A 144179-nucleotide genomic window follows, 5' to 3' on the forward strand; every position below is an offset into this window, starting at 1 on the left:
TCAATTGATAAACAGAACACAATTATCAGAAATGATCGTGTTCATATTTCACAGCTGGCTATACGTCATCTTATGTATTTCGGGGATGAGATATTTTTATTTTTCACAAACTCACATTTTTACTATCCACAGCTGTTTCAGCCAAGAATGAAGAATTATCCTTTTAATGTCGTTCAGCGAGTTTTTCCAGGGGTGAGACCCAGTCTGGAAGGTCTGGAAGGAAAGAGCTCGGCTGAAACTCACACTGTCAGCATTCTATAATTCGATTAATACTGTGGCTTCCCATTCATTCAATAATGCTCACAATTTAGAAGGTTATCTTACCATAGAAATGTTATTTATTTATTTAATCATTCAAAATACACAACTTACAGAAAAGTAGCACAGGCTTATAAGCCTAAAACGGTTCCAAATCTAATTTTTACAACAGTCCAAATGTAGCTAGGTTATGTGTCACTTAACATTCATCAATTTGAATATTTGATTAACAATTTGTTATTGAGTTGCTGCAGGTATTCTTCGGCCAAAACAAATACATTATGGTGGATTTCTTTTGAAAATGTAAGCATTGCTTGTAAATAGCAAATGCCTAATGTTTACCATTCAACTGATCTGTGTATTCATAGTAGAACCATAGAGAAACAATAGCGTAAGTAGATATCCCATGGTATAGTGAATTTATGTCGCAACTTTTACTGTTATCTCAAGCCGATTACTGTCGTTTATTGTCAATTTTTACTGTTTTGTTGGGGTGAGAGTGTAGGAAAGGCACAATTTGAGCGACTACCAGCGTCACACAGCTGCATGGGAAAGAACTACGTGAACTATCGGCTTGGGTTAACAGTAAAAGTTGCGACATAAACGCCCTATACCATGGGATATCTACTTACGCGATCGTTTCTCTATGGTAGAACCCACTCATATTTGTGACCTAAATTGACAGGTATGTAAACAAGTAGTGTACTATTGGATTGTTAGGTCTCCTCCATTTCGTCACTTGTTTATACAGGGGTGAGACCCAGTGCAATCGAATCTTTATATAATAAACCTACTATGTTCCAAATTTCGTGAAAATCGTTAGAGCCGTTTTCGAGATCCGTTAAACATATATAACCAGATATAAAAATAGCCAGATATAGGATAACCAGTTATAAAAATAAACAGATATATAAATACAGAAATTGCTCGCTTAATATAATAGGATATGTTCCAGATTTCGTGAAAATCGTTGGAGCCGTTTTCGAGATCCGTTGAACATAAATAACCAGATAAAAAATAGCCTGATATAAAAATAACCAGATATAGGATAACCAGATATAAAAATAACTAGATATATAAATACAGAGATTGCTCGCTTAATATTATAGGATTCAACTCATATTTCTGTACAGAAAAGAGACTTAATAAACAATATTGTCAATATGCAATAACAGTTCCAACTGAAATTTCCAGCTTGAATAATAGTTATTATAATTATGATGACCACGTGTTTCGTATTCAACCAGAGAGTATAGAATGTAATTATTCTATCATTCTACCATTCTATCAATGTAATTCTTAATTACATTCTATCCTCACTGGTTTCAGCCGAAGAGTGAGAGAATGCTACATTCTAGAAGGAGTGCTGTAGTTTGAAGTACCTAAATCACAATAACGATACGAATGATCCTCTATTCTGGTAGACAAAACAACGAATTGAGAAAAAATGAGAAGAAGCAGGAGAATCTAGATGGATACTAGGATGAAAAAGAAGAAGAAGAAGAAGAAGAAGAAGATGAAGAAGAAGGAGAAGAAGAAGAAAGCAGAAGGAGAAAACAGAAGAAGAAGAAGAAAAAAAGAGGGAGAAGAAGAAAAAGAAGATCTGGATGAATACTAGATGAAGAATAATCATTTTTCGCCACACTGCACAGAAAGCAGCTGTTTTCCAGTCCCTACATAGAACTGAAAGACATTGTTTCCAGACGACTCTCGTCTGACGTCAGAACAGGTTTCTTTCCGGCCTAGGCCGTACCCTTTCCAGCCGCTAACATGGAACTAAGAAAGGGGATCAAAAAAGAGCTGATCAAAAAGCTTTTCTTTATTCAATAATCAAAACATTTATAATAATATCATCTTATTGTCATTTGAAAGAATAAAAAAGTATAAACTCAACCTCCCACATAATTGAACATCATCTTTCAGGTTATTTAGACAAATCAGATGAAAAAAATACTTGGACAATTTCCTGATATTCAGATTACCTCAAATTTGCTAGAGCTATCACCTTCCACTTCTGCTTTCAGATGTGCTTAGTAAACAACTATATATATATTGTTTATTTTTGTGTGTGGCGAAAAATAGCATTCGCACCACGGCCAATAGTTATTTGTGCAACTAGTGCGCAAAGTGACAGTTTGCTGCACCGAAAAACGTTTCGAACGAGCCATAGGCGAGTGCGGAAACGATGGTTTCTTGAGTGCAGCAAACGAACTTTGCACACGTATTTCACATTAAATTTTTCCTACATTACCATTGATATGAAAAGTAGGTATTTACGGGTGAAATTCCCTGAAATCCATCAAATGTTTTTCTGTGTGATTTTATTATTATAAAATCCTCAATTTATTTAAAATTGAATAATAATAATTAAATTATAATGATTAGTAATTCATTGGAAATTATCTGACTGCTTGAAGGGGGTTTATCTTATGTAAGAATTGAAATGACTATATTCAAGACACATAATGGCAAGGCAACGCTGTTCTCCACTGCCATTATAACGTGGGCCTCACTATGAGTATTACCAACTTAATTTTGATTTTCCTGCACTGGTGCTCCATACAACCTACTAACTATTTTGCGTTGTCATGTTGCAAATCTGGAGTATGCAATGCAAAGTACTCACTTTGCGCACTAGTGCGGTAAAGTGATTCTTTGTTGCCTGCAATCAGTGCAGAAATGGTAACTTTTCAAGGTATCTGTAGGAAAAAATGTTTTTCCGGCTCTCAATCTTTTCTAGTCCTCGGCCTACGGCCTCGGACTTGAAAACCGATTTTGAGCCGGAAAAATCTCATTTTCTGCTCTAGGTGCGAAATATGCTATTTATTGTGGCCAAGTGGAAGAACAATGCAGTGTAGTGATAATCAATTTCCATGGGTAATAGGAGATTTCAAAGGAAATAGCTCGGATGAGACTCACACTGTCAGCATTCTATATTTGAATAACACTGTGGCTTCCCATTTATTGCTAACAATTTCTAGTTTATCTTACCATAGAAATGTTATTGAGTTGCTGTATTCTTCGATCAAAACCAATACATTATGGTGGATTTCTTTTGAATATGTCAGCATTGATTGTAAATAGCCTGATGCTTACTATTCAACTGATCAGTGTATTCATAGTAGAACTCACTCATAGAATGAAGCATATTTGTGACCTAAACTGACTGGTATGTAAACAAGTGGTGTATTATTGGATTGTTAGGTCTCCTCCATTTCTTCACTTGTTTATACATGGAGATGAATATCCTTCTATAGAATCACTTCACTCATATATGGGCTACTTTATTCAAATTAATAAAAACAATATAAAACTTGTAGTATCCTTTTATTAAAACATGTTAAAAACTTTAAAACATTTCAACGATTAGTTTCAACCTACTTTGACTTGAAAATGGCCAAAGTAGGTCGGAACTAGTCGTTCAAATGTTTTTAAGTTTTCAAAATGATTTAATAAAAGGGTACTATGAGTTTTATATTGTTTCTATTTATCATTTTATAGATACGTACAATAGTCTGATTGGGGAGACTCAAAAAATGTATTATCATGAGAGAAGCATCTTATGATCATTTTTACTTTCCTTGCCCTATTACAATGGTAAGGAAAGTAATGCTTTCCGAAAAAAATTAAGGTACCACAATTTCTGAATTTCTATACGTTTCAAGGTCCCCTGAGTTCAACCAAGTAGTGGTAAGTGCGTCTGTGTGTGTACACGATATCTCATCTCCCAATTGACGGAATGACTTGCAATTTGGAACTTAAGGTCCTTACACTATAAGGATCCGACATGAACAATTTTGATCAAATGCAATTAATTGAAGATAGCAACTAAAATGGCGAAAATGTTATCAAAAACAGGTTTATTCGCGATTTTCTGGAAAACGATATTGATCAAATATATACATAATATAGTGAAGTATGTATGTGTTTGTGTGTGTGTGTGTATGAGTGTAAGTGCGTCTGTGTACACGATATCTCATCTCCCAATTGACGGAATGACTTGCAATTTGGAACTTAAGGTCCTTACACTATAAGGATCCGACATGAACAATTTTGATCAAATGCAATTCAAGATACCGGCTAAAATGGCGAAAATGTTGTCAAAAACAGGTTTATTCGCGATTTTCTGGAAAACGGCTCCACGATATTGATCAAATCAATAGACCTAAGATAGTGAAGTATGTATTGTTTGTGTGTGTGGTGTTTGTGTGTGTGTGTGTGTTGTGGTTATGAGTGGATGTGTGTCTGTGTAAACGATATCTCATCTCCCAATTAACGGAATGACTTGGAATTCGGAACTTAAGGTACTTACACTATAAGGATCTGACACGAACAGTTTCGATCAAATGCAATTCAAGATGGAGATGGCAGTTAGAATGGATTTTGATCGAATAAATACCTAAGATAGTCATTGATAAGCTCTATCAACTGCCACAAGTCCTATATCTGTAAAAATCCCAGGAGCTCCGCACCATCTATGCAAAGTTTGATTTTAGATTCCCAATTATCAGGCTTCAGATACAATTTGAAACAAAAAATTTCTATGGAAAAGATTGAGCATGAATGTTCAGTAACATTTCCAACTAAAATTAAAATAAGCTCGAAATTTGAGAAGATGTGATTATTCAATTGCAAACTTTTGGCAACTGTTGATTCTATTAAATCATTCACTTTGAAGAGGTAGCAGACATCGTGTGTTTCCAGCAAATTTGTCCTGTCACTAGCTGGCTCAGATCTTTGAATAGTAGACTTGTGATGCGCGTGAACACTAGCGTCAGGTGAATAGTTTTCATAACGGCAAGGAAAGATGTGTGAGACACAACTCTCATGGGAAGACTCATAAAAGTAAATTATCATAAGAGGAGCATTTATGATTATTTTCTAGAATTTCTTCCAAGAATGAAGATTCAGGTCTTGGCTCACCTATGAAGGAGAATCAAATACTCAAATCTATACTATAATGAAGGAAATAACTGGCTTATACACGTACGGGATAGGAAAATTGTGTTTGACGCATCGTCACGTCTCAACTACTTAACTGATAAACTTGAAATTTTGCATATCGATTCTTAATGAATTAAGGATGGTTATAGGACTTTTTTCAATTATTCAAGATTTCATTACGTCAAGTTTTCAGTTTGTCAAGCTTAAAAATGAACCATTGGTTACCTGCCAGTTATTGAATAAAGCTCACTTTACTCTTGAAAAATGGTTTGTGATGCATGAATAAATTATTAATCATAATATATCAACAAGATCTATTAAAAAATATAAAACTTCTCCATAAGCTTTCCGTTACCTCCATGAGTTGATATTGCTAATTTAAGATGTCTTCAGGGTAGTTGATAGCCTATTATTTATTTATTCATTGAATCATTCATTATTGAAAAAATGAGAAAAAGTTTTCAATTTGTATCTATAAATTAACATGAATTTATTATTCAATTTTCATTTTGTAAAAGACTTTGTACTACGAATTTGAAGAGTATGGTACTATTTGAAGCTCATTCAGAATTAAACAATTGAAAATATACTTTTAATTTGTATCTACTAGTAGTTCTGTTAACAGTAGACCTCACGCAGTATTCTCATCCACAAGTACCTAACTGATTGAAACTATAGACCTTATGGGAAATACAGCAATAGACTGGCTTCTCCACACATCTGTGTAATCACTTGTCAGCTGATTTATGATAAATAATATTATTCTATTGTCTGATTTTTACTCTAATATTGGCGTATGAATGAGGCTTTTTTTCCTTTTATATTATCCTTGAAATGCAAAATTTCCAAAAACCTTGTATATACGTCGACGCGCAATTAAAAAAGGAACATACCTGTTAAATTTCATGAAAATCTATTACCGCGTTTCGCCGTAAATGCGCAACATATAAACATTAAGAGAAATGCCAAACCGTCGACTTGAATCTTAGACCTCACTTCGCTTGGTCAATAAATTATCATGAATAATCCATTATCACTTTGTAAAAAACTTTGTGCTACGAATTTGAAGAATACGGTACTTTGAAGTTGAAGAGACTTCGTTTGAAAGCCTCAAGCCAGCTATCCATTATTAGAGCGAATGCTGAAGATTTGTGGCTTGATTAGGCCTTTTGTTGGGGCTTGTAAACAAAGCAACAAGGCCTACTTCCAATGATGTCTTTGATCTCAAACTTACCATCTTTTTTGAGAAAAAAAACTGAAAACATTGCTGGGGATATTAAGTCAGCCTATGCCTTGAGCAGTATTATCATAGAGAAACAATAGCGTAAGTAGATATCCCATGGTATAGGGAATTTATGTCGCAACTTTTAGGGAAAGAAATAAGATAAGAAAAGAGAACATAATAACTAGAACTTTAATGAGTCTTTAACATATTTACATTTAAACAAAGCAAGATTAATTCTATTATAAAAACATTATTGATATGAATTCAATGGGGAAAACACTCGCTTGCTGCTAATGATGATTCAATCTTTGTGGTTATGAAAATTAAGAACAATATTTATGGCGTTTATGTCGCAACTTTTACTGTTATCTCAAGCCGATTACTGTCGATTATTGTAGATTTTTACTGTTTTGTTGGGGTAATAGTGTATGAACAGCACTATTTGAGAGACTACCAGCGTAACACAGCTGCACAGGAAAGAACTGCGTGAACTATTGGCTTGGGATAACAGTAAAAGTTGCGACATAAACGCCCCATACCATGGGATATCTACTCATGCTATCGTTTCTCTATGGTATTATTCAGACTATGAGTAGCATTACTATGTAGTAGCATGAGAAGTAGAATGAGTAGCATAACCATGACTAGTCTCAGAAGGGAAGAAATTCAAATTCAAATTGAAATTCGTTTATTCATAGAATATGACATATTAACAAAATACGAAAGTGTAAAATGAATAATGCTCCCTTCCTGAATGATTTGTCCGTGTGCAGGGAGGCAGGGAGAAGTCGCGAGTTTAAAGGAAATTATAAGAGAAGAATAATATGGGAGATAACAGTTGGGACAAATGATTTGCTTCCCAGGAATAACAAATAAAAATCTAATTACCTTTTTTCGAAATTGTTCACTTACGACATGTTTCGGCCATGTTGCCATTATCAAGTAGTCGACTAAAACTAACAATTTTAAAAAAGGCACTTCCATTCTTGACCATTTTTTCAAAATTTCATGATGAAATTCATGGATTTCATAAAAATGCAATTCTCCCAGTTTTGATTGATATTCGGGCTATGGATAGAGGTTACCCTAACAAGTGTCGTGCTATAATATAAGATGTTACGCTACAATACAGGGTGAGTTATTCACTGAAACAAAAAATCTAACCATCACTCTCAGATCAGAAAAATCACTCATTTTCAAATGCTCATAACTCAAGAATAGGAGTGAATCCAGCTGATGTGATGACATATTTATTATTGTTCCTCTTGTTAAGTACAGATTTTCATTTTTTAGTTTCCTTGCCCTATTACCATAGGTAAGGAAAGTATTGCTTTCCGAAAAAAATTAAGGTACCCCAATTTCTAAATTTCTATACGTTTCAAGGTCCCCTGAGTCCAAAAAAGTGGTTTTTGGGTATTGGTCTGTATGTGTGTGTGTGTGTGTGTGTGTGTGTGTGTGTGTGTGTGTGTGTGTGTGTGTGTGTGTGTGTGTGTGGTGTGTGTGTGTATGAGTGTATGTGCGTCTGTGTACACGATATCTCATCTCCCAATTAACGGAAGGACTTGAAATTTGGAACGTAAGGTCTTTACAATATAAGGATCCGACACGAACAATTTCGATCAAATGTGATTCGAGATGGCGGCTAAAATGGCGAAAATGTTGTCAAGAACAGGGTTTTTCGCGAGTTTCTCGAAAACGGCTCCAACGATTTTGATTGAAGTTATACCTGAAATAGTCATCGATAAGCTCTATCAACTGCCATAAGTCCCATATCTGTGAAAATTCCAGGAGCTCCGTCCCATCAATGCAGATAGATTCCCAATTTTCAGGCTTCAGATACAATTGAAACAAAAAAAATCAAGTGGAGTAGATTGAGCATGAAAATGTCTACAATTAATGTTCAGTAACATTTTCAACTAAAATTGAAAATAAGCTTTAAATTCGAGAAAATGTAATTATTCAATTGGAAATTATTGTTGATTCCATTAAATCATTCACTATGAAGAGATAGCAGACCTCATGTGTGTCTCCAGCGTTATTGCCCTGTCACCAGCTGGCTCAAATCTTTGAATAGTTGTCTTGAGATGCGCGGGAACACCAGCGTCAGGTGATCAATTTTCATAACGGCAAGGAAAGTTGTGTGAGTGCACCACACCAAATTTTTTTTCAAGTGTTATCTACTCTGTTTACTGTCAAAACATATTAATAAATTAATTGTATAATTACTTTTTCCATCTTCATGGATTATTTTACGCCTATGAACATTTCGATGATTATCATTTCATAGCCTTCAGTTATTTTGTGTTATTGGTTCGTTTACAGTCCGCGTATACAGACTTTCCCTATCTTATGCACTGTCGCGACTAAATGGCACCTAAAGACTGAACCATTGCTCGGTTGATACTGCAACTCAGTGAAGTGATAGGGGGGAAGTTTTGGAATTCATAGGTGACTCATTCACTGACACGACTCCATTCAATAGTTTTGTGCAGCAAAAAAACTGACACTGTTGTATTGAATGAAGAAGACTAAGAAATTTTTTAAACAATTGACTAAACAATTTCTTAGTCTTCTTCATTCAATATGAATAATTACCACATTGGACAAATTTACAAATTTAATAAGTCAATTAAACAAATTGACTAAACAATTTCTTAGTCTTCTTCATTCAATATGAATAATTACCACAATATCAACTTCTCAACTACACAAAAAGTGACACTGTTGTACTTTTTACAACAGCGTGACTGCCGGAAGGTTAACAAAATATAAAAGTGTTACATGAATAATTCACCCTTCCTGGATGATTTGTCCGTGTGCCGGGAAGAGACGCAAATTAGAAGGAGATTCCAAAGGAAATTATAAGAGGAGAATAATATATGGAAGATAACAGTTGAGACAAATAATACAAATGATTTGCTTCCCAGGAATAACAAATAGAAATCTAATTACCCTTTTTCGAAATTGTTCACTTACGACATGTTTCGGCCATGATGCCATTATCAAGTAATTGAATAGAGTAAACAATTTTAAAGAAGGGTATCTACATTTTTATTTTTATCTCTATTCAAGAGTAGCCCTAGCGGAAAAATAGGATTTGTTGTCCTTATTAATTCCATTATATTTAATGGATCTTGACAAACATTATCTGTTTATTGAATAAAAATACTAGGAAATTGTAAACTTTCACTTTTTGTGAAGTTGAGAAGTTGATATTGTGGTAATTAGTCATATTTAATAAGAAGACCAAGAAATTGTCAAAAACCACAGATTTATTGATACTTAGAAAGACTGGTTTCGGTTGTTACACCATTGTCAATCTCTGATAAACTAAAACTAAATACAAGAGCAGCAGAATTTATACTAGTAGGCGATTGCTATTGGTCAAGGGCATGAACGCCTGCCATTGGCCCAGCTAGACAGTCTCCTCTCACTATCTTAACGGTGTCACAGAATGGCAGCTTAAGCTAAGATAAATTATCTGTTTAATCTAGTAGAACTTTTAAGGTCGACAAACAAGCATACGTCCGAGAATCGATGTGTGAATTGGTCTAACGGTTTTTCACGGTTCTCTATAATATTAGGTTTCAAATTCTCAGTGTATTTTCAGATAGGTCTCAAAGTTTTGGAATAGTCTAATGTTAAAAAGTCTTGTTGAATAATGTAGTGATTTCAGATATGATGATTGATCTTTTTTTTATTAATTTACTTATTGATGAGATAAATTATTGAGTTTATTAATTATAGAATTGATGAAATATTTACATAAAAATGGTAATCTTATCTTTAAACTGTCAACATTGTTTGAGTTGTTAAGGTGCGTACAGACTTTCGTTCCGCTCCGCAACCGAACGTCACTCCAGCAGAGCGATTGATGATCGACCGGCGAGCAACAATGGTTCGACCGGGGAACGCGAGAAGATCTACCATCTTCCGTAACGTTCATGATCGGTGCGAGTAGAGAGCGGAGGCGGAGCGATTGCTGTGCGATGGTGGTACGTGGGCGGTACGAGGGAGGAGCGTGCTCGGTGCGGGTTGGAAGCACGAGTATGTGTACGCAGCTTTAGAATTGATGCTATTCATGAGGAGAACAGTCAGTATGTAGTGAGTTTCACTGATGTATTGAAAATTATAGACTCAAATGAAACACAATAAAAAATATCAAGTACTCTTTTATTCCCTTCACAACACAACTATAGTGAGGTCCACGTTATAATGGCAGTGGAGAAAGATAGTAGAACAACGTTGCCGATCCTCTGTCTTGTCAATGCCTTCAATAGACGGTAGCTGATACAGGTTTATTGATGTAATATTAACTAACTATTCTCATTTAAAATAATCAATATTATATTCTATTAAGCAAGAAATTATATTTTCCGATAATTTAATAATGGATTTTCATAATTTAGATGAAATATTTTTTAATTCTACATTGTTGAAAGACAATCTGGCACAGAGCAAAGCGAGAAAGAGATCCCCTTGAATGATAGACAAGGATAGCAATATCATTGCTGATCAAACACTGTCATTATAACGTGAACCTCACTATGGTTTGAACTCTTCCAGGGCCAAGTGTAATGAGTTACAATATTGAAATTAATTATCAATTCTACATTTTGGAAAGACAATCCGGCAACAGAGCAAAGAGATAGCGCTATACGCTTTGTTGAATGATAGACAAGGATAGCAATATCATTGCTAATCGAACACTGCCATTATAACGTGAACCTCAATATAGATTGAACTCTTCCAAAGTAATGATTTACAATATTGAAAATGGCTCTTGTAGAGTTCAAGAGTGAAATATAAAGACCAGAAAATTTTCAAAATCACAGATTTTATCAAAAATAGAAATTCATGCTTTTACGTTTTCCACTTTCACTTCCACGTTTTTACTTTTAAAAAAATCTGTGGCTTTGACAATTCATCCGTTTTTTATTCAATATGAATAATAACCACAATATAAACTCTTCAACTAGACAGAAATTTGAAGAGTTCTTGACCAGTTGTGTTGTAATGGAAATTAATGGATATTCTATTGTGTTTTAATAGCTCTTAATAGATAATCAAGCATATAAATAGGAAAGGTTCATACAATGAAACACCAACAAACAAAAACTAAAGAATCTTTAATGATTTGTTGAGTAAGGTAAATCAAAAAAAAAAATTAATAATTGATACTTCTTTCAATAATTAAGTCCGACTTTACATTACCTTCTCCTGTCTATCATATTCGCAGATTTGAGTTTAATCATTAATACTCCAATTAATTATGATAATTACATGACAAAGACATTCCAAAATAGGCTAGCATCCTTATACGAGAGATAATTCCCATATTATCTTAGCAAAATCATTTGATATCCTACTGGAACAATTGAATTAATAATCGATCGCTAACAAAAACAATATTGTGATTGTACTACTCGATATTAGGATTTTTTGAATCAATAAAATCGACGAATAAATTACTGCGATAGGAGTAATTTATAGATTACAATTATTATAATTACACTAGGAGTCCAATTTGTAAAAAATTGTCCGTTCATTTTTAGATTTAATCTGTGTCATACACGTCCTCTCTGTTTGAGTATGTCTGTATCAGTGTTGAATATTCGTCAATGAAGTTGATAACTCTTTTATAATGGATGAAAAATAATCAATATCAGATAGATTCATTGATTATGAGATATGGATTTCTTATTATTGCTTTGGTGTGCCAATCAAATAAATTGGATGATCAAAATCATCAGAGTGATTGTTAGCGAATCTGTATTAATTATTCTAATCAGAATTACCATAGATGATTATACAATAATCATTTTATGAGTTAGTCATACATTATATAGAATGAGGCGTTTGTGATTGGTTGAATAGCTGTTATTCTTAGGAACATTCTTAGATATTATCTGTCACCTTGAGGTCGATGTTATTCTCATCTCTGTCAAATCATTAAAAAATGGAAGTTCTTCAAGCCACTCAGAGTATCGCTGTCAAGCATTTTGATTGAATCAAATATTGGAATGAGTTCTAAGAAGTGAATTATTATTGATTCTCTAAGTTTCTTAGATTTCTAGATTTTCGGAGACGGAGGAAAAATCCTAGAAACTAGGTTTCTCTTGAATCAGTCAAGTTTCTATGATGAATTGGAAAATCAATAACAATACCCACAAGATACGGGGGATTAAAATGTGATGGAACATAAACCTCCCTCTTAAACTCAGAATCATAATAAGCCAAGATTGATCCTTAGAATAACAGCTCAATCTCAGATTAAACACACGCCTCAATAATTGTCAATCACAATAAAATAGACAGCAGACAATTTACATGCCTGGGATTGTGATATTTCTTCCATAATCCTAGTTCATATTCGATATTCATTCACATGTTTTGTCCGATAAGAATTTATTTTCATAAGTTCACTGTTGTTCTGATTCCACACTCGTAAGGCACTTTTTGCTGACACAAAGTTTGAACGTCGATTTGCTGGATGAACGTTGGTTAGCTGAACGTCGATTAAGCTGAACGCCGATTAGCTGAACTTCGATTATCCCCGAATCTTCAAACATTGAACTGGTAACTCAATTCACCGTTTTAGGCGTTTGCGTATCAACAAACGAGAGTAAAATGTTATATTAAAAAAAAAGTTGATTTTCAAAGCTCTAACAAAACGATCATGAGAGTTCTAAGAGACAGCCAGTGTATAGAAATAGACTACATGAAATATTGTGTTGGAAACACAGTGCCTTATGTTAATGTGAAAATTGAAGATAGATTTGATATGGTTTCGAAAACAGATACAATATTTGATAGGTAAAGCAATTAAATATCATTTTTGATAGCTACTTTTTTCAATTTCAAATCTCCACAAACTACAAAAATAAACTTCTTCAAGTACTCATGATCATAGCATCATTATCAGAGTGCTTTCAAGTGCACTCTCTTGAATTTTCATCATAGCTTAGACATTAAATCTTCTTCCAACTACAAACTCACTTGTAGGTGATCAAGGCAGTTTCAAGTGGGTTTCAAAGCACTGGATTGAATTTTTTTGAAGGTAGACATTTAAAGTGGTAGCAGCCAAAGAACTTAATTCATATTCCATGTTAATTTTCATTTTCAATTTGAATTCTTCTTTTATTTGGATTCAAATGGAAGTGAAAGCTTTGTATATTATGGAATGATTGGAAATTACAAATTCCTGAGTTACCTAGTGACCCAGTTCAACATAAATTATGAGTGAACGATTCCTTAAAACCAAAGAAAATCAAATGAATCCAATAGACATTTTTTAAAATGATGAAAAAAACTTGAAGAGTCTTACTGTAGTCTCATTTGTTCATGACCTATTCTAGTTTTTTTAGTGGGGCAAAAATTGATTTTCCCATTCAATTCAAACATTTTATTCTAAAAGTATGACTTTTGATATGCCTTCTTGTTATGGTATCTTAGAATCACATAAATATCTATTATACAACTAGTTTCGATTCAATAAAATATTAATTACAACTCTAGAAAATCAAACTTATGAATCTTTCTCCAGTAGCTTACACATTTCCTCTTTTCTAAGCAAGCGCCAATTTACATCAAGCCTATAGATTATTTTACAATTTATTTAGCAAATTGATATTTTATGCTTGTAATTTACAGACAGATCCTCCTAATATTCTGTTCAGCCTTTCCTGGAATTATTCAAAGAATTTAAAAAAACATATTGTTTGGAATTCGTTGATTAATCAAATCAAATCAAATTTTTTTTTATTTTGACCTAAAAACACAACTCAGTGAAATAAAGATATAAACTTACTTACAGATATAAACGTCTGTCTATAAAGTTAGTTCCCGTCAAAATAAAAATACCTCTTGCTAAATCATTCTCAATTTTATTAACAAGAGGATTTTTTTAGAATTGGAATTTGTCGAACAATTGAATATCAATCAATACTGGAACGAGAAATTAATAAATTCAAAAAACGCATGAAATTGAATGTGCAGGAATTAAAGTTAGTGTTCTTGTAAGGTGATGTAAATACAATCACAATTACAAAGATTTGTAGCCTAATAAATATATACCCACTTTAAGGAAAAGAATTCACATTGATAGGAAACAATTGAAAACTTGATAGCACTGAGAGACTTTATCTTTATCTGTCGATTTATTGGAAATTATCGATCCCCACGAATTATGAGCTCAACCAATGATATTATTATCTCATTCCAGGACTTCATCCAATTTACACCCCAAATAATCAAATCCGTATGGCAGTGTGTGATTTTCATTTCGATTAATGAAACAATAATTCGATTTACCCCTAATGAAAATCTATTTACCAATTATCGATTCTCGTTTAGTACGATTATCGATTTGTACGAATATAGACTCTCAATAAATACAAGCATTGATAATCCATATTATCGACTCTCGATTGATACAAGCATCGATAATCCATATTATCGATTCATGCAAGCATCGATGATCCATATTATTGATTATTGACTCTCGATTGATACAAGTATCGATAATCCATATTATCGATTATTGAATCTCGATTGACACAATTATCGATAATCTATATTATCGATTATCGACTCTTGATTGATAAAAGCATCAATAATCCATGATAACGATTATCAACCCTATTGATAGAAGTATCAATAATCTATATTATCGATTATCGACTCTCGATTGATACAAGCATCGATAATCGATCTTTAGGATTTATCTTCTATGAAAATTAACACTAGCGGATCTGTGAGATGACGATAATAACGAAATTATAATTAATTTATTGCTTGACTAGATTTCGACTAATTTTTATAACTTTTATCACTAATTATATTAATTAATTTATAATAGAAGATGAAGGTAGACTTAAATTTAGTGTGTATGTATGTGTGTGTTTGTTATAATGGCCGGCAGTTTGAGGAGAACAGTCACGATCGTGTTTCAGTCGCTTGGTGGTTGCAAACCAGTTGCGTTTCAGTCGCTCGGTGGTTGCAAACCAGTTGCGTTCCAGTTGCGTTCGGTTTGAAATCGATCGCGATCAAGTCGCGTCTCTGCCATAATCACGTTTCCTGGTTGCGATACAGTTGCTTATCGATCGCCATCGTTTGCAACTCTAGTTGCGGTTGCAATCTTGTCACAACGTTGCCAAATTGCTGCTTCTGGATGCAAACAAATCGCTCCTCAGTACTGAACAATCTCCACAACTCCTACCTCGACAACAAATCTAATTGCATGCGTTGTAATACAATCGCGAGTCAGTCACCACGTTAGCAACCTGGATTGTACCATGACGGACTTTCTAGGTTGCAACTCAGTTGTCTCCAATTAACTCTCTCCCTCTTAAATCACCCATCCTCTTATTATTGACCAGCATTTTTTCATGGTTTCCAAATTATCATAATTCAGTCACCAATAACACCTAACTCATATCACTATCTCATGTCAACATAGTCTATTCTCAGTTACCATTCTTGTTGCAACTTCAACAACCAAAATTCTAATCGCTCCCTTGTTGCAATTTATTTTCCCCTCAATTGCAACCCAATCTGCAAAGTTTTCAACTCAGTTTTCAGATTTTACTATCCAGTTTGTAACATTTTCAATTTATTCTTCCAGTCTTCCCACAGTTGAAATTGAGCCTGTTCTTGTAATCCCCTTGTAATCCAGCCTATACTTTAGACTACTAGACTTTTTCACTCGAATTCAATTTATTCTGTATTATTTCTCACTCTTCTAATCTAAATCTAGTCTATATCTCAGTCAAAAATCGTCTCTCAATCAAGTTGTTATCTAGTCCCCAACTCAGAAAAAACAGTGTCTACCCAAAGTTGCAATTGAGTCATAATATCTCAATCTAGATTGTAGCCCTTTAAGAATATTATTAAGATTGCAACCACTATCTTAAGGCAATATTGTGTCTCAATAGCATACCATCCTTGGTTGCAACAGAGTTTACAATCCATGTTGAAACCATTATCTGATTGCAATTGATTCACAACCTTACTATGGACATTTTCGATTGAAATCCAATCTTGAACATTCCCAACTTTTAATATTGCAATTAAAATTGCAATATCTTTCATTCAATTTGAAACTCACATTACATTCTCTTTTTAGTTGTCATCCATCTCCAGCTCGAATTGAAAGCTTTACAACCAGATTCCAGTCTCTACTGAGTTGTAATCTAGCCTACAACTCAATTTTCAACATCTGCAACTCAGATTGTAGCCTCCACCCGTTTGCAATCCAGCCTGCAACTCAAATCGCAGTCTGTACGCGGCTGCTGCAGCGATAACGCGAACGAGGCCGTTGATTGGCTGAGACGGTGAGCGAGTCGACGGTGGGCGGGGCCTAGTGGGCCCCGATTGGTCGCTGTCATACGATGAAGATGCGATGGCGGCGGCTGTCCTCGACCAATGGGAAGCTCTCCTCGCTCCGGCTGTAGTCCTTTGTCAGCGCGGCCTTCCAATCCGCGAGCGGCGACGACCCGCGCGGTTCCAGGGTGCGGCATCGTCTGAAACACCGCACAAAAAAGCACACGTTTCATTTTCGTCAATCACAATTTTAAAATGTATTCACTACAAATTCAAATTCATTTATTTGCCAAAAAATCTCACAAACATTCAAATTTCATCGACTATTCAAAGGTCCATACAATGCGAATCACACAAAAAGTCAAAGTCCATCAACTACTTAAAAGAGTATACTATCAACTGCAAATTAAACAAAGATTAAAATCCCATACATAAATACTATACAAGAGTTCATAAACTGTGATTCTCACACAAATCAAATTTATCTAACAATCATCAGATACAAGTACTTCTAAGTACCGTACTCCAGTACTAAGATCAGTGAAAATGATCAAGAATTTAATATCAAGAAACACTTAAAATGGGACCCATCACATTCACAGCGACTTCAACCCACATAACAAAGAATGTGGAAGTACTGTTGTGAATTTGAAAAATTCATCATGCCAAACAGTTAATTAATTTGTATCATTCTAAACAATCATATATATATCCATCATTTTCTGTAATATGTGTTTTGTGACATTTCAAATCATGCATGAATTAATTTGAATATGAACTAATACATGGATAATATTCAGCTTGAATTATATTATGATATTCTCTCTATATTACACCAGCATAATTTATATTAAACCTCTATATTACATCTTACACCTTCTCTAGAACATGGGTTTCCCATAGTTGAGTAGGTTAATTTCCGAAAAAATGCATTTTATTTATATTTGTAGTGAATTTCATATATTTTTTTTTGAATATTATGTGAGTTTTATTGATTAGATTGTTCATTTGTATATTAATGGAAATAAAATGTATTTGTATATTATAATTATTATATTCTTCAATATATTATTATCATCTATCTATCCTCCTAGTCGAGAACTCCCCTACTTTTCTCAAGCCTGACACATTTTCTTCAGTAGGCTTACTGTTTCAAACAGTTTTTGTTCAATTGTGCTACAATATCCTCAGATTGAAATGCCTCCCGGAATTTTCCAGAACATACATCATCAAGGTGAATTTCACTTATCTATCTAACAAAATTTAAGTTCAAATTCGGGAGAGGAATAGCACGAGGTTACCTTATTTCACCTCTCCCTATCACTTTAATAATAATAATGCCTAAAAAGCAGTCGTTAGGTCATGTCAGAGGCCCTGAAATTGATCAGTTGCCACCTGAAAACTCTGACACCAGACCTGAGCCAGCCAGGTTACACGATATTATTATTATTTTATCATTTTGATGATGTACTTATTGTATGAAACAATAAATCAATAACACTAGGCTGTCCTCATTCAACTGTGCTACCGTATTTTAGACTGGAATGCTTCCCACAATTTCCTAAAACATAAAACATCATCAATATTAGATTTCCAATTCATCCAACAGTAGGCTTACTATTTTAAACAGTTTCCGTCCAATTTTGCTACAGTACGTCTTTAGATTGAAATGCCTCCCACAATTTCCCAGAACATACATCATCAAACTAGACTTCCAGCTATCTAGTTTACAGATCACTTGATTGGCCTGCAGCATTCATTTCTGTAACCTATTCGACCTTTTCAAGAAAAGGAAATGTTCCACTGCAGTTTCAAAGCAGATAAGTGAGGCATGCCTCTTCTCTATCCTCGTTTATGCCTCTTTTATCATGGCTCCAGATAGGAGCGGCACGGTTGAGGCAGATGGTGAGGCATGCCTTTTCCCTTCCGCGTTCTGAATGACCAACTAGTAGCATGCTGCAATGCAGACTACGGCGGCTATCAGTTGCCCTAAGGCTAAGCTACCTTTAGCGAAAATTCACTTCATTCTGTCAGAATTGATGCAATGGGTTGCATTTATGTAATCTCTGTAAAGAACTCTGACAGTTCACTGAAGCTTCTTACCTTTGCCTCCTTTAACTGCAGGGGGAAATTAGAGTGAGAGGGAAAATTTGAACCTCCCTTAACTGCAGGGGAATTAGAGTGAGAGGGGAAATTGAACCTCCCTAAACTGCAGGGGAATTAGAGTGAGAGGAAAAATTTGAATCTACACAAACTGCAGGGGGATTGGAGTGAGAGGGAAAATTTGAGGCATGAGAGGGAAAAAAGGATGAATGAAATGAGATGGAAGTTGAAGCGTATGTGTGGGAGATGATTGAATCCATTGGGAGGTATCTGTTCACGATTCATTGAGTTCTTATTGTAAATTCCATCTTTTCCATAAGTGACTGAGGATGAAATCAACCTAGAAATGATGCTCAAATGGGAGAGATGTTGTGTGAAAATATTTGAGAGATTTTTCAAGAATGCAATATCATAACCAGAAAACATTTATTCTTTTATCTACTTTTCTATTCTATTTTCCCTATTCTGCACAAGCAGGTAACCCATACCATAGAGAAACAATAGCATAAGTAGATATCCCATGGTATAGGACGTTTATGTCACAACCTTTACTGTTATCTCAAGCCTATAGTCCACGTAATTTTTTCCCGTGAAGCTGTGTGACGCTGGTAGTCTCTCATATTGTGCCGTTCATACACTCTCACCCCAAAAAAACAGTACAATTCGACAATAAACTCGGCTTGAGATAACAGTAAAAGTTGCGACATAAACGCCATAAACATTGTTCTTAATTATTTTCATAACCACAGATTGAATCATCATTAGCAGCAAGCGAGTGTTTTCCCCATTAAATTCATATCAATAATGTTTTTATAATAAAATTAATCTTGTTTTGTTCAAATGTAAATATGTTAAGGACTCATTAAAGTTCTAGTTATTATGTTCTCTTTTGTTATCATATTTCTTTCCCTCCTTACATAATTGGCATACATAATATACATAATATAGCCCTATACTATGGGATATCTACTTTCGCTATTGTTCCTCTATGCTCATACTCTAGAATGGTATATCGAGAAGATTTATATACTTAATGATATATAGAGAATGCTATATACTATCCTTGCCCCATACTCTGCAACAGTCTATTAAGTAAATTCGTTTGAACTAGGTTTCAATTGGGAACTTGACAAACTGAAAACTTGCTCTTCTAAAATCTTAAAAAGCTTAAAATAGGACTTTGACCATCCTCGGTGAATTAAGAATCTTCATGAGAAATTGCAAGTTAATCAGTTAAGTAGTTGAGACGTGATGATGCGTCATCCGTGAATTTCCTATCCCGTACGTGTATAAGCCAATTCTTTCCTCAATTATTATATCATAGACTGGCAGGTAACCCGTGCTCCGCAAGGGTCTTATTGAAAACATGACAAACTGAATACTCAACCTACTGGAATCTTGGAGATATGGAATGAAAAAGACTAAGAAATTGTCAAAAAAACACAGATTTATTGATACTTAGAAAGACCGGTTTCGGTTATTACACCATTGTCAATCTTTGATAAACTAAAACAGTTTCAGGCAAAACTGGTCTTTCTGCGTATCAATAAATCTGTGGTTTTTTGACAATAATTTCTCAGTCTTTTTCATTAAATATGAATAATTACCACAATATCGATTTCTCGACTACAAAAGAGATCTTGGGGAGCTCAAAATAGGCTTTTGACCATCCTCGGTGAATCGAGAATCTATATGGAAAATGTCACGTAATCGATTCATTCAGATTATGAAATATTTTCATGCTTGTGACAATAATAACTTGTCCAAGCATAGATTTGCAAAAGTTTTGCCTCTTTGGAACAAATTAAATGAGAATTGGCTCAAGTACTTCCCAAATGAAGTGAATCTATCCATTGATGAGTCAATGATACCATATTATGAACGTCATGGGGGTAAACAGCATATGCACAACAAGCCCATTCGCTTTGGTTACAAGGCATGGTGTCTTTGTACCCGGTTGGGATATGTTGTTCAGTCCCAACTGTATCAAGGATGTAAAACCGGCATAAATGACATAAATTTAGGATTAGGTGGGTCTGTTGTATTGGACCTCATTGACAAACTACCTGAAAAAGAAGGTTGTAGTTTGTATTTTGATAACTTTTTCACAAGCATCACATTGCTTGAAACACTAAAGGAAATGGGATTACATGGTACAGGAACAATGAGAGCTAATCGTGTTGAAAAAGCTCCTCTAACTGATGTAAAAGCAATGACCAAAAAGGAAAGGGGAACATGTGAGTCAATAACTGATTCAAATTCTGGAGTGACACTTGTCCGTTATATGGACAATAATGTTGTGACTATGGGTTCAACAAAGGGGGGAATTTCACCTATGTCCAAAGTAAAGCGCTACAGTCAAGCACTGAAGAAGCATGTGCTTGTTAATCAACCTGCATCAATAGTTCTGTACAATACCTACATGGGTGGAGTTGACAGGATGGACGAAAATGTGGCAAAAATGAGAGTCAACATACGGGGTAAGAAATGGTATTGGCAGCTACTATCTTTTCTTTTGAATGTCTCCATGAACAATGCTTGGCAGCTCTATCGTTGGAATGTGAAGACTAAACCTCAGCAGCTTGATCTTCTAAATTTCACTCGTACAATATGCCTGAGTTACTTACAAAAGTATGCACAACGCCCAAGTATTGGAAGACCGCGACGCCTGGTAGCAGCTGTTGAGAAGAGAGTGACAGAGCACGTTCGCTTTGATGAAGTGAACCATATTATAACAAAAAATGAAAAGCAAACAAGATGTGCACTATGCAAAAAAATTCAAGAATGAAATGTAAGAAATGTAACATTGCTTTACATACTCATTGTTTTGAAGCTTTCCATAAGAAAGTCTAGATAATACCCTTGATATTTCAGACATTTATTCTTACTATTTTGACTAGTTCAATATTTTTAGCATTGGAAATAACCATTTATAGTAGACTATTGTAGTATAACTTAATTCTCTTTTTTCTCATTATCGACATGGAATATTGTTCAAGATAATAAAAATATACAAATAAACCACATTTTGACATTTTAAAGATGATAAGATGTTATTTAAAAACACCTCCCCTTTTGTGCCCGCTGTTCCCAATTGGGAACATCTGTTATTTCAAATATGGCGATATTTAACCTTCAAAATGAATATTACTCATTGAATACAACCTCATGAACAAGAATTGACGAGAAAATAATATATTTTCAGGATAAAATTAATTTGGGTCTAAATGGGTTAATCAGTTGAGTAGGCTAGTTCAGAAGTGATGATGCATCATTCGTGAATTTTCTATCTCGTACGTGTATGAGCCAATTATTTTGACGTGACAACGTCTTATAAATTGGTTTGCCGGGTGACACTTCAAGAAACTGCGTTACGTTCCCACGTTATGCGCTCACAATGAGAGCGAGTGAGAGCGTTCGTTTCGATTCACGGTTGTCTGAAAAGAGCACAAATAGGAGCAGTGGCGAGCAACGCAGCAGCAACCCGAAGGCATTCACCTTGAGAGAGAGTGAAAAGGAGCAATCTCCTGCGACTGCGCCACTACTTAGTGAATAGGTTATGTGAATAAGTATAAGTGAATAGGAATCAGTGTAAGTATAATAGGTATAAGTGAATAGGTATAAGTGTAAGTATAATAGGTATAAGTGAATAGGTTATGTTGTAGTAATCACAATGTTGTGGTAGTTTTCAATCACAAAAGTAGTATAAATCGTTTCTCAGACAATAATAATTTGTTTAACTTGAAAAAATGAGCGCGACTTGCTATGTAAAAAATTGAATCGAGCACAGTTAGCCCACCTAAGAGCGAGAGAGACAGAGTGATTTTGTTGAGGATGTGTGAAGGTAAAAATAAAATTTTGTTAATATGAAATTCAGTGCGTAATTCTTTGTATAAATTAATGTTTTAAATATAATTCTTTGTATAAATAAATGTTTTAAATTGTTACTATTATTTCATCCTTCTTCCTACTATAGGAATGAATATTCACATTAAAATTATTTTACCACTCAAAGTCGTTGCCACGTAAAACTTTCGCCCGTATACCAACTTTACAGGCAACCATGCAATTTTTTTTTTCATTATATTATATCAATTATCAGGGTACTCTTTATTATTACAATGAGAAAACCATTGGAATTCATTAGATACACGATTTAACCTGTCGAGAAAGTATGCCAAGGTAATCTGAATTTAAGCTCCGTGTTGAACTAAATACTCTTCATACTATCAGAATTTCCAATTCATAAATAATAGCACTAATACTTCTCTTATTTCAACAAATGCTGAAAGTTTTCAATAATCTCACTATCAAGGTATTATTTATTGATGAAATAAGAGAATCATTGGAATTTATTAGATATATTTATTATTTATTTATTCTATTATTATAATTTTTACAAGAAGCACTGAATGGGAGAGAAAAACTAAGGATACTCCTTGTTCTATTTCTCTCCCAAATTTAGATAATAATTTAAAAGTCCGAAATGAGGTTATGATTCCACTTTTCAGGAATTTAGTTCTTTTTCACTCAAAAACAACTAAAACTAAGAATTTTGAAGGTTGAGAAACTGGATAGGAAACAAAAATATTACACTCAAATCACTGATAACTCAATTGAAACATTTTCACGTAATTTTACAAAATTTAGAGCAAGAAAAATAGAACTTATTATTCAGTACAGCTGTCATTGATATACGATTCAACCTGTCAAGAAGTAAGCCAAGGTCATCTGAATTTGAGCTTCGTGTTGAACTATAGTGATATACCCTACATACTATTATCATTTCTGATTCATAAATAACACTAATAATTTTCATTCACACAATGCTGACAATATTGGATGATTCATGGTGGAAGTGCTTCATGAAGCTTCAAATCAGAACAAGCTTTAAAGTTCCTGTCAGTTTTTTAATGGTGTTTTTTGAAAGTTTTCGTGGAGTAAATAGTATCCAGTGACTGATGTGTCAGTCGGGTGGCTTCTATGACATCCGATGTCAGTTCACTGACGGTATGACACGCAGGAGAGACAAGAAAGAGTGAATGGCGAGGAAAAGTGGCGAAGAAGAGGGAGAGAAAAGTTCGAAGGTTGGAGAGAGAATAATTTTGAACCAGAACGCGGATGAGAGAACAGAGAAAATAATGATAGAGGAAGAGGTAGCAAAAAAGGAGTTTCAGTGAAACTAAAAGAGGAAGAAGAAGAAGTAGAGGGAGTTGTGGGAGGAGGAAGGGTGGAGAAGAAGGAGATGAAGAGGAAAAAAGAGTTGGAGAAGTTGAAGAAGAAGAAGAATAAGAAGTGGTGGGAGAGGTGGGAGGAGGAACGATAGAAGGAGAAGGAAGAGAAGAAGTAGAAATAGAATGAGGAGATGAGGAAAGAAGGAGAAGAGAAAGAAGGAGAGGAAGAAGACAGGATGGGAGAGAAAGAGAAGAAAAAGAAGAAGAAGAAGCAGAAGTATCGGGAGAGGTGGGAGGAGGAACGATAGAAGGAGAAGGAGGAGAAGAGGGAGGAGAAAAAGAATGAGGAGATGAGGGAGAAGGAGAAGAGAAAGAAGAAGAAGAAGACAGGATGGGAGAGAAAGAGTAGGAGGAAAAGAAGAAGACGACGAATAAGACAGGATGAAAGAAGAAGGAGGAGTAAAAGGAGAAGAAGGAGGTAAGGAAGGAGACAAAAAAGAAGGAGAAGATGGAGAAGAAAAAAACATGAAGAAAAGAAGAAGAATAGGATGGTGGAGAAAAAGTAAAATTGAAGATGGAGAAGAATGAAAAAAGTAATAGAAATATGTTAATATTTGATGTGAGAAATTAAATAACACTACTGTTTCATCAATAATTCAATTCATTATCTATTTTCACCACCAATAGACTTTATTCCCCAATATTGGCAGAATTGAGAGTTGAGTACATTTTCAGATATGAACCAAACAAAAGAATGTTAGCAAAGTCAGGTAGAAATAAGTACTTTTATATTATGTGAAATACACCTATCAGCTGCTGCCACCTACCGCCAGTATACGGAGTTGAATACAGTATATTTTGTCAGCCAATCAGAAGCGAGTAGGCGGAGTTTAGAGATATACGGGAGGGGGTGAGACAACTTTCTCAAATTTATGATTCGTCCCACTCTTCAATTTCAAGAATTCATTCATGAAAATAAAATAGATGGATCATGGATTTGAGACAAAAATACAAGATTGTAGTGTTAATGTTGATGTTGTGGAACTTTTCCATAATTGAATAGACCGTTGAATAATTGAATTAGAACGTTGTCAAAAATCCACTTTAATTAAATAAAAATTAAAAATTAATATTTTTTACAGGAGCATGCTTTCGTGTGTGCTCACACATCATCAGCTGTAAGTTACAGTAAAGTTACAGGAAGTAGAAAGATTCCAACTTTACAAAAACAAAAGCAAGAGCTACTTGATCATTCTGACTAATTATCATTCCTATTTTTAATTTATGATTTTGATTTTAATTCTAATTTATATTCTTAATTCTAACAAAATTATTAGTTATTATATGATTTCGGCCTACTTTTTATGAAAAACTTTTTACTTATTATAAAACTAACAAAAAGAAAAGCAAGAGCCACTTGATCATTGTAATTGATTGTTAATTCTAATTTTCTTTATTCCAACAAATTATTTGAAATTACATGAATATTTCAAAAAAAACTTAGATAACTGAATTTTTAACTTGGATAACGTATTTTACTGCCTTACACCTATTTATTTTTATTTTAATTTTTTTTCATATGAAATATTCATGTAATTTCAAATAATTTGTTGGAATTAAGAAAATTAGAATTAGCAATCAATTACAATGATCAAGTTGCTCTTGCTTTTCTTTTTGTTAGTTTTATAATAAGTAGAAAGTTTTTCTTAAAAAGTAGGCCGAAATCATATAATTTCTAATAATTTTGTTAGAATTAAGAATATAAATTAGAATTAAAATTAAAATCATAAATTAAAAATAGAAATAGTCAGAATGATCAAGTAGCTCTTGCTTTTGTTTTTGTTAAGTTGGAATCTTTCTACTTCCTGTAACTTTACTGTAACTTACAGCTGATGATGTGTGAGCACACACGAAAGCATGCTCCTGTAAAAAATATTAATTTTCAATTTTTATTTAATTAAAGTAGATTCTTGACAACGTTCTAAGTCAATTCAAAAATACAAGAAATAAATAAATAAATAGATAATTTTTATTTGGAATAATTAGAAGAAGTTTCGGGCAATAGCCTGTTTTTCTTTTATTGTTTGCTCTATACATTGAATGAATAAATATGATAATAGATGAAATAGGGAGTGAACAAGGACAAAAATACTAAACTCATGAAAGAGGAAGAAGACAGAAGGATTTGACAAACTAAGAAAGAGAATGCAATGCAGTAGTTATCACGGAATCAAAATTAATATAGAAATAGTGGTAGTATAAAGTGCACTCTGTACTATAGAATTGAATAATGCGGAAAATCTGAATCAATATTGCGATTTTATCACGTCCTTGCATCTGAATTGCATTACCCTGCATCTGAAATGCATTTACCTGCATCCAAAATGCTTTCACCTGCATTATTCGTTTGTTTGAATAGCATGTAATTCCTGTCAAATGTCAGAATTTATTCCTGTGACCTACCAGTTGGTTTTTGACCTCAATTTTGAGGATCTTGATAAATATTCATGGTGAAAATCATACTTGAAAGACTGGATGACAAGTGATATACGAGTTATTAGATATGGAATAGGATAGATGAAAATATACATTTTATCGGATGACGAGTCAATGATTTGACAGAAATGTCCACTCTACCACTTAGACCACGATATGAACTACTCAGTCATAATTGAAATGTCGTACAAATAATATGATAATGATAATACAGAAATTCATATAATTGGAAATTAGATTCGAGACAATTTTACAATGATGTGGATGATATGATATTATGTTTAGTAAATCTGACTACATGGTGACGTATCATTGGAAATGATATTATGTCGTAATCATTTCAAATAACACGTCACCATGTGGTCAGATTTACTACACATAATTATATCATATCATCCACATTATTGTAAAGTTGTCTCGAATCTAATTTCCAATTATATGAATTTCTGTATCATCATTATCATATTATTTGTACGACATTAGTATGATGAATAATGTGTATTCTCTCTTCAATTTACATTATCAATACTTAGGTAAATTAGAGAAGTTTGTATAGAAAAAAACTTCAATTCCAGCCTCTAATTTACAACTGAAAGTCAATTCGATTCATACTCAAAATTGTTTCAAACCTTGAAACTTGTTGAATTCTGATGTTTATATGGACTGATTCAACAATTTATTCAAGATGGTATTACATAGATGCTGGCACAAATTAGAGTAGAATCCTATTATATCAAGCTAGCAATTCCTGTATATTCATATCTGATTATTTCTAGATCTGTTCAACAGATCTCGTTAACGGCTCTAACGATTTTCACGAAATTTGAAACAATAGTAGGTTTATGACATAAAAAAATCGATAAAAATTATAAAATGATACCAGGTCTCATTCTTTGGATGACTCTCTGAACGACATTGAAAGGATAATTCATCCTTGGAAAACAGATGATAATTTCGTCGTCTCTCGATAACAAAAGATGCGTGTGCCTGAGTGGGAAAGAGACAGAATTATTTCCAGCTGTGTAATCATAATCACAATCAGCGAGGAATTTTATCTAGCTAGACAATTTAATCTATTTGACCAACATAATCTGATTTGTTGACATGACATGATAGTCCTCCTAAACTGGAGTATATCTTAATTTTCGAAATTGATCATTATTTGACAATTTTATGTGATTAGTGAGTGTTATTTTGTTATTCAATTTGATTTGTATATATAATCTGAATAATAATTTCTTTGTTTTCAAATGTTTGAACAGAGAATTGAACCTGAATTCAAGTGTATGGAACATAACCTACTTTCTGGACTATTTATAGTGAATAAATCAAAATTCGGGGAAAAAAGTTTTGGGCTGTGTCTGTTAGTACTTTCCCAATCATTTTAAAGAATTGTGGTCTGTTTATCAATAGTTTATAAATAAATAACGAGCGAATCTCGGTGCCGCTATATTATATATGAACCAGTGAATCACAATTCATAATTCACACGCAGAAATTAGTTCACTAAATACATGTTGAAATTAATCCAAGAGGGTCTTCAATGAGGAATATTTCTGTAGAATAATGAATTGATATGATTAGTAATTAATCGTTCAAGATTCATCATGAATTCTGAAACAGATTTGAGCGAATTGTTCAGGAAAAAGGACCAGAAGCTGACCAAATTTATGCTCAGAACAATCGTATTCCAAAATATCTCGGCAACATAATAAGCTCACAAAACGGAACAAGTCAAACATTCATTTCTGGAATGCAACAGAGTCAAAAACACAAGTTCAAGCTCTTTCATCTGTATTATCTATTGCCAGCTGCTTTGAACTTCAGGAATCTTCTGTCATGATTATTACGGTTAGAGTCATTTCTGCATTCAACTCTTCAAAAGCGAAACATTCCAAATTCTTGGCAGAGTTTTGAATTCATGAAACAATACTGGATGAGTAATTAGCGCTTGTAAACGGTTGTTTTAGTAGAGGATGGATGGTCATTAAATAATAGCTGGCGACATTACAAAGAGTTGGCTGTTTGCAGTGAATTTTGCATTCATTCCATTCATATTGAATTTATCATGTGCAATAGGATAAGGGAGGAAAGATGAGGCAACTTTTCAAAGAATAATGATGCAATTGGAGAATGTAGTATTTTAAGTGTGAATGTAGTCATACTATTGAAACGAACTAGTAAACGTGTGGGTATTATAGCAATCTATAGCGAGGTCCACGTTATAATGGCAGTGTTTGATTATCAATGGTGTTGCTATCCTTGAATGAATGAATAGATTCAACAAAGCAGATAGGGCTAACTCTTCCTCGCTCTGCTCTGTTGGCAGATCGTATTTCAACAATGTAAAATTGATAATCAATCAAAAAAATATTTCATCTTTATTGACCGAGCGAAGTGAGGTCTAAGATTCAAGTCGACGGTTTGGCATTCCTCTTAATGTTTATAATGTTGCGCATTTACGGCGGAACGCGGTAATCGATTTTCATGAAATTTGACAGGTATGTTCCTTTTTCAATTGCGCGTCGACCTAAATACAAGGTTTTTGAAAATTTTGCATTTCAAGGATAATATAAGAGGAGACAATAGCCTCCTTCATACGCCAATATTAGAGTGAAAAACAGACTGTATTAATCATAAATTAGCTGACATGTGATTACACAGATGTGTGGAGAAGCCAGTCTATTGCTGTATTTCCATAAGGTATATAGTTTCAGTCAGGTACTTGTGGATGAGAATACTGCGTGAGGTCTACTGTTCACAGAACTTCTTGTAGTTGACCGAGCGAAGTGAGGTTCAAGATTCAAGTCGACAATTTGGCATTTCTCTTAATGTTTAAATGTTTATATGCATTTACGGCGAAACGCGGTAATAGATTTCATTAAATATGACAGGTATGTTCCTCTTCAAATTGCGCGTCGACGTATATACAAGATTTTTGGAAATTTTACATTTCAAGGATAATATGAAAGGGAAAAGGAGTCTCCTTCATACGCCAATATTAAAGTAAAAATCAGAATAAATAGAATTATTCATCATAAATCAGCTGTTTAGTAGACTATAATACTACCCGTTCAAAACATAGAACATCTTGAAAATGTATCTTCCCATCAACGTTAGTAGACAGTTGACTATAATACTACCCGATTAAAAACATAGAACATCTTGAAAATGTATCCTTCCATCAACGTTGTAGACAGTTGCAGCCAGACCTGATAACAGCGCTCACACTCACATTCCAGGACGACACGTCACGGTACGATAGGACAGAAAGCTCTATATTTATTTAGGATTCTTTCTAGACATTTGAAATTGATAAATCATTCATCAATTCTTGAGAAAACATAACAACAGGTTAATGTAACTTGTAAGAGTGAAAATCAGACTGTATTCATCATAAATTAGCTGACATATGATTACACAGATGTGTGGAGAAGCCAGTCTATTGCTGTATTTCCATAAGGTATATAGTTTCAGTCAGGTACTTGTGGATGAGAATACTGCGCGAGGTCTACTGTTCACAGAACTACTGGTTATAAAGAAAATTATAAAATTATCAAAAAATATAATTTCTTGCTCAATGTAACATAATTGATTTTTTAAAACGAGAATGAACAGTTGATATTACAGCAATAAATCTGTATCAACTACCGTCTATAGAAGGCATTGACAAGAAAGAGGATCGGCAACGTTGAAATCTTTCTCCACTGCCATGACCTCATTATATCATATTGCAACTATCAACAGCATGAGATTTTTATGGTTTTCTGTTGGTTTTACCAAACGTGTTTCTCGTTGCTGGGAAAAACCATGAGCACTTAACACTATCAATATTAGAACTGTTGAATCAGGATCACTTAGAACGCCAGACGTGGAGGCATTGATTGGAAGAGAGTGCATTCTATTTCTGCATCAACGAAATTGCATACACACTCTCCATAAATCTATTTTTGAGTTCTCTATTGAATGTATTCCTCGATCCTCAACCTCTGTGAATAAAAGAGCTTCCACTCTTCATTTCTGAACCTCCTTCTACTTTAGTACTTGTCTAACTTTTCACTTTTTTCTCTTCTAACATGTCTCCTTCTCAATTGATAGCTCTCTATCAAATTGATAACGTATTTCTAAATCCTCTACTTCTCCGAATACGAGAGCTTCCACTCTCCTTTTCTCTTCCTTCTCCTTCGGTACTTGTCTATCTTTTCACTTTTTTCTCTACTAACATGTCTCCTTCTCAATAATTGATAGTTCTCTATCGAATTATGTTTTTCAAAATCCTCCACTTCTCTGAATACGAGAGCTTCCACTCTCCTTATCTCTTCCTCCTCCTTTAGTACTTGTCTATCTTTCACTTTTCTCTCTCCTAACATGTCTCCTTCTCAATCGATAGTTCTCTATTAAATTGATATATTTCAAAATCCTCCACTTCTCTGAATACGAGAGCTTCCACTCTCCTTTTCTCTTCCTTCTCCTTTAGTACTTGTCTATCTTTCACTTTTCTCTCTCCTAACATGTCTCCTTCTCAATCGATAGTTCTCTATTAAATTGATATATTTGTAAATCCTCCACTTCTCTGAATACGAGAGCTTCCACTCTCCTTTTCTCTTCCTTCTCCTTTAGTACTTGTCTATCTTTTCACTTTTCTCTCTCCTAACATGTCTCCTCCTCAATTGATAGTTCTCTATCAGATTAATGTACTGTATTCCCAAATCCTCTACTCCTCTGAATACGAGAACTTTCACTATCCTTCTCTCTCCCTTCTCCTTTAGTACTTGTCCATCTTTTCACTTTTTTCTCTACTAACATGTCTCCTTCTCAATTGATAGTACTCTATCAAATTATGTTTTTCAAAATCCTCCACTTCTCTGAATACAAGAGCTTCACTCTCCTTTTCTCTTCCTTCTCCTTCAGTACTTGTCTATCTTTTCACTTTTCTCTCTCCGAACATGTCTACTTCTCAATCGATAGTTCTCTATTAAATTGATGCATTTCTGAATCCTCTACCTCTCCAAATATGAGAATTGGGAATTCCTCTCTCTTCCTTCTCCTTCAATCCTCGTCTTTCTCTTAATTTCCTTCCCTACTATCATGCCTCCTACCCAATCTACTTAATTATCCCCCCATATTTTCGTATCAAGTTTATCTAAAAGAATAATTTTGATAGATGATTGGTGGCATTATAGCTTTATCCATAGATTAATTTATTCATACAAATGATGAAAAATAAATTGATTTGATTCGAATTATGAATAGATAAAACTTGTAATAAGTACACGTGATCTCGTAAATGGATAAGATTTGCGATAAGAAAGAACCCGTGATCTTCAATAGCGTGAGTAGTTGTTTATTCCAGGAAGAATATTCCCAAATTCTACAATTTATTCATTGTGAATGGGAGTTTGTTTCGGATAAATTATTGTAGGCTCATCCGTAGCCTTATCACACATACCAGTAAATTGACAACACTACATAAGTCTAGATAGAGTTGATCCATTGAAAGCTGTCTCTCAATATTTTTTGACGGTTTGAATGAATATGTTTTATCAACAGCCTATCACTTTTTCTCAATTTGAGGAGAGAAACACCACGTGGTTATTCTATCCATGGTCCTTCCTTCAGAAATATCCACAACAGTTTAAGATTACCGATAAGAGGTTGAAGAGGTTGAAGATTGAGCAATAAATTCCACAGGAAAATAGGAAATGAATTTATGATTGGGATGTATATTATTAGTCCAGTCACTATATACATTGGTGCATGCAATTTATATTGTAGTTCTGATTTTTTTAAATATTATTTGGGTGCATGAGATAAGTTTAGAACCAATTTCTTCATGCAAAATTTCCTTGTGCTAGATACAGAGTGGCCCAAAAACCACGTATTTTCGGCTCATTTTCGAGTTTTTAGCTATTTCTGCCAAATCTCGTAATCGAACAGAAAAATTTGCTCATGCCTTTTTTTTAGATCATACGATTTTGAATAAAATGAGATCATTCCGATCTCTCTATCTCCAATGAGTACTGAGTTATGATTCTTCAAAAATGAGTGAAATTTGAAGGAAAAATCAATTTTGATAAATTTTAGTTTTTAATCAACAATATCTTACGATTGTTAGAATTTAGATGTATATTTCAAAATCCCTCTGGGCGTATTTTTGTGCTCCACAATCTGAGATCAGGGAGAGCGCTCTATCTTAAATAGATTTCCAGGTACACCTGACAACAATGCTCCTTGTATTGTGAAAAACACCTAATTTTCAGCTTCAATCATCATCGCCAACTACATTGTCTTCACATTGATATTTCGCACAATGACATGAGTTCATGAGATCATGTTCTATGAGATGCACTTCATTTCAGTATTTTCTAGTGGAGAGGCGCGCTTAAGGACACCTCAAGGATCAAAATTTCAAACACTTATAACTTTTGACACAATGCTCAGATTTCATCGTACTACACTCCATTCTTCTCGGCTTTTCAAGGCGGTCCAGAATCATGCATCATAAGTCAAATTCGGTCGAAAATGAAAAATTTTTAGTTGAGTGTTCTTAAGCCCATATTCCAATACACAAGAAATGGCCAATTTCTATATTCAAAGCTATGTGTCTCTGTTTTTATGTCTATATTGACTGGACTATATTTCATTGTGAAAACATTGTTCCCAAAGTCTTTCTGACAGAAATATCTACTACAGTTCAAGAATTCAACCACTGTAGATTGATATTGACAATTACACTAGAGACAGGCTGAGGGTGATGTGGAAAGCAGATAGGGACCAGTTGTCTCAGAAAATCAAACTTGATGTATCATTTTTCCTCAATAAAGAAGACTATAAAAACAATTTTGGAAAAATCAGATTGATATCTTGAAAAATGACTTAGTTATACCATAGAGAAACAATAGCGTGAGTAGATATCACATGGTATAGGGCGTTTATGTCGCAACTTTTACTGTTATCTCAAGCCGATTACTGTCGATTATTGTCAATTTTTACTGTTTTGTTGGGGTGAGTGTATGAACAGCACAATTTGAGAGACTACCAGCGTCACACAGCTACATAGGAAAGAACTACGTGAACTATCGGCTTGGGATAACAGTGAAAATTGCGACATAAACGCCCTTTACCATGGGATAACTACTCACGCTATTGTTTCTCCATGGTTATGTCTATTCAAACATGAGAACAGGGCAATGTTATAACTCCATAAGGACAACCGGTCCCTTTTCTGCCACTTCATAATGTGTTCATATGATCGACTGTTCACATAATCGACGAAAAAGTCGACTTTTCAATCACTTCTGACCAACAAAGGTAATGTTACTGCATGAAAATCGATTGAAAACTCGAATTCGATATTTTTGACCCCAATCTCTTTTATTGTCTGCCCTAAACATTCTACTCTTCCGACAACTGGTCCCTTTTTACTTTCCTTGCCCTATTACCATAGGTAAGGAGAGTATTGCTTTTCGAAAAAAGTTAAGGTACCCCAATTTTCAAATTTCTATACGTTTGAAGGTCCCCTGAGTCCAAAAAAATGGTTTTTGGGTATTGGTCTGTATGTGTGTGTGTGTGTGTGTATGAGTGTATGTGCGTCTGTGTACACGATATCTCATATCCCAATTAACGGAATGACTTGAAATTTGGAACTTAAGGTCCTTCCACTATAAGGATCCGACACGAACAATTTCGATCAAATGCAATTCAAGATGGCGGCTAAAATGGCGGAAATGTTGTCAAAAACACGGTTTTTCGTGATTTTCTCGGAAACGGCTCCAACGATTTTGATCAAATTCATACCTAAAATAGTCATCGATAAGCTCTATCAACACTGCCACAAGTCACATATCTGTAAAAATTTCAGGAGCTCCGCCCCATCCATGCAGAAAGATTCACAATTATCAGGCTTCAAATACAATTGAAACAAAAAAAATCAAGTGGAGTAGATTGAGCATGAAAATCTCTACAATTAATGTTCAGTAACATTTTCACCTAAAATTGAAAATAAGCTTTAAATTCGAAAAAAGTGATTATTCAATTGCAAATTATTGTTGATCGTTCACTATGAAGAGATAGCAGACCTCATGTGTGTCTCCAGCGTTATTACCCTGTCACCAGCTGGCTCAAATCACTGAATAGTAGACTTGAGATGCGCGGGAACACTAGCGTCAGGTGATCAATTTTCACAACTGCAAGGAAAGTTGTGTGAGTGCGCCACACCAGATTTTTGCTTTCCACATCACATGGATTGAGCAATACATTCGACAAAAATGAGAATAAAATAATCGTGTTTTGCCCGCATGCATTTTTATTGAAAAAACATAGTTTCCAAAGTCCTTCTTACAGAAATATTCAGAACAGTTCAAGAGTCTACCCACTATGGATCTATCGAAAACTGACTTCGCATATTGACGAAAATGCTCGTATCTGTACAATCACGTGCGTGCGTAGGATACGAATATGAGTCTGTGTGAATATGTATGTGAGAATGTGTGAGTGTGAGTATGTGGAGTAAGTGTGTGAGTATGAATATTGTCGATACTAAAACACGAGCTAGGCTATGGAGACGTGTCATGGTCTGACATGACGGAGAGTCGAGTTGTACTGAGGTGTCTACATACCCTACCTCTTGTTACTGATTAACATTTAGATACATAGGTGCCGGATAACCAAGTTTTCACAACATCTTGTCCGCTTGGGGTCCCCTTAGTCTATGAAGGGTTTTAGGTGGATTGGGTAGGAGAGTAGACTACAAAGTGAGAAGGGGTTTGGAGGATGGTGTAGATGGAGAAGGATAGAGGTATGGTCTAGAATGTGTTTTAGGTTGAGAGGGTACGAAATTTGAAGGGTTTGGGAGGGTAGTATAGATGGAGAATGCTATAGTGAGGTTCACGTTATAATGGCAGCTGAGACAGCTGTAAATAACAAATAGTGAGTAGGTTTTTGATTTTGTATTCAAATTTTTTAAATTAGTGCAATATTTCTCAAGTTTTTAATTTATTGTGATTCATTTAGAGTATAAAATCAACCTTCAAAATTCAAAATTTTAAATCATCATTCCTGGACCGAAAATCAAGTAACGAAGCAGTGTGTGATTACATAACCTTATCTTTTGGACAACATTAACATTTTATGAAAATTTTTGGAGAGAAATAGTACAGGCTCAGCCTAGTTTTTCCCCCAATGTCATAATTGTATTATGATTATAGTATTTTATACAATAAATGGAAAGTATGAATGGCAGTGTTTGATTAGCAATGGTATTGCTATCCTTGTCAATCATTGAACAAAGTGGATAGCGCTATCTCTTCCTCACTCTGCTCTGTTGCCAGATCGTCGTTTAACAATGTAGAAGTAATAATTGTCAAAATATTCCATCTTGGATATATGTAAATCCATCATAAAATTATTGAAAAAGAAATTTTTTTGCTAAATTGAATATAATTGATTATTTCAAACGAGAATGAACAGTTAATATTACATCAATAAACCTGTATCAGCTACCGTCTATAGAAAGCATTGACAAGACAGAGGATCGGCAACGTTGTTCTCCTATCTTTCTTCACTATCAAAAGTTTCTTAACCAGATCACTCCCGTGTTATCGGATGGGCACGGCTGTCGGTCCCGGCTGAAGTATAACAGTCGTAAGGCCCATTGACGGCTTAAATTATATATCCAGTCCCTTCCCTCAAGGGACTCCCCACCAACAAAAGCCATACGAATTTACTACCATTATAACGTGAACCTCGCTATAGATATGTTTGTGATATGAGTAGCAGCATAGAACGGAGCTGGAGATACAAATCATGATGAAGAAGGAAGAAGAGACTGGATGATGAGAGGACGAAGGAGAAAGGAACAACTGAGGAGGAAAATGGAAAAAGTGGAGATTGAGTGCTGGTTGCACAGAAGCCGGTTGAATTTTAACCGTGATTAACTTTACATGAACCAATCGGAGGCGTTTCTGAAAAGACGGCTTTTCTGATTGGCTCTCGTAGAATTAATCATGGTTAAAATTCAACTGTATTCTGTGTAACCAGGTCCCTGTTTCATAAAAACTTAGAAGTCCTGTAATACATGAACAGCTGATTTTATCGGCTATATTAAGCATGTAATTGGAATGGGGATTCTCCTGTAATACGTGACTGATAAGTTTCATGAAACAGGGCCCAGGCCTAAGAAATGAGAAATGGAAAATTGTGAATTAAAGCAAGAGAAGAAGGAAATGAGGATTGATAGAGTAGGAAGGAAAACAGTCCGTAACTAACATTACTTAATAGGTGATACTAGATTCTCATCATAGCAGATAGATAGAGGTCTCACCTCGCTGTGTGGCGGTCTATTATCAACCCATAGAGCTAGAAGTTACATAGAGTGCTCACCTTCAACCAATAGAGCTACAAAGCTCATAGAGTGCTTACCAACAACCCAAAAGCCTGGTTTTCATTGGTAGAGTTAGTGGTAGAGTTTCCTGAGCAAGTACTAAACTATCTTGTGAACTCTCCCAATGAAAACGTTCATGGTAGAGTAGAGTCATGGTAGAGAAGTAGTATTTAGTAGAGTAGAATGGGATGGCACAGTGGGATAGTAATCTACTACTTGCCTTCCCCCACCACCACTTCACACTCTACTGTACCACTACTATGCTAATGAAAACAGTCTCGTGCTAATAGAGTAGAGTCACTCTGTAGGCTGTCAAGTTTTAGAAGTATTGTTGTTTATTGAAAGGTATCAATTTATTGGAAATTATTAATTTATTAAAAAGTGTTAATAAGTTTTGAAGTGTCAATTTATTAAAAAGTAGGCTATTGACATTTTAAGGCTAGTTCTGTTCACTAGACAACACACTTTACCTACTATTCTCAATTGTAGTAAAAACAGTTACTCTACCAAGTAACTGGAGTAGAGTTAGTATTCCAGTTAATCGACCACTAACTCTACTAGTGAAAACCAGGCTATAGAGCTACAAGATAAATTGAGATCTCACTTCGCTGCATGGCGGGAAGACGCGAATGATGTTACCCATCCTGCATTTTCCACTATCAACCCATAGAGCTACTAAACACATAGACTGCTCACCACTAACCCATAGAGCGACTAGATATATAGAGGTCTCACCTCGCTGCGTGGCGGGAAGGCTCAAGTCCTGCATCCTGCATTCCACAATCAACCCATAGAGCTACTAAACGCATAGAGTGCTCACCACCAACCCACAGAGCTATAAGATAGATAGAGGCCTCGCTGCGTGGCGGGAAGGCTCAAGTCCTGCATCCTGCATTTCCACTATCAACCCATAGAGCTACTAAACGCATAGAGTGCCCACCACCAACCCATAGAGCTATAAGATAGATAGAGGTCTCACCTCGCTGCGTGGCGGGAAGGCGCAAGTGAATGTTACGCGTCCTGCATGTCGGTCTTGTGGTGGCCGAGCCGTGCTGCCAGTTCGTGCATGACGTCACGGAAGATGATGGCGTCTATGTTCTCGCCCAGCATGTAGAACAGGAACCAGTCGCCCATCTTGCTGCGACGCACTATCGCGTCGATCGCGTCCCGACGGATCAGTCGGAACCGGATACGAAGCAGGTAGACGCGCATGCGCGGCGACAGGATTATTACTATCCTGTGGAGAATTGAGGAGGAATAGTTAGTGAGGAATTGGTGAGATTTTCGTGAAGCGGTATCATCATTTTTTCAATCGGTCATTAACTTATTCACTAATAAAATTATTACAATAGTATTAATAGATATGATAATATGGAAGAGGAAAACAAAGCTCAGTGTGTACTTTTCAAACACAATTTTGCAATTAAGACATTTTATTGAATGTGATTATACTGTATAATAAAATAATAAAGGCATGTGATTAGAATGATTAAGAAGCACTTCAATGACAAATCTAATTGAAGGGAGAGACTGTATTCATCAAAATCAGTTCTCCTCCACTCATAACCCATCAAGAGCTGAGTTCTAAACTCAAACAGGCCTGTATTTGATATATATTTCCAAGTTATTTCAAAGGGCTCAGTTTCACAAATCATTAATTTCACAAATCTTTGAAACTGTTAATTTTTGATTCATTAACTATAAAAATATAGCAGCACAACCCAGCTTATCTTGATGTGAACTAGGTTGCAGCAACTCCATTCAGAATGAAGGCGGAGTCAATTTAGAGCCCATGATTTCCATTGGTCAACGGCTCTCGACAGCCTATCGCTCCTATTGGCTAGCGCCAGCCAATACGAAGCGAGCAACTGACGTTGATGAAATGATACGCAATAGGTATCGTGTATCATTGCGGTGAACTTGGAGTATTTTGATGCAAAATCCAGTTACTCAGGTACATTAAACAATGATATAATTATTAGAAAACTTAATGAATAACTATTATTAAACGAAAATCCCAATAATGTTGTAAATCACCCCGAAGACTTCTGCTACTGCAAATATTGACAACAGGGTAAACAGCTAGTTGGAAATTCGATGAGTGATTTACAGCATTTAATGGGGTTTTTCGTTTGATGATAATTATTCATTAATTAGCATTTGAACAATTGCAACTTCCAATTTATTTCTATCTGTATTGGAAAACTATTCTTTACTATTATTGCATGTAGTAGCTTATCTATCCATTTTGTCAAATCAGATATTTTCAAAAATAGAAGTTTAATAATACTAAGAATAATTAATTCCACAAATCAACTAAGACCTGGTTGTGCAGGAGCCTGTTAAATTTTCACCCACTTTCATGAAGCAGGATTAAAATAACTTTCATCATCATATTTTCCAAAAAAATTCTTCTAAGTTATATCTGATCTCTCTTGGAAGACTCTTGAAGTCATTGAAGAGATGACACTAATCATACAGTATGACTCATATAAAAATGAGAGGAATATCTCATGAAAATTTCCTTCTATTCATTATTTATGAAGAAATCGAAGTTGCTTGATGGAATCAATCGAAAGTTATCGATAAACAGACAAAAACATGAGGAATATACGATAAGTTAGCATCAGATGGAAAGTGAAACACATATGTTTGTAGCGCATAAGTCTGTAAGCACTTCTACAGACAGAGTTTTTAGTATTCAGTTGTTATTCATACATAATGAAAGAGACCTAGAGACCTCGATCTCTGTATTTATAGTGAGGTCCACGTTATAATGGCAGTGATGAAAGATAGGAGAAAAACGTTGCCAAGTCTCTCCATTTTGCCACTGAGCGTACACAGCTGTTACTCAATTCATTCCATTGAATTTGATCTAATAATAATTATCATTTCCTTGTTAAATAATCAATCTAATGTCAAATTAATCAAGAATTTTTTTTCCCATAATTTGATTCGAAAATTTGCTTTCATAACTGAGATTAAATTTTTATTTTTATACAAACCTGAAATGGCGGCTAATTTAAAAAGCTGTGATACAACAATCTGAATTTCAAAACAACAGAAATTGAGTTATTTGGTAGGTAATAATAGAAAAATATAAATCCTATTTGAAATAAGTAATTTCAATGGAAATAGTTCTGAAATAACATTTCAATATTATTTATACCGGTACGAGTAGGTCTAACCTATACGTGTAGGCTAACTGAAGCATAGATGAAGTCTAGGATGGTTAGTTATAAATTTTTGAAATGTCATTTCAGGTATTTTAATTTGTGTTTCTCATACGGTAATGTCTAAAAATTATTCCATTGTTTCAAAAATACTTTTTAAATCAATTATACGACTTGTGTACTCAAGTATCTTGATACAATAAAGAAAAAAATGGCGGCTAAGTTACTTTTGTGCAGTCACTGTCAAAAGTAAATATAAAATATTCTTGAAAACTGACAACATTGCAAAGCTAGAGAGAGATAGCGCTCTCTGTTGTGTTGCATGATAGAAAATGACAGCAACAGTATTGTCAATTGTACACTGCCATTATAACATGGACTTCACTATAGTCGTATTAATACCTCTACATGACCTCAAGTAACACTTTAGAACACTCTACACTCCAGAGACCTGTAATTATATTTTTTGACGTATTTGTACCTATACAAGACGACGCCGAGCGTGAGGACGCCAAGTATGAGGAACCAGAACCATAGGAAGATGTAGATCTTCTCGTTGACGACGTTGAGCGGGAGAATGCAGACGGCGTCGTGACGCTCCACTTCCCCGGAGACGCCATATTTGTAGAAAGTGCACTTGGTCATGCGCGGGAAGATGAAGATCATGGGGTCGATGCGCTCCTCTTGGTCTGACTCCATGAACGTCACCACGTCGATTCCGAACGTCAGGAACGCCCCGTCGAAGAACCGGTTCATCAGGAACATTTGCCCTGAAACAGGAACGGTTGGAGTTCATCAGAAACATAAGGTCTAAACCCGGAACCGTTGTTTCTTAGGAACATTCGCCCTGAAACAGGAACGGTTGGAGTTCATCAGAAACATAAGGTCTAAGCCCGGAACCGTTATTGCTTAGAAACATTTGCCCTTAAACAGGAATGGATACAAATCATTGGTTTGTAACAGGAACACTTAAGGCTGTGCAAAGCCACAGAGAAGAAAGTAGAGAGTAGAAGATTCCTTCTACTTTGTGCAAAGGCTAAAATTAAACTTTCTACTGGTGATAATTTTCAAAGTTTTTCGATTTGTATACTATCAAGCCATAAAAATTAAAAAGTTTTCCCAGGAAATATTTTTTTCGATAATTACTTTTTGAGATATAACCGCCTAAAGTTTACATTTTTGTATTAGAACATTTCAGGTTAGGTGGAAGATTAAACCATGAGATTTTAAGGATAGATTCTTCATGGTATTGTTGATCTAATAAAACGAAAATTTTCTGAAATTTCAATTTCTGAAAGTTGTTCAATTTAAAGGAAATAACTAAACTAAAAGTTATTTTTCCAGATTTGCAGCATGACAACGCAAAATAGTTAGTAGGTTATATGGAGCACCAGTGCAGCAAAATCAAAATTAAGTTGGTAACAGTGACTGCTGTGGCTGCTATAGTGAGCAGAGGTGCAACGAAGCACAACGCGCTAATTATTAAGTAGATATTATAACCAAGGACAACGACAGCACAGTGCCACCACAGCACACACCACACAGCTGCCCCCCGCCATTCAAACACATACATTATTCAGGCAATTTTACCCATAATTACCCACTTTTCATATTCAATGGTAACTGTAGGAAAAATTTAATGTGAAATACGTGCGCAAAGTTCGTTTGCTGCACTCAAGAAACCATTCCGCCCTCGCCTACGGCTCGGGCGTAAACGTTTCTTTCGATGCAGCAAACTGTCACTTTGCGCACTAGTTGCACAAATAACTATTTCCTACAGTTACGTTGAAAAGTGGCCATTGCTGCACTGATTACAGAACGCAAAGAATCACTTTTCCGCTCTAGTGCGGGAAAAATTTTTCTGCACTCCAGATTTGCAACATGGCAACGCAAAATACTTAGTAGGTTATATGGAGCAACAGTGCAGCAAAATCAAAATGAAGTTGGTAACAGTGACTGCTGTGGCTGCTATAGTGAGCAGAGGTGCAACGAAGCACAACGCGCTAATTATTATTCATTATATATTATAACCAAGGACAACGAGGACTTTAGGATTTTAGGATTACGGTTTTTATCAATAATAAAATTACACAGAAAAACATTTGATGCATTTCAGGCAATTTTACCCATAATTACCCACTTTTCATATTCAATGGTAACTGTAGGAAAAACTTAATGTGAAATACGTGCGCAAAGTTCCTCTGCTGCACTCAAGAAACCATTCCGCCCTCGCCTACGGCTCGGGCGTAAACGTTTCTTTCGGTGCAGCAAACTGTCACTTTGCGCACTAGTTGCACAAATAACTATTTGGTCATTTTTAGTAAATTGAGATATACTGGGAAAATAGATTCATTCGTACTGAATATTTTAAGACAATAATGAGCAATGTTAAGCTGCGTTTACACCAAAGTTATCTACAAAATGTTAATAATCGGGCGGACAAAAAAGTTTTGTATAGTAGCGCTCATCGAATTTCCATCTAGCTGTTTACCCTGTTGTCAATATTTGCAGTAGCAGAAGTCTTTGGGGTGATTTACATAATTTCATTGGGATTTTCGTTTGATAATAAATGTTAATAACTTATTCCTCATAGATTCTATTAGATTGAACAAAACTTATCACACACATGATGAACATATGTGTTTGTCAAGTTCCTTTCAATCTAATAGAATCTACAAGGACGGAAAAATTAACATTTTGTTAATAACTTTGGTGTAAACGCAGCCTAATGATTGCTATAATGTATCTGAACTGACCTATTCAATCCCAACCTTTATCATGGAACACGATACAGTACATTCAAAATATTTCTATACTTTCATCAATAATCTCTAGGCCTACTTCTCTCGTATTCCTTGACACTTCTCTCTCTCACTTTCTCTCCTGTTTCCATGGTTAAAGCACTACTGCCTGTTTTGAACCTCTCTGTTCCTCTGTTCCACACTTTTATCTCCCATTATACATTAATAGATACATTAATTTATTTATTTATACATAGATAGCACACAATATAATTCTCAACTATGAATGATTGGGAAAGGAACAACAGGCTTAAAGCCCAAAACAGTTTCTTCCCCAAATTTAGATAGAAATTTTCCAAAAATAGGTTATGTTTACACTTCATGATTTTTGTCCAATTTTGAGTCCAAAATATTTATAAACTAGGAATTTAAAAATGTTGAAAACAAAATTAAAAAAGAATACTTCACTAGATAATTATGATCAATCGTAAGAGATAATTATATTCAATATTAGGGTTCAGATTTGCTAAGCAGTGCAATTTTCTCAGATCTAAGTATAAACTATAATAGTCTAAAGCTCTCTATTTATAACACTATCAATAGATATCAACCTTTATTATTTCTTATAAGATGTATCACTATTATAATTTAAAATAATTATTGTATTACTCCTTAGGTCATGATGTCTTAAGTTTTATTTTACACAATAATTGTTACGTTGTGCTGCTTGCATTTTGTGCCCTTTTTAAATATTATAATCATGTATAATTTGGCGAAATAAAACTCAATTCAATTCATCCAAATCACATGGTCATCAATCGTTTATTATCCTCAAACCACTCTTAGGCTAGGCACACACCAGTTAGTCAAGACAAGACATGATCAGACACGTTCAGTCACAATACTTCACATAGTTGCTTATGAAGACATGTCTAATTGCAATGACTAATCAGTGTGAGTTGCGTCATAAGCAACAATATGAAGTATTGTGACTGAACGTGTCTGATCATGTCTTGTCTTGACTAACTGGTGTGTGCCTAGTCTTATTCAAAATCACGAAATTCTTTCTATTCTTATTTCTATAATTCATTCAACAGAGACAAAAAAACACATAAAGCCGCGTCCACACTGAACAAATGTTCGACATACATGTTTGGCAAACATGTTTGTTGAGGAGCTCAGGGACAAACATTTCAAAAAGTTTGGACAATCATTGTTTGTCAAACAAAAAATTACCGTTGTTCCAAACATTTCCAGGGTTGACAGCTGTAAACATAAAACCTGTTCTTCCCACTTACAAATATTTTGTTTGGTGACGCGTACACACTGGCTATGGGCGAACATCGTTTGTCAAACATAATAAAATTTGCCCAAACTTATTCAACAAACATGTTTGTCGAACATTTGTTCAGGTTCCATGGAGGAACTATGTTTAGGTTCTATGTTTAGGAACTATGAAGCATAGGTTCGTTTTTTATGTGGAAGCTAACCCTGATACAAAATCAAATGGCGATGAAATTTATCTCTGTCCAAAAGTTTGAGGAGTCTATAGCCCACAATCAAGTACAATAATATTTACAGTTTTATTCTGTTTTCTCATAATAGAGACTTTCTTTTATGAAATTATACAGAGTGTTCCGGATGTAGTGTCGAATTTTAAGCAGTGTGGATACGGCTTAAGGTGTGCATTCAATATTTTTTTCTTTTTCTAATCTATTGGACATGTTCTTAGGACATAATTTATGCAATTGAAATATTTTTTTCCTACATATACCCTGAAAAGTGACCATTTGTGCACTGATTGCAGGCTGCAAAGAATCACTTTTCCGCACTAGTGCGCAAAGTGAGTACTTTGCGTACTCCAGATTTGCAGCATGGCAACGCAAAATAGTTAGTAGGTTATATGGAGCACCAGTGCAGCAAAATCAAAATTAAGTTGGTAACAGTGACTGCTGTGGCTGCTATAGTGAGCAGAGGTTGCAACGAAGCACAACGCGCTAATTATTAAGTAGATATTATAATGGAGGACAACGACAGCACAGTGCCACCACAGCACACACACACAGCTGCCCCCGCCATTCAAACACTACTACATTATTCAGGCAATTTTACCCATAATTACCCACTTTTCATATTCAATGGTAACTGTAGGAAAAATTTAATGTGAAATACGTGCGCAAAGTTCGTTTGCTGCACTCAAGAAACCATTCCGCCCTCGCCTACGGCTCGGGCGTAAACGTTTCTTTCGATGCAGCAAACTGTCACTTTGCGCACTAGTTGCACAAATAACTATATCAGCTTCTGTTACCTAACAATAGGGCTTCAAAAGTCACTTTTTTGAGGCAGATGGTACACATACCCCACAAAAACTACTGGTCAGAAAAATTTGAGTGAAATATGCAAATATCCTCTTCAATATAGCAAAAATTACGTCAAATTTGTTTTTGAAAATCTGAAAAAAATTAAATTTTTATGCATTTCAAATTCCTTTTTCACATTCAATGTTCGTTCTATAGACTTCAAATTCATAGCAACTTGTAGCGCTGTTCTTGATGAATAAAGTTGATGCTTAAACTTCTTTTATAGACACAATAATAGCCGCTGGTATGTGTACCTTCAAAGCACGGTTTTACGCCTGCTATGCTCGGGCAGCAAGTGAATAGTACAGCTGGAGCGATCTAGCGGAATTAGTTTGTCCCTAGAGCTAAGCGCTCGACGTTAAAATGATTGGAGATGAAACTGAAGCAAATTCTCGAATTTTGAGTGTGAAAATTGGTCCAAAAGTGGTTATGATTCGACAGACCTCCCCTGTAACATTCTCAAATAATTTTCACTGTGTTATTACACATTTTACACATTCAAACAACCCTGAACGTTCTATTACAACTTGGGAGAAGGGAAAAACACAATGAGACAGAGTGAGAGAGATAGTGAGAAACACAATGGAAGAGAGTGAGAAAGTTACAAAGTGAGTACGAAAGTCCACTTATTGCAATGTAAAGCATTCCAATTAACGTCCAGGTGCCTGCTTTCTTTCTCTCTCACACACATCGTGTCTCAGTAAGATTCACTTTAACTACCAGCAAACCCCACAGATAGCATCAAAGCTACCCATTCAAATAATTCTGACAAATTATCGCGAGTCTTGTCTAAAATCAGCCCAACTCTCCCTTGGGAGAATTCTTCCCAGTGTCTTTACCGCAACAGTTATTTGTTTCTGGTTGCAGTGCTGCTTTGTCCTGTCAGCATTGTTCTAATGGGAGGTGTTAATGTTATAATTATAAGATATACTGACAGTATGGAGTGCATTTAGCCGTCTAATGTACAATTTCATGCTCTCTGGAGTCTGGAGCAAATTAAACTGGCTGGAAGTTAATAACTGCATACGAATTGCAGACGCATCAACTGTCTCGCTTTATTAATTCGATTATACAGATTTGCAGGTTGTGAAGTTGTAATATTAGTATCCAATTTTTTCATCCTTGCTCGATTTTTATCTCGTATGCCAATCTAGAATCATCAATTTGTAGCACGGGTTCGTTTCTTATGTAAAAACTACCCCTGATACAAAATTGAAACGCGATGGAATTTTTATCTCTTGAGAAATCTGCAGAGAAATCGACAGTTTGAGGAATCCACAGCACACAATCAGATAGGGTAATGACAAAGTAATGGAGAGTTATAAACTCTTAAAAAAAATCGTTCAATGCCTAGTAGTCTAAAGTAGCCTAGTATTTTTCTTCTAAATTTTTTCAATTCCAATTTTTTTTTCTCGTCCTTCTTCTCTTCCTTCTCCTTCTTCTTCTTCTTCATCTTTTTCTCTCTCCTCTCATCCTTCTTCAGGATTGTGTGGAACAGATGACCTGGAGTCCCAACTCCGCCTCAATAAAGGCACATAATCAATTAATCAATCTTCTTCCCTCTCTCTCTTTTGGTAGAGAGTTAGTGGGGAGGATATTTTTAATATTCTTCCCAAAGAATGGTCATTGATATGTCCAAAGCTCCGCCAATTTATGTAGATGCATAACAATATGATTATTATCTATAGTTATTATATTACAAATTGCTTTTTCATATCATATACAGTTCAATAGTCATTTTCTTAGTCTATATTATGTAAATTCATCTATAACTTTGCTGTATTGTAAGCTATTGTATATAAGTGTATAAGCCAGTATATATTGTAATCTACACAAATAAAGTACTCAATCAATTCTATCTTCTACTCATTAATTATTTGAGGTTATTATTTGAATGTTCTCTATGTAAGATTGAGAAAGTCACAGTGTCATTCTGACGTCCTATCAATAAGAGCTTTCAATAGATTACTGTTGTGTTCCAGGATTCTGAGTATATCTTTTTCAAAACAAATATGTGAGACGGTTGATTTTAGAGAACCAACTGAACGGTGTTGGAGAATTTTTGATCTCCTTCTCGTGGAATTTGTGATATTGTAAATACAGTAGTTTCTTTCAAGCTGACTGATATACTTATATAATTAATAGAATTGTTATGTATATTAATGTTGAAAATTGTTTTGTAATATGTATTTGTTTTATTGAGATTTATATCTGTGAATGTACCGTATTCCGTGTTATAATCCATGTATGTGACATGGTCCACTGCATTATATCAAGTATTTATCGTCCGATAAATATTTCTATTCCATTGATCAAAAAAGATCTTATTCCAAAAACCTATTAAAAAATCTGGTGTGGCTCACTCAAACAACTTTCCTTGCCGTTATGAAAATTGATCACCTGACGCTAGTGTTCCCGCGCATCACAAGTCTACTATTCAAAGATTTGAGCCAGCTGGTGACAGGGCAATAACGCTGGAGACACACATGAGGTCTGCTATCTCTTCATAGTGAATGATTTAATAGAATCAACAATAATTTGCAATTGAATAATCATTTTTTCTCGAATTTATATTAATTTAATATAATCAACAGTTGCCAACCGTTTGCATTATGCCTACCGTTTGCATTATTGAACACATTTTCTCGAATTTCGAGCTTATTTCCAATTTTAGGTGAAAATGTTACTGAACAGTAATTGTAGAGATTTTTATGCTTAATCTTTTCCACTTAAAATATTTGGTTTAAATTGTATGTAGAGCCTGATAATTAGGAATCTAAAATCACACTTTGCACTGATGGGGCGGAGCTCCTGAAATTTTTACAGATATGGTACTTGTGGCAGTTGATAGAACTTATCAATGACTATTCTAGGTATAAATTTGATCAAAATTGTTGGAGCCGTTTTCGAGAAAATCACGAAAAACCCTGTTTTTGACAACATTCCCACCATTTTAGCTGCCATCTTGAATAGGATTTGTTCGAAATTGTTCGTGTCGGATCCTTATAGGGGTAGGACCTTGAGTTCCAAATTTCATGTGATTCCGTTAATTGGGAGATGAGATATCGTGTACACAGACGCACATACACTCATACACACACACACACACACACACACACACACACACCACACACACACACACACACACACACACACAAATACACAAATACAGACCAATACCCAAAAACCACTTTTTTGGACTCAGGGGACCTTGAAACGTATAAAAATTTAGAAATTGGGGTATCTTAATTTTTTTCGGAAAACAATACTTTCCTTACCTATGGTAATAGGGCAAGGAAAGTAAAAACGTTACCTCATTCACAAATCTTCAATTTCATTGATAAATTACTCATGAATAACATTGCTGAACGAGAGCTGCTTGCAGAGATAGTATTGATAGCACCACAAGCTGTGATAGCTCAGGATGATATCCTACTCATTCACAAAAATCTGGTGTGGGGCACTCACACAACTTTCCTTGTCGTTATGAAAATTTATCAGCTGACGCTAGTGTTTCCACGCATAAAAGTATACTATTCAGAGATCCAAGACAGCTGGTGACAAGACAATAATACTGGAGACACATGAAGTCTGCTATTTCTCCATAGTGGATGATTCAATAGAATCAACAGTTGCCAACAGTTTGCAATTGAAATAATAACATTTTCTCGAATTTCGAGCTTATTTTCAATTTTAAGTGAAAACGTTACAAGACATTAATTGTAGAGATTTTCATGCTTAATCTTATCCACCTAGAATTTTTTGTTTAAATTGTATTTGAAGCCTGATACTTGAGAATCTAAAATCAAACTTTGCATAGATGGGGCGGAGCTTCTGGAATTTTTACAGATATGAGACTTGTGGCAGTTGATAGAGCTTATCAACGACTATTTTAGGTATGAATTTGATCAAAATCGTTGGAGCCGTTTTTGAGAAAATCGCGAAAAACCCTGTTTTTTACAAAATTTTAGCCGCCATCTTTAATTGAATTCGATCGAAATTGTTCGTGTCGGATCCTTATAGGGGAAGGACCTTACGTTCGAAATTTGAAGTCATTCCGTTAATTGGGAGATGAGATATCGTGTACACAGACGTACATACACTCATACACACACACACACACACACACACACACACACACACACACACACACACACACACACACACACACACACACAAACAGACCAATACCCAAAAACCACTTTTTTGGACTCAGGGGACCTTGAAACGAATAGAAATTTAGAAATTTGGGTACCTGAATTTTTTTCGGTAAGCAATACTTTCCTTACCTATGGTGATAGGACAAGGAAAGTGAAAAACTGAGTCCCATACATGGAAAACCTCAAATCCATTCATAATTAACCAAATCCATTCATAAATCCTCAATTTCATTCATAAATCTACTCACCAATCACATTGCCGAACGATAGCAGCTCGCATAGATAGTAACGATAGCACCACCAGTTGTGATAGCGCAGGTTCTCCCACAGATAGTCGAGCAGCAGTTTCTTCTTCTGCTTCTTCTCTACCTCGGAGCAGATGCCAATGTCCAGGTCCATCATGAGTGCGTGGATTTTCCCGCCTTCCCAGTGCTTCCACAGCCATCGTGGTGTGTAGAACAGGATCGCCTGAGAAAAAAGAGAGAAATTTTTCGTTAGTAAGTTGGTAATTTGAGGTAAAGTTCCAAAATAAAGGATGGAATAGGTCGAGACAAAGTTCAAAAGAAGTATAGTGGACTTTAGTAAGTTGGTAATTTGAGGTAAAGTTTTAAAATAAGGGATGGAACAGGTTGAGACAGAGTTCAAGAGATTTTTAGTAGAATATCACCTGTGGAAAGACATGAAATGTTGGGTTAGTAATTTGATAATTTGAGGTGAAGTTTCTAAATAGAGGATGAAAGAGTTCGAGAGATGTATAGTATACAGATTGAAATTACTGAGATATTGCCATTATTCAAATGCTAAAGAATTAATTATTATTATTAAACGAGAATCCAAATTAAATGCTGTAATTCACCTCGAAGACTTCTGTTACTTCAAATATTGACAACAGGGTAATAAGCTGAATGGAAATTCGATGAGTGTTACTATTAAAAAAATCTGGTGTGGCGCACTCACACAACTTTCCTTGCCGTTATTAATATTGATCAACTGACGCTAGTGTTACCGCACATCTAAATTAGTCTACTATTCGAAGATCTAAGCCAGCTGGTGACAGGACAATAACGCTGCAGACACCATGAAGTCTGCTATCTCTTCATAGTGGATGATTTAATTGAATCAACACTTGCCAACAGTTTGCAAATTGAATAATCTTATTTTCTCGAACTTCGAGCTTATTTTAAACTTTTAGTGAAAATGTTACTGAACATTAATTGTAGTGATTCCTATGCTCAATTTTTTTGCACTTGAAATTTTCCGTTTAAATTGTATCTGAAGCCTGATAATTGGGAATCTAAAATCAAACTTTTCATAGATGGGGCGGAGATCTTGGAATTTCTACAGATATCGGACTTGTGGCAGTTGATAGAGCTTATCAATAACCGTTTTTAGTATGAGTTTGATCAAAATCTTCGGAGCCGTTTTCGAGAAAATAACGAAAAACACTGTTTTTAACAACATTTTCGCCATTTTAGCCGCCATCCTAAATTGCATTCGGTCGAAATTGTTTGTGTCGGATCCTTATAGGGGAAGGACCTTAAGTTCCAAACTTCAAGTCATTCCGTTGATTTGGAGATGAGATATCGTGTACACAGACGCACATACACTCATACAAAAACCACTTTTTTGGACTCAGGGGACCTTGAAACGTATAGAAATTTGGAAATTGGGGTACCTTGATTTTTTTACGGAAAGCAATACTATCCTCACCTATGGTAATAGGACGAGGAATGTAATAAAGGATGGAAAAGGTCAAGACAGAGTTCAAGATATGTATAGTGGACTATCACCTGCGAAAACACATGAAAAGTCGGGTTAATATTTTGATAATTTGAGGTAAAGTTCCTAAGTAAAGGATAAAATAGATTAAGACAGAGTTCGAGAGATGTATAGTATACAGATGGAAAATTCTGAGATATTGCAATTATTCAAATGCTGAAGAATAATTCATCATTATTAAACGAAAATCCAAATTAAATGCTGTAATTCACCCCGAAGACTTCTGTTACTGCAAATATTGACAACAGGGTAAACAGCTAGATGAAGATTCGATGAGTGCTACTATTCAAAAAATATTTGTCACCATGGGAATCGAACCCAGTACCTCCTAATCGCCAGTCAGGAATGCTTACCCTTACACCAAACTGACAATCTCTGGATAACAGCGCTCATTCTATAGGAAGCCATAGCGGCCAGCCAGTCTACAGTGATGGAAATTACTGAGATATTGCAATTATTCAAATGCTAAAGAATTAATTATTACCATTAAACGAAAATCCAGAATAAATGATGTAATCCACCCCGAAGGGTGTGAGCATTTAATTTGGATTTTCGTTTAATAATAGTACTGTAATTGGATGTATAGTAGACAATAGCCTGCAAAAACACACGAAAAGTTTGCTTAGTAAGTGGATAGATCAAGAGATTCAAGTGGAAAAAGTGTTTAGGAAGTAGTGATAGAACAGGTTGAGTAGCAATAGCAAAAGAAGCGGCTAAGAGATGTATAGTACAGAATAGCCTTGAAAAATGAAAAAGTCATTAATGTAATTAAACTTCAAAGTAGCCCAATTGAGATAGATAAAAATACTAATTTCCAAATTATTTCAGCTTCATTTACATATTCACTTATTTCCTAGAATCCTAAATATAGAATCCTAATTTCATACGGAGTAATAATGAATCAGATTTCATTGAAATGGTATTGTTTAGAGGCTACTATAACTAATAATATTTCAGTTTGAATCGAACATAAAATTAGAACAGCAGTTAGTTGTAATTCTATCGACTTTGTATCCCATTATACTAGTAGTTCTGTGAACAGTAAACCTCACGCAGTATTCTCATCCACAAGTACCTGATTGAAACAATAGACTTTATGGAAATACAACAATAGACTGGCTTCTCCACACATCTGTGTAATCACTTGTCAGCTAATTTATGATGAATAATTCTATAGTCTGATTTTTACTCCAATATTGGCAAATGAAGGAGGCTCCTCTTTCCTTTCATATAATCCTTGAAACGCAAAATTTCCAAAAACCTTTTATATACGTCGACGCGCAATTAAAAAAGGAACATACCTGTCAAATTTAATGAAAATCTATTACCGCGGTTCGCCGTAAATGCGCAACATATAAACATATAAACATTTGAACATTTAAACATTGAGAGAAATGCCAAACCTTCGACTTGAATCTTGGACCTCAGTTCGCTCGGTCAATTGAGCGAGCAAATTTCTGTATTTATATATCTGGTTATTTATTTTTCACGGATCTCGAAAACGGCTCTAACGATTTTCACGAAAATTTGAGCATAGTAGGTTTATGATATAAAGATTCGATTGCACTAGGTCTCATTCTTTCGAAAACTCGCTGAACGACATTAAAAGGATAATTCATCCTTGGAAAACAGATGATAATTTCGTCATCTCTCGATAACAGAAGATGCGTGTGCCTGTGTGGGAGAGAGACAGAATATTATTTCCAGCTGTGTAATCATAATCAATCAGCGAAAAATGTTATCTAGCTAGACAATTTAATCGATTTTGATCAACATAATCTGATTTGACATGACATGATAATCCTCCAAAACCGGAGTATATCATAATTTTCAAAGTTGATCATTATTTGGCAATTTCAAGTGATTAGTGAGTGTTATCTTGTTATTCAATTTGGTTTGTATATAATCTAAAATTATGAATTTTTTGTTTTCAAATGTTAGAACAGAAAATTGAACCTGAATTCAAGTGTATGGAACATGACCTACTTTCTGGACTATTTATAGTGTATAATTCAAAATTCGGGAAAGAAACAGTTTTGGGCTGTGCCTGTTAGTACTTCCCCAATAATTTTGAAGAATTGTGTTCGGTTTATCAAAAGTCAATAAATAAATAACAAGCGAAGCTCAGTGCCCCGATATTTATTCTGAAACTTGGAGTTTCATCCAAACCAATTTTGAAAGTCCATTGAAAATGTAACATTTGACAAGAGTAGTATGCTTTCACAATGGACAAACACTGTTACTGTTGGTTATCTACGATCTAAAAATTTTATCAAATTTGTCTTGTGAAGCAGGGTCTATCAAAATTCATTTAACACAAGTGAGCATAAAAATCAAATCACTTGCAATTCCCATGTAAAACTACTACCTCAAGCACTGTTACTGTTGGTTATCTACGATCTAAAAATTTACAAACAAAATTTCATCAAATTTGTCTTGTGAAACAGGGTCTATCAAAATCCATTGACTACAAGTAAGCATAGAAATCAAATCAACTTGCAATTCTCATGTAAGACTACCACTTCCAGAGTTTATGGATCAATTTCTACCAACAAAAACCTCCCAACCACAGCCTTACATTACTGGACACACAAATCACTTGGGTACCAACACTCCTCCCCCCACTACTACTCCTCCCCCCACCACCACCATGACCACAAACCTCGCGAAAAGAGATACACCTTTGTTACAGCGTTAAATTCCCCGCAACACAAGAGAACACCGCTAAACAATATGTAACACACATGCTCTCCAAAACTAATACACTGCACATACGTTTTATGTGTTCCTATATATATTGTGAGATCCAGTTTGATCTGTCAGAGCTCCTTGTACATAAACGCAATGCTCCTCTTTGAACTAATGCTGACACTGAAAAAGAAGATCTCAGATCACATGAATCTGTCAGCTTTTCTCATAGACATAACCTCAATGTATCGCATTGGGAGCTAAAAGAGGATAGTGCCACCTGCTTTGTCGGAAGATAGACAAGGATAGCAACACTGAAATAAAAGATATCAGATCACTATAAACTGTCAGCTTTTCTCATACACATAACCTCAATGTATCGCATTGGGAGCTAAAAGAGGATAGTGCAACCTGCTTTGTCGGAAGAAAGACAAGGATAGCAACATCAATGTTAATCGAATACTGCCATTATAACGTGGACCTCACTATAGGAAGATGATTCAAAGATTATACGAAGATGATACAAAGATGATACGGAAATGATGCAGAAATGATACGGAGATGGAACGGAAATGATACGAAGGTGATACAGAGATGATTGACAAGGATAGCAACACAAATGTTAATTAGATACTGTCATTAGAACGTGGACCTCACTATAGAACGATAATACAAATATGATTTTAAGATGGTACGATGGTGATTCGGAGATGATACAAAGATGATACGAAGATGATACGAAGATGATGCAAAGATAATACGAAGATGATGCAAAGATGATACAAAGATCATACGGAGATGGTAAGAAGATGATAAGAAGATGATGCAAAGATGAAACAAAGATCATACGGAGATGGTACGAAGATGATAAGAAGATGATGCAAAGATGATACAAAGATCATACGGAGATGGTACAAAGATGATAAGAAGATGATGCAAAGATGATACAAAGATCATACGGAGATGGTAAGAAGATGATAAGAAGATGATGCAAAGATGAAACAAAGATCATACGGAGATGGTAAGAAGATGATAAGAAGATGATGCAAAGATGAAACAAAGATCATACGGAGATGGTACGAAGATGATAAGAAGATGATGCAAAGATGATACAAAGATCATACGGAGATGGTACAAAGATGATAAGAAGATGATGCAAAGATGATACAAAGATTATACGGAGATGGTACGAAGATGATACGAATATGATACAAAGATGATACGGAGTGATACGAAAATGATGCAAAGATGATACGAAGATGAGACAAGGATGATAGACAAGGATGGCAACACCAATGTTGATCAAATACTGCCATTATTACGTGGACCTCACTATAGCCATCTAACAGACATATAAGGCCTTCACACACTGATACTCCTGTGTTGTAGGTATATAAGTTTCACACTAACATTCAAAAACAAATGTATATGTGTATAAATGTTTCATACACTGTAAGGCCCTCACACACTAATACTCCACTGTTGTAGGTATATATGTTACACACTCCAACACAATCGTTCACCAACACTTTTGTGTTACAGATACATGTTACTCTCTCACACTTGTGAATTGTGCTTTATATTGTGTATAGTGTTTTGTGTGTACACACATGTGTGAGATGAGATAATTTGGAGTTTAGCGGAGGTTTAGGTCTCAAGAGACTTGAGTGTGCGCGAGCCTATAGCATTGCGGTGAATGATATTGCTGTACCCTTTGTGTGGGACAATGTACGTTGGAGCTTTGGCTCACCAGTGATATTTTTGTGATACCACACTGGCATTATATTTTGGATTATCGACCTAGTGAGTGTAGGCTATGTACATGATCACTTCCTCCCACATACCAACATAGAGAAGAGATAGAAGTATAGTAGTATAGGGAAGATATAGCAAAATAAGAACTACATGGTATGTTTCCTGCTTCTGATAAGTTTTTATGATCTCTGTATTTCTCTTCTTGTTCAAGATTTCCTCTTGTTTCTTGTCCTCTCTCATTAATTGATCTTTTTATCTTCACCTTCTTATTTATTTACTCTCAAATTCAAGTTTATTTGTTCCTTATAGAAATGCACACATACAGTCACATAATATACACTATAATAAAAATGCATGGATTCATTCATTCCCTTTAAAATGGATGAAATAGATAGTTATTTGTATATCTAGAGTGAAAAGTGCTGTTTTTTCTCCCTGAGGGAAAAGTTTGAAGCCCGAGGCGAAGCCGAGGCCAACAATTTTCCTGAGGGAGAAAAAACATTTTTCACTCGTGATATACACAACATTTTTCCTCCACCTACATTTTTTATAAAAACTGCTAATAAAATAATTTTTAAAAACGTATGTGACCAAACAATGTGTTACAACATAATCTAAAAAGTAAACAGAAACAGCTGGCTTGTAATCACAGTTCTCCTCCCACAGCACTATCTGTCGGCTAAAGTTGTAACAACAATGACCACAGCTATGATGAAGTTCCCGTTTCAAATTTGATTAGTTAATAAGTAATATTCGTTGGTTGATATTTTGAATAACATGGAATAAAAGAAAAAAATATATACATTTTTTTTAGTATAGTGATATGAAGTTTGTAATAATAATTTCAGCATACAAACATAAATTTTATTTATCGATCAAATGTCTGGTTGAGGTATTGAATTTAGTTGGTTTAATGACTACTCTATATGCTTCCTCATCTGAGCTTAGACCTTCTGACCTATTCCAAATGTACGTTTTTAAAATAAAGATGCCTCCCATGTTATTTGAATGGAGTCACTTTTACTCCCTAGGGAGTTTTTCTGTTTTTTAGTACCGAGAGCGAAAAAGTGACACTTTAGTATCATATTTCAGGGAGTAAAGTAAGTACTTATGACAGTAGGTGGAGGAAAAAACAATTTATATTCTTGTTTTATTTATTCTAAAGGGTACTATAATTCTATTTTATAAACACTATAATAAATCTATCATAGAAAGAACTTGAAGCTCACAAGACCTCTAATCGTGAGCTTGTACAGTATTAAGAAGATAAGAGAAAATATTTCTAAATAAGTAAAGAATTGTAATAATTTGGTGAGATGAAGATAAAGATAAAAGAACAAGGATAGAACTAAATTATGAACAAACTCTATTTAATTACCCTCTTATTCTTTTCCGATGATTTGATTCACATTACTATATTCTTTTTTGTGTCCCTTTCTATATTCATTCTATAATTCTTTGAACTCTTCTCTGATTGTGATATATTTTTTTGTCATAGTCATTCAATCTCAGCTGTTTCCCATGCATGAAATCAAGCCGGTAAACAGCTGTTTGGAGAACAAATAAACATATGATTCTCATTACAGCATACTCTACTGCTCATAGACCAGTTATAGAATAGACACGCTGGGAAGTCTAGCCTCTGAAGCCAACATCTTCTGCCATATCACCATATCGTGACGTCAGCATCGGATTGAAAACTTTCCTGCAGAGTTTGTTTACATTGTTTTCTATCCGATGCTGACGTCACGATATGGTGATATGGCAGTAGATGTTGGTTTCATCGACTTCCAGTATGAATATACAATGGGCCGTGTCTATTCTATAACTGGTCTAAGCTCTACTGTAATGAAACCATTCTCTTTACAGTCGAGTATGTTTCCTAGTTACGAAATAAGAACAGCAAAACTACAACAAAAAACCACCTTCAGCGCTCCAGGTGGAAATTTTGTAAACTTCTGTAAAATTCCTGATTCAGAATTTGTAAACTAGCTTATATTTATAGAATGCATGTTGTAACTTCAGCACAACCAGGTAATGTTTTCTATATCTAAATTATTTTTTTTTAGATTGTTATGACAAAAAATAGAGTACGTTACTTGGACGTGGATGTCTTTTGTAGTGCTCGAATGAAATTCTAGTCTCGGCTAGCGCCTCGACAAGAAATATCATTATCGACTGCAAAAGCCCCCTTCCCGTCCATGTGACGTAAGAAACTATTACAGTAAACAGTGCAAAAGCATCAAGTGTACATCAATAATTACAGAAGTAACAGTTGCCCATTCATAACTAACCTAACAACTTTATAGGTCACTACAAATAATAATACAAACAATTCAACTAAATTCAATCCAGTTTATGAAGGATGACCATAAAATTGGTTACAGGGGTGTGTTATAAAAACGGGTGACAGCCCCCATACCACTCCCGAAAACTCGACTGATGGTTTGAGTGTTTTGGGGGAATCCGGGGAAGGTTTAGAGTGTGAGAAAGGGTTCCGCACCCCATTTGGGGGGTGCTCGGAGTGTGAGGAATATGGGGGTGAGAGTTTCGCACCCCATAAACGACCCTCTGTCCCCTCAACTTATGACGACCAATTACTTCTCAGCTGCTGTGTGAACTTGACCAGCTTTAGCGAGACTGACATTCACTTCAAACAGTTATCATCACTCGTTTTCCATTCAACCTATGCTGACTGTTTTTAGTGAATGTCAGCCTCACTACGGCCGGTCAGTCGATACGGCGACAAATGCACACGCGTGTACTAATCAACTCCGCTCGTAAATTTCAACATGGCTCCAATTTTTCACCAAGTTTTCCCCTCTGACGGGGTTTTCCCGGCACTTTTCATCGTCCTGTTGAAACGGAAATGGCTTAATTCAGTTGAGCGTCTGTTGGATGGTTTGAGAGACACACTTTTGTGATGGAATATTGTTCTTTAGGTCAATTTTTGTTTCCTTCTAGTTGCGTTCCAACACATATTATTGGAGTGGGGTAACATAATTAGGACTTAGCAACTAATTGTATGTGTATCATATTTATTATGTATCTGTATCAAATTATAGTTTGAATTTCCAAGCTTCTATAGTGAGGATGACTTCAAACTCTCAGTCCAGGCTGAGTGAAAAGCGTTGATTTTATTCATAAGAATTAATGCTTTTTCGCCACACTGCACAGAAAGCAGCTGTTTTCCAGTCCCTACGTAGATCTGAAAGACCTTGTTTGCAGACGACGTCAGAAAAGGGTTTCTTTTCCGGGCTAGGCCAGAAAGTTGTCTCTTTCCAGCCGCTCATGGAAGTAGTTAATAAGTCATCCGCTAGATCGGGCGAGTGGCCACTTTCATCATCAGCTGAAGTAGCCATGATTTCAGTTCCAGTTTCGAATCAAACTAATTCGCTTCGCAACCAGTTTTATTCAATTATTCATTGTTGATTAGTGCATTCCGAATTTTCAAAAATGCTTGAAGATGACTGTGGTATTCCAAGTGAAATTTTAAAAGAATCTGAAATCCTGACTGCAAATCTTCTACCACTAAAATCAAGAGATAGGTACGAATACGAGCTTAACGAGTATTCTTTATTTTGTATTCTTTATTTATTTTGTCAGCAATACCTGTTGTGTGGCGAAAAATATCGTTCGCACCACGGGCAAAAATGTTTTTCCAGCTCTCAATCTTTTCTAGTCCTCGGCCTACGGCCTCGGACTTGAAAACCGATTTCGAGCTGGAAAAATCTAATTTTCTGCTCTAGGTGCGAAATATACTATTTCGCCACACTGCACAGAAAGCAGCTGTTTTCCAGTTCCTACGTAGATCTGAAAGACATTGTTTGCAGACGACTCTCGTCTGACGTCAGAACAGGTTTCTTTCCGGCCTAGGCCGGAAAGAGTACCCTTTGCAGCCGCTAACATGGAACTAAGAAAGGTGATCAAAAAACAGCCAATCAAAAAACTTTTCATTATTTGTGTTCATTATTCAATAATTAAAACATTTATAATAATATCATCTTATTGTCATTTGAAAGAATGAAAAAGTATAAACTCAACCTCCCACATAATTGAACATCATCTTTTAGGTTATTTAGACAAATCAGAATAAAAAATGAAAATACTTGGACAATTTCCTGATATTCAGATTACCTCAGATTTGCTAGAGCTATCACCTTCGACTTCTGCTTTCGGAAGTGCTTAGTAAACAACTATTCTCATATATATTGTTTATTCTTGTGTGTGGCGGAAAATAGCGTTCGAACACGGGCCAAAATGTTTTTCCGGCCCTCAATCTTTTCTAGTCCTCGACCTACGGCCACGGACTTGAAAACCGATTTCGAGCCGGAAAAATCTAATTTTCTGCTCTAGGTGCGAAATATACTATATCATCATTCACGAGACTAATTCTGATTAGTTACTGTTATTAGTGACTGGGCATCTAGAATTGTCACAGCAACTCATCTATAAGTTCTGATTGGTAATTGATTGACCTATCGCGGTATGCCATTGGTCGAGACAAGACACACCCTCTCTACCTTGGGTGTTTGTACTTTTCTATCCACACAAATATCTTATACTCACACTGAATTCTCTTTTTTCACTCACTCCTCAATCCTCAATTCTGTTGTAGTCTTCATTCTCTCTCTCTCTTCGCTTTTTCATCCTCAACTAGCATATAACTCGTGCTCCGCAAGGGTCAGATGAACTGAAAATCTGATCTACTGAAATCTTGAATTGTTTAAAATAGGCATATAGCAATTTTCGGTGAATAAAGAATCTATATGCGAAGATAGAAGTTGATCAGTTCAGTGGTTCAGAAGTGATGATGCATCGTCCGTGAATTTCCTATCTCCTATATTTGGTAGATAGTTAGTGGGGAGGATATTTTTAATATTCTTTCCGAAGAATGGACATTGATATGTCCAAAGCTCCGCCAATTTATGTAGATGCATAACAATATGATTATTATCTATGGTTATTATATTACAAATTGCTTTTTCATATCATATACAGTTCAATAATTATTTTCTTAGTCTATATTATGTAAATTCATCCATAATTTTGCTGTATTGTAAGCTATTGTATATAAGTGTATAAGCCAGTATATATTGTAATCTACATAAATAAAGTACTCAATCAATCAATCTCGTACACGTATAAGCCAATTCTTTCCTTTATCATAGATTATTTTTGTAGGCACCTGCTGTAAAATCTTTCAGGCTTAGCGGGACCAATTTTGTAATGCATTTCACTGAATAAAACAGGAAAATGAAATGAAAAAAAATTATTCTTCATTGTCTCATTCCGATCCCCTCCCTTGGAAAAGTAAGAGAGTAACAGCATAGAGAAACAATAGCATAAGTAGATATCCCATGGTATAGGGCGTCTATGTAGCAACTTTTACTGTTATCTCAAGCTGATAGTCCACGTAGTTCTTTCCCATGGAGCTTTATGACGCTGGTAGTCTCTCATATTGTGCCGTTCATACACTCTTACCCGGTCAAAATAGTAAAAAACGACAATAATCGACAGTAATTGGCTTGAGATAACAGTAAAAGTTGCGACATAAACGCCCTATACCATGGGATATCTACTTACGCTATTGTTTCTCTATGGTAACAGTGAGTCGTAACTAGACGCAGCAGCAGTTGAGAGTTGAGTTCGAATTTAAGTTTGAGTTTTCGTTAAGTTTGAGTTTAATTTGAATTAAAGTTGAGTTGAAGTTTGAGTTAAGTTTTACACCACCAACATCCTGACCAAGAAGCCAAGGCATCCCATCACCTTAACCTAGATCGAGGTGCATTCAGCTCTCACTGCACTAAAGTGCAATTGCATCTAATTGCATCCATCAAAATCTGCATACACATTGCGATTTCTTGGCATTTGTTTATCTACGATTGCAGCCGCCTTCTCCGCTAATTTAGAGTTGGGAGCGTGTCAAGAATTATAAGATTGAACGTTCTTTGTTGTGCGAATCACAACTGGGGAAAACATCTCGATTTACTAGTAGTTCTGTGAACAGTAGACCTCGCGCTCAGCAAGTTACATTGACCTGTTGTAATGTTTTCTCAAAAATTAATGAATAATTTATAAATTTAAAATGTCTAGAAAATTCCTAAATAAATATAGAGCTTCCTGTCATATCGTACCGTGACGTGTCGTCCCGGAATGTGAGTGTGAGCGCTGTTATCAGGTCTGGCTGTAACTGCCTACTACGTTGATGGAAAGATACATTTTCAAGATGATCTATATTTTTGAACGGATAGTATTATAGTCCACTAGACAGCTGATTTATGATGAATAATTCTATAGTCTGATTTTTACGGTAATATTGGCGTATGAAGGAGGCTCCTTTTCCCTTTCATATTATCCTTGAAATTCAGAATTTCCAAAAACCTTGTATATACGTCGACGCGCAATTTACAAAGGAACATACCTGTCAAATTTAATGAAAATCTATCACCGCGTTTCGCCGTAAATGCGCAACATAGAAACATATGAACATAAATAAACATTTAAACATTAAGAGAAATGCCAAACCGTAGACTTGAATCTTAGACCTCACTTAGCTCGCTCAATAAATGGCCGGGGATGAGCACATCTTCATCATCATCATCGTCGTCATGGATTAGGCTTTTCAAGCCTGTTCCGGCGTCCATCTCTTCCTCGGTCTACCAATACTTCTTCTGCCTAATGGCTTGTGGAGTAGGGCGTTGAATGGGAAACGGTTTTCAGGCATTCTGAGGACATGATCTGACCACTTATTTCTATATGTTTTTATCAAACTCAAAACTGGTTGGATATCATATTCTCACATAAATACACAATAATAGCGGAATTCTCTGATGTGTGAAGCAAAAAGAGAGGCCCTAATTGAAAACTTGAAAAATTTATAACTTAAACTACTTAAATATTTGAGAAATTTATTTGAAATAGGCCTATAACCATCCTAGGTAAATTAAGAATATAGATTCAAAATATCAAGTTAATCAGCCCAGTAGTTAAGACGTGATGATGCGTCTTTCGTGAATTTTTCTATCCTCTACGTGTATAAGCCAATTCTTGCCTTCATTACATTATAGTTATAGAAATATATAAAAGCGAAATGGCACTCACTCACTGACTGACTGACTGACTGACTAACTCACTCGCAGAACTAGAAATCTACCGGACCAAAAACGTTCAAATTTGATAGGTATGTTCAGTTGGACCTTTATTGAGGCGCACTAAGAACGGTTTTGGAAAAATTTCCAAAGATACGCCCAAAATCTGCGTTCTTTTAGCGTTCTCTCAGCTTTACCGAGAACAAATGAACAGAAAATGTTCAAATTCAGTACAGAAGCTCAGCTAGGGTGTAATAATGTTGTGTTAGAAGCAATTTCAAATAACGCCAAAGATACGCCCAAAATCTGCGTTTTTCCAGCGTTTGTTAGTTTTTTCTCAGATTTATCAAGAACAAATGAGCAGAAATTGTTCAAGTTTAGTACAGGAACTACGCTAGGGTGTAATAATGTTCTGTTAGAAACAATTTCAATTAACGCCAAAGATACGCCCAAAATCTGCGTTTTTCCAGTTTTTGTTAGTTTTTTCTCAGATTTATCGAGAACAAATGAACAGAAAATGTTCGAATTTAATACAGAAGCTCAGCTAGGGTGTAATAATGTTGTGTTAGAAGAAAATTAAAATAACGCCAAAGATACGCCCAAAATCTGCGTTTTTCCAGCGTTTGTTTGCTTTTTCTCAGATTTATCGAGAACAAATAAACAGAAAATGTTCAAATTTAATACAGAAGCTCAGCTGGGGTGTGATAATGTTATGTTAGAAGAAATTTGAAATAACGCCAAAGATACGCCCAAAATCTGCGTTTTTCCAGCGTTTGTTAGTTTTTTCTCAGATTTATCGAGAACAAATAAACAGAAAATGTTCAAATTTAGTACAAAAGCTAAGCTAGGGTGTAATAATGTTGTGTTAGAAGGAATTTGAAATGACGCCAAAGATACATCCAAAATTAGCGTTTTTCAAACGTAGTCCCAAAATAGTTTTTTGGGTTTTCTCAGTTCTTTCATCAAGTAATAGACAGAAAATGTTCAAGAGACAGAAAATATCTAAACACAGAGAATGTTCAATAGACAGAAAATGTCTAATAATTCCGTGATGAGGTGACTTTAATATTTCATCAAAGATACACTCAAAATCCAACGTTTTTCTCAGCTTTTCTGCGTTTTCTCAGTACTTTGACTTCCTGATGGAATGAAGCATGCTGAAATAAAAAATGCAGGCTAGCGAAGCGAGCCTGTCGATCTCATTTTTGGACGATCCAGTCGGTGGTCCAGAGGGTGGAGCCCCCTGGCTAGACGGATATGGCGAGCGAAGCGAGCCTGACGGATAGTTATAGAATATAATATAATATAATAGATAGAGGATAGGATAGACAGGATAGAGAATTTCCTGTACTTGAAAATCTTCCCATCATCATATTCGCACAGGAATACCAACCCAACCCACCATCTCACAACCAGAATACGAAAATAATTGACTGTCCTACTACAAGGTTGGGGTTGGTCACATTGAATTTGATAGTGAGTAGACTGAATAGTGAGGGGTGAACAGAAAGTGGGGTAATTCTGGGGGGGAGGGCAGTGGGGCAATTGAGAGGCCTTGCAATAAACGGGGGACTAACGACTGTTCACTGTTTGTAAATGACCGCAGTAAACGTATATGCGCGCGCATTCACGGAGTGCATGTGCATGCGAAAGTGCATATCTATGCAAGTGTTAAGCGGATAACTGACTGGTGACGATGGTAGTGTGTGAAAGCTGTTACTATGTGTAAGCGGCTTCATACGATTAATTTTAATCTACGCACAGGCGTGTTATGTGTCAACTATTACCCTGGCACTGCTCTCAACTTTGGATTGTTTCTCTGAGAATTGAATAATAAAATTATGAATAATGATAAATTATGGTGGTTCAATTATAAATGAAGAATAAATCTGAGTAGCCTCTTCAAATTCGTCACGACATGTTTCGGCTACTAATGCCATTTCCAAGTCAATAACTTATCAATGCAATTTTTAATTTTCAATTTTAAAAAAAGTACTCAGATTTATATTTCTATTTATATTCAAGACTAGCTCTATAGGGAGAAGAACAATTTGATGATTTTATTATAATATATGTAGTACGATAATGTATGTAGGTTATAAGATTTTTAACGCCTTGCAACCTGACTTTACAAGAGTGTCAATATAGCGTCTTATAGAGTGTCAATCATCATTGTAATTAATAAGTTTTCATAATATGTGAAATTTGCTGCATAATTGGCTGTTGTACTGTAATTTATTGTAGATTCGTGTATGAACCAGAATGTATTGTAACTTACTTGAATAAATAAAAATTTGAATTGAATTGAATTGAATAGCCGAGCGGTTAAGGCCAGATTGAGAAAAATCATTGCTGAAATTGATGATATTCAATTATTTCTATAAGAGTATTCCATAATCTAAGGTCGATATTTTACATGTTGGTATCAATTATTATCATATGCTTGAAAATGTGAATTCCATATGTAATCTTGTGTAATTATTGTGTCATAGCACCTTTAATTTACATTGCTTTTTCTGTTAACTGAATAATAAATTAATAATAATACTAATAATCACTAAGAATGTGCTGCCCGCACAAAATCCTGTTTGATTGCTTTATGATTTTATATTTTTTATGTTCAATACTTTTTCTCTAGTATTTTTTTCAGAATTTTACAGTTTTTGAATGTATGTGTAATATCCAAGTATGACTATATTTTCATTTGATTTTTTACTTATTTCATTTCATTATTTTTCTATTGTGAATAAAAGTATGAAGAAGGGCCCCACACAGGATTACCTTGGGGTTTCATTTAGACTTTGATATACAATGTATTGTGCATGCGTCGGTGTTTGCTACACCAGTTAAGAGTGTTTTTTTTCTGAAATATTTTGTACAATGTATGTTGATTGGTCGAATAAATATTATTATTATTATTATTATATGCAATTGAGATATGAAATGTTAATAGAACTTTGTAGCTTTCCAATAGGAACTTGGATGAGTAAATTTGATGAGGAAAAATGATTTCACAACAGAATTTCCATGAGTTTCCGCTTCAGAGTGTTCTCAAATTAAGATAATTTCTCTAAAAATTTAATAATCAAATTTAGCATAATTAATGTGGTTTGATGATATGGAATAGGATAAAGCTAGTTGTGTTTGATCTTTTTGGTATTCCTATCCTATCCTATTATATGAGCAAGCAATTTCTGTATTTTTATATTAATATCTGGTTATTTATGTTCAACGGATCTCGTAAACGGCTCTAACGGTTTCTACGAAATTTGGAACATAGTAGGTATATGATGTAAAAACTCGATTGCACTAGGTCTCATCTTTGGGAAAACTCGCTGAACGACAATTAAGGATAATTAATCCTTGGAAAACAGATGATAATTTCGTCGTCTCTCGATAACAGAAGGTGCGTGTGCCTGTGTGGGAGAAAGACAAAATATTATTTCCAGCTGTGTAATCATAATCAAACAGCGAAAGATTTTATCCAGCTAGACAATTTAATCGATTTGATCAACATAATCTGATTTGTTGACATGGATAATTTATCCTTGGCTGATTCAGCTGTGGATAGTAAAAATGTGAGTGAGCGAGTGAGTATGTAGAAAAACCAAAATATCGCATCCCTGAAATTCATAAGATGACATAGTCATCTGTGAAATATAAACACGACCATTTTAGAGAGTTGTGTTATGATTATAAATAAATAAAAATAACGAGCGAAGCTCAGTGCCCCGATATTGAGAAATCATATGAGAGAATCTGATTAAAAAAATGTTTTTAGAGGAGAATATTCTTGAGGTTTTGCCTCACATTGTTCTCAACTCAAGGGAATTTGTCTGGGAATTCGAAAAAATTGCAATATCTAAATTTTTGAATGAATTAAAGTATATTATTAACATTGATATGCTTGTCTAACATTCTACAAAAATGTTCCAATTAATGGTGATTTCAGTGTGATATTTTTGGTTTTTATTCTGTTTTCAACCGTAAACATTTAAAATTCTCAGTTTACGTTGTTTTTTAGTGAAAATGGACTAAATTTTAGGAAAGTGAAACCATAAACTTATTTCGGACATCTAAAATGTTATCTAAATTTAGGAGAGAAATAGTACAAGGAGTATCCTTGGTTTTCATCTCCCAATCAGTGCTACTTTGTAAAAATTATAAATAAATGAATATAAAATAGAACAAAGAAGACAGCACTATCCTTTTCTAGGTACGCAACGTTGCCAGATCATTTCCCAACCAAGTGGGAATAAAATAAATTAACAAAATATTCAATCCCAATTATGAGAAGTCATCATTAAATAATTGAAAAATATATTTCGATATTTTTATATTTGAAAGGTAATTTATTATTTTCAACAAGAATAAACAATTGATATCTCATCAGATATACCGGTTTCAGTTGCCCTCTATAGAAGGCAGTTCAAGGCCTCCTATCTTTCTCCACTGCCATTATAACGTGGACCTCCCTATACTAAAAACATAGATAATAGTGATAATGCGAGGCGCTAAGTAGGCAAACCAGTAATACAGCTGAGAGGATTATTGACCCAATTCTTGTAAGTGATGAGGTGGTGGGGAAGACTTGATCCACGGTTGAAGGTGGGGGAAGATTATGAAGGCATTGGGCCAATTACAAGACACGTGAGCCTAAGCGGTGGTCCGTCGTTCAATTCTAACCGACGATAATTTAAAGTTTTGTGTCTCCACGACGCTTGAGTTCGCGCCAAAAAGTTTCTGTCTTCCACATTCTCTCACACACACTCCCTCTCTCACTCATATAATATACTCTCTCCATCATACTCACCTCTCTCTTCCACTTTTTCACTCTCTTTTCCTCCCTTCATCAGCCTCCCTTTATCTCTCTTTGTTACTCAATATCTCTCTCTTTTTCACGCTCTCTCTCTCAGTTATCTTATATCTTTCACGGACAAACTCACTAACGCTTACCCTCTCCTTACCTCTTCCATTCGCTCCCTCACACTCTTATCTCTTTTCTGTGTCTCAATTTTCTCGTCTCTCACTACCTTCAATATCTCAATCACATTTACCCACACTCTCTCTCTCTCTCTCTCTCCTTGGTAGAGAGTTAGTGGGGAGGATATTTTAAATATTCTTTCCGAAGAATGGACATTGATATGTCCAAAGCTCCGCCAATTTATGTAGATGCATAACAATATAATTATCCATAGTTATTATATTACAAATTACTTTTTCATATCATATACTTTCAATAATTATTTTCTTAGTCTATATTATGTAAATTCATCTATAATTTTGCTGTATTGTAAGCTATTGTATATAAGTGTATAAGCCAGTATATATTGTAATCTACATAAATAAAGTACTCAATCAATCAATCTCTGTCTCTCTCCCGGTCGTATGTTGATGGGAAAGATATTATTTCATATCCTTCTAAGAGAATCGACAATATTTATTTGTTGAAACACCGCCGATTTATGAAGTTACATCACAATAATATATTATCGTTATTCTAATTGCATGCAATCCTTATTCCCATTGATTAATCATTTATACTTTGTAAAATTCGTTGAGTAATTAGTATTACCGTCATTTAATGTAAATTAGTGTATAAGCCAGTAAATTTGTAACATACATATATAAAGAAATCCATCTAATCTCACACTGTCTACTCACTACTTCTCTCTACCTCTCTTATCTCTTCTACCATCTTACACTCTCTCTGTCTCTCATCCTCTTTCAATAGGTCAATCACATTCACTCACTCTCTTTCTCACCCTCTCTCTCTCTCTCTCTCTCTCTCTCTCCTTGGTAGAGAGTTAGTGGGGAGGATATTTTTAATATTCTTTCCGAAGAATGGACATTGATATGTCCAAAGCTCCGCCAATTTATGTAGATGCATAACAATATAATTATCCATAGTTATTATATTACAAATTACTTTTTCATATCATATACTTTCAATAATTATTTTCTTAGTCTATATTATGTAATTCATCTATAATTTTGCTGTATTGTAAGCTATTGTATATAAGTGTATAAGCCAGTATATATTGTAATCTACATAAATAAAGTACTCAATCAATCAATCTCTGTCTCTCTCCCGGTCGTATGTTGATGGGAAAGATATTATTTCATATCCTTCTAAGAGAATCGACAATATTTATTTGTTGAAACACCGCCGATTTATGAAGTTACATCACAATAATATATTATCGTTATTCTAATTGCATGCAATCCTTATTCCCATTGATTAATCATTTATACTTTGTAAAATTCGTTGAGTAATTAGTATTACCGTCATTTAATGTAAATTAGTGTATAAGCCAGTAAATTTGTAACATACATATATTAAGAAATCCAATCTAATCTCACACTGTCTCTCACACTCACTACTTCTCTCTACCTCTCTTATCTCTTCTACCATCTCACACTCTCTCTGTCTCTCATCCTCTTTCAATAGGTCAATCACATTCACTCACTCTCTTTCTCACCCTCTCACTCACTCTCTCTCTCTCTCTCTGAATCTCACACTGTCTCTCACAGACACACTCACTACCTCTTTCTACCTTTCCCAGACTTCTCATTCTCTTACCTACTCTACAGTCTCTCAATCTTTCTGTCTCTCATTCCCTACCAATAGCTCAATCACGTTTAGTCTCTCTATCTTTCTCCTGCGCCCTTTTCCTTTACCATTTTTCTCACTCTCAACCTCTTTCTCTCTCCCACCGTCCACCCACACTCCTCCACAGTAATATCATCACAAAACTTGGAAGAAATACAAAAGTAACGAAGGATTTTATTGGTGTCTTTATTATTGGACGTCATATAGGATAGTGTGCGTAACTTGCGTGTGCTGGAACTGGAGATTGTGTTATTAGGTTAGGTTAGCTTTCTGTTGTTACAAACTTACAATTCGTAGAAACTCACGAAGTATTCAAACGAGCGTAGCGAGTTCTCACTTTTAAATTGGTATGGATAAGTCCCAGTTGAGTTAAAAAGCCATCAATATATTTATGACTCAATCGACTTTCCCTACGATTTATACAATATTCATCTTCATTTTTTTTTAATTCAAAACTTACAATTTTTATATACAGTACATGAAAATTCCATACAAATTATGGCTCATTTTCATATGATAATAATGAGAATTGAAACAAGAGAAGTAGGGTGAATTATGTCCACAATAAAATATATCCAGCCTATGAACTCAAGATGAACTGAGCGTGAGTAATTCATATTGTTCACAATACATGAAAAATCATGTTTTTGGACTCAGAGGACCTTGAAATTTATAGAAAAACTAGGGTACCTCAACTATTTTTGTAAAGCAATATCCTCCTTACCTATGATAATAGGGCAAGGAGAGTAAAAACGTTTGAAGTTGAAAGAGGTGATAATTGTGAGACAATAATTATTTATTTATTATTTCATCACATTACATCATAATATTGGGAATACTCCCACTTGATAGGTGATTTGTCAAATATTTGCATCCTTAGAACTAAGTAAGATTTCTAACAGGTGAAATAAACAGTAACAGTATATATAAAATTTATATAATATTTATAAGAAATCAGAGAAAAAATGGAAAAGACGATGCAAGAGTAGGTATCAGCAGGGAAGAGATCCAGGATAAATCAATATCATTGACGTCTGGAGGGAGAATATTTATAATCTATTGGAATAGAAGAGATTATGATATGAGGAATAAGAATCAAAACTGCAGAAAAAATTTAAAGTACAGACAAATTTGACAAAAAATACCAGTATCACAAGAAATAAAAACGAGAAGGTGAGAGTGGTGAAAAAAGAAGAAGAAGGAGAAGAAGAACAACAGCAAGAGGAATGAGAAGAAGAAGAAGAAGAAGAAGAAGAGAGAGAAAATGGACAGAATAAAAAAGAGGATGAGGTAAAAGAAGAAGTCAGAAGTAAGTCATCTACTACTGCGGCGTTGAAACCTCCACCGCTCTGCGACCTGTTTACAAAACACCGCATCGAGGTCAATAAACCCCTAAACCCCTTTTTGGGGTAGTCAGGGGGTCAAGGGGGTCCCACCTCCAACTAGCCCCCCGCCCCACACCACTGAGGGGTCTAAACTATTCATGCCCTCACTTGACTCTCTATATCTGGAAAACTAGATCTGGATTCACACTATATTTCGCCCACCTCCATGAAACTTGAACCTTCAGACTTCGGTCCTCAGAGTTAACCTTCAATTTTCAAGGTTTAACCTCTAATCTTGAGTGCTGTCTTAACATACCGTGAGTAGACCTAGCATGGAATCAAAAACGCAAACCTGAAATTTAACCTGTTTTCGGAAAAGTTTACATTTGACTCGACGTTTCTTCAACCGGTTGTTAATTGATTCGCAAGGGCTAGGCGTGACATGGGTAAGGGCTAGACATGTCTTCATAAGCAACTATGTAAAGTATTGTGACTAAACGTCACTCGTTTTGTCTTGCCTAAGGCTAGGCACACACCAGTTAGTCAAGACAAGACGAGTCACGTTTAGTCACAATACTTCACATAGTTGCTTATGACGCAACATACACTGATTAGTCATTGCAATTAGACATGCCTTCATAAGCAACTATGTGAAGTATTGTGACTGAACATGTCTGATCATGTCTCGTCTTGAGTAACTGGTGTGTGCCTAGCCTCAGGCTGGACGTACACCAGTCAGTCAAGGCAAGACTAGTCACATTTATTGAATGAAAAAGACTAAGAAATTGTCAAAAACCACAGATTTATTGACACTTAGAATGACCGGTTTCGGTTATTACACCATTGTCAATCTCTAAGTTTATCTCAGAGTTAACTGGAGTTTATCAGAGATTGACAATGGTGTAATAACCGAAACCGGTCTTTCTAAGTATCAATAGATCTGTGGCTTTTTGACAATTTCTTAGTCTTTTTCATCCAATATGAATAATTACCACAATATAAACTTCTCAACTACACAAAAAGTAGTCACCTTTAGTCACAATACTTCACATAGTTGCTTATGACGACATGTCTATCTAATTGCAATGACTATTCAGTGTGAGTTGCGTCATAAGCAACAATGTGAAGCATGTCTGATCATTTCTTGTCTTGTCCTGACTAACTGGTATGTGCCTAGCCTTAGGCAAGACAAGACGAGTCACGTTTAGTCACAATACTTCACATAGTTGCTTATGAAGCCATTGCAATGACTAATCAGTGTGAGTTGCGTCATAAGCAACAATGTGAAGCATTGTGACTAAACTTGTCTGATCATGTTTTGTATTGTCCTGACTAACTGGTATGTGCCTAGCCTTAACCTTGAATATTGATTTGAAATTCTATGAGCAGACAAACATCCAATCAGAAACCAGAAGATTTACTTCAATCAGTAATCGGCAAAGTTTATCTTCAAACTGTCATGCCCCGTTTCACCAACCGTGATCAAGGCATTTGAACATGGTTGAAGTCTATCAGCTGATTAAATCAGAAATAATTCGTTGCACCAACACCAGTTACGTTTGACCACGGTCAATCCGATGGTTAAGTTTGACTGCCGCCGAACGGGCGATCAAATTATTTGATCAAGAGAGAGAGAGAGATCTGAAGAGATCTTGACAACGGTTTCCAAAAGCAGATCAACTTTGAAACAAAGATTCTTTTTTTTTTTTGCTGAGGAAGGTGCCCGCATGAGCTCTAGGCTTGTTCGTTGGTGATGAGGTGGATGATAATGAGATATAATAATGGACTTACAGTTTCCGGTGGGTTTCAAACCATCGGGATGCGATTATGCAATATTCATGAATCATAATCAGATGAATTGGCTCAAGCGCTCATCCTTCAGTAGCGATCATGATTTTTAACTAACCAGCGCAACCAAAGAGAAAAACCGTTACCCAAATTTTTTGTATGAGTTGGGTATAAGTATCTTTGTACTCATATATCTATACTCTCTCTCAAATAGTTCAAGATGGAGTCACCTTCATAGAGATAAGGCCTACATGCAAACTGAGAATTGTGATAATTTGCGATAAGAGTACTAAGTGAGACAGGCAGTGTCCATTATCATTTTAAAATTGCATAATCTCTCATTATATTTTGGATAAGAACAACAAAATGTACAGTATTTGAAGCTCGATGTGTTGACTACCAGAATTCTTGAAAGTGCTAATAGATCTTGACGGAATTAAAATCAATTAGAAGACGGTCACAAATGTGTCTCATTGTATAGCCTAATCATAAATGAATGTAACTCATTAGGTTGTATTATATTAGAAGCATTATTAACTCACTATCCCAATACGAATTTGTTCCTGATTGGCCCTGTGCAAACAGAAGCATCATACACCCGCTAATCCAATACACCTTATTTTGTTCCTATTTAAATATTGTTCCTAATACGGCCTAATCATACACTTCACAATACCCACACAGTTCAGTTCATTTATCACGCAACTAACCTAAAACAGGCACGACTTATCTTTGCTGGCCACTGAGCCAACTTTCAGGGGCCGCACAATGCAACCGAGATGCATAATGCACATGCACCGCGCTCCACTACACAAAAGTGCATCAGTGCATTCATTATGCACAATGCACTCGCCAGCTGCCAACTAACTTGCAACTTTTTGAAACTTGCGGGCTGCGATAGTGGTGTGTGTTTTATCAGGAGTGACATGTAGACGGTCAATGGATTTTGTTGCTAGGAGGGGAACTACAATATTGAAGAAAATTTGTGATTCTAGGACCAATGAGTTCGAACATTGGATGTCTTGTTTTTTGATACTATTGGGAGAGGTTAGAAAAGTTGGATTTTGAGGTCCTACGGAGTGGAACTGAATTGTTGATTGGAAGAATTGTGAACCAATAGAAATATTCCGGTTATTAGAATCATTCTGGTGATGGTGTCGACTAATTTTCCTACACCAAGTTAAACTGTTAATGAATATTGAAACTGTTGTGAGGTCCACGTTATAATGGCAGTGAAGAAAGATAGGAGAACAATTTTGCCGATCCTGTGTCTTGTCAATGCCTTCTTTAGACGGTAGCTGATATAGGTTTATTGATGTAATATTAACTGTTCATTCTCGTTTAGAATAATCAATTATATTTTATTGAGCAGGAAATTATATTTTTGAATAATCTCATAATGAATTTTCACAATTGAGATGAATTGACAATTCTACATTGTTAAAAGACGATCTTGCAACAGAGCAAAGTGAGAAAGAGATAGCGCTATCCGCTATCGAACCAATCAGATAAGTCAGTTTTGAAAAGACGGCTTCTCTGATTGGTTCTCGTGGAATTAATCATGGTTAGAGTTTAACCGGCTCTTGTGCAAGCGGCACTAAGATTTCTATCTCGAATCCTCATCTCATCCACTCCTCTCTCTTCCTTTTTCTCTTCATCCAAACCTTTGTTTCTCTTTTTCCAACCCTCAAGTCTTCAAAAGATGAATAAAATTTAAACCGCAGAGAGCTACTGCATTACCCTAATTACCGTCCAGTGAGGTGCACAGAGTAAGTACATAATTCTGAACATAAATAATGAAATGTGAGTTTACTACTCCATGTAGTTTATATGGAGTATGGTTTTGAGTCTATGACTCCCCAGTGCCATAATGCTTTTTATTACTCGTGTAAGTAATATTCAGTAACTCGTGTATTGTCTCCAGTTTTATTGTTCTGTAAGTAATGAGAGATTATCATGGACACAAAGCTAGTTCCAAAGTCTACCACCAGACGGCGATAGTGTCGCTGAACATTTACAGAATCTTTTGTTCTATAGCATTCCTAAATCGCTTATTTCAGTGTTGACAATGAATAGAGCTGAATTTAGAATGTAGAGGGTGATAGGCTCTTAAGAAGCTGGTATCACATGATTGTTAAGCACTCTCAAATACTACCTACCTACTGTGTTCAACTTAAATAACAATACTGTACCATAATATAATCATTAACTTGCTTTCCATAATATAATTATGATGAGTTTCAAGCGTGTTCGAACTGACCAAGTTTCACGAATCAAGAACAATAATTTATCGAGAAATGTTCGTTCCTGGTTTCATTATTTCCGATCAATAATCACTATCTTAGAAACCTTATCTGTCTATTCCAGGACATCTTCATTTGTGAAACGCAGGATTTACTCAAATCTGAACAGTGACAGAAGTAAAGTTGAAGTCAAGTTGAGGTGTTAGTTGAAGATTGAATTTCTAGTCAAGTTCAAAGTTAATGTTGAAGGTCAATTGTTTGAAATCTCAGATCACATCTGCGAATGACACTATTTTGGGTGTAACAAGTTAGAAGCTTATGCTGAACGTTTTGGCCAGTTACTTTAACGCAAGTTGAATGAACAATGATGCCCGGTTTCACCAACCTCGATCAAATATAGCCTAGCCATGGTCAATTAGACCATAGTCAAAATTTGATCACTCGTTCAAACGTACAACTGTTCCACCAACCTCCGGATTGATCAAAACTCTGTCGATCAAAATTGAGCATGGTCAACTTTTGTAGCTGTACTTTTCTGAAGCTGGCCAACATGTTTGCTGGCTTGCTATTGGCTACATCTGATTTTTATAGATAAAAATTACTGAGATATTGCAATTTTTCAAATGCTAATGAATTAATAATTATTATTAAACGAAAATCCAAATTTTATTCTGTAATATAGTGAATATATTATTAACACCCCATGATACTCAATATCAGTTTCGCTACTCATATTCAGAGGGAGATTTGCGCTGAATGCTCTTTTCACTTTACCGTCAGGCCGTCAAAAATTCATATTACTGTACTTTTTTTGTAATAACTGTACTAGTTTTCCTTTATATTCATTATTTCGGGGCAGCCCCCCTCGGCCATCTCCTTATATACCCCCCTGGCACAGACGTTTTGTATAATCAAACATCTACATTAATTTATAATAATATTTCAAATATGAATTGAATACTTCCGTACAAAGAATTTACAAATAACCATCATTTTTGACAATTTTTTTATGAACAAAAGAACATTTCAATTCTAATAAGATACATTGGTTGATGTAAGGATTAAATAGCATAGGCCTACTGTGTAATAGAAGAGTAAAGCAAATCTTTTTCAAAATCTTCCTTTATTTTCTATACTATAATAATTTAATAATTAAAAGATTCTGAGAACAAACCTAATAAATAACTTACTACAACTAAATTCAATCGCACTAAAAACATTTATGGTAACCCACAAACAAGCAAGGAAATTGATCGAACCAGTCTTTTGACTGAGAGAGAGATATTCTTTCCAAAGAATGGACATTGATATTTCCAAAGCTCCGCCAATTTATGTAGATGCATAACGATATTATCTATTTTATCTATAGTTATTACAAATTGTTGTTTTTTTCATATTATATACAGCTCAATGATTATTTTCTTAATTTATATTATGTAAATTCATCCATAATTTTGCTGTATTGTAAGCTATTGTATATAAGTGTATAAGCCAGTATATATTGTAATCTACATTAATAAAGTACTCAATCAATCAATCAATCTCTCTCATTTTGATACAAAATATAATCCTTGATGCTGGTTTCCACACCAATTCATGATAGCTAGTGTACACTCGAAGTTAGTTAATCAATAACTATGAACAGTTCTTTTAATAACATGAACCTACAGAATCACGTAGATTAGATAACCTTCCTTTCTCGAGATTGTATGTAAATCAGGAGATCATTCCCAAATAATCATTTCCAACAAGGTATTCTAAATCAAGGTTCGATGCAGTTATGGACAAAAGCTTGTTGTTTTTACCTGTTTTGCATTTATTCGTTGTATTAATACATGGATAAATAAATGAATGGAGAGGATATCGAAGAATATCCGCCCATTAATGCCGGGTCTACACGACAACTATATCTGCGCAAACTTGCCTCTACGCCAGGTTTACGCAAGTCTGGCTTTGAGCCAAGTTTGCTCAAACCTCTGTTCACACGACGCCAACTTTAACACAAGCCTATATTATAAACTAAACCATATATAAATTCTATACGAAGTCTTTGAAGTGTTTATAAAGTTGAGATGAATAGTAACTCAAGCCTCCTCCTCCTCCTCCTCCACCTGCTCAACACTCCTCCACCTCATCCTCATCCTCATCCTCCTCCTCCTCCTCAAAACCTACTCATCCTCCTCCACACCCTATTACTCCACCTCCTCCTCCTTCTCCTCCCCTCCTCATCTTCCATCTACTCCTCCTCCTACTCCTCCACCATTACCTCATCCACTACTTCCTCAACCCTCCACCCCACCTCCTACTCCTCCTCTACCACCCCCACCTACTCCTCCTCCAACTTCTCATCATCTACACCTCCTTCACCCCTACCAACTCCTCCTCCTCCTTCAACTATTCCTCTTCCTCCCACTTCTCCTCCTTCTCCTCAATAATAATAATCAAGAATACTGCTTATCAAGTGAAGAGTGAATAACTATATCTATTACATTACTATAGAGTGAATAAGATAATTATTATCCATTAAAAAATCTTCCTTGTTTTTGAGTATTTTTGAGAATTGACCTCGCACATATTTAATTTGAGGGTGCTGAATCCGAATCTGAAATCGCGAATTCTCTATCTTCATTTTGAAGCTTTTTTGGGTTTTGATGGATAGATAAGACATAATCGTTTCCTAGAAAAATTGACGCAAAATTGAGATTGATCAAAGAAAGCCCAAACCTTCAAAACTCAGAAATTTACAACGATCTCCCGTCTACACGACGCAAACTTAGCGCAAACCTGGCAGGAAGTTTGCGTCGTGTAGACCGAGCATACTGACTACTATACAACACACATTCAACCAAAGATCATTGACATCTAAATAATCGCAGGTTAATTGTCATGTATGCCGGGTAGCCATGTTGAACGAGACATTAGATGTGATCGGTCACGTCTTGTCCAGTCAGCTGGAACCAGCTGGAACGTGGGCCCAGCTGCTGGAGTCCCGCATCCCGCAACGGGACCTGGCACTCTAGAGAGGGGCATCACATAAATCACGAATTTTGTTGCCTGCTCCCTCCAAATCACTCAAGTCCACTAGCCTAGTGATGCTTCTTTATAGGCTCGCAAATCTGCATTGGAATGCCATTGACCTGCATTGAGTTTGAGAGATTTTGGATTATTTTAGGTATTGACCTGAATTTTTAGCCACATAAAACTCCCCAAAACATTTTGGGATGTCACTTTTATAAGCCCCAGAATGCTATTATAGATGAAAGATAGCTAAGAATAGCACTTATTGACATGGGCTACTTTTAAATTAATAGAACAAAATAGATCTTGAAAATTTTATTTTACAACCTTGAAGTTTGTGTAAACCGAAACTAGTTGTTTAACTAGTAATAGTTTTAATAGTTGTGAAACTATTTTAAAGTTTTTTTTCTTAATAAAGGGTGCCATAAGATTTATTTTGTTTTACTAAGAATAGCATTCTATTCTCCATGATGTTATTAATCTATCTATGAATTTATAGAAGCGAAATGGCACTCACTCTCTGACTGACTGACTGACTGACTGACTCACTTACTCACTCTCGCAGAACTAAAAATCTACCGGACCAAAAACGTTCAAATTTGGTAGGTATGTTCAGTTGGCCCTTTAGAGGCGCACTGAGAAATCTTATGGCAATATTTTAACTCTTCCTGAAAGTGGTTTTTGAGGGTTTAAAGTTCGTCTTTTAGCATGTATTCTTCAAGGGTAGGGTTGTAAGGGTAGCTGCTATGATATTTTTCTTCTGCAGGGTTTGCAACACTGATTCAACCCTGATTCAACTGGTTGTGTTGCCCTTTTTTCGTTCAGTGTCGAGTATAATATTGTTGTTACTGTCTAGTTTCCAATTTTTTGTTCCTGTCATGTGTGCTGACAACGTAGACATGGACCTACTCATCAGCCTTGTTGCTGAAAAGCCTGGAATCTGGGACCGATCTTTAGAAATATACAAAGACAAAAACAAAACCAGAGATAGCTGGCGGCAAATTTATTCTGTTCTGAATCCTGACTTTGAGGAATTGGAAGAAAGCGAAAGGAAAAACTATGGTAAGTTTAATTATATTAAGGGGAAAAGTGGGGGGCTTGAGACATTTTTCATTATTCATGTATAATTATTGCAATTCTACATTGCAAAATTCCACTATTTATGTATTGCATTCTATAATAATATTATATTATCTTCATCTCATGTGTATAAACGTCCATTAAAATAAGAATATTATAGTAAAGGAAAATATACAGTATAAATAATTATATATATGATATATATATTACATTATATTAAAAAACTTGTTCTGGTCATCCCTGAGCAGCAGAAATAGAGTATAAAATGCACAATGGAACAGTCTTTTTTCTACTATTGTATGAACCCAGATGTTTCTGTTTCTGGTGTGCTTCTTCTTTCTCCTGTGGTGGAGCAGAGATATCACAGCCAATTTCTTCCGTCTTGACAGTGTCATTTCTGAACAGCGACTGTCCTACAGGATGGAAATATTCATCCCCAACAATAATAATAATAATAATAATAATAGGAAATAATTGCCGCCGGGCCCGGCGAAAACGCCGGACGGCAGCTTCGCCGTCTGTCGTGTGTTCTGAATGCTAATTGCCGCCGGGTCCGGCGAAAACGCCGGACGGCGATGTCGCCGGATCGTGTGTCCCTGCACTTACTCTCTTAATTATAATTGAAAAATGTTAATATACAACCTTATGTTAATATAGACCTATAATCTAGAGAGAGTACCTCTTCGAAACAATTGTTAACTGGTAACTAAATTAATAATTTTGTTAGGTTGGCATAAAGTTGAGTTGACTTTGTTAGGTTGGCACCAAGCTGAAGATTAAAATGCATTTATCGCGGAAAAATTGGATTGGGCACTGCTACTTCAATCAGAGCTATTCCTGGGAATATTATATTACTAGCCGTCAGGCTCGCTTCGCTCGCCATATCCGTTTAGCTAGACGTTTAATCTGGACCCCCGACTGGATCGTCCTAACATATGATAAAAATTATCAAATTTCGCTCGCCTGCTGATCTCATTCTTCGACGATCCATTCGGGGGTGCTGGCTAGACGGATTGACGGCGAGCGAAGCGAGCCTGACGGCTAGTATCATATAAATTGATATTTCTTCAAATACAATCGGAAAGGTGTAGTGTCGTAGAGTGGTCTATGGTCTAGCAGTGTAGTCGAATATTGATTGGTAGAACGCAGAGCTGCCCTGATCCCAGAGGACTGCACTATACTGCAACACAGCGGAGCACTCCTGTCCACAACTCATTAATCTTTCACGTCAGCTGATAGCCAGTCACTGTAGCAAGGAACACTCACCCACTGATAAAGTGATGACACCTATTAAAACTGCCACTGTCAAATTTGTCAAGTAGGCTGATTGGTGTGAGTTGTTCATTGTTTGTCAATCTGTCTGACAATATATATTATTATATAGTGAGGTATCATTTTGTCAACCTTGAATATTGTTATATTATTGAAAATGTAAGAAAAAAATTATATGTAATATTCCTGAATTTATGAATAAACTCCGCTGGATGTTTCGTCCAACATCCAGAGAAATTAGAAAATATTATTATTGATATATTTGATGCACTAGTATTCTTCAACTCAACTTTTATATTCTCATGAAACTTCCTCAGATGAACCAAACTTGGTCATCATACATGAACTTTTTTGATCCAGGTTCAGTCAACTTCGTCTAACCTACTCTACTAGTAGTTCTGTGAACAGTAGACCTCACGCAGTATTCTCATCCACAAGTACCTGATTGAAACTATAGACCTTATGGAAATACAGCAATAGACTGGCTTCTCCACACATCTGTGTAATCACTTGTCAGCTGATTTATGGTGAATTTATTCTGTAGTCTGATTTTTACTCTAATATTGGCGTATGAAGAAGGCTCCTTTTTCCTTTTATATTATCATAGAGAAAACGATAACATAAGTATCCCATAACTATCCCATGGTATAGGGCGTTCATGTCGCAACTTTTACTGTTATCCCAAGCCGATAGTCCACGTAGTTCTTTTCTATGCAGCTATGTGACGCTGGTAGTCTCTCAAATTGTGCCGTTCATACACTATCACCCCAACGAAACAGTAAAAATTTACAATAATCGACAGTAATCGGCTTGAGATAACAGTAAAAGTTGCGACATAATCTACTTACGCTATTGTTTCTCTATGATATTATACTTAGAATGCAAAATTTCCAAAAACCTTGTATATTATACGTCGACGCGCAATTAAAAAAGGAACATACCTGTCAAATTTCATGGAAATCTATTACCGCGTTTCGCCGTAAATGCGCAGCAAATGAACATTAAGAGAAATGCCAAACCGTCGATTTGGATCTTGGACCTCACTTCGCTCGGTCAATTAAAACCCAACTCTATTGAGAATTGATCGAGTGGAAATTAGAACCGATAAGTACTCAATTGAATTTCCTGAAGATAGACCCAATAGAACAAGATAAAATATATCTTGTATTTGTTGATCATATTTCTCTTATTTCATTATACATGAGGAATGTTTATTGAAGCCTCCACTGAGAGAAAAACTGTTAATTTGAACATGACCTATTAGGCCTATGTTTTAGCTCACAGTTTACCTTACAACCTCCTCCAACTGCATAATAAAGGTTGGAAACCGCAACTTCATAATGATTGTGAGAACTCCAATCTACAGTATTCTAAAATCTACTCATTCGTGAATTTATTCAAGAGGATCCAAACTTGTATTTCTTGATCATATTTCTCATTCATTTATACATTGAAACATACACTATCACTCTCAACTATGAATGATTGAGGAAGGAACAACAGGCTTGAAGCCCAAAACTGTTCCTTTCCCAAATTTAGATAGAAATTATTATTTCAACCAATGAATATTGGGCCCCTAGTCTAGAAGAAATAACTTCCAGGGAAAATGAGATAAAACTAAACTTGATCTTCTATCAAGAACAGAAAAAAGTAATCGCTATTCTCACTCCAGATCACAGACCCTAAACTTTCTCTAAAGAAAATAAATATTCAAAATAGACATTAGTGGATTATTAAAATTGTTGGCACAAGAAAGATGACTACCGTTGCTTCTCAAACCATGAACTTGGCATCTGCCTTCTAGATTATTCCATCCGTAACGGAAATATTCACTGTTTCTTTCACTCTCTCCTTTCAATTCCCTTCCTTCTCCAACATTTCCATTCCTCACCTCACAAAACGTATCTCACCTTACTGGTTTCATCTGATAGGTTATCGTATTTGTCTCGGGACATCTTCCAAATATGTAGGTTAAAATCTATTTTTTAACATTTTTATGACAAGTTCCCCAATTTCTTACATTCTTTCAGAGCAGAATGAGATAATAATTTGGATGTATGATACATCAGTGAGCTACTCATCTATAATATTATAATAAAGGAAAGAATTGGCTTATACACGTGCGGGATAGGAAATTCACAAATGACGCTTGAAATTTTGCAGATAGATTCTTGAATTACCGAGGATGATTATAGGCCTACTTCAAATCCTTCAAGATTCTAGTTTCAAGACTCCAGTCAGTTTTCAATTCAGATATTTGCGGAGCACGGGTTACCAATAATAGTCATATCCCAATGAAGGAGCATTCTCTCATCTTTTGTGATGAATTCTGGATTCATCTTCCAAAGCCATAGTGTTCAGACTATCCAAACCACATTATAAGGTTTTATCCTGTGTTATAAGGTTTTAACCTGTATATTATCTGATATAATGATTGGTTGAATTTTGCCAATATTTCCCTGTCAATTTTTTCATGACTACTTCAAGATAGAGACTTGCAAATAGTCTCAATCTCTTCGTTACAACAAGATGAATAAGAATATGGATGATGCCCGGACTATATACTACACTAGCAAGAACCCGTGCTTCGCAAGGGTCTTTTTTAAAACTTGACAAAATGAAAACTTGACGTAATGAAATTTTGAAGAATTGAGAATAGGCCTATAACCATCCTTGGTTAATTAAGAATCTATAAGCAAAATTTCAAGTTAAATAGACCAGTAGTTCAGACGTGATGATGCGTCAAACATAATTTTCCTATCCCGTACGTGCATAAGCCAGCTCTTTACTTTATATAATTATTATAGATATAGTTTACGACTGCAAGAGATAGGACTGTGAAACAGAATAGTGGTGAAACTACGATAGCGCCAGAAGTGTCTCAAACACAATAGTAGAGGTACTACATGAACTTTTTGAAAGTGATTTGAAAAAATGTTAAAACAACAGAACTGAATCCTTATCATTCTACCTTCATTTAGAGAGGCTTTTGTTTGAGCCGAATGGAAATCTATTTATAAAAAAATGAATGTCTGTTTGTGTGTTTGTTTGCATGTTTGTTTGTTCCCTGTAGACTTGAAAACTACTTGACATAACGACATGAAAATTATGTTGTGTTGGGAATATGTTGTGTGAATATTGGGGATGGTTTCTGAACAGAAATTCTAATAGGGGGGCTAATAATAATTATTTATTAATCTATTTTACAGACATATGTTTTCGAAATTTTCGGCCGAGCGGCTACTGAAGAACGAAAAGATGATCATGATTCAAGATCATATTGTGATAATATGATTTAGCATCTAAAGTTACCAGCTGTAATAAACATATCACGCTGTGATAAATATTATTGTCTACTGGTATTAAAACGGTAGTTTGGAGTTGAAGTTTAGTTGTTTGGTACCAGCTGTTGATAATGGTTCCTTAGGAGACCTATACAAATAATATCATCACTCCCCTATCATTGAGAAACTGGAAAATGTTGAAAAAAATTATTCGCCTAATGAAAGAGAGTATATATATATATATATATATATATTATATATATATATAGATATATATATATATATATTATAGTATATATGTATAGTATTCATATTGCATTCATCAATTACTGAAGAATGAAAGAATAATTTACATTTTTTTGAATTTAGCTTAGCTTATATACATCCTAAAATGGAAAGAATATGGAATTCTGTGTGATTCTTCGTACATCACATATTTCCTGGACCATATATCGACAATCTACAGCTATGAAAACATTGAATAATTTTCTTTGAAACACTGATATAACCTTTTTTTTTAATTGAAAACTTTACTGTTAGATATTACTACCAATTGATTGAGAAGAATAATATGTTTTCGGAATAATGAATGCTGCATGACCAAGCACATAGAAAGTCCGTATTGAGATGTAAATGAACATGTTGATTGTCAGATAAATTTCATGATTCACCAAATAAAGTCAAGTGTAACATGAGATACATTGGCGGTACGAAGTTCGCTGGGTTAGCTAGTTGTAAATTAAGCTTTATTATTAATAGACAACACTGGACAGGCTCAATCACCAGGAATACTATAAATCTATGAGGGACCAGTAAGCCATTAATTTTGAGTAGTTCAATTACTTCCATTATGGACACTGGATACATTATGGACAATCAATACGTATGAAATTTATTAGCTACCCTACAGAATAAAAAATTTTGATTGCAGTGACCCCGACTACTGTATTATGAATAACCATTCGGTTCAAATATGAGGAATTACTCGCATCTCTCATCAACTCGCAATTTTTATTCACAAAATATTAAAATATAAATATATATATATATATATATATTATATATATAAAGTTATATTTTATATATATCAAGTTTGTCTTTTTCTGGCCGTGCTACAAATAAATGTAAAGGTATATGTTTGACATTTTGTTTCTGTAATCTTGTTGTCTATTAAGAAAGTTTTCAATGTGACTTTTGATGGCAATAAAATTTGAATTTGAAAAAAGAATTACCAACAAACTCCTAACCAAAGAAAACCTTTGTGCTCTGTTCTAATCGGAGTGTATCTGTATGAGACTCCATTTTCAGCTGATAGAAGGCGCAAACCGAACTGGCCAAACATACAACGATGGAACAAACACGTGGTAAGCTCGCACTCTCAATCAACGCAAAATCAATAGTTTGGGCTGTGGTGTGATTTCAGTTTGTCAGGGCTTAGCCTCTTAGATATAGGTAGAAGAAGAAGAAGAAGAAGAAGAAGAAGAAGAAGAAGAAGAAGAAGAAGAAGAAGAAGAAGAAGAAGAAGAAGAAGAAAAGAAGAAGAAGAAAAGAAGAAGAAGAAGAAGAAGAAGAAGAAGAAGAAGAAGAAGAAGAAGAAGAAGAAGAAGAGAAGAAGAGAAGAAGAAGAAGAAGAGAGAAGAAGAAGAAGAAGAAGAAGAAGAAGAAGAAGAAGAAGAAGAAGAAGAAGAAGAAGAAGAAGAAGATGATAGATAGATAGATAGATAGATTAATATGTTGCTTTGGCCTGTGATCTGTATAAATGTCCTATAACAACTAAAGGTGCGTCCAGACATGCCGAACCGAACCTCGAACCGCGCAGCAAACCGTGCATTCCTCCGAACATCTTGCCTTTCAACGAAAATGAGCATATGTTTCATAATGTTAAAAATCAGCTGTTAATCATTCGCCGTACCGTACTCCGAACCATTCACCGTGCCGCTTGCCTCTGTTCTAACTGCTCACCTCACCTCACTCCGAACGCTGAACTTTTCAGCCAATCAGAGCCCTCGATTACAATTCGCCGTGCAGCTCGCTCCACAATATTTTGGCTATCCATCACAAGTGGAAAACATGCGAACATGAATACAGAAGTATGGGCAATTTTTTATTTGATTAAATTCATGTTTTGAAGAATTCATTGTTACGATTGATAAATAATTGATAGGAGCTTATAAATATTTTCTATTTCAAATGAAATAACTTCTGAAAAAAATAATGATTGGATAAATACCAATATTGAATTATTGTTGACCAAGAACTTTGTACATCGACAATTCATTCAACTAATTCTGTATTGATAAAATTATGATCATTTTCTCTATTGATAATCAATTTCATCAACTAACTGTAGAAAGTACTTCAATTTCCATGAATTTATTAATATAATTATATACATCTAAAGTGTAGGTCATATCTAAATTCACAAAGAGTTCGATTCTTGTTGGCAAGATAGATGTTATTCAATGCAGAAATCATTGTTATTTTACTAAAAGATAGGATAAAATGAATAGTTCTCTTTCAGGGGGAGTTTTGATAACCCACAAAACTCATTTTTCATTTGAAGAAATAATATCAAAAGGTACACTTTTTTGTTCAGCTTGCCAAAATACCCCTCATTTCAATATTAAAATTTTCGACTGACTGTACAGTGAGTTAATCATTCAATCAAGGCTTGAATAATTTTGAAATTTTAATTAAATAAAAATGATAGAGAATAATTATCATGTGGATATCAACACCTTTATTTAAAGACATATTAACTGCATGCGTTTTCATATTGCCAATACAGCATTGATAAAACTGTAGACGTTTATTTAGCAGTCTCAAAAAACTGTTCTAGCTGAAAAATTAATAATACATGCCACGTGTAGGCTTATACATTGCATCAGGAAAACGAAGTTCAAAACTATGGTTTTCCTAAACATATGTTCTTGAGATAATTTCTTTGATGCAGCTGTTTCACATTCACTATTATAAATTATACAGAGTTTGTGAAAATAAAAATATTTATTGATTACCAAAACAATACTATTATTATATTAATGATAATAATTAATTATTGGAACAATACTTTTATTATATCAATAATAATAATATTATTAAACATATTTATCAATTATCAGAACAATATTATTGAGGTTGAGTGGAATCAGGTAGAAAGCAATAACAGAACAGATGTTCTTTTTTGAATTTCTATCATATTATTTTGTTATTTCCAATGATTACAACATATGTTAGAATATCACATGTCGATAAATAAATTATCTCATTTCCATATGGCACTCACCTTACCATGTTCATAACCTTACTTAATAGGATCCTTTTTCATCCTTTGAAACCCTTAGAGGCAAAATATCTCAAAATCCGTTCTTAGTGCGCGTCTAGCATGTTTGAAGAATATTTGTGCAAAGTTTCAAGTCTGTAGGACAATTAGTTTGAGCTGTAGTGTGATTTAACATGAAAATTTTCGAAAAATGCCCTCTCTTGGACCCCCTTCTGCTCCTGATCGAAATTTTTCTGCATAGATCTAATTTTTTTTCGTAGCTGAATAAAAAAGTTCCTTATGTTTTTGCTGTGCAATGAGCGGTATAAAAGTACAAAATTTTTGGGGGGGGGCCAGCGCCCTCAGGGGGCAAATTTCTGAAAATCCTTTCTTAGTGGATGTTTTCAGGCTACCATAAACAATCGTGCAAGATTTCAAGTTTTTAGGCTCAGTAGTTTGGGCTGTGGTGTGATTTCAGTCTGTCGGGGCTTAGCCTTTTATAAGTATAGAGATAATTGCTTTGAGTTTCCCTTATTGTTTTTCATTTATTGTTTTATCATTTATTGTTTCCCATTAATTAATTCCTTGATGTTTCTATAGCTTCTTGATAACTACAGAGAATTCTACATCCAATTGAGATTTCTCATTGAGTGGATTATTCATTCATTCAAACTCATTTCCTCTACAAGAATGTTAATCCGAAACTGGTCAAGGATAATAACACAACTGGAAAACAATTCTAGCAACTGTTTTCCGGGCCACTAGTGTTCCATTTCGGGAATATAGATTGATTAACATAGAAAAATGATACCGGCGAGAGGGGAGGCCATGAATAATAGTGTTATTATGCGGAACAGGTCTCGCTTTGCAGTGAGCTGGTGGCACGCATACCCCTCAACCATCCCCCAAAACACCCCGTTTGGGGTAGCCCCTCCAACCCCTAAAACTATCCATCGGTAGGTCACCGTTTATAGACTTGAGCGAACTTGTCCCCAATATTGAAATGCTAAACCCCATGCACAAGGTCGCCGGCGAGTCGATCGATATATGTTTCGAGATATCGACTCCAGCAATAATCGATTAGTAGGGTGTCCTCGATACATTTCGTGTAAATCAGGCTCCGTTACGAATAAATGGTTTCTTATTGCGGTGGATTTGTAGAGGAGTTGAATGTGGGAGGGGGTAATACTATTGGTATTGGACACGAATAGGTGGTGTTGCAGCCGACAGACTGTCGGCAGACTATCAACAGACTGTCGGCAGGCTGTCGGCAGACTATCAACAGACTGTCGGTAGACTATCAGCAGACTGTCGGCAGACTATTAGCACACTTTAGGTAGACTATTAGCAAACTATAATATAATGAGATTCACGTTGTGGAGTCAGTGGAAATGATAGGAATGCATGTTGATGTTGTTGTCAATTATCTTTTGTCATCCATCATCTTTCATCTATCTATATCTATATATATATATAAAAGCGAAATGGCACTCACTCACTGACTGACTGACTCACTCACTCACTCACTCACTCACTCACTCACTCACTCACTCACTCACTCGCATAACTAAAAATCTACCGGACCAAAAACGTTCAAATTTGGTAGGTATGTTCAGTTGGCCCTTTAGAGGCGCACTAAGAAATCTTTTGGCAATATTTTAACTCTAAGGGTTGTTTTAAGGGTTTAAAGTTCGTCTTTTAGCATGTATATTCTTCTTCTCCCAATCGCTTAATTATAATTGAAATTTCCATATCATATGTTACTATAGAACTATAATCTAGATAGAGTACCTCTTCGAAACAGTTGTTAACTGACAACTAAATTAATAATTTTGTCAGGTTGGCATTAAGTTGAGTTGACTTTGTTAGGTTGGCACCAAGTTGAAGATTTAAATGCATTTATCGCGGAAAAATTGATTGGGCACTGACTGCTACTTCAATCCTGGGAATATTATATTACTAGCCATCAGGCTCGCTTCGCTCCCCATATCCGTTTAGCCAGACGTTTAGTCTGGTTCCCCGACTGGATTGTCCTAACATATGATAAAAATGCTCAAATGAAAAATGCAGGCGAGCGAAGCGAGCCTGCTGACCTCATTCTTGGACGATCCAGTCGGGGGTCCAGGGGGCGGAGCCCCCTGGATAGACGGATATGGCGAGCGAAGCGAGCCTGACGGCTAGTCATAGATAATTGTGATTCAAGTTATCCCAGTGTATCTGATCATAGAGGAAATAAGCATGAATGAATGATAGCATAAGAAGATATCCCATGATAGGGAGCGTTTATGTTCAAAATATCACTATTGGTAGTCTCTCATACACTTTTTACGCTGATAGTCTCTTATATCATAGAGTAAAGATACCTTTCAACCCAGATTATTCGTCTCTGCACATACTGTGTAGTTCTTACACTCTCACCCCGCCAAAACAATAAAAATATACAGTATTGGTCATCAGTAATTGGCTCAAGTTAACAAAAAAAGTCTTGAAATTTGGAAGATATACGATCTGTACCATGAGATATCTCTCTTCATGATCTGATTCAATTTTCATGGTTGAGTGTTGTTGATAAAAATTAATTCCATATTGAATATATTATATTGACCAAGAAGATTTGCTTTTCCTTTGAAGCCTAAAACCGATTTGGCAACGGTGCGAAGTTGAATAAGGTTAGAGCTACCGTATGTACATACTATGTCAAATAACAGACAAGGGTAACAGCCTAATGTTGATCAGGTGCTGACTCTACAACATCAATCTTTGAAATGAATCAGGTCTATAGGAAGGAAATACATTTCCTCCATAGAATTTAAATACTACTTGATATAATTCTGAAGGCATAGAAGGTTTTTGAGAAATCAAGTTTCCAATACAAAAGAATCTGGTGTTGTACACTCACACAACTTTCCTTGTTCATTGATATATAAGCCTCATTAACGAAGATAATTTAGGGAATAACATTATGCCGATTGGCGGCTAAATAATTGAAACTACGATTATACTATTGTGATTGTGTTCAGAGTACATTTTCCTTTGTTTGGATTATGAAATTTGAGAATTTTTTAAAAGTTGTCAAAACAGCTGTTCTACAAATAAAATATCGACATGTGTTCTTTTGAATAAACTGCTCCACCTACCTACCTCACGCACGAGAAGGAGGTTACAAACTAAATTTCTCAAGGATGGGGTGGACCCCCTGTTAATTCCTCAGGGAGGAGACTCATGCCAGTCAATAGAGCTGATATATAACCATACAGGGTATGAATTTGGAAAAAAACGGTCCAGTCATTTTTGAGAAAACCGTGATAGAAATTTAACAAAATTCATTCTTCTCATGAATATTACGGAGCTCCTGCAATTTTCCCAGAAATGAGGCTCATGAAAGTTGATAGGGCTTATAAATAGCCATCTAGGGTATGAATTTGAAAAAAATCGTTAGAGCCGTTTTCGAGAAAACCGTGAAAAACATGGTTTTTCAGCCATTATCCGCCATTTTGAATTGAATCTTATTGAATTTCTTATTGTCGGATCCTCATGGTATAAGGACCTTGAGTTTGAAATTTCAAGTCAATCGGTTTATTAGGGATGGAGTTATCGTGTTCACAGACTCACACACACACAGACCAACACCCAAAAATCATTTTTTTGGACTCAGGGGACCTTGAAACTTATAGAAAACATGAAATTAGGGTACCTTAAATATTTTCTTGGAAAGCAATACTTTCCTTACCTATGGTAATATTTAAATTATGGTTATATTTAAATTAAGTTCTTAAGTTTGTAATTATAGTCAAGTAATTTATAAGTTTGTGGGAGCTATACATTGTAACAAAGATGGGACTCTCTTGCAATGACAAATCCTCAATAACAATAGAAATATCTACGATTTCAACAGCTTATTTCAAATAGAAACCTCCAATCAATATTGAGGACTTTGAGCCCAGTCTCTCAGGGTTCATCCAGTAGTTGTTCAGTTCGGTCTCCCGTTATTTGCTTAAAACAAACAAGGAGCAACAGTAAATTGTTGACAATCGTGGCTCTCTCACTCACTCTCTCTTTCTCACCCTTACTCTTTTCTCTTTCCTCAACTCTCACACTCTCTTTTTTCCTTTCTCTCTCTCTCAGACACTCTCTTTGTTCCTAAGACACACTCTTTCTCACTCTCCTCTCTCTCCCAGTCATGTGTAGAAAGGAAAGGATATTATTCTATATCCTTCTTAGAGAATCGACAATTATTCGTTGAAACACCGCCGATTTATAAAGTTACATTACAATTTATTCCAATTGCATTCAATCTTTATTCTCATTGATTAATATTATTTATACTTTGTAAAATTCGTTGAATAATTAGCATTACCGTCATTTAATGTAAATTAGTGTATAAGCCAGTAAATATTGTAACATACATAGATAAAGAAATCTAATCTAATCTAGTCTCCCTTGAAAAGCCTAATTCACAATGACGATGATTATGATGATGAAAAGAAGCATGATAGAAAAACAAGATGAACTAACATTTTTCTTAATTGCTCTGGTTTGGATTATTATCTTGTCCCCACAACCATATTGACAATCAATACCAATCTGCTATCTTGGGTAGCTATAATGTTATTATAATTGTCATTGAGTTTCCGATCCAGCTAATCGGCCAGCTGACCTAGTAGTTAGTTCCAAGGACGAATCCTTGCTAAATTTAATCCCTTACGGAACTAGGTCTTTGACATAGATATGGATGGATCAATTCTGTGGACTTCAGAATGTATACTCACAATAGAATTATATACAAATGGGAATATAAAAGTGAATCTATATACAGAGTGTCCCACCAAGGTTGTAACAGCCGTTAACCATAGATTCTACTCGACATTTCTGACAAAAACTGTTTTGTAAACTTTTTTCCTATCGACCTTAGTTTTCGAGATATATCGATTTTTCGATATTTTCATAATATGCCTACTTCTGATCATTAATTACTCAATAACTCGAAAACTACCGGTCGAATTTCTATTTCAAGAGTGTTGTTGGAAAGAGAAGAACATTTCATACAAGATAAATGTATTTTATTTGTTGTAAGATATTTGTAGTTTTTTATTAGGGCTTAAACTTGAAAAAATGCTATTCTTCAAATTCAAAGTCAAATTTCAAATTGTTTTTTCTCGGTTTTTCGCCGGGTGATTATAGTGGTTTCAATAATTCAAAAACTTCTCCATTTCATAAGCTTTAGAATGAGTATAAATTCGAAAAGGTAATTTCCATGATAAAGTGTTCAAAACTGCTAATACCTGGAATGAACACCTTCAAAATGAGGAAATTCACAAACAGCAAGCATCAAGTGGTGATCATCGGGTGAAATCACCTGATTTCTCTCTGACAATATTCACAAGTTTTAATCAATATTTTAACAATCAAGCCCCAATAAAAAACTACAAAATATCTCACAACAGATAAAATTACATTAATCTTGTTTGAATTGTTTTTCTCTTTGCAACAGTACTCTTGAAATCAAAATTCGATCAGTAGTTTTCGAGTTATTGAGTATTTAATGATCAGAAGTAGGCATATGCTTAAAATATCGAAAATTCGATATATCTCGAAAACTAAGGTCGATAGGAAAAAAGTTTACTGAATAGTTTTTGTCAGAAATGTCGAGTAGAATCTATGGTTAACGGCTGTTTCAACCTTAGTTCCAATAGCTTCTATTTTCAATCGATTAGTTATTATTCTCTTATATTAATTCTATTCTCCAGTTCCATTCACTACTATATCATTTGTCTATTTGCACAACTTGAAAACGGAACACTCCAATTTATCAACTTTTATACTTGCTTTCAATATTCAGTTCTCTTTCAAGTCCATTCAATGTTGCTACAAGAGACCGTAGGATTTCCATCCTAGAGCGACTTAGCATGAATCAGCCACAAGGTTTAGCTCACTAAGAAATCACTTCGAGCTGACGTTGCTTGCTTGGTATGCCGAGGAAAGAGAGAGAGAGAGACAGGAGAAGAAGAAGATGAAGAAGAAGGGGAAGAAGAAGAAGAAAAAGACGAAGGGGAAGAAGAAGAAGAAGAAGAAGAAGAAGAAGAAGAAGAAAAAGAAGAAAAAGACGAAGAGGAAGAAGAGGAAGAAGAAGAAGAAGAAAAAGATGAAGAAGATGGAGGAGGAGGAGGAGGAGGAGGAGAAGAAGAAAAAGGAATAGGAGGAGGAGGTGGTGGGGGAAATAAGGAGGAGGAGGTGGTGGGGGAAATAAGGAGGAGGAAGAAGTAGAGGAACGAGTAGGCAGGATGAATAATTGACATTGAGAAATGAATGAAATTTGGCAACTGTGGCTGGCCATAAAACATGAATAAGGCCTTCAGGTACGGCCTTGCTGGAGGAGAAGAATGAGGAGGAAGCAGGATGAATGGAGTGAGAGGGTCAGGAAGTGAGGGAGATGAGATCTAGAATCGGGGGGATGGTGTATGGAAAGTGGAGAAAACAAGGATGTGACTGGGTAAATGTACGAGGCTTCCATCTTCTGTTGAGGGGAACAGAGAAGATGAAAGAAAAGGAATGAGAAAAACGAAAATTACAAGAATAACTGAAGAGAAAATTTGAAAATGGAAAATAGAGTGGGGAGACAATGGTAACGTTAGAAGAAGGAAAAGTAGTTCATATGGAGTAGATTGAGGATAATAATTTCGACTGGCAGGAAACCTGTGCTCCGCAGGGGACTATTATAACACTCGACAAACTGAAAAACTTGACCTAATGAAATCTTGGAGAAGTGGAAACAGGCCATTCCCTGTTAATTCAGAAATCTATATGAAAAATTTCAAGTTCAGTACTTCAGACGTGATGATGCGTCAATAGTTATTTGTGAAACTAGTGCGCAAAGTGACAGTTTGCTGCACCGAAAGAAACGTTTACGCCCCGAGCCGTAGGCGAGGGCGGAATGGTTTGTTGAGTGCAGCAAAGGAACTTTGCGCACGTATTTCACATTAAGTTTTTCCAACAGTTACCATTGAATATGAAAAGTGGGTAATTATGGGTAAAATTGCCTGCAATTCATCAAATGTTTTTCTGTGTAATTTTATTATTGATAAAAACCTTAATCCTAAAATCCTAAAGTCCTCGTTGTCCATGGTTATAATATCTACTTAATAATTTGCTCGTTGTGCTTGGTTGCACCTCTGCTCACTATAGCAGCCACAGCAGTCACTGTTACCAACTTCATTTTGATTTTGCTGCACTGTTGCTCCATATAACCTACTAAGTATTTTGCGTTGCCATGTTGAAAGAATAAATTATAATAACATTCATACAGAAATGTTCTATCTAATCACAGTAAATTGAGATTAATTCCCAGAGAAATGCAAAAATTTCCCTCACAAAGGCCCAGTTGCACAAAAGCATGAAAGCATCAAGAAGACGCAGGTGAAGGAGAAAGGGCTATACAAAAACATGAATTGAAACAAAGAAACATGAAGAGAGCAAGAAATCAAGATTGATAGAAAGTGGGAATAGAAAAAGGAAGTGGGATAAAAAGAAGAAGAAGAGGAAGATGAAGAAGAAGAAGAAGAAGAAGAAGAAGAAGAAGAAGAAGATGGTGATGAAGAAGAAGAAGAAGAAGAAGAAAAGTGGGGCCACCATGATACAGCACTACAGGAAGTGCAAAGTGTTCTAAGGAGCAATTTCGTTGAATGAAACTCAAGCCTCTCCCTTCCCCTTACAGCTGTTTTTCTTCCCTATCCCACACCTCTTCCACCCTTATATCTCCATCTTTTCCTCTTTCTACCCCTCGTTCACTCTTTTTCAAGTACCTTCCTCCTCCATATTCTCGTCTCACCCCCTTTTTCACCCCTGGTTTCTTCATCATCATCTATGTATCTCTTTCGAACCCTCGTCCCACAGACCCAAACTCTCTCATTCTGTGTTACTCCCTCCCACTCACTCTTATTCTCTCTCTCTCTCTCTCAGTGTTTTTCTCGCTCTTCCACTATTCCCCAATCATCTTCCTTCTCTATATTCTGTTCTCAGCCTTTCTCACCCCTGAGTTTCAACTCTCTCATCAAGCTATCTCTGAATTTTCATCTCTTTGTTTCACCCTTTCTCAATCATTCTCTCTCTGTCTATCTCTCTCTCTCTCCCTAATTGTCCCTCTCTCTCTTTTTTACCCCTTGTACACTCTTTCTCAACATTCTCCCTCCCCTATATATTCTCTTTTCATCTTTTCTAACCCCCTAGATTCATCTTTATCATCATTCTACCTCCACAGCATTCTGATCTTTCTACATTTTCATATCTTTGTTTCTTTTCCTCACTCTCTCTCTGTCTTCTTCTACTTTGCGCTCTCTTCTCTTCTTCACTCACTGTCGCTCTGTCTCACTATCTTCCTCTATCTATCTCACCATATTCATCTCTATTATGTTTTCTCTCTCTCTGTCCAATTTCTGATCACTCTGCTCCTCTCTCCCATCATTTTCTCTCACTCTCTCTCTCACTTTCTAATTTCTCATCACTTAGTTTTCCTATCTCATGAATCTCTTCTTTCTCTCTCTCTCTCTCACCCTCTCTCTCTTCGTCTGTGTTGATGGAAAGGATATTATTTTATATCCTTCTTAGAGAATCGACTATTATCTGTTGAAACACTGCCGATCTATGAAGTTACATCACAGTATTATACTAATAGCTCTGTGAACAGTAGACCTCACGCAGTGTTCTCTTCCACAAGTACCTGATTGAAACTATAGAACTTCTGGAAATACAGCAATAGACTGGCTTCTCCACACATCTGTGTAATCACTTGTCAGCTGATTTATGATGAATAATTCTATAGTCTGATTTTTACTCCAATATTGGCGTATGAAGGAGGTTCCTTTTTCCTTTTATATTATCCTTGAAATAAAAAATTTCCAAAAACCTTGTATATACGTCGACGCGCATGCAATTAGTAAAGGAACATACCTGTCAAATTCCATGAAAATCTATTATCGCGTTTCGCCGTAAATGCGCAACATAAAAACATATAAACATTTAAACATTAAGAGAAATGCCAAACCGTCGACTTGAATCTTAGACCTCACTTCGCTCAGTCAATTATCGTTGTTCTGATTGCATTGAATCTTCATTCTCATTGATTGATTATTTATGCTTTGTTAAATTCGTTGAATAACTAGCATTATCGTCATTCAATGCAAATTAGTGTATAAACCAGTAAATATTGTAACATACATAAATAAAGAAATCTGAACTAATCTAATCTAATCTCTATCTCTTTTATTTCTCATCACTCTGTTTCTCTTCCCCATCGCTCTCTCTTTCTCCTTCACTCTGTCACTCTTTTCCTCTCTCTCTATCCAAACCCTCTTTGTCATGCATCACACACCAACCCATGTCTCAATTGCCCCAACCCCTCGATTCAACGGAAGTAAGGGATGAGAATTTCCTTCTCAGTCTTCAGCCCTAATTTCTGAGGTTAGCTCTGGGACAGCAGCCAACATCTCTTCAGCTTATTTTCTCGTCTTTCAGATGGTGTGTTTGTAATAAGCAAATTTACTAGAGCACCATTTTCCAATGAATTTCCGATAGACAAAGATTTGTCACTGATGTGTGAGTTTGTTTTTATAATAAGCAAATTGACTGAATCACCATTTTTTACTTTCCTTGCCCTATTACCATAGGTAGGGAAAGTATTGCTTTCCAAAAAAATTTAAGGTACCACAATTTGTAAACTTATAACGTTTCAAGTTCCTCTGAGTCCAAAAAAGTGGTTTTTTGGTATTGGTCTGTATGTGTGTGTGTGTGTGTGTGTGTGTGTGTGTCCACGATATCTTATCTCCCAATCAACGGAATGACTTGAAATTTGGAACTTAAGGTCCTTACAATATAAGGATCCGACCCGAACAATTTCGATCAAATTCAATTAAAGATGGTGGCTAAAATGGCAAAAATGTTGTCAAAAACAACGGCTTTTAGCGATTTTCTCGAAAACGGCTCCAACGATTTTGATCAAATTCATTAATTAGTCATTGATAAGCTCTATCAACTGCCATAAGTCCCATGTCGGTAAAAATTTCAGGAGCTCCGCCCCATCTATGCAAAGTTTGATTTTAGATTCCAAATTATCAAGCTTCAGATACAATTTGAACAAAAATTTCAAGTGGAAAAGATTGAGCATGAACATCTCTACAATTAATGTTCAGTGACATTTTCACCTAAAATTGAAAATAAGCTTGAAATTCGAGGAAATGTGATTATTTCAATTGCAAACTGTTGACAACTGTTCATTCTATTATATCATCCACTATGAAGAGATACCTCGTGTGTTTCCAGCGTTATTGTCCTGACACCAGCTGGCTCAGATCTTTGAATTAGTAGACTATAGATGCGTGGGAACACTAGCGTCAGGTAATCAATTTTCGTAACGGCAAGGAAAGTTGTGTGAGTGCGCCACACCAGATTTTTGGAATATTTCTGATGCTTGAGAGAGAGAAAGCGTTGACTCTCACATACAAGAGTGGTGGAAGGAGTAATACAGAGGTAGGGAAACGCATGAGAAACATTAGAAAAGAGGAAATCATCCGTCAATGGATGAAAATCTAGCAGAAAATTGATGAGAAATCAACAAAATAGGATTGTAGAATGGGTAAGGAAGAAGGAAAAAATATTAGGAAAAGGAAAAGTAGGCCTTTAGGATACCGAAATAAGAGTTGTTGTGAAGGAAAGAATGGAGGAAAATTTGAAATGAGGAAAAGTGAAATATCATAATTGACCGAGCGAAGTGAGTTCTAAGATTCAAGTTGACGGTTTGGCATTTCTCTTAATGTTTAAATGTTTATATGTTTATATGTTGCGCATTTACGGCGAAACGCGGTAATAGATTTTCATGAAATTTGACAAGTATGTTCCTTTTTAAAATGCGCGTCGACGTATATACAAGGTTTTTGGAAATTTTATTATCATGGCGATTCTGTTGCTTAAGCCGCCATTTTGTCACACCGTTGAGTGGGAGGAGACTGTCTAGCTAGGCCAATGGCAGGCGTTCATGCCCTCGACCAATAGCAGTACTCGCCTACTAGTATAAATTCTGCTGCTCTTGTATTTAGTTTTAGTTTATCAGAGATTGACAATGGTGTAATAACCGAAACCGGTCTTTCTAATTATCAATAAATCAGTGGTTTTTTGACAATTTCTTAGTCTTTTTCATTCAAAAAGGAGCCTTCTTTATACGCCAATATTACCGTAAAAATCAGACTATAGAATTATTCATCATGAATCAGCTGTCTAGTGGACTATAATACTACCTGTTCAAAAACATCGAACATCTTGAAAATGTATCTTTCCATTAACGTTAGTTCACAGTTGACTATAGTACTACCCGTTCAAAAACATCGAACATCTTGAAATTAATTGTATCTTTCCATCAACGTTGTAGACAGTTGCAGCCAGACCTGATAACAGCGCTCACACTCACATTCCGGGACAACACGTCACGGCACGATAAAGGACAGAAAGCTCTATGTTTATTTAGGATTTTTTCTAGACATTTTTAATTGATAAATTATTTATTAATTTTTAAGAAAACATAACAACAGGTCAATGTAACTCACTGAGCGCGAGGTCTACTGTTCACAGAACTACTAGTAGGATGGAAGGATCACAGAGATGAGAGCTGAGTATGGGAGATCAAAGTCGGCAGGAGAGCAAAGTCGGAGGAGAAGGCAAAGATAGGAAAGATAAATAACAATTTTTTTTGAGATTAAACCAATGGAAGAGAATAAAATTATGAGTGATATAGTGTAAGAGGGTTTCATATATCGAAATATTAAAAATCTGGTGTGGTACACTCACACAACTCTCCTTGCTCATTTAACTGGGAGCCTCATTCTTAAACGACAATAATTTAGATAAATAACATAATGACGATTGGCGGCAACATAATTATTTGAAACTACGATCAGACTACTGTATATGTGTGTATATAATTGTTTTCAGAGTACTTTTTCCTTTGTGTAAATTGTGAAATCCGATGATAATTCAAAAGTCGTCAAAACAGCTGTTCTAGAGATGAAATATCTCGACGAGAAGGAGGTTACAAAGTCCATTTCTCAAGGATGGGGTGAACCCCCCATTAGTTTCCCAGAAAGGAGACTCATGCCAGTTGATGGAGCTGATAAATAACTATACAATGTATGGATTTGAAATAAATCAGTCGAGTAATTTTTGAGAAAATCGTGAAAAACATGGTTTTTAAGTAATTATCCGCCATTTTTCTCGAGAATATTACGCAGCTCCTGCAATTTTCCTATAAATGAGACTCATGTCAGTTGATGGGGCTTATAAATAGCTATCCATGGTATAAATTTGAAGAAAATAGTTAGAGCCGTTTCCGAGAAAATCGTGAAAAACATGGTTTTATAGTAATCATCCGCCATCTTGAATTGAATTTTATTGAATTTCTTATTGTCGGGTCCTCATGGTATAAGGACCTTACGTTTAAAATTTCAAGTCAATCGGTTTATTGGGAATGGAGTTATCGTGTCCACAGACATACACACATACACACATACACACATACACACATACACACACACAGACCAACACCCAAAAATCATGTTTTTGGACTCAGGGGACCTTGAAACGTATAGAAAACTTGAAATTGGGGTACCTTAATTTTTTTTGGAAAGCAATACTTTCCTTACCTATGGTAGTAGGGCAAGGAAAGTAAAAATGATTCATGAAATAAGAACTTATATATACTTGTTGTCATTTAAATGCTCGAGGTTGATCACTTCCAGTATTACAGAGTGAATGAGAAAAATGTAGAGGTGCGTACAGATATACGCGCCGCGAACATGAGCAATAATTCACCTTCAATCAGCTGACTATATCAGTATTTTTACAGAAACGGTAAGATACAGATATAAAAAGCTTGGCATCAGCTGATTAGAGGTGAATTGCTCATGTTCGCGGCGCGTAAATCTGTACTCACCTTAAGGAGGCGGAGTAGGGAAATGTAGGAGAATGCAAAATGGGAAGAAGAAAAACTTCTCGACTTGGAAAAGTTGTTGAAAGTAGCTGCTAAAATGACAACGCTAATCATAAGAGCTCTATGACGATGATAATATCGAGAGAATCGATCGAGTTCTTATCCTCCACTTCCTCCTCCTCCTCCTCCTCCTCCTCCACCTCCTTGTCCACCAACCACTCATCGTCCTCCGAACACCTCTCCCTCTTGCTCCTCCTCCTCCTACTTATTCTTATTCTTGTTCTTGTTGTCGTTGTTGTTGTTCTTCTTCTTCTTCTTCTTTTTTTCTTCTTCTTCTTCCTCTTCTCCTTCTTCTTCTTCTTCCTCTCCTTCTCCTTCCCCTTCTTCTTATTCTTATTCTTCTTCTTCCTCTCCTTCTTCTTCTTCTTCTTCTTCTCCTTCTTCTTCTTCTTCTTCTTCTTCTTCTTCCTCTTCTTCTTCCTCCTCCTCCTCCTCCTCCTCCACCTACTCCTCCACCTCCTTCTCTTTTTCTTCTTCATCATTTTCCATTATCCTCTTCCTTCCCTTCTTCATCATCTTCGTCTTCTTCCACCTCATCTACTTGATCCTCTAGGCCTCACCTTGTTCTTTAAGAATGAGCAAAAAGACAGTCTCAAGCACCTATGCTGTACATGGAGATACTTTTGATATCTGGAGTAAGTCACTGTCTGGAGAAACTGAGATCAGTCTGTTGGCGATTTTCCTGCTTTAAAAAATCTTGATTATCTCGAGAGATGAGCAATGGGTCGATGAACTGAATTCTAAACACTTCAAACCGAACTGCATGTTTTGAGTTCTCTAATCCACTGTACCAGAACAATTATTTCTCATGATCCCTTCTCAGGGTGGCAACCAATGATTGAACATGTGGGTCGAACATTTTGTCTGAACAAACATAAAATAACTCGATTTATATGGGCTACTCAATTCAAATTAATAAAAACAATATAACAAATTTATCCCTTCATTAAAATCTTTAAAATATTTCAACGACCAGTTTCGACCAGAGGTCATTTTCAAGTTCAAAATGACCTATATAACTCATGTCCTAAGGTCAAAACTAGTCGTTAATGGTATCTTAAGTCACAAGGACGGTAAGGGCCGTTTTGCAGGCGAGAATGATGTTTCTTGTCGAGGCGTTAGCCGAGACTAGAATTTCATCCGAGCACTGCAAAAGATATTCACGTCCAAGTAAGGCTAGTTTCACACTCATTCAGTTCGTTTCGTTTTCGGCGAATTCCGATAAGTGTGAAACGGTAATTCGGTTTGAATTCGGTACCGAATAGAAACCGCATAGAACCGAACGCCCCCTCGACACGAATAGGTTTCATTATATTCGAATTCGTTGCTAGGGAAACAGGAAAAAACAAAGTCTTTTACGCACGCTTGCCTTCTTTGTTCTTATTTTAACCTGATATTGTGATTATGTGTTTCAAATTTTTTCAAGTCAAAATCATATGGTCAATTCATTTCTGTTCACAGAAACACTTTTTCTCAATGAATAGCTTGCTATAAAAATATGAAAGATATAAATTAAAACTTAGGGAGAATTTTTTTTTCCACGAATATTAGGCCTACATGATTCCATCAAAGGAGAGAAGAGATGAAGTTTTTTAGACCATTTGTCAAAGCAAGGAACAAATTCTCAATAAAAAAAATAATCATTCTGAACTTCCAAAATTAACATAATTAAAAAGAAACTATTAAAATAATTCACAATTTTTAATTAACTTTAAATTATTTTTTTGTACAAGAAATAACATCTTACAATTTGACACCAACTGTTATATTAAAATATACCAGCATGAAATTACTGTGAAAATCCAAACACAGCTGTGTTTGAGAAGAAAATACCCAATTAGAACCGTACGAATTAAAACCTGACATGTATGAAAGCCTCATTCGTTTTCGGTAACAAGCCGAACCAAACCGAAAACGAACCGAACCGAATGAAACCGAAAGCGTGTGAAGCTAGCCTCACTTACACTATTTTTTGTCATAATAATCTGGGAAAGAATAATAATTGAGAACAGAAAACATTACCTGCTTGTACTGACATTACTACATTACTACACGTTTCGAATCAGGAATTTTTTGATTGCAGCTGACAAAACTTCCTCCTGGAGTGCTAAAAGGCGGTTTTTGTGCCAGTTTTGTTGTTCCAAATTCGGAAATAGGAAACATACTCTACTGTAAAGGAAACATATGAATTTATTACAGTATGCTGTAATGAGAATCTTATGTTTATTTGTTCTACAATCAGCTGTTTACCGGCTTGATTTCATGGATGTAAAACAGCTGAAATCGAATGACTTTGACAAAAAGTATCTTAAGTCACAAGGATGGGAAGAGGCCTTTTGCAGGCGAGAATGATGTTTCTAGTCGAGGCGTTAGCCGAGACTAGAATTTCATTCAAGCACTGCAAAAGACATTCACGTCCAAGTAACTTACACTATATTTTGTCATAGTAATCTAGAAAAGAATAATTGAGAAACAGAAAACATTACCTGCCTGTATTGACATTACTACATGCATTCTATGAACATAACCTATTTTACACGTTTCGAATCAGGAATTTCTAGATTGTAGTTGACAAAACTTCCACCTGGAGCGCTAGAAGGCGGTTTTTGTGCCAGTTTTGTTGTTCCAAATTCGGGAATAGGAAACATACTCGACTGTAAAGAAAACATATGATTTTATTACAGTATAGTATGTTGTAAGGAGAATCATAAACATAGTATGTTTAATTGTTCTACAATCATCTGTTTACCGGTAGGATTTCATGGAAGTAAAACAGCTGAAATTGAATGACTATGACAAAAAATAATTATTAGTAATTAATTAATAATTAAGTTCTTAATAAAGGGTACTTCAAGTTTTTATATTGTTTTTATTAATCTGAACACACATGTTTGTCGCCCATGTTATTATAGCTGTGAAAGGCTTGAAACAAAAATTTTCTGTATTTTCGATTGACCATCATCTTCTGATACGACAATCTGAGTCATTGTTCCTTACAGATAGCAAGCTAATACCTCGGATCCATAAAGACATATTGTTCAGAGGAAATTGGCAACTGCGACAAATAGGCCAGGCAACTTGAGAGATTGCTACGCGTGCCAGAATCGATGCAAGAAGACATTGCAACCACTTGGCTCGTGCATCCACAAATGCAGGTGCATTCTGCAAAAGTGCATCGCTGTAAAAAGCGCATCCTGAATGGATGCAACCTACATTGCACCGATAACAGATGTGTTGTTCCACTTCTCGTGTTGTTTCTACATTTATCGTTCAAAAATCGTTGTTTGTGAGAAATTACTCCATCAATAAGAACAATGAGTACTTCTCCACGTTATAATGGCAGTAGAAAAAGATACGAAAACAACGTTGCCGATCCTCTGTCTTGTCAATGCCTTCTATAGACGGTAGCTGATACAGGTTCATTGATCCTATTATATTAAGCGAGCAATTTCTGTATATATATTTATATGGATATGTGGTTATCTGGTTATGTGGCTATATGGGTATATACATATGTTCAACGGATCTCAAAATCTGCTCTAACGATTTTCACGAAATTTGGAACAAAGTAGGTTTATGGCATGAAGATTCGATTGCACTAGGTCTCAACCCTTGGATAACTCGCTGAACGACATTAAAAAGATAAATACGCCCTTGGAAAAACAGCTGGAAATTTTGTCGTCTATCGATACCGTGATGGAAGAGAGTGAACGAGTGCATGTGTGTGGGATCATCCAGCTGATCTCAAGAGAAGAAAAATTCAGCAAGAGAAACTTATTATCGTTTATTTTTTTTTTTAGAAAACATGTTTACTTCAGAAAATCCAAAATAGTAACTAGATGCTGTTAGTGATACATAGTATATTAAAAATATTGCAGCAAACATAGTATATCATTCTAAATCGAATTCATAGTATATCTATTTGTAATTGATGATGTGTTCGTTTTTTGAAGTGTGAATAAATATTGTTATTTTGATGAGTGATAGTAGCTCAACCTAGATTTTGATTTGGACAGTAGTATAAATTTGAAAAGGGACAGTTTTGGGCATAAGCCTGATGTGCCTACTCATAAAACTGTAAAAATAATTGTACGACTGAGAAAATGAATAAATAAATATAAACTATAAATTCAATCTTTCGTTACAAATTTTCTATGCTTTTACACTCCAGAGCAAAGCTCGGTTCCCCGATATTGTAAAATCAACTTTTTATTCTTGTTTAAAAATCAATCATATTATATTAAGCAAGAGTTTGTATTTCTCAATAATTTTCATAGATAAGATAAAATATTTTGTAAATGAATTACTGATTCCACATTGTTGAAAGACAATCTAGCAACAGAGCAAACCGACAGAGAAATAGCGCTAGGTATCCGCTTTGTTGAATGAAAGACAAAGATAGCAATACCATTTCTAATCAAACACTGCCATTAGAACGTGGTCCTCACTATACCTCCATCGTTGTTTGTGAGGAAATACTCTATCAATAAGAACAATGAAACAATGAGTCTCCCATCAGAGAAAACTTCTATAATTGCTATATTTGTATTCTATATTCGTATTTGTATGAAACTGCTATATTTGTATTCTGTGCTTCCATCTTCAATGTCCACTTTCAAGGAAATCTCTCACAGCGAGATCCATCTTTTAGTGTCAGCAATATTTGTGGAAGAAGGGTTTAGAAACAATGCTTCCTATCAAACTGATGCTGGACCTGTGGAGAAGGACCGATAATGATTCCATCTCCCATACATGTATATATATCACTCAATATCTTGAAGTGTATGTTCTGAAAACAATGAACGAGATATTCTTCATTGGAGTTCTTTTGTTTCAACTGAGTACCTGTGAATATTTTTGTAATAACTTGGAGTGGCTAGCAGAATACGGTATCTATTTTTGTTGTGCATGGTATTTTTTCATTTTACTTTCCTTGCCCTTTTACCATAGGTAAGGAAAGTATCACTTTCCATAAAAATTCAAGGTACCCTAATTTCATGTTTTCTATACGTTTCATTACTTTCCATGCCCTATTACCATAGGTGAGGAAAGTATTGCTTTCCAAAAAAAATTAAGGTACCCTAATTTCATGTTTTCTATACGTTTCAAGGTCCCCTGAGTCCAAAAAACATGATTTTTGGGTTTTGGTCTGTGTGTGTTTGTGGGTGTGTGTGTGTGTGTGAGTGTGTGTGTGAGTGTGTGTGTGTGTGTGTGTGTGTGTGTGTGTGTGTGTGTGTCTGTGAGCACGATAACTCCATTCCTAATTAACCGAATGACTTGAAATTTCAAACTTAAGGTCCTTATACCATGAGGATCCCACAATAAGAAATTCAATAAAATTCAATTCAAAATGGCGGAAAAAATGGAGGATAATGACTGATAAACCATGTTTTTCACGGTTTTCTCGAAAACGGCTCTAACGATTTTCTTCAAATTCATACCCTAGATGGCTATTTATAAGCCCTATCAACTGACATGGGTCTCATTTCTGGGAAAATTGCAGGAGCTCCAAAATATTCCTGAGAAGAATGAATTTTGTTAAATTTCTATCACGATTCTCTCAAAAATGACTTGACCGATTTCTTTCAAATTCATACCCTGTACAGTTATTTATCAGCTCTATTCACTGGCATGAGTCTCCTCCCTGAGAAATTAACAGGGGGTCCACCCCATCCTTGAGAAATTTACTTTGTAACCTCCTCTCGTGCGTGAGGTAGGTGGGTAGAGCAGTTGATTCAAAAGAACACAACATGTCGATATTCTATTATTTTGTAGAACACTTTTTTGTATTACATTGTTTTGAAAACTTTTTAAAAATCCTCAAATTTCATAATTCAAACAAAGGAAAATGTACTCTGAACACAATCGCAATAGTATAATCGTAGTTTTAATTATTCATTCACCAATCGGCATAACATTATTAACTAAATTATCCTCGTCTAAGAATGAGGCTTATAGATCAATGAGCAAGGAAAGTTGTGTGAGTGTACCACACCAGGTTTTTTTTGTTGTGATTCATTGTCAATAGATTGCTGGAGCAGGGTTTTGTGGGTAAGCATGATGAGTTGACACATGTATTACATGACATGAGTTGTCGAAAGGGTTTATCTTCACATTTTGATCATGAGTTCTTCTTCACACTTTAGGAGAAAAAATATTTTTCAACAGAGTACCCTTTCTAGCACATAAATTCTCAAGTAAATAATACAAGTGACCCTAGACAAGAATGTGGACATCGAACATTGATCGCATAGAACCATAAAATGAAAAACAACATGTCTACTTGTATTTTTAAAACCATATTTGCAATTCACTTTCCTTATCCTCGACTTTATAATACTTACCATTTATTATCAGCTCATGCATGGCGCTTTCGTTTTTCCATCATGCTTATCACTGATACACAACCATCCAAATTTGATACACACCAAATTCAAATTGATACACTTTAAGTGAAACAAGATACACTGCTGATACGCATCCAGCCAAATTTGATGCACACCAAATTCAAACCGATACACTTAGGGTGCGTACAGATATACGGGCCGCGAACATGAGCAATTCACTTTTAACCAGCTGATTCCAAGCTTTTTATATCTGTATCTTACCGTTTCTGTAAAAAAACAGATATAATCAGCTGATTAAAAGTGAATTGCTCATGTTCGCGGCGCGTATATTTGTAAGCACCTTTATTCGCATCCAGCCAAATCTGATACACTCCAAATTCGAATTGATACACTTCAAGTGAAACAATATACACTGATACGCATCCAGCCAAATTTGATACACACCAAATTCAAATTGATACACTTCAAGTGAAACAAGATACACTGATACGCATACAGCCAAATTTGATACACACCAAGTTCAAATTGACACACAAGTTGAACAAGAAACACATCGAACATTCTATCATTCATTGAAGGGTAATAATGCATTGGCAGTGCAAATGAAGTTCTCCAGAGGTCATATTACAACTTGACCCAATTCAATCAGGATTGATTCAGGCATCTTATGATATAGCTGTTTATGTCATTATATGTCATAATATTGTGATGATATGAGGACAGTTTCACTCTTTGTTTTAAATCAAGCAGTTCAAGTGTGTATTATTGCATTGATTTGCTCTGAGTTTTATTGATGTGGAACAGTGTTAAACTAATATTGATGCTTTTACGTTGTCTTTATCGTATTGTGATGTGTATTCCAAGTCAAGTGATGATTGTGTATATTGAGTAAATCTAACTTTAGTTTGATTTTTTTGGTTGAGAAATACTGAGTCCCGTGAATTGTTTTGTATCACTGTATTTTGCCGAAAAATGCTACAACATACCTTTCATACATTATAAGGGATGTAAATAAATATTGAATAAACAAATATCCAAAACCCTGAATCTATTCTTCCTGAGTTCATGCATGCAAACCGTGATCTCTGAGTATCGTGCAGTGATCCAAATTTCTCAAAACGATTATGTATCATCATAATCAAATCATCCAAAATGAATGTAGGATAAATAATAAGAATACACTCACATTTCAAATACATGAATCTATCCTATGGGAGTTCATAGTGGTTTTACATGCAGCATGTGAAGTTTGGACATACTTTAATTGGTTACGACATACAATTGGAGTTGAAATGGTGGTAGAGATAAAAGATTGCTCGATTAAACTTCCACTAAACTACGTCACATTCAGTAGTTTTGATAGTTTCCAGGATAGGAACAATCCTCCATGATTACAGTAACTATATCACCCTTCAGTCTGTAAAGGTGCGTACAGATATACGCGCCGCGAGCATGAGAAATTCACTTTTAATGAGCTGACTATATCTGTATTTTTTACAGAAACGGTATAAGATATAGATATGAAAAGCTTGGCATCAGCTGATTAAAAGCCAAGCTTTTTATATCAGTATCTTACCGTTTCTGTAAAAATACAGATATAATCAGCTGATTAAAAGTGAATTGCTCATGTTCGCGGCGCGTATATCTGTACGCACCTTAAGACATCTCTCATTCATTCATCTTCTACATATTAGAATCTTCAAATTCATGAGAGGATGAGTTGGTTATCACCTGTGATACCGGACTGATCTCTCCTATCTATAAGAAATGTCCTACTTATTATTATCTGACACATCAAAATCTTCAAATATATTGGGAAATAAGATTTTTTTGTTTGTTTCTTTGTTTTTAATAGCTTCCTAGAAACTCTAATCAGAGTGTGAGGATTGTCAAAATTAAGAACACATATGGTAACACAAAAAAAGAGAAGAAAAATCACACAAAGTAACCCTCTCTACACACAAACTCTTCCGTGGTATAGAACTCTCCAACCATCAATGAGATCTTCAATTCCTTCTCAAAAAGATTGACATCATCACAATTCTTCAAATTAGTAGGGAGCTTTATGATAAATTCAAGGCCCATATATGTTGGTTTTTTTCCAAAAAGAGCTGTTTTGTTATACAGTGGAACATAGACCCCTTTATTTCTTGTATTGTATCTATGTGTATCAGCTTTATTTTTTAGACATTGTCTTTCTTTTAACCTGGAAGAAGTTTTGGACTGTGGTCTGTTTCTTTGTCCTTAAGTTGATTGTAAAAGATAAATAAATAAGAACAGGCAGAGCCCTCCTGTCAATAAGACACATGTTACCAATTACATCTTCTACACACTAAAATCTTGGAATTTATGGAGAAAAATAAGTTTGATTTTCACCTGAAAGAACAGACAAAACGCCACCCACTGATAGAACCTGTAGACGCGACGGTCCGCCGGGTTTCCGCCCCTGGTGTTATCCACGCCCGGATAGGGGACATCTACGCCCACCTTCCTTGTAAACGCAGCCTGGACGGTGTAGGTTGAATGAATCCAGCACCAGGTGTCAATGACCTCGGCGGGAATGTCCTTGCCATGCACGCACTCTATCGGGTTGCCGACGAACTGTTTGGCGGCGAGCATCAGACAGCAGGCGATGAGTGCAGACGTCGTGACGCGGTAGTGCAGACGGAAGACGGTGCTGTCGATGTGCGTGCGTCGGATCTTGAAGACGCTTTTGACGCCGCCGAAGACGTCCAGCATGGTGCCGATCGTCATGATGATTCTGGCTGGTTGACTGGCGAGGTCAGAGCGAGGACCCTCGGGGTCCTCGGCTCCAACTCGCGCGCGCGGCTAGACGCGAAACTCTGGCGCGAGGCTAAGGGGAAAGTGCGAAAATTGTATGCGAGAGTTTGAAAAAATTGGGGATATGTCTAGGAAACAATTGAAAAGGAAAAGATGGGGATTTGTAGTGAGACTCTTTGGGGGAAATGATTGAGAATTCCTAGTGGGGAGTTGGAAAAAACGAAAATTGGGAATCTTTGTGGGAAATTTGGGAGAAAAATACAATTTTCTGGAATTTTTAGTTGAGGAAACAAAAGATTCTGATAGAACCTATCAAGGAGAAAGGATTGAAAGGATCTGTTTAATCAATAATCGATCAGAGAGGAAGAAATTGTAATTTGAAATTGTAATTGTTTTGATTGACAAAATAAATTTGAATTTGAATTTGAATTTGAAGAATCAAAAGAATCCGGTTTTTCGACTTCGACTCCTATCAGATTGGAGGAATCTGTTGATCCTTCCCAATTCCGACAATTCACCCCAAGGAAAGGTAAATAGGAATGAAAGAAGGGTTCAATCCAAAAGATGAAGGAAAGGCATTGGGGAAACGTCATGGCTGAGAAAAAGTAAAGCATAATATTAAAGGAAAGTTATTGAGGGAGAGGCATAAGTAAGATGAATATGTCAATCAATATAAATCAATTAAAACCAATGTAAGTATAGTTCGGGAAAATCGTGTTCTGTAGACGAAATCGATTGCCTAGTATAGCCCTGCACACACACATCGATTATTGTTCGTACGATACTTTGCTGTCCTTATGAATTCTATCAGATTAAACGGAGCTTGACAAACATCATCTGTGTGAAATCATCTGTTTAATCTAATAGAATTTATAAGGACGACAAAAATCGTACGAACAAGAATCGATGTGTGTGTAGCTAGCCTTTGGGGATCGACCAATCAAAAATCAACATGAGAGAGTGGAGTTCGTCTAATTCAATGGATGGAGATGGTATTGAGTCATAGTTAAGAGTATTAAGTTGTAGTTTTTGAACGTAATTCTTTGAAAAACAGGTTAAAATACAGTTGTGTACTATGGTGAAAGTTGTCAAAAATCAAGAAAGGAGAGATCCTTCAATCGGAAAGAAGAAGGGGAAGTGGAGAAAAGGAGTTTATTCAGTGAAAATCTTGTAGCCAAGATCTTTGGGTAGATTGTGATACGAGTGTTAGAAAATAGGCAGAAGTTTGAGGGAGATAATTGTGAGTTGCTGTCAGAATATTGTTGACAAACGGGTAGAAATCGATGATGAATAGTGAATGGTTTTAGAATGAATGCACTCTAGGTACCGATTAACCAGTACTTGTGAAATGGGTATTAACAAAAACAATTCAGATCATATTACTTATTCTCGATAATAATCAGATAAGCCTCCAATCACAATTACATTCCAGTAATTGTGATTAGAGGCTTATCCCATTATTATCGAGAATAAGTAATAAGATCTGAATCTTGTAGACTAACGTCTTCGAAGAATTTTGGGTAGAGGCATCATCTTCAGGAATTATTGTCAGGAATCATGAACAGTCCATTGCAAGGGAACGACAGTTTAAGGACTGCAAGGTGAGATCTTGGAGAAGACTGTACTACAATTTTTAGTTCATGATGAGATGAGGTGATTGGGTCAATGATATTTCACAGTAACATCGTTCGAGATAATATGGATGAACAACTTCATGGTCAAGAGTTTTGTTAGACTAGATTTCTTCAGTCGAGATTACTGTGGAAGATTCGCAATCAAATGACCAATAAGGTTGAGATCTTTTATTCAAGAAATGGGGGTAAAATGTAGCAGAAGAATGGTAACTCCAGGGATTGGGAATGAGGAAAAATATTCAGAGTTGGTTGAAATTTAACAAATTAAGCAGGTTAATGTAGGGAGAGTAATAGTATGAGGATTTTAAATGAGGAGAAAATATTTCTAGTTTGACAAAATCTAATATATTGAAGAGATGAATGTAGGAGAAAAAATGTTACAGGAATTGTGGAAGAAAAAAAAATATTCAGAGATTGAGCATTGCTTGATAATTTGGGCAGAGTGCAAGAGTGTTCATTCCATTCTGTGTTTCAATCTTTCACCTACCTCCACATCATTCAGTCGATACAAATCACTCATATTAAACTCATTCGTCTACCGAATTCATTCATATTCTTCATACTCGTATATGCCAAACACAAAACAAACGTTCTACAATACACAGTCTGTGCGATGAATGAGAATGTGATGCTAGATGCATTTCTGTGAATATGATAATGATTGAGTTAGTCTGTTGTTCTCGACGAATTCTCATGAATGGGATGAATAGAAACTTGGTGGTGTATTACAAGAGAATTTAAATCACTTCGCTTATATATGGGCTACTTGATTCAAATGAAAACAATATAAAAGCTTTTAGTACCCTTTTTATTAGAAACTTTAAAATATTCGAATCAATATTTTAAAGTTTTCATTAGAAGGGTACTAAAAGCTTTTATACTTTTCTTATTTAAGTGAGTGTTCTGTTGAAGTTGTTCCCAACCAATATAGTAATTAAATAGTAGTAGGCCTTACTTTAGGTATACACTTGAAGTGCACAATTATTGTTGGATATTGTTAATTTATGCAAAATGAATTTTATGAATCCTTTAATTAAATTCCCATATTAGTTAAGTTCTAATATGGCAGAATAGTGTAATGAATTCAAGGTTTTTAAGGAAAAATAGATGTTTTTTTTAATAGCAGAATAGTGTAAATTAGTGCACATATTATAAATTTATTTATTTATTTATCTATTCATTCATATACAAATACGATCAAGATAAAAACAACGGGAATTTGCCCAAAACTGTTCGAAACCACAGTTTGGAATACCCAGTCTAAAGGTTATGTAAATGTACTTAATTCACACACTATTTTGAGTCCGAAAAAACGTATTTACTACAATTTTGAATATATCAGATTAATTAATTTCAAAATACAAATCGTAACAAAAATCTTCCTCCAAGTTTCAAAATTGTTAATCGACATTCACATTGCCTTCTAATATTGTAATGTGTTCTCATTCTCATATTTATGTTATTTATTTTATACTGTAATGTTTTTTTATTGATGTAATTAATTTTCATTTCATATTGATGTATCTTATTTGTGTGTGTGAATAAATAAATTGAATTGAATTGAATAATTGCTCAAACTTCGTGATCTTATGGTATTTGATGCGAGAAACAAAAATCTGGAATCATATTTGCAAAATTCTCTACCGTTCAGGAGATATGACCATTTGAAAATTTAATGTTCAAAGCTCCTCATTATAAATTCTATAAGTTCCAAAATTGTTAATCGACATTTAATTGAATAATTCCTGATAATGTATCTGTTCCTTTCCTATGGGCTATTTTCAATATCATTATTACCGAAAAATCAAAGTTCATTTGATGGATTTATGTCGGTTCGATAAAAGCTTATTCAGTGAACAATATTAATTTTGGAATCCCACATAAAGCTGAGTCAATTGAATAAGTATTTTTTAGTATCCTGGTGATTTACCCCCACTTTTCGTCACAATGGTATCTCTGAGATTCTGCGCTTGATCCATGGACGAATCCTTAACTCTGTACTCTCTTGCTTCGATTGTTACTTCTAAAACGAACTCTATCTACTGTCTTTTTCTCGCATGGGAAAAAGTATATGTATCTTGTAAATCAAGATACATGTTTTATTCTGTAGTTAATTCATGAAAATTTGTGGATTTTTAAGAAGATTATGATCATTCCTGTAAAGTGCTTGACAGATCATACCCTTGCAAGAGCTACTCATACAATTCGAATATCAAAATACTCTTTTAGAGTTCCAATGTTCCAATGCAACATGACCATAAATCCTAAAATTCTGACAATGCAACACACAAGTAGTGCAATATAATATATTCAATCAATTTTGTGCAATTACACTCATTCTTAATTAACAACATCAATTTTGTGCTCACACATATCATTCAAGTGAAAAGTAATTATTTAATATATTTCACTCACAATTAAACTCCCTTCACTGGTGCTAGAGGATAGAAGTTTTCACCGATTTCGAGGAGTATACTAAACAATGGTGAATACTAATAATAAGGAATGATAAGGAATAAAATTTCAAGTTTAATTCATGACACGGAATAATACCCACGTCTTACAGCATTATGACGAATATGTCAAGTAATTATTTAATATATTTCACTTACAATAATTAAACTCTCTTCACTGGTGCTAAAGGATAAAAGTTGTCACTGATTTGAGGAATATACTAAACAATGGTGAATACTTATACATCATAATCAGGAATTATTAACTTTCAAGTTTATAATACCCACATATGACAGCAATGCTACGAATATGTCGAAGATAATAATAATACTCAAATAATCACTCCTTTAGAATAAATACACATAATATAACATATTAGATCGCAGCACTTGTAGAGTATGCTTTCAAAAAATCCACCATTACGTTATAAGTACAAAATATCGTATACCGAATAACATAGATGATTTTCCTCGCACACAGGCTTTGTCCATGTAAGGACCTTCTTCAAGTTCTGTATTATTATGTATATTGTATCCTGTTTGTACTTCCAAAGAAGAAGAATAAAGATTATTTCAATTTCAATACAAAAGGTTTCAATCACATGTAAACGTAATTATCAATGATTTCTTGAAAATAATCATGGATAGACTATTAATGAGTTCTAAATCTAATATTCTACCAGCTAAACATGTATCTAATGTTGATTCTAAACAAGATGCAACAACGGATATGATTATCTACTTTGATAACATGTAAATAATGTAGGCCTATCTACAGATAGCTAGAAGCAATTTGGCTTGGCTATTGAATGTTTGAAATTCATGAGCTACTGAATCTCTACAATGAGATGTCCCACTAGCATTAAATGAAATATGTTGAGAAAAATGACATTTGAACGATGAGGTGTCTGATTGCTAAAATTTGATGATAAACTAGAAGTTTCTCATGAACTACATATGACTTAGAATAAAGTTTCTGAAATGTGATTGTTCGTGACGTAATACCAAACTATTTATCATGATAATGATTTATTATTCAATTGATTTAACCAAAAATTATTCATGCCAAGAGCTGGAGATTGTGGAATATTTGGATCTTTTCAAAATTCTCTATCCTCTCGAGGATTTTTTGTTCATGAAAATCCATATTTGGTGGATTGATGATAACTATTTGGAATACTGTTGATAGTAAATTAGGATTCGTCTATGATGAGATTTCTATTTCGAACTGACAATGGCTTTCTATTGAGACATACTCTCATTGGAGTCTATGTTAGATTCTGATCAGTGATGGGTGTATGGCTTGATTTTTTAAAAAATTGAATCAATATCTATCCATTCCATATTCAATTATCCTCTATCCAACAATTTTTATTCTACTTTTTGATTTGTTCCAGAGTTGGATAATAGAAATGATGAAGAATTTCATTACACTTTTATAAAAAACATGAAACTTATGTACATGACACTAACATTATCTAATGAATGAGAGATACTATGTGTATTCCAAGTAGAATTTTTCATTCATTACTATCGATTACAATCACAGCGTTTTATAAAAAATAGATAATAAGGATCACAGAATTCCACTGATTGATGCTGATGAAATTCTCAAGTCAACTCACTGTACGATTTATCATAGCTTAGCACTGGAGAATCAAACTTGAAAACACTTCACTTCAGTTCTAAATTTCAAAAATTAACTTCCTCAAGCTATTTGAAATTCTTATGTGAATTCATTTACTTTTTGTGTAGTTGAGAAGTTGATATTGTGGTAAATATTCATATTGAATGAAAAAGACTAAGAAATAGTCAAAAAACCACAGATTTATTGATACTTAGAAAGACCGGTTTCGGTTATTACACCATTGTCAATCTCTGATTAACTGAAACTAATAATATAACCGAAACCGGTCTTTCTAAGTATCAATAAATCTGTGGTTTCTTGACAATTTCTTAGTCTTTTTCATTCAATATGAATTCATTTATGTGAAAATTATCAGGGAGCTCCGCATTACATAATGTCAAATTTAATGAGAGTGCAATGTTGCATTGGATATTTCATGCTGATATGTTCATGCTACTGATAGAGGTTGATGTTGTAGTGTAGAGTGAAAACTTGTATATTGTATATGGAAATTGTATATGAATAACGACCAATGTATTGTATATGATGTGTTCCAATGGTATTAAAAAACATTGGAAAAAAATAACACATTTTGTAACTTTTCGATTCCACAAGAGTTTCATTATTTTTTCAGCATACAATGTAATGGAATCGATCACAGATTTCAACTTCGGTTATTCATTGTAATTACATTGTATTATATTCATGAAGCTACCAACTTCAAAATTGAGGCAAATTATTTATGGATATCAGAAGCATGCAAATAATGGAATAATAGAAATTGAAGAATAATATTGTATATGGAAATAATAATTAATTATTATATATATGAAAAAACATGTAAGAGATAGAGATAAAGAAAATTGTAACTATTTGAAGGAAGTTGATCTTTGTGATAGAGAAACGATAGCAATACTTTTCTCCAGTTGAAACAATTTCTTATATCATGGTAATTTTCTATTATTTTAAATTGATAAAGAAAAAAGAGAAGAATAAGAAAATGTGAGACAGTCATAGAAGGAATATAGAATCTAGTAGTTCAACTTTTTTTTAAAACAAGCTTGAATAATGTTCTAAAAAGTATTTGGAGATATATGAAATAATTAAATTTTGTATTTAGAAGCAGTAAGCAGCAAATCAATATGCGTATCGCTTTCCATAGCTTATTTAATGATCATAGAGGTCAAATTTTATTTTGATAACAACTTATTTTGTCCTGTGATACCCTAGTTCAAAATGAGTATTAATTGAATAATTTTATTTTATTTTTGTATTTTGAAGATGATTCTAAAATTAACTTTATCTAGTCAAGTTTCAGTTTATAGAGAATCATGCTATCTGCATCAGGTTTGAAGCCTACATTGTTATCAGTCTGTTGTAACGGTTTTATGTGTGAGTTTGGTGTACAAAATCAGTAGATGAATTGATTTTGAAATTATTTATTCGAAAACGTCAAATACAATGTTGTTTTCAAACTATAATTTAACTAATTGTTTAGAGATTTCACACTTGATACATTTTCTTCTTTAAATTAGTAACAAATTCATCAAATGAAGTTCACTCTTGAAACTACACAATATAATTCCGAAATCACTTTCCACTCAAATTGTACACCATATAAACTGTAGATTTTAATTGTCTATTGTGTGATGATTTCCTAATCGTGTCTATCATATGCGTTATTTTATGAGGATTGTATTCTTATTGTTTGTCTTATTTGTCTTTTGAGTGTTTGACCATTGAATAGTATATTTGAAATCGGTTTCAAGGAAGATAAATTCATCTAAAATCAGGATATATTTGAGTTTATGATCTGTGTTTTGTGTTTAGGTTACTAATTGTAATGTGGATCTGAGTACAGCTGATCTAAGTTAAAGTGTTCAGTCAACTTATCAGATTTACAGTGTTTAGCAAACTGGCAGGTATTGGGGTCATCCACTATCTTGAATTTACTTCAGGGCACTAGTAGTGATTGGAGTCATTCACCATTTCAGGGTTTCTCAATACTCTGTAAGAGAGTAATGAGGTTTGAGGTGTAGTGTCAGGTTTACAGTTATTATACTAACATATCAATTGTGTGAAATAGTTTCTAACAAGGTGAGCTTTAAAGTCTTCATAGATTTACAGTGATCAGGATTCTAATAGTGATTAGGGTCATTCACTAGTTCAGGGTTCCACAATAGTTTCTCACATGGTCAAGTTTTCAGTCTCTAAAGATTTACAGTGTTTGGGCTCTGGTGGTGAATAGGGTTATTCACTATTTCAGGGTTTTTACAACAGTTTCTTACAGGGTCAAATTTACAGTCCTCTATAACAGGATAAGGTCCACAACTCAACAGACTTAACATTGGGGCACATTCTTGGGTTTCTTACAGGGTTGAGTTTACAGTCTTTATGGGTTTAAGTCTTTCTTCTAACAAGGTAAGGTCCACAACTCAACAGTCTTTACATTGGGGCACATTCTCGGGTTTCTTACTGGGTCGAGTTTACAGTCTTTATGGGTTTAAGTTTTTCTTCTAACAGGTTAAGGTCCACAACTCAACAGTCTTTACATGGGGGCACATTCTTGCAAGCACAGATCAGCAATGCAGCAGCAGCAGACAAAAGAATGTCTTCTGTAGTTTGATAGATGTTCACCTGAAAGAACAGACAGAACGCGACCCACTGGTAGAAGCGGTACACCTTGCGGTCAGCCGGTCCGGCGCCTCTGGTGTTATCCACGCCTGGGTAAGGCACCTCGACGCCGATCTGCTTCGTGAACGCCGCTGGAACCGTGTAGGTCGAATGTATCCAGCACCATGTGTTGATCACCTGCGGAGGGACATCCAGTCCATGCACGCACTCTATCGGAGCACCAACGAACTGCTTGGCTGCAAGCATCAGGAAGAAGGCGACCAGGACGGGGGAGGTGACCCGGTAGTGCAGGCGGAAGATGGAGGAGTCGGTGTAGGTGCGTTTGACCTTTGAACAGACTCTTCACCCCCCCGAAAATGTCCAGCATGGTGCCGATCGCCATTTTGGTGGCTTGTGGGTCGGCGGGAGCCTAGGCTGGCCACCTAGGCTCGCGTCCTTCACTAGAGAAACGGAGGCGCGCGGCTGCAAAGGAAAGTCGCTCAGTTTCCCGGGGAAAAACAGTGGTTTCGGAAAAACGGACAGAAAAGAGGAGTTTCGTAAATATCGAAGTTTCCCACTGGTTTCCCGGGAAGTTACACGGGGAATTTTGTAAGAATCGTTGATCAAAGCAAAGTAACAGTTATTATTGTAAAGGACCTGTAGTTGGTGTCGCGGTAATAAGTAAATTCATATGACTTTTGCTGGTGGGGAGTCCCTTGCGGGAAGGTCCCACCGCCGTCAATATAATTATATTCAAGCCGTCAATGGGCCTTACGACTGTCATACTCCAGTCATAGTGTCGCGGTATTCTCGGTTCTCTTTGTAAATACCTATTTGTAGTTCCCGGGTGTTTCACGGGGGTCGATTAACGATGTCAAGGAGATCTGTAGCTGATATTGCGGTATCTGCTATTCTGTTCAAAGAAAATGATGATTATATTCCAACAAAAACTGTGATGTATACAGGATATCAAGTAGTTTCCGTGTTTTTATGTATATCCTTACAAATTATATTCTATGAATGTCATTTTATTCGATGCGAATAAAATCCTCACGAAAACTGTGAAAAATAAAGTATTAAGAAGTTTCATTGTTTTGTGTAGAGAGCTTCATAAGAACTAAGGAGAATAGACAATCATGACAATATTATTGTCATATGTCATCAACTACTGTCAACAGATTTTCCGAGTATTTCACGTAGAATTTTATGAAAATAGGAAACCTATATAGAAAAATAGGAAATAGGAATTTTATGAAAATATGAAAACCTATATGTTCAACGCAATGGAACGGATAGTATAGTGGAGAATGTGTACTTGATTTTGCGGTATTTTTGGTGTTATATTAGTATTGTATCTATTAGTATCGTTATATTAGTATAGTATCTGACGGGAGTTATATTAGTATCGATGATCATTGTGAAGGAACCTATAATTTTATAGTAAAGGGATTCTAAACCTAGTTAGTGACGCAGTATTTCAGGTTTCTCATGTAAGTTCCCCTGCAACTCCCTAGGTGAACTGTAGCCTATCATAGAGTTTTTGTGTAGTTTTAAAATTTAACCTCAAACTTGTTCCAGCTAGTGTAACGCTAGTATATGTGTAACGCTAGTTCGCCTCCATGGTGCACATTGGGTAACCCTAGATGGACTAGCATAATATATGTAAGTTCCCTACAACTCCCTATCTAAACTGTAGCCTATCATAGAATTCTTGTGTAGTTTTAAAATTTAAACCCTTCTTTAACCTCAAACTTGTTCCAGCAATCAGTTCTTTACTTAAATTTGTGTAACGCTAGTTCGCCTCCATGGTGCACATTGGGTAACGCTAAATGGACTAGCATATGATGGCGGTCAGACAAACTTATGTTCTTCTGACCAAGAACTACACAACATCTTGAAGGAATTGAAAAAATTTAGTGTTTATATTTTGTAGATATTTGAGACTCATGAGCTTTATGTGTGTTGTGTATCTGCCATTCGCTAAATAATAATGTGTAGTTTCTCTTTTTTTAATTATGTTTAACGGATAATGTAATTCACGTTTTTTTACAAGGGAAGAATCATCTTGTGGTCTGGGTGACATGATAGTTTGCCTAGTATGGAATACATTCCTGTTACTTCAATAAAGTTAGTCTCAAGTTTAAAGCTTATTCCAGTTTCACTTTTTGTGTAGTTAGAAGTTGATATTGTGGTAATTATTCATATTGAATGAAAAAGACTAAGAAATTGTCAAAAAACCACTGATTTATTGATAATTAGAAAGACCGGTTTCGGTTATTACACCATTGTCAATCTCTGATAAACTCTATCAGAGATTGACAATGGTGTATAACCGAACCGGTCTTTCTAATTATCAATGAATCAGTGGTTTTTGACAATTTCTTAGTCTTTTCTATTAATTATTCTAATTTCTTGAGCTTGAAGATCATTCATAGAGAATCATATCAATGGAAATCACATTTTCCAAGGAAGTGTTCTGTATATATTATGTAAAGTGATTTATATGTATGTCAAAACTCAATTCAGCTTGAGAACTTTATTATTTCAGTTACATTCTTGTTCCTTCATATCCTAAAGTTTCCTTTTTTATTTACAATATTTCACTAATGTTTCGTTAAAAATTATATTTTATCTTGGAATTCATTATAAGTACAGCATGCTCTGCTCTTCAGATACCGATTCATTCATCTATAAGCTGTGAACACTGCCTACAAATATTTTGAATTATTGTCAATATTATTCAGTGATATTTTCAGCTCTATAAAGTGATGTGCGGTTTTAGTTTTAAAGCTTAGTGATAATTCTTATTATAGTAACAAATTGAAAGCATTGTTGATTTGAACATTAGAAACGTCTAATTCTAATATTGCGTGAAGAATGTGGAAGCATTGCACGTTATTTTATTTTCAGGAAATCATTGATTCTGAACTTTTTGACCTTGACGTTGGAGGAAGTCTCTCGAAGCATCCTTGATTAACTTCTGAAACCTGTTTCCAATTATTTGGATTCAATCAACTATTTGAATATAAATAAGAATATAAAACTGAGAACTCTTTTTAAATTATTTCGTCACGACATGATTGTTTCGGCTATTTATGCCATTTTCTAGTCTGAAATGAAAAGAATAGTTATTTGTATATCTAGAGTGAAAAGTGCTGTTTTTTCTCCCTGAGGGAAAGTTGAAGCCCGAGGCGAAGCCGAGGGCAACAATTTTCCTGAGGGAGAAAAAACATTTTTCACTCGTGATATACACAACATTTTTCCTCCCCCTACATTTTTATAAAAACTGCTAATAAAATAATATTTTTAAAAACGTATGTGACCAAACTATGTGTTACAATATAATCTAAAAAGTAACAGAAACAGCTGGCTTGTATCACAGTTCTCCTCCGACAGCACTATCTGTCGGCTAAAGTTGTAACAACAATGACAGCCAAACTACAGCTATGATGAAGTTCCCCATATTTGATTAGTTAATAAGTAATATTCGTTGGCTGATATTTTGAATAACATGGAATAAAAGAAAAAATCTATACATTTTTTTAGTATAGTTTTATGAAGTTTGTATAATAATTTCAGCATACAAACATAAATTTTTATAATCGATCAAATGTCTGGTTGAGGTATTGAATTTAGTTGGTTTAATGCTACTCTATATGCTTCCTTATCTGAGCTTAGACTTCTGACCTATTCCAAATGTACGTTTTTAAAATAGAGATGCTTCCCATGTTATTTAAATGGAGTCACTTTTACTCCCTAGGAGTTTTTCTGTTTTTTAGTACCGAAGCGAAAAGTGACACTTTAGTATCATGTTTAAGGAGTAAAGTAAGTACTTTTGACAGTAGGTGGAGGAAAAGAAAATAGCATAAGCAGCTGAACACGTCGTGACGGAATAATTAAATTTCAGATTTAATTGAGGCACTCACATTTTCAGGGCACTCATATTTTTATATATTTATATTCAAAAGTAGCCCTAAAGCAAGAAGACTATTTGGAGATACTATTTAAACTATTATCACTTCCTAAATATATTTCAATATTTGAATATTATTCAATATCGAATATCATAATTTTGTAAGTCACAAGATTCACACCAATCTATGACAATTTTATATCCTGCTGACATGGAATTCACTTGAATATAGTAATAGCTGCGCTATTTCATTTAAAAATGTCATAAATTGAATTCATTTCATGAGGAATAACAGTATTCATCATTCATCACACTATTCGTATTGCCAATATATGTTATCACATATTGATTATCATTATAGCCTAGATACCATCTAGTGTACCGTACTGAACTGATCGCCCTGAAAAGTCATGAAACTTGGCACCCTTTGCTAACTAAATAAATGAACTTATCATGTTTGCTGTGAAAATAACAATAATCACGATCGCTAATTATTACAGTCTAATGTTCATCATTAACAATTGATGATAATGACTTTTACTTTCTCAAAGCCCTGTCATATTGTTCATTTGAATGAGTTTAGATGTAGCTCAGTTTTCAATTAATTTTTGTAATAAATTTATCTTTTTTATTATTATCGATCAATTTCTGTGATTGTGGACAATCTATGAACTAAATTACAACCTCTCGAAGATAATTGTTCAGTTCCTCCTCTACTATTGTACTCCACAATAACTACAAGACTCTCAGCCCTGTTTGAACGGAGATAGATCAGCTGTTGGTTGAAACCAGGAATGGAACACAACATTATAATAAACGGGATTATACTTTATTTAATCGTAATTCAACGTGGATAGTGCATAATGACCTCACAATAAAAACGCGTGTCCAGATAACTCTCTTTCTCTCTCTCAATTTACTCTCCACTCATTCCAATACTCTCTCTATTCTACGATTTCCATATTTCTTTCAGCTACTTCTTCTTGTATTTCTTCTAACTCCTCCATCCATGCATTCGCTTCTCACTAAACCATCGTGTTAACCATCCAAATCACTTGAAATTGATTATGGGCTATTTTGAAAAAAAATTCTATAGTAGTAGTAATGAGTTGTGAACGTGAACGTCTTTCGCTGTTTCATCAAAATAAAGATACGAATAAATCTGACAATACATCTGAATAACTTGAAACACGTTAATTCCACTGAAAAAGCATAACTTCACTGAAAAAATTCAAACTTCAATTGAGAATGTTTTCCTGAAAGTCTATGATGGAATGAAACCACTGTGATTTAGATAAAGATGGAATTATCACCCCATTATTGCTCTCCCATGGAGACAATGAAAACCTATAACGGCAATAATCATGGATTTTCATTGGTATCATAAGTATCATGATACTATAGAGAGACGTGGAGGTGAAATGTTGAGGAGGTCAAAGTTCATCATGAACTGTAGAGCCACATAAAGTAAAGTAAGTAAGTATCATTAGTATTATGTAAGTATTATTAAGTAAATTGAACAAGAGATCATACACTAATTAAATAATCGAATTGCGGTATTATCATCTCATTGAAGGCCTACTTGAATGGGTCAAGATCTGTGAAATTATAGGAATAGGAAAGATGACCTTCATCGAGCGACAACATTGTCAATAAACTAAACGATCTCAGACAATGGGTGGACAATATTATCTGAAATTACTCATGGAAACAACGCGATTTTCATCCTTATGATCCATTCTCGATTGAGTAATCTCAATATTACTTTATTAATTATTATTATTAACATATTTAGAATTTTCAACATCAGTATAATTTGTGGATTAAGTGAAATTTCCAATATTTTTGTGATTGTGAAGAAAGATTTTTGTTTGGATTTATTTTGAAATTAATTAATCTGATAAATCCAAAATTATTGTAGTACAAAAATTTTTTGGACTCAAAATGGTGTGTGAATTAAGTTATCATTTGCATAACCTCTAGACTATGAATTCCAAATTAGGTTTAAAGCAGTTTTGGGCGAATGCCTGTTGTTTTACCTGCATTGTATCTATTGTCTATGAATAAATGAAATGAAATATTAATGATATGGCCACTATGAGATAGGTTTCAAAAAAAACTATTTTTTTTCAAAATAAGTTGTAATATTTTTTTAAAAGTAGTTGCTTTTGAATTCATCTTTTTCAGTCATTTTATTTTTTCCTCGTTTTTCTCCAATCATTTCTCTATTTTCTCCCATTTCCATTCTTGCTCATCTATACTATTTTCTTATTCCGTTTTACACTATGTTCGTTCCCATTCCCTTTATTCAGTTTTCTACATTCTCTATTCTCCTATTTATTTATTCATTTATTATATAAAATACTATAATCATAATACAATTATGACATTGGAGGAAAAACTAGGCTGAGCCTGTACTATTTCTCTCCAAAAATTTTGAGAAAATGTTAATGTTGTCCAAAAGATAAGTTATGTAATCACACATTCCTATTCTCGTCATACTGTACCTATTCTCCAATAAAAATTATTTAATAGTTTTATTGTTTTCTGTATCTTTTTGTCACTCTTTCTCAGAGTTACTCACCCTCGATACTTCAACCATTGAGAAACAATAGCTTAAGGTTTGTTACGTCAAGTTTTTCAATTTAATCGCCTCTCTTTGCCACTATTTCCCTACCAATCCAATGAGTCTTTTGAGCAAATTTTTGACAATCGTGGCTTTCTCAAACTCTCTCACTCTCTTAATTTACTCCCCACTCCTTCTAGTACTCTCTCTATTCTACAATTTTCATATTTCCCCCGCTACCACTCCATGTATCCACTCATCCTTTTTCCACTATAATCCTTCCCATTTTTCCATCTCCCCTCTATTCCTATCACATTTTCTCCCACATATTTCCCCTCATTCATTCATTCTCTCACTCTTCATCTCTCACACTCTCTCTCTCTCCATCCATCCTCTTCTCACCATAATCTTTCCCATTTTTCCATCTCCCCTCTATTCCTATCATATTTTCTCCCTCATATTCCCCCTCATTCATTCATTCTCTCTCTCTCTCACTCCATCTCTCTCACTCTCTCTCTCTCTCTCTCTCACTCTATCTCACAATCGTACTCAACAAAGAGTATGAGGTTACAGGAATAGGGTCAATAGCAAGTCTATTTGAAGTTTTTTGATGGCAGAAAATAATATTCGAGTGGTTTGGAGGAGTAGCAAGCAGTCCAACTTGAATCGATCTTGAACTGCAATTTTATTCTGCGAGTGGAGTGAACCTATCCAGAGCTCGTTGCCCGCCCATCACAGCTATATTCTACTAACAGTGCAACATAAACGGTGAAGAGCTGAGCAATGGTATATTTCACCGATATTTTTCAGTCTCTGATTTGTTATTTGTTCTTCTTCTCTTCTTCTTCTTCTTCTTCTTCTTCTCTTCTTCTTCTTCTTCTTCTTCTCTTCTTCTTCTTCTTCTTCTTCTTCTTCTTCTTCTTCTTCTTCTTCTTCTTCTTCTTCTTCTTCTTCTTCTTCTTCTTCTTCTCTTCTTCTTCTCTTCTTCTTCTTCTTCTTCTTCTTCTTCTTCTTCTTCTTCTTCTTCTTCTTCTTCTTCCATATTTATTTTCCCTTGGTCATCCAATTTTCCATATTTTTCTCTTGTTTCTCATATTATTAAGATTCTAGTTCATTTTTCCAGAGGATTGTCCATGTAGTACTGTTTCATTTTGCTTCTTCTACTTTTGTTTTAGTTTTCATATTTCTAATTAAATTTGTAGTAAATATTGTATTTTAGTTTTATGAAATAGCACAACTCGCATCCGCGCTCAGATTCTTTCTTTGTGGATGCTAATTTTTCCAAAAAATTGTAATTCATATTTACGTTTGTGAAAAATGTATTCTGAATGGAATAAAATTTGATATTTTTCTACATTTTCTCTCTGAATTACCTTCAAATCCTCTTATATGCACACTGTATCCATAATTTTATTCTTTTCTCCTTTTTGCCTCTACTCTGTCATTTCGTTTCTCGTGGCTGAAGCTCAAGGCTTCTTTTCCCAGTCATGCCAAAAACTATTGTATTTTTGTGATTATTTTTATTTGTAAAATATTTTTCCCTGTTCTTCCCTCCTACTGTTATCGTTTATTCTCTAAACCCATGATTTTCTTTTTTCTGTTCTTCTCTTCCATTGTTATGATTTATTTCCTATTTTTCATTTTCCTATTTTCTCATTTACTATTTCTCATTTACTCATTCCTCTATTTTCACATTTCCTATTAGATTCATTTTCCTATTTTAGGAAAATGTTCCTAACATTTTCAACCTTTCTTTATTTATTCCTACATGTCTCTATTTCTATCTTGCTATCATTGTTTTGATTCTCTCTCTATTGATTTTCTCAATTCACATCCTTCACCCTCCACTTCCTCTCGATTTTTATCCAGCTCTTCTTCTTGTAGTCTTTCTCTCTCCATCTTAAATTCCTCCTTCTATCAAAATTCGGAAAGGGACCAGTTTCATGCTAGGCCTGGTTGGTCCTTTTCTAATCATGTATTTGACTTGTGTATCATGAATGTAAATAAATGAATAAATTAATGTTAATCAATGAATTACTTAATTTCAAATAAAAAAATACTAAGAAATTGTCAAAAAACCACAGATACTTTTATTGATACTTAGAAAGACCGGTTTCGGTTATTACACCATTGTCAATCTCTGATAAACTAAAACTAAATACAAGAGCAGCAGAATTTTCATTTTAAGCGAGTACTGCTATTGGTCAAGGGCATGAACGCCTGTCATTGCCCAGCTAGACAGTCTCCTCCCACTCAACGTTTTTCCATTTACATATTTTTCATTATATTTTACTTGTTTTCTTGGTTCTATTTTGTACTAAAAGTAAATTTTGTTATCATGGCGAGTCTGTCGCCATTTTGTGACACCGTTGAGTGGGAGGAGACTGTCTAGCTGGGCCAATGGCAGGCGTTCATGCCCTTGACCTATAGCAGTACTCGCCTACTGGTATAAATTCCGCTGCTCTTGTATTTAGTTTTAGTTTATCAGAGATGACAATGGTGTAATGATCGAAAACTGTATTTCTGAGTATCTGTGGTTTTTGACAATTTCTTAGTCATTTTCATTTAATATGAATAATTACCACAATATCAACTTCTCAACTACACAAAAAGAAAGAAAAATAAATAATTAAATAATATAAACACAGTTTTGCATATCTTCATCCTGATTAATCTATTCCTTTCATTAATTTCTTGTTCCAAAACAAGTTATATATTTGAAATCTACTTTATAGTTCTCTCCTATTCTATTCCACACTTCAAGTATGTTTCATGTCAATTTTTTATTTCCTCCGCTGTCCTTTGATCTTGTTCTTATGTTATTCTGTCTCTTTTCAAAAATATCCTTTCCATTCTCCTACATTTTCATACTCTCTTCCCATTTTACAATTCTTTTTCTCTCGTTTCCATTTATCCTCGTGTTGTGGAACTCTCTCTTTTATTGTTTCTATTTCCTATTTTCTTTTCCATGCTTTTCCTATCCCTTTTTCTCTCGCATTTCTCATCCCTCTCTCACTGATTCTCTCCTTCTCTCTTCATCACCATATCTCTTTTCCAAATCAATATAACACAGTCCAGACCTTTTACAAAAATTCAGCATTTTGTTGTGAAATAAGTCCACATTGACACTCCAATGGATTTGAATAAATATGCACCTCGTTTTTCAATGAAATGATACAGTAGCCAGGTAGCCTGCCACTACATTCAATGAATGGAGAACAGCTATACACCATTCATTGTGTTCCGAATATTGCTGAGAACAGAACGTTACTGATGTACATTCTGTATCATATAAAATATACTGTAACATATAAATATTCCACATTTTTTGGGAGAAAAATGTTTTCAGGATCGATTTGGAAGTGAATGTTTTCGAGAAGGCCTCTAGTTGGGTTTCAGATAAACGAGTACCTGACAGGATTTTCTCAACAGAACTGATCATGCTTGTACCAAATACCAAATCAAATAGTTAATTGCCAAAAACATATCTTTTAAATTTCGAAACAATATATAGGTCTAATCTTATTTGAGAAATGTGTCAAATATCCTAATTAACTAGATATTTGGTTATTTTAGCTATTATATATAGGCTCTAAACTTCATCACATCATGTTTGTCTCAGACGAAATTCGATAAATAAATAGATTTCAAGTATCACTTCATGTATATTATTTTTCGCCACACTGCACAGAGAGCAGCTGTTTCCCAGTCCCTACGTAGATCTGAAAGACATTGTTAGCAGACGACTCTCGTCTGACGTCAGAACAGGCTTCTTTCCGGCCTAGGCCGGAAAGAGAACCCTTTCCAGCTGCTAACATGGAACTAAGAAAGGTGATCAAAAAACAGCTGATCAAAAAACTTTCATTATTTGTGTTTATTATTCAATAATTAAAACATTTATAATATATATTTTATTGTCATTTGAAAGAATAAAAAGGTATAAACTCACCCTCCCACATAATTGAACATCATCTTTTAGGTTATTTAGACAAATCAGAATGAAAAATAAAAATACTTGGACAATTTCCTGAAATTCAGATTACCTCAGATTTGCTAGAGCTATCACCTCCACTTTTCCCTCGGAAGTGCTTAGTAAACAACTATTCTCCTATAAATATATTGTTTATTTTTGTGTGGCGAAAATAGCATTCGCACCACGGGCAAAAATGTTTTTCCGGCTCTCAATCTTTTCTAGTCCGAGGCCGTAGGTTCGATTTCGAGCCGGAAAAATATCATTTTCTGCTCTAGGTGCGAAATATACTATTTTTCAAACGATTGCAATAGTTCTGGAAAAGATTCAAAATTGACAGAGTTATTCTGATCCATGAACACATAAAACTGGATTTTATTCCTGAACATACTGCAATTTTTTGGGAGAAAAATGTTTTCAGGATCGATTTGGAAGTGAATGTTTTCGAGAAGGCCTCTAGTTGGGTTTCAGATAAACGAGTACCTGACAGGATTTTCTCAACAGACCTGATCATGCTTGTACCAAATATCAAATCAAATGGTTAATTGCCGAAAACATATTTTTTAAATTTCGAAACAATATCATTATCTTATTTCAGAAATGTGTTTTAAATATTAACTAGTACTTCTGTGAACAGTAGACCTCACACAGTATTCTCATTGACAAGTACCTGATTGAAACTATAGACATAGAGAAACAATAGCGTGAGTAGATATCCCAGGGCGTTTATGTTGCAACTTTTACTGTTATCTCAAGCCAATTACTGTCGATTATTGTCAATTTTTACTGTTTTGACTGGGTAAGAGTGTATGAACGGCACAATATGAGAGATTACCAGCGTCATAAAGCTTCACAAAAAAAGAAATACGTGGACTATCAGCTTGAGATAACAGTAAAAGTTGCGACATAAACGCCCTATACCATGGGATATCTACTCACACTATTGTTTCTCTATGCTATAGACCTCATGGAAATACAGCAATAGACTGGCTTCTCCACACATCTGTGTAATCACGTGTCAGCTGATCTATGGTGAATAATTCTATAGTCTGATTTTTACTCTAATATTGGCGTATGAAGGAGGCTCCTTTTTTCCTTTTATATTATCCTTGAAATGCAAAATTTCCAAAAACCTTGTATATACGTCGACGCACAATTAAAAAAGAGACATACCTGTCAAATTTCATGAAAATCTATTACCGCGTTTCGCTGTAAATGCGCAACATATAAACATATAAACATTTAAACATTAAGAGAAATGCCAAACCGTCGACTTGAATCTTAGACCTCACTTCGCTCGGTCAACTAAAAATAGACTCCAAACTTCATCACATCATATTTGTCTCGGACGAAATTCGATGAATGAATAGATTCCAACTATCACTTCATGAATATTTTCAAACGATTCCAATAGTTCTAGAAACGATTCAAAAAATTGACAGAGTTATTCTGATCCATGAAGACCTAATACTGGATTCTAATTCCTGAACATACTGCAATTTTTTGGGAGAATTTAATAGGTAATCATTCTCCAGGTTAAGTTGAGAATGATTCAATTATAAGATATAGGAATTTTGCAAATCGGATTCCAGATTCGTGTTCCTCGCGTCAAAGAGCATAAGGTCATAGGACAAGGTCACCAACACGACAACATCATCAACAGGACAAGGTCAAAGTCCGGGAATTATGCTTATGTTAACGAGTCTATTATTCATGCTACTGGGTTAAACATTACACATACATTCTATCACCCTTGTTGAGATTTTCAACACTGTATGAACCATTAACAAATAGCTATGCACTCCGTTTCGAGTTCACCACACGGAGGTCACTGATCATTTCATTCAGCAAGATGGCTACATGGAGGATCTCTTTTACTCTATCCAAGCATTCTTTCTTCCAACATTTTAGGCTCACTTCCAGCATTTTTTCTCATTCTAGAGAAAATATTTATCCAAAATCTGAACTCTTCATTTCTGATGGAATTCGTAGAATATGTATTGTTTAGTGAAACTATATAGGGGAGTTGACAAGTGAACTATGATTTTTCATTCTTAGCTATAAAATGAGCTAGGAATTGATAGTTTTGTGTAGTTTTCCAATCAATCCTTATAGAGTTCATTTGAATTGAATAGAATAGAATAAAATCGCTACCTTTATTGTTACCTAGGAGGGCGGAGTTAGGGCGCAGCCGGCCCTCTCTTACACTCAACCCTCAATAGATATAAATAGATATAATGAAAGTGATTAATTCACGTCAAATGAATTCACTTGAAATTCATGTAGTAGAAATAAAAGTGGATTGACGAATACAACGGTGTTTCTCCATTTCAGCTATAGAAGAAGCTGAGATTTGGTAGTTTTTGAATCACGTTTCATGGTGTTTATCGGAATAGAATATAGATATAAATACAAGAGTGCATCATGCTTCATTTATGTCAAAAGAATTCACAAGAAATTGCAGCTTGATCTGTGACCGTAAGCCGAATTCTTCTATTTATTTATTTATTTATACATTGATAGGTACTATATAATTCTCAACTATGAATGATTGGGGAAGGAACAACAGGCTTAAAGCCCAAAACTATCAATTTTTTCCCCAAATTTAGATAAAAATTGTCCAAAAATAGGTTATTTATAGTTTATTGGAACGTACTCAATCTCTACCACTATTAAACTAAAAAAAATAATACCAAAAACAAATGAAGTAACCGTATCTTGAAAAGTTTTTTAACCAGATCAATCTCGTGTTATCGGATGGGCAGGTTATATTGTCGGTCCCGGCTGAGGTATGACAATCGTAAGGCCAATTGACGGCTTTAATTATATATTCAGGTGGTGGGATCTTCCCGCAAGGGACTCCCCACCAACAAAAGCCATACGAATTTACTTTTTTTACCGAATCTTTACTCCATAATAATGCACAACAGCATAATTATAATGTTGCAATCTCATTATCTCTCAATTTTTTAGTGCAGCATGACAATTTTTGCAAATGGCGACAATTTGAAGCATTGTCGGCTGACACAATAGACCTCCTTATCGCCGTCTCTGCCGAGATAATAGTGTCGAGTCAGCGATATACCGAGCGCTACTTCACCTAATTTCATCAGGCCGCCATCTTGCCAAACAGAGCCGCTCCTGACCCAGACAATGTGTGCAAAAATAATCGGCGGGAATTTGCAGACTGCACTTATTAATAAGTTCGTCTGCTGAGTTATTTTTGCATGGCAGATCGATATCACAGGCGGGGAAACTGTTGAAAGCTTGTAAATAGAGTCTGGCCAAACATGTTCTGGTCTTGCTCACAGTTTTGGTTAGATTTTGATTGATTGGAAGCAAAACTTTGTCAAAATTATCTTGTACTTTTTGCATATTTCATTTAGAATTGAATGAAAAAGACTGAGAAATTGTCAAAATCCACTGATTTATTGATAATTAGAAAGACCGGTTTCGGTTATTACACCATTGTCAATCTCTGATAAAAGTGAAATATTTCATTTACTTGCTGATTCTTAAACACGTGAATTCACTATTCACGGCTAATAAGTTACCTGCAGTTATTTGATCAAGAGTAATTTCATGCGATTTCGACATTGACTGTATTTATATGCTGGTTTGTCCTTTTAATTTTCTCTGATTAATGTGAGAACATGTGTAATGTGAAAATATTTGAAGTACTTGTACATTTGATAGATGAATAAGATTGATTGATTGATTGATTCATTCATTGCTTGGAAATTGAACGTAAATTTGTAGCAAAAAACTCAATTCATCCAAAATTACCAAACGACTCATTATCTAGATAAAATCAATTGTATTTACTATATAAAATAACACGAAGTATCATGTCATAACACCAAAAATTGGATACAAAACATGTATAAGCAAGCACTATAGTGGGGTCCACGTTATAATGGCAGTGTTTGTTTAGCAATGGTATTCCTATCCTTGTCTATCATTCAACAAAGCGGATAGCGCTATCTCTTTCTCGCATTGCTCTGTTGCCAGATAGTCTTTTAACCCTACAGAGACACACTTACTTTATGCAAAGACAGTAGACACACTGGGGTGTTTAACACCCCAATTTAATTTTGCATTTTTCTTTGAAAAATATGAATAAAACAAGTACTTAGACCATACTTCATCATTTCTTAATCATTTTTGTTTCAAGTGCAGAAATCAAAAGTAAAGCACTGCTTATCAATATTTATACTAATTTTAGAAGTACGTATGTACCGCCTAAGTGTTGCAGCTCCTAATCCGGTTTGAACGAATGGCTTGATCATCGCCAATGACAACTTCATCAAAAACTCACGTCTCTTCATTTTATTGTTTTGAATCTCAAGTTGTAGAGTATCATATCATTCATTCCAATCAGAACCATCATCCCAAACCACGTTCGTAGTGACAATACAGGTAAGAAGTGAATTCGTATGGCTTTTGTTGGTGGGGAGTCCCTTGCGGGAAGGTCCCACCGCCTGAATATATAATTTAGGCCGTCAATGGGCCTTACAACTGTCATACTTCAGCCGGGACCGACAATATAACGTGCCCATCCGATAACACGGGAGTGATCTGGTTAAAAAACTTTTGGTATTGAAAGGGTTTGAACCCGGGATCTCTATGCTGCTACGCAAGCACTCTATCCACTAGGCCACGGATCACTCCACAATACAGGTAAATCTTTTTAATAAAAGTCCTACTTAAAAGACACTCTGGGGTGTTAGACACTCCAAACGAAGAACAAGATGAGCTGGTGACCTTGTAGAATGCTATTACTGACTGGAAGTGGTGGAGAGTAGTTGACAATACTACAAACCTAATTTAGACTGGGCATAAATTCCCATCTGTTTGATATTGTAAACTGCAGAACAGAAAAGAAATCCATGAGGTGTAAAACACCCCAGTGTGTCTCTTTAGGGTTAACAGTGTGGAATTGATAATTAATTAACAAAACATTTCATCTTCATTATGAAAATTAATTATGAAATTATTGAATCTCTTGCTAGATAAAAAATATAATTGATTATTTCAAACGAGATTGAAAAGTTAGAAGTTAAAATTATAGTCAGGACAATAACGCTGGAAACACACGAGGTCTGCTATCTCTTCATAGGAGTAAGTTTGTTTTTCGGATCGTTTTCAAAAATTCCTCTAATAAGTAAATATTCTCTTCTTTGAAAATAAATGATTGTTTTGAATCTTTATTATTTTGGTATTTGTACATCCAAATTCGAATGAATGGTTTGTATGAATATTTTTGGACAGAAAAGTTTTCTGGAAATCTAGAAGACATAACATCATTTGGCCTTTTAATGTTACCTAAATTTGGGAGAGAAATAGTACAAGGTATTCTCAGTTTTTCTCTCCTGATCTGTGCTTCATTCTTGAGAAGAATGAATAAATAATATGACATTAATAAACCTGTATCAGCTACCGTCTATGGTAAGGCATTGACAAGACAGAGGATCGGCAACGTTGATCTTTCTCAACTGCCATTATAACGTGAACCACACCATAGCTTCTGCAATGATGAATAATCACGAAAGTTTCTTTGAGTTAGCAACTCAGTCTGTAAAAATGCTAGAGGCTAATTATTACAGAGGGTGCCGCTGTATTGTGCACGCCCCTATAATGTGTGTCATTCTTAGAGGGGGAAAAGTTTTCTTTTCCCCAGCTTTGTAAAAAATATAAATGGATAAAATGAATGAATAATAGCTGTAGAAGGTGGAAGAATGAAGGGGAGTATATCTATATCTCTAAATCGAGGAGGCTCATCAAGAGATACCTACTTTCAAGAAACAATATGATAGTATAAAAATATTGGGGAATCAATTTGCATCAACATTTGAAGACATAATACACTTCGAATAAATCTTCCAAAGAAGAGTATGATATCAAGAGAAAAGCTACTATAATGATGACCAAGTTATAATGGTAGTGCTGAAGTTTAGGAGAACAACGTTGCCGATCCTCAGTCTTGTCAATGCCTTCTTTAGACGGTAGCTGATACAGGTTATTATTTATTACTAGTAGTTCTGTGAGCAGTAGACCTCACGCAGTATCTCATCCACAAGTACCTGATTGAAACTATAGACCTTACGGAAATACAGCAATAGACTGGCTTCTCCACACATCTGTGCAATCACTTGTCAGCTGATTTATGATGAATAATTCTATAGTCTGATTTATACTCCAATATTGGCGTATGAAGGAGGCTCCTTTTTCCTTTTATATTATCCTTGAAATACAAAATTTCCAAAAACCTTGTTGTCTATATACGTCGACGCGCAATTGAAAAAGGAACATACCTGTCAAATTTAATGAAAATCTATTATCGCGTTTCGCCGGGGAATGCGCAACATTTAAACATTAAGAGAAATGCCAAACCGTCGACTTGAATCTTAGACTTCACTTCGCTCGGTCAATTAACTGTCCATTCTCGTTTGAAATAATCAATTATATTTCATCAAGCAATAAATTATATTCTTCAATAATTTTATTATGAATTTCCGTGATTTCTATGGAATATTTTGTTAAATAATTATCAATTCTACATTGTTGAAAGACGATCTGGCAACAGAGCAACGTGAGAAAGAGATAGCACTATCCGCTTTATTGAATGGTAGACAAGGATAGCAATACCATTGTTGATCAATCACTGCCATTATAACGTGGACCTCACTATAGAATATATCTTCCACGATAATTTTGAGAAAAAATATTTGTATGAGATCTGGAATAGTCCGGGTTAGAATCATTATCTCATTCCCCCAAAGCATCATTCCAATAAGTATTGAATTAGATAAAACAAAATAATATTATCTTTGTTTCGTCATGACAGATTCTAAAATCTCCTCTGAATAGAATGTTTAATTCAAATATTGGATAATTCAACATACAACAATATTAAAAATTTTATTGTGGAGGAGACATATTTGGGGAAACCCGTTGTCTCCATTGTGAATGAATAAATAAATATTCATCATCAATTGAAAATAATAAACCATGTAGATTTGACATAGATATCCAGTACATGAACAGCTCTAGTTCCTTATTCAAAATGAACAGTCACAACGTAGACAGTCATTGAGAATGACTGAAGAATCAAGTATGATAGGTTTTAGTTTCTGTCAATGAGGAAATATTCAATATTATAGAAGAACTGAATATTTTAATTTTCAGTCTAGGCCTAAAACTGATATTTTATGTTTTGAAGACGAGGGTCTAAGACCTGATTATTATTTTATTTCCTGAAAAGAATTTCAAGGCTGGTGTTGGCGTCGTACCATACGACTGAATGAATAAATGAGGAAATTCATACATCTAGAATTTGTCTCGGAATGTGGAATTATTTGCCATGAAGATAACCAAAGTCTCAAGAGAAGAAGATCATGGAGAGATTTCCACATAGACCCCAACTTATGCACAAACAATTCGAGGAATGATTGTAGATGGTTGGATATCCAGTTTAAGATTTAGTCTGAACCATCAACAATTGTAGCTCATTGATGTCATTCAAGGGAAATAGTGTGAATCACACCCCATATCATTAGAATAACTAAAACTGTCATTAATCCAACCTGAATAATTTAGAAATCACTATATAATCTGAGTGAATAGACTAGTCTACTAGAATTCTAAAAGTTCTACAAGCACTTTCAGTTTCTGCTACCAAAATAATTATTATCCAACAACTTCTATCAACCAAAACACTTGTAGTTCTGTGAACAGTAACCTCACGCGGTATTCTCATCCACAAGCACCTGATTGAAACTATAGACCTTATGGAAATACAGCAATAGACTGGCTTCTCCACATATCTTTGTAATCACTTGTCAGCTGATTTATGATGAATTATATACTATAGTCTGATTTTTACTCCGATATTGGCGTATGAAGCAGGCTCCTTTCTCCTTTCATTTTTTCCTTGAAATGCAAAATTCCCAAAAACCTTGTATATACGTCGACGCGCAATTTAAAAAGGAACATACCTGTCAAATTTCATGAAAATCAATTACCGCGTTTCGCCGTAAATGCGCAACATAAAAACATATATACATTTGAACATTCTAACATTTAAACATTAAGAGAAATACCAAACCGTCGACTTGAATCTTAATACTCACTTCGCTCGGTCAATTATCCAACAGCTTCTATCAACCAAAACACATTAGGCCTATTACTATAGTATCGACAACTTTATTCTCAACATAGAATAGTGTGCTACAGTGAAATTGATTGATAGCCGCATAAAGTCATCCTGATTATTTAAAGCTCATTTAAAGTCAGTCAAGAGAGGAGGCCAAGATTCCAACCTGAATCATTAGATATCACCATCAAATCCTGAGTCAATAAATAATTTATGGAAACCATTCTACAGTAGCTTTTAATTCCACTGCAACCAACATGGATATTATCCAACAAATTCTATCAACCAAAACATTATTAAGCAGCAAACATTATTACTATCATTTATCATCAACTTGATTCTCCATATGAAAATATGTGCTTCAGTAAAATTGATTGATTAAAGTCATCACGGAGACGTCGTTTGTGTATCTTTAGCATGATTGTGTTGGTTTATAAGCAACACTAAACAGTGGAATGAATACCAGCTTTAGTATTGGAACTTGGTGAAGCATTTATAAATATTCTATAGAAAGTAAGGACTCAAAATAAGAAGAAGAAGAAGAAAAAAAGAAGAAGGTGAAAGGGTAAGAATAAGAAGCAGATGGAGAAGGGAAAGTAGAAGGAGCAGAAGAAGAAGGAGAAGCAGAAGAGGAAGAAGAAGAAGGAGAAGAAAAAGAAGAAGAAGAAGAAGAAGAAGTAGAAGAAAAAGAAGAAGTAGAAGGAGAAGAAGAAGTTGAAGAAGAAAGAGAAAAAGAGGAATAAGAAGAAGAAGAGGAAGGTGATTAGGGAGAAAAAGGAGGAGAAGAAGAAGGAGAGGAAGAGGAAGGTCTACTGTTTGTGGAACTACTAATTGGTTCTCTCTCACTCTTCTTCCCCTCCTTCCCATCCTTTTTCTTCTCCTTCCTTTCTTCCTCCTTAACTACCAATATAACGTGAAAAGGAAAAAGAAGAAGAAGAAGAAGAAAAAGAAAGAAGAAGAAGAAAAAGAGGAAGGTTTACTGTTTGTGGAACTACTAATTGGTTCTCTCTCACTCTTCTTCCCCTCCTTCCCATCCTTTTTCTTCTCCTTCCTTTCTTCCTCCTTAACTACCAATATAACGTGAAAAAAAGAAAAAGAAGAAGAAGAAGAGAAGAGAAGAAGAAGAAGAAGAAGAAGAAGGAAGAAGAAGAAGAGGAGGAAGGAGAAGAAGAAGAAGAAGAGGAAGGAGAAGAAGAAGAGGAGGAAGGAGAAGAAGAAGAAGAAGAAGAAGAGGGGAAGGAGACGATGAAGAAGAAGAAGAGGGTGAAGGAGAAGAAGAATAGAAGGAGAAAAATAATAAAAAAGAAGAGCAAGAATCGTGTGAGAAGGATGTTTAGTTTTTTGCGTGGACTTTTAGTTAGACTTTTGACCGCAAGATGGCGCGCTGGCCAATTAAAGTAGGCAGCGTCATAGTAATTAGCTTAAAAGACAATAGAAGAAGCTCTACTTCACTCCATCTACTTATAGCAACCCCTAGCAAGTAGCACGGTGTCGTACACACAAACCCTGAATCTCAAGAAAAAACTTATATGTTTTTTGCAATATGTCTCAACCAAACTGGAAAGTTGAGGATGATGTCTTCATGAAACCTTGGCTTGTGCATCTGATTCATTTGCTTGGCAACGTCTGAGTAGCCCTTAGCAAGTAGCAGGGTGTAGTACATACAAACCCTGAATCTCAAGAAAAAAACTTGCAATTTGTATCGTCCGTGCTGGAAAGCTTTTAAAACTATGAAATACCAACTTCAACAGCTCGTTTTATCTAAAATGAGAAGTTCTTCTTTTGGTTGAGGATGATCTCCACATGATGCCTAGGCTTGTGCATTGGATTCATTTGTTTAGAAACGTCTGAGCAGCCCTCGCAAGTAGCCCGGCGCTGTACATACAAACTCTCAAACTCTGGGGAAATATCTCAATTTTTCAATTGTCTCATCAAAACTACAAATTTTTCTTTCTTAAGAGAAGACTGATTGTATTCATCAACTCGCAGTTTGTCTGAATCAATCTGAAAACAAAATGATGTGGGCATTTTTGATTGAGGGTGATGCCAATATGACGACTAAGCTTGTGCGTGGGTTACAATAGCTTCAAGAATCCTTGAACCTTGAATCCTGAACAAGGCTCCTTCGAACCGGAAACTCAGCAATTTGAACTCAAGATAAATAAATTCATATCAAATCTAGCCCATAGAATACTTATATCACCCACATACTTTCAGAATCCTCATCTCTGATATTAAATACATATTTTCCAATATCGAGTTTCACAGACTAATCAGATAGCAGTCTCAAATAAAACATCCTGTTCTTGTCTAATTGAATAAAATAAACTCAATACATTTGTTTATATTGATATGTATACATAGTTTTCAGTGCCTATAGCTGATAAAATATTCTACATTTACTGTTCCAACCAATCCAATGAACTGATCACCTTGTCACATTTAAAAGCCAGAAAAAATCGACTCATTAGTAGTGCTCAATCAACATGATTATAGAATCTTGAATGGGAACTCCAATCTAAACTTTAAAATCCACTCTGTGAAAAAAATTAAGGAATGGAAATTTTGTGAATAAGAACTTTAATCTGAATTCAAAAATGTACTTTGTAAGAATAATTAAGGAATGGGAATTTTTTGAATAACTACAAGAAGTGAACAACTACAAGACTTAACCAATTTCGGACCATGTGTAACCTCATCTAAATTTGATTGATTTTGATTGAGTACTTTATTTATGTAGATTACAATATATACTGGCTTATACACTTATATACAATAGCTTACAATACAGCAAAATTATAGATGAATTCACATAATATAGACTATGAAAATAATTATTGAACTGTATATGATATGAAAAAGCAATTTGTAATATAATAACTATAGATAATAATCATATTGTTATGCATCTACATAAATTGGCGGAGCTTTGGACATATCAATGTCCATTCTTCGGAAAGTACATTAAAAATATCCTCCCCACCAACTCTCTACCAAATTTGGGAGAGGAATAGCACAAGGTTACCTTTTTTTCACTCCCTATTATTTTGATAATTTAGACCTCTCATTGTATCAATCAATCTAATCAATATACTAGTGCTCAATCAACATCATAATGAAGTCACCAATGGGAACTTAGAAACACGAGAACTTCTTATCAGACACACAATAGCTTCTTATCAGAAACACAAGAGCTTCTTATCAGAAACAACTGGAATAATTCAAGACCTACCACTGCAGAATTTGTGAAGATAATATGAGACTCACAACGTTCCAACACAGGAGTGAAGATGTCCCGAAGTGGGATAACAATAATAGCGGTTAATGCATTCTTATCTGATTACTAAGTTAATAGAACACGAGCCAGACCTAGTCTGCCAAATGTTTGCCTATCATTGTAATAGGCTTATTGTCTAGCCTATTGTGAGACGTTACGTCAGACTGTCAGCACCAGTTATAAGGGGAGCACTGGTGTTATTCACTGGGGGACTCTGCCAATATGAAGTGAATTGGAAGTCTCTGGTATTGGGACAATGGCGCTGTATGGTCTCTACAAGAAAGGACATCTCTTGTTTCACAGTTTAAGATGTGGAGTAGTGGGATAATATCTTAACTATGATCATAGTATTAAATATTATAGTAGGGTATGAGTTAGTATATACGAGAATGATGTAACATTATGGAATTTTATTGACCGAGCGAAGTGAGGTCTAAGATTCAAGTCAACGGTTTAGCATTATTTTCTCTAAATGTTTAAATGTTTATATGTTGTGCATTTACGGCGAAACGCGGTAATAGATTTCATGAAATTTGACAGGTATGTTCCTTTTATAATTGCGCGTCGACGTATATGCAAGGTTTTTGGAAATTTTGCATTTCAAGGATCATATAAAAGGAAAAAGGAGCCTCCTTCATACGCTAATATTGGAGTAAAAATCAGACTATAGAATAAATTATTCATCATAAATCAGCTGACAAGTGATTACAAAGATGTATGGAGAAGCCAGTCTATTGCTGTATTTCCATAAGGTCTATAGTTTAAATCACGTACTTGTGGATGAGAATACTGCGTGAGGTCTACTGTTCACAGAACTACTAGTATTAATGATTAGTATCAAACGAAAATCCCAATTAAATGCTGTAAATCACCCCAAAGACTCCTGCTCTTGCAAATATTGACAACAGAGTAAACATATTATATAGTGATAATTCCTATAGAGTTATATTATATAGTGAGATCCATTGTATAATAGCAGTATTCGATTATTAATACATTTAATTATAAATACTCATATTTTCTGTTTAAATTTTTCGCATATGTATTGATGTAGTGGAACTAAAAGTGGGATTAGAGGACAAATAGAACAGTTTTCTCCATTTTCAGTCATAAAATAAGCTGCAATGGAGAGTTTGACAGTATGGAGAGAATCTCACTATAGAGCGATCCACGTTATAATGGCAGTATTCGATCAACATTGACGTTGCTATCCTTGTCTATCATTCGTCAAAGTAGATAGCGCTATCCTTTCCCACCTCTGCAACAATGCCAGTTCATTTTTAAAAATGTAGAGATATAATTTATGAACATATATTAAATATCCAATCCCGATTATGAAATAGTTATTTGTATATCTAGAGTGAAAAATACGACTTTTTCTCCCTGTGGGAAAAAGTTTGAAGCCCGAGGCGAAGCCGAGGGCAGCAATTTTCCTGAGGGAGAAAAAGTATTTTTCGCTCGTGATGTACACAACATTTTTCCTCCATCTACATTTTTTTATAGAAACTGCAAATAAAATCATTTTTATAACTTACATATTGGTGACGATGATTCCTAACAACATATTAACCTAAATCCAAAACCTAGAAACCGGTCGTCTGATTGGCACTGCTGATTGCGCTATCTATCGGCAAAAGTTGTAACAATCATATCAGCTGGGCAGCTACCAAAAATGGCTGACTCCAGATCACGCGGTTCAGATTTGGATTGCAGATCAAAAATATTTTTTGGCTGGTATTTTGATAGAATAAAATATTTTAAAAACTGTATAATTTTTATCATCTACTAATATTAAGAAATAATAATATCATACAAACATATATTTCATGAGTTGATCAAATTTCTGTTGTGGTATTCAATTCAGTTGACTCATGACAGACATCTCTATTATGCTTTCTCATCTGAGCTTAGACCTTCTAACCTATTACAATGTAAGTTTCAAAATAGAGATGCTCCCCATGTTATTTAAATGGAGTCACTTTTACTCCCTAGGGAGTTTTTCTGTTTTTTACTACCGAGAGCGAAAAAGTGACACTTTAGTATTAGGTTTCAGGGAGTAAAGTAAGTACTTTGGACAGTGGGTGGAGGAAAATGTATTTTTGATTTATTGAATGATATATTTCATTTGCAAATGGAATATTATTCATTATTTCAAACAAGAATGAACAGTTGATATTATCAGATAAACTGATATCAACTCTATTGGCAGTGTCAAGGCAGAGAATCGGTAACGCTGTTCTTCTATCTTCCTCCTTTGCCATTATAACGTAGACCTCACTATAGTGTAATCGTGTTGTGTCGGAACCTACAGAAGAAGAAGGCAGTGTCATGGCAGAAAATCGGCTACGGTGTCTCCTTTTCTCTCTCCACTGCCATTGTAACTTGGACCCCACTCCAGTGTTATCGTGTTGTGTCGGAATCGAAGGTTGTCAGAACCTATAGAAGAAGAAGGCAGTGACAGGGCAGAAAATCGGCTACGCTGTTTTTCTGGCTTTTTTCACAACCATTATAACGTGGACCTCACAATAGTGTAGTTATCGTATTATGTCGGAATCGTAGGTTGTCAGAACCTACAGAAGAAGAAGGCAGTGACAAGGTAGAGAATCGGCTACGCTGTTCTTCTGGCTTTTTTCACAACCATTATAACGTGTGACTGTACTACAGTGTAATCGTATTCACAGTAGTTGATATGGTTCAAATTAAATGAGCTCCAGAAAAGCAATGCATTTCAGTCTTATACAGTTTGTATTAACACGCCTGGAAAAGATATACCCTCAAACTCCCCCCCCCCCTGTCTTCTTCTACTCGTGAGGGTCTCATCCCCTCTTATCATCAACCACCCCTCCCACCCAATACTAATTAAAAGTCGTGCTTCCCTCTGTACTTTTCTCCCCTAACGTTTAGACAGCTTTTAAAATTTCCCTTCTCCCCAGAAAGAAAAAAAGAAAGTGGAAGTTTTCGTTTTTCGATCATCCGAGTTTAGTTTATCGAGTTTATAGGTGTAATAAGAGCTCCGTTGATATTATAAAAGATCTGAGAAGAGGCTTGATCCTATAAGAATCTTGAAATTCAACGTTTGCTATCTGAACTTCAAGAGTTGAATGGTAATTGGTCTCAATTGCGCGCCCAAAACTATTTAAACGTCGATTGTTATTGGTTCTATGAAAACTCTTCAAGGTAATTTAAGAAGTGAATTTTCGAATTTTCAAATTCCTATTACATGGAAAAACTTCAATTTGAGTACATCAATTGTTGAGTAATCTCCAAGATAATTCAAGCAGTCTCAATTGCGCGCCCAAAACTATTTAAACGTCGATTGTTATTGGTTCTATGAAAACTCTCCAAGGTTATTTTTAAGAATTGAATTTTCGAATTCTCAAATTCCTATTACATGAAAAAACTTCAATTTGAGTACATCAATTGTTGAGTACCAAGATAATTCAAGCAGTGAATTTTCAAATTCCTAATAATCACATAAAAAAACTTCAATTTGAGTACAATATTGATAGATCTGTCAGATTTGCTAATTACAATCATAATTTCTCTATGTTCCTCATCAAATGATATTCAGAAAAGTTCCAAGACATACACATTGCAAAGATCGGCTCGAATTTCTAAAAATTTTCAAGAATTAAGATGCATTCTTCATTTGCTAAAGATGTGGAATTCTCCATATTTTTTGACAAAAAGTAACTAATATTTATATGTCGAATTATCTCAACAACTCAAGCCACATCAAACCAGAAGTCAAATTCATGAAAACTGAACATAAAATAACACTTTAGAAAAATAAAACATGCACATAACAAACAAAATCAACTCATAACAAATTAACGGAAAGAAGTTGCAATTTACAGTAAAATGATCTTTGAATTAACATTATTTCTCTGTTGAATCTTTCAAAATTCATATCGTCTTCTTTAATATAATAGAGAAGAAAATCGGCTTATATCGTTTGGTAAAGGAAATTCACGAATTTATCATCACGTCTGAACTACTGGACTGATCAACATGGAATTCTGCAAATGGATTCTTAATTCTCCGAGGTTGGTAATAGGTCTATTTTGAATTCTTTAAGATCTCAGTAGGTCAAATTTTCAGTTTGTCAACTCTCTGATTAGATCCTTGCGGAGCACGGGTTACCTGCTAGTCTAAAATAAAATTTATCTATAAAGTATCATTAGCTAGTTTTTTTGGAGTATCCAAATTCATTTTATTTATGAAATGAGCAGATAAAATCAATAATTTACTCTACACAACCAATTATTAGCGTATGTGTTTTCGAGGATAGAATAAGCTCATAATCTGAATCAAGTCCATATTATCCACACTGAAACTTATTGCATTCATGAATCCGCTACACTACACGATGTGTACACCAACATTATTATCATCAAAACCAAGCAAAAACTTCTACTGTAGTTCCCAGATCCCCCAGGAGTATTCTACAGTGAGACTACACGTCAAACTATAACCATTCGTCATATATAATCTTCTTCCGTGTCCAGGAAGAAGATATATATAAGCTTTAATAAGAAGATATATAATAATGATGCTTCCCATACAATCCATGTTTGCAGTGAATATCACCATATATATCACCACTCATGTAGCTGTTTCCTTATTAAAATATCTATATATTTCCATATGAATTTTGTATCTATATGGATATTTTTGTGTTGCCATATTTCTGTATAACTGAACATCCTCAAGTATTTTTTATCTGTATGCATATCCTTATGTTGTTGATAAAATAGTATATTTCGCACCTGGGGTCGAAAATTAGACTTTTCCGGCTCAAAATCGGTTTTCAAGTCTGAGGCCGTAGGCCGAGGACTAGAAAAGATTGTGAGCCAGAAAAACATTTTTGCCCGTGGTGCGAACGCTATTTCTCGCCACCCAGAAAAATAAACAATATATATAAAATAATAATAATTGTTTACTGAGCACTTCCGAAAGCAGAAGTGGAATGTTCATAGCTCTAGCAAATCTGAGGTAATCTGAATATCAGGAAATCGTCCGAGTATTTTTATTTTTCATTCTGATTTGTATAAATAACCTAAAAGATTATGTTCAATTATGTGGGAGGTTGAGTTTATACTCTTTTATTCTTTCAAATGACAATAAGATAATTTATTATCTGAATGTTTAATTATTGAATAATGAACCAAATATGAAAAGTTTTCTGATCACTGGTTTTTGATCACCTTTTCGTAGTTCCATGTTAGCGGCGTCGGAAAGGGTACTCTTTCCGGCCTAGGCCGGAGAGAACCTGTTCTG

General features: G+C 35.0%; 2 protein-coding genes across 2 annotated transcripts; one reads left to right on the forward strand and one right to left on the reverse strand.

The window, feature by feature from the left end:
* Window positions 1-11537: 11537 nt before the first annotated feature.
* LOC120348876 (innexin shaking-B-like) lies at window positions 11538-117406 on the reverse strand. Its single transcript, XM_039433429.1, is given in 7 exon segments — window positions 11538-16950; window positions 37884-38141; window positions 40559-40847; window positions 49587-49806; window positions 108287-108610; window positions 117043-117349; window positions 117351-117406. Coding segments are annotated over 6 exon segments (1422 nt in total). The 3' UTR covers window positions 11538-16950; window positions 37884-37915.
* LOC120352155 (piggyBac transposable element-derived protein 3-like) lies at window positions 20718-21874 on the forward strand. Its single transcript, XM_039431825.1, has 2 exons — window positions 20718-21113; window positions 21150-21874. Exons 1-2 carry the CDS (start codon window positions 20718-20720, stop codon window positions 21639-21641), a joined length of 888 nt encoding a protein of 295 aa, XP_039287759.1. The 3' UTR covers window positions 21642-21874.
* Window positions 117407-144179: the final 26773 nt, after the last annotated feature.

Source organism: Nilaparvata lugens, chromosome 7 (assembly GCF_014356525.2).
Source record: "Nilaparvata lugens isolate BPH chromosome 7, ASM1435652v1, whole genome shotgun sequence".
Taxonomy (NCBI): Eukaryota; Metazoa; Arthropoda; class Insecta; order Hemiptera; family Delphacidae; genus Nilaparvata; species Nilaparvata lugens.

Excerpts from the sequence above, each read along its gene's own strand:
- LOC120352155 (XM_039431825.1), top strand. The coding sequence starts at position 20,718 with ATGATACCATATTATGAACGTCATGGGGGTAAACAGCATATGCACAAC. Across the intron at positions 21,114-21,149 it reads AGTCAATAACTGATTCAAAT|GTTGTGACTATGGGTTCAAC; the intron begins TCTGGAGTGACA and ends ATGGACAATAAT.